Source organism: Mytilus californianus, unplaced genomic scaffold (genome assembly GCF_021869535.1).
Source record: "Mytilus californianus isolate M0D057914Y unplaced genomic scaffold, xbMytCali1.0.p SCAF_12, whole genome shotgun sequence".
Lineage (NCBI taxonomy): Eukaryota > Metazoa > Mollusca > Bivalvia > Mytilida > Mytilidae > Mytilus > Mytilus californianus.
In genome coordinates, this window is record NW_026262604.1 from 33595393 (window position 1) to 33739571 (window position 144179).

General features: G+C 32.1%; 5 protein-coding genes and 1 long non-coding RNA gene across 14 annotated transcripts; 3 read left to right on the top strand and 3 right to left on the bottom strand.

The window, feature by feature from the left end:
* The first annotated feature begins 982 nt into the window (after positions 1–982).
* On the top strand, positions 983–3948 carry LOC127721745 (uncharacterized). Its single transcript, XR_007991423.1, has 3 exons — positions 983–1192; positions 2848–2957; positions 3829–3948. It is a non-coding gene; the product is annotated as an uncharacterized LOC127721745 (long non-coding RNA).
* A 24294-nt stretch (positions 3949–28242) lies between these two features.
* Positions 28243–43931, bottom strand: LOC127721734 (microfibril-associated glycoprotein 4-like). 2 transcript variants are annotated; one of them, XM_052228536.1, is made up of 7 exons: positions 43404–43931; positions 41534–41624; positions 39773–39889; positions 38352–38473; positions 36859–36955; positions 32188–32358; positions 28243–29949 (listed from the first exon to the last, which is right to left on the bottom strand). In XM_052228536.1, the coding sequence occupies exons 1-7, from the start codon at positions 43752–43754 to the stop codon at positions 29699–29701; spliced, it is 1200 nt and encodes a 399-aa protein (XP_052084496.1). In that variant the 5' UTR covers positions 43755–43931; the 3' UTR covers positions 28243–29698. The 2 variants fall into 2 exon arrangements, with proteins under 2 accessions (XP_052084496.1, XP_052084495.1); XM_052228535.1 differs by having other exon boundaries at positions 39692–39889.
* Positions 43932–54595: 10664 nt separating this feature from the next.
* Positions 54596–74274, bottom strand: LOC127722406 (probable methyltransferase-like protein 25). The gene is made up of 11 exons (XM_052229279.1): positions 74199–74274; positions 69525–69644; positions 68500–68565; positions 67939–68160; positions 66281–66386; positions 64964–65851; positions 63140–63257; positions 60344–60435; positions 57304–57417; positions 56491–56579; positions 54596–54766 (listed from the first exon to the last, which is right to left on the bottom strand). The coding sequence occupies exons 2-11, from the start codon at positions 69636–69638 to the stop codon at positions 54596–54598; spliced, it is 1980 nt and encodes a 659-aa protein (XP_052085239.1). The 5' UTR covers positions 69639–69644; positions 74199–74274.
* A 1424-nt stretch (positions 74275–75698) lies between these two features.
* On the top strand, positions 75699–120100 carry LOC127722407 (uncharacterized). The gene is made up of 33 exons (XM_052229281.1): positions 75699–75704; positions 77529–77612; positions 78172–78274; positions 80260–80420; positions 82292–82365; positions 82615–82718; positions 83414–83529; positions 84694–84797; positions 85412–85531; positions 86336–86477; positions 88429–88557; positions 88973–89098; positions 89916–90004; positions 90813–90827; positions 92565–92643; positions 94614–94768; positions 95953–96093; positions 96916–97038; positions 97928–98114; positions 100783–100995; positions 101861–102485; positions 102876–103016; positions 104581–104689; positions 107393–107521; positions 109006–109129; positions 109838–109997; positions 110986–111065; positions 111897–112000; positions 112951–113097; positions 113539–113617; positions 114022–114141; positions 116392–116496; positions 117114–120100. Exons 1-33 carry the CDS (start codon positions 75699–75701, stop codon positions 117174–117176), a joined length of 4257 nt encoding a protein of 1418 aa, XP_052085241.1. The 3' UTR covers positions 117177–120100.
* A 3368-nt stretch (positions 120101–123468) lies between these two features.
* On the top strand, positions 123469–129762 carry LOC127721741 (perlucin-like). The gene is made up of 4 exons (XM_052228552.1): positions 123469–123504; positions 124142–124310; positions 128299–128519; positions 129609–129762. The coding sequence occupies exons 1-4, from the start codon at positions 123502–123504 to the stop codon at positions 129612–129614; spliced, it is 399 nt and encodes a 132-aa protein (XP_052084512.1). The 5' UTR covers positions 123469–123501; the 3' UTR covers positions 129615–129762.
* A 5174-nt stretch (positions 129763–134936) lies between these two features.
* LOC127721735 (zinc finger protein 45-like) lies at positions 134937–142730 on the bottom strand. Of its 8 annotated transcripts, none has more exons than XM_052228546.1 (3): positions 142632–142730; positions 136121–136319; positions 134937–135910 (listed from the first exon to the last, which is right to left on the bottom strand). In XM_052228546.1, exons 2-3 carry the CDS (start codon positions 136260–136262, stop codon positions 135132–135134), a joined length of 921 nt encoding a protein of 306 aa, XP_052084506.1. In that variant the 5' UTR covers positions 136263–136319; positions 142632–142730; the 3' UTR covers positions 134937–135131. The 8 variants fall into 8 exon arrangements, with proteins under 8 accessions (XP_052084506.1, XP_052084505.1, XP_052084504.1 ...); XM_052228545.1 differs by having other exon boundaries at positions 134937–135952; XM_052228544.1 differs by having other exon boundaries at positions 136079–136319.
* Positions 142731–144179: the final 1449 nt, after the last annotated feature.

Consider the following 144179-nt stretch of genomic DNA (forward strand, 5'->3'; position numbering starts at 1 on the left):
TCTAACTGTGACGTTACTTTCATTCTCTGTTTCATCGTGTTTTGCCATTGTCTCTTTTATAAAGTGTGAATATTTTTCAACGTGTTCATTTGGATCTGTGTTGTATAATTTCATTGCTGCTGCAGGTGTCACGGTAAACAATATTAAGGGTAAGTACTGATCAACGAAACTATCCCCACCAACACCATTTGTCATAACATGCGCTATTACAGTTATTATAACGGAAAGACACAACAACTTGGCAATTAAAAAAGCAAGTTGCATACGAATTGGATAAACTGTCCCAGCAAACACACAACATTTTAAAAACATTTTTTAAATGTCATATGGACGTCTCTCACAAAATATTTCAATAAGATATCATTTAAACATAAAAAAAATGTTTATTTTATTGTTTTTGAAATGTTTTATTTCTAACATTTAAGTGAAATGTTTTTACAACATTAACAAAATATTATTTGCTAATATCTTTTTATTCATGTTCTCAAACATTGTTCTAAAATATCCCGTAGATATTTTATAATATAAAAAAATAATATTTTCGTCAATTGGTATTTTATATTTTAACAACATTTAAAGTAAATATTTTCCAAATATCCAAAAAACATGTGAAAAATGTCAGCTAAATGTTTTCTATAAAATATTCTGACATACACATTTACTTAATAGTCTTACTGATATTTTATTCAACATTTTACGGATATAAAAATAACATTTCATTCAAACTTTATTCAAAACCCCACAAACAACGTTTTGTGGAAATAGCTCGTTTTTTTCAGGATAAGATATAGTACTACATTTCATCAATATCATGACAAGCAAGATACTATGGTTGAAATCCTTAATTGATATCTTGAAGATCCTTAATTGAAGTCAGATTTATTCCTTCTTATATTAAAACTCAAAAGAGTCAACATTAAATTAAGCAATAATGTATTTAATAAACAATCACCTTTCTTTAATGTTTATTCATTTCGTTCGTGTATATTTTATAAATTAAGAAATGAAAACTGTAACTGTACTAAGTTCAATTTTCGTATCGTTTATATGCCTTACGGAAAACCGACCTTTTCCGGAATCGACTTTTGTTTTATCACCGGAAATGATTTTGAAATTTGAATTTCGAAACGAAGACAGGATATCAACAAAGAGAGCCAAGAAAATTGTTTGTTACGCGATATATACTCACTTGGTAAGAATGGTTAATATGTTAAGATGAAACTTGTGCATTCATTGTGTGTGTTCAATCATAATCGGAACCAAATTACATATGTTTCTGGAGGTGCGGATCAAGGTTTTGAAAAAAGGGGGCCCCTGCCCAAGGCAAGCAAACGTTTGGAGTGATACTTGTAAATAGTCTATACATTTATCTTACAAGTAGCTCCATAAGGGGGTCGGGCCCCTAAATCCGCCACTGTTCAAGCATCTACGTACACCAATTATGAATTTGTTCATTGATATAAAAAAATTATAAGGATATGTGGCTTGTGTGTTTGATTGCCAATGGCAATACACCTTATCACTATTTGTCCGCCATTACTGGCCATGGACATCACAAAAGTTCCCGTAAAATGTTGTCATCATATTAGAATATATTTGACACAATTGAAAGTAATACACCTTATTCAGTGTTATTGCTATTTGTCCGCCATTACTGGACATCACACAACTGTCACAAGTTCCCTTAAAATTTTGATGTCATCATAAAAAAAATCTGATGCCACAATGGAAAAGTGATTGTTGTTTGACGTCAAAAGTTCAAGCAGGATAGATTCTCGGGTCAAGCGGGAATAGCGATAAGGTGTATTATTGTATGACGTTCGGTCTGAGGACACAGTTATCGTCCTTATATTTTCGTTGTCTACAAATATAGTCCCTAGTGTGGACAGTGTATAACTTGCAATTTTTTTTCATACACTTTCCAAATTTATTTCTTTATATTTTATGCATGAAATATTAAGTAAAGGGATGAAATTACATGTTAAAAAAAGTTTGGGTGCTGAATCTTTATGTTAAGTAGTGATTTGGTCCAGTTCAAAAAGGTCAAAAACTAGTATGTCTGAAGCTGTCAAAACTGAATTTTAGACCCCCTTAACATAGAATTGTCAATATTTTGAGTTAGAGCTGGTAGAAGTTTCTATAATTTTGATATTATTTGTACCAATAGTAGTACACTACACTGTAAAAATCTTTTTGAGATAGAGCAGGTGCGATTTTTTTTAATTTGAATTTATTGTCTAAAAGAAATGCACTACGAAATAACTGTGTTCTCGGGCCGTATGCTGACGTAAAAAGTTCAAGCGGGACAGATTTCCAAATACTGATATAGCGATAAGGTGTATGAGACAGCTATCCACCAGAATTTAAATGACTTGGATAAAAGAAATTATAGGTCACTGTACTGCTTTCAAAACTGAGAAAACCAATGCCATATAGTCCACTTTGAAGCCTTGACAAACAAATGTTAATTTTTTCTCAACACAATTGAAACAAAACAACTAACTGCCTACATTAAATACACATTATGAAAAAGAAATTTGACAGACTTAAACTAACAACAACTATTGCAATAAGCATGACTCAATACCTTGTTTCCGAGGCACACAAACAAGTTACAATAACACTAATATAAGCACCATTTGAATATGGAGATTTTTTTTCTAGTAAAATTAATGTATGTATGTATTTGCAAAACAGTAAACTAAATTTCCCTTAACAGCTTAATGAACATTACAAAGACTATGTAAGACTTCAGTACAAGCAAGATAATATAAACTGTTGCTTAAAATTATATTTATTGCTTCATACACATAATGTACATACAATGTATCTTTTATTTTTTAACAGGAGCTAAAAGAAAAGCCACAAAGGACAAGTTCAATATGCAGGTTTACAATTTGGAAGTGGCACAGGTTCTTTGGAATGTCTACAGCCTTTCAGGAGAATTTTTTTTTGAAGTAAGATTTTTATACAGAATTACTGTTATTCCATATTTAATTCAAATATTTAGCATAAACAATGCATTACATTCAAGATTAAGGGCATACAATACAGAAAAGATATCTGGATATTTGAATAAATTATTATTTTTGTGACAAAATAGAAACAAGTTGTTTATTTAAATCAATCTTTTAGTCCAACAGTGTGCTTTCATAAACAACATATTTGCTTTCCTTTGAAGTATTTCAAATACTTATAAACAACTCATTTAATGACATCTGTGTGTTTCTCGGAAGTTAAGTTATATTATTATCATCATTGCGAAACCAATGCTTAACACTTCGATAAGTTATTATGTGCCTATAGTATACTTCTAGGACTGTATCATATGCCCTTAGATACAAATGACAAGTTATAAACTATGTCACTCTACAGAGTTTAACACTTAAAAAGGACAATAAGATGTTTAATGACATTATGTAGCAGGGCTTTTAAAGGCCCCTACATGATACAATGCATTTAATGAAAACTAAAAAAAAAAACAAGAAAAACAACAGCCTGATTTATACAAAACAATAAAAGAAAAAAAATATGATAGACAACAATCAATGAGTATAATGAAATAAGACTCTTGACTGGACACATATCTAGTCTAAATTTTTTTTTTTTTTTTTTTTAATAACTAAAGTTCAGCGTGGCATATTCATGATATTGTTCTCTCTTAACACGGTCAGCCATTTATCGTCCCCTTCCGACAGACTATCATCGTTATTTGTTTCAAAACTTTAAAGGGGAGGGGATGTATATCCTTCAGGCAACGTGAATCGTTCTATAATAAAGGAATGTGCAAGAAGTTTATATATGAATGTAAGATTAATTTTTTTTCAGAAGCATGGCACAGCAAGAAAAAGATATAAGACACTACAAGACATTCCAAGTGATTATGAATAAGACAATTGATTGACTTTTTCAATGTATTCTTAAATAAATCAAATAGTTGATGTAAAATGGTGTTTTGTTCTCATCTCTTCAGCCAATTATCAATGATTATTGACTTAAGATGTAACCCTATTAGAAGTGTAGCGTTTTAGTTTAGAAAGAGAAGTTGTATTGAAAAATCTGAATTTGGGACACAAGTTTTTAGTCAATGTAACTTGAACTTAAAATGTGTATAATGTTTGCATAATGTCCAATGGCATATATGTCATGCATGTTCAGGTTGACATATACATGATGTGTATAAGATAGGTAATAAAAGTTGAGAGTGAAAAACTAAACATTATACCATTGTGGTTGGAATGTGGGCTTTCTTGCAATGTCTGTCGTCTGTCCACCTATATTTGTCGGATTTTGTCCAACAAATATTTTCATCACTGTTTTTCCCAAAACTGCTGATAAAGATGAGTTCATATCAAATGAGCTGCTTGATAGTGATGAACTGTGATGTGTGAACATTTTTATATCTGGCACCTGTTTCCTGTTTGCTTATACATTGTATTTCATAATGTTGAATGTTCTCAAATTTTTCATTACTTAAATTAGTAATGCTGATGAACAGAATGACTTCATATTTGGTACATTTGTAAGTGGCTTGACCATGATGAGTTGTGTCTGCCATTTTGGATGTGTCAAAATTTGTAGATACTTCTTGTTTTTAGAGACTTTGAATTGTGAATTTCATATGCTTAGCAAAACAACTGATTTATTCTTGTTTGTATATAGAATTAATCACTGTGTATAAATTAATTTAACTAATGATTTGTTATTTAAAAAAGCTGGAAACTCAATCAAAAGTACAGAAATTTTTATATTGATATGATCTAGATATCCACCGAAAACATCTTCTTAAAACATTTTGAAAACATTTTTAAGCCACAGTCTCACTTGCAAGAAAACATCCAAAAAACATTTTTATAACATTATTTGATGTTCATGATGTTTTTCAAACGTTCAGAAAATATTTCTAGAAAATATTTTTTAAAAGATTATCAAAATGTTTTATACGCCATTGTTTTTCACATTATCATGATATTTCTTTACAACATTTTAATTATATTATGCAAATATTTTAGAAAATATATTAGAAAACGTTTTAGGGATATATATTCTACCATACATTTAATGTTTTTCTCACGTTTTTTTGTGATATTTTCATGACATTGGACACAACATTTTAAAAACATTTTAAAGATGTTTTTGTGTTTGCTGGGGTGTTAGCAATTATTTGAAATTTTAGAATAGATACTTTCAAATCTTTTGAGCTCGTTTTATTTGAAGATGCATCGTCCAAGCTATCTTTGTTTAAAGACGTATTGTCCGCCACTTTTTTGTTTGTATCATCCGGAGTTTCTTTGTTTAGAGATTTATCTTCCGAAAATGAAATACATTTTTTTAATAATTCATTGTACGGATCATAAAAATCTTTGTAGAATATTCTGATGTATGAAAACACAGTTATAACTAGTGTCCAAAATTTGAAAGATATCTTATAAGTTGGAATTATAATAAAGACATTGAAGATTACAAATCGAAGCAAAATTGATAATGCTGACATAAACATGTATCTGCATACCATTATAGCGGAAAGAGTGTTAAAGACACACAAATAAAGCACTGCAAACTTTCTGGCAACATGCTTTGAAGCGCAAGTTATAAATAATATCGGAGCGAAAAGAAAATATATAACCGGAAATGCACACATGCAAATATTTAATACCAGACTAATTAAAGTCATTATCAAAAGACCAATAAATTTCCAGAAACGCTTACATGGGTTTCCTTTTATATGTTTTCGTAGAGGTTTCAGCAGTGAGACGTAAAATGCGCAGGTAAAAAGCAACCCTACTCTGATAAGTATAGAAAGTACAAACAATGTATACCCATACGATTCATACCTGATAGGGTCTTGTTTTTTGTTACCATTTTGTAACAGCTTGTCTATATCAACGTATTTCATTTTTGACTTTGACCATAAAGAAAAAATGAAATATAAATTCTTGATTTTTCTCAAAATTCGTATTTGGATACTAATACAGACTGAAAAAAAACCAAGAATAATAAAATATATAAACAAATACGCTCCTATTGAATTGTTCATATACGAAATTGTAAAATCAGACGGCAAATATATGTGCTCATATTTTTTCCAATCCTTATTAAAGGTTGTGCTTAGCTGTCTGTATAAAATGTTGATAATTGAGGATATAAGTACAAAAATCGTTATCACTTTATTTTCCTGCGAAAAAGCAATACTACCAAAAAGTGCTAACCTTGAATGTATAAAGCTTTTTTTATTTTCGTTCGAAATAAGTGTAATACCTAGTTGTTTATTTAAGTTCAAAAGAAGTCTAGAAACACTATAAGGTGTGTCAAATGAGTTGTAATTTTCAAGTCGACTTTCAATGTTTTTAATTGAAATTTTTTCAGGAAAAAAGTATAACAAGACTGGAGAATAAATGAAAATGCTTATCAAAAAGATAATAATTAGGTAATTTATGAATGACTTTTCGATGTATGAATCACAGCCGTTCAATTGTGCTCTACACGAAGGTTTAAAACATTCCATTCCATAACCGACGCAGTATGATGTTAAATTAAAAAGCGTAACTTTCCATTCTTGATTTTCGAAATATCGATGACACAGCTGCCAGTCTGATTCATTTTGAACAAATGTATCATGAATGAGGTAAAAAAGCGATTGTGTATCATTTTGATAATCAAAGGTACATCCTGCAGGGAAGATGTCAATATATATTGTAAGATCCTCGGTGTAAACTCCTTTAAGAAGGTCGAAGGAAATCGCATGAATATCTTCAGTATATGATAATAAAAATGACATTTCGTTTTTTGTCCAAACCCATCTAAATAGACCACTCTCCTGTTTTATATTATAGTTACTGTTATTAGCATATAGTTTGTCATCTGAAATAAGTACGTCGATATATATCATTTTTATTCCAGAAGTTAATAAAGTGTTAAACTCAATTTTCTTCTCAGAACTGTTAGTTACCGTGAAAACACATTTGTCGGTAGACATGCTTTTACCAAACAGTACTAGGAGATTTAAGCAGATGAATTCAAAGAAATCGTTGTTCATTTTCTGAAACAATAAGAAAGTATAGCGAAGTTTATAATTTGATATAAATAATTTTTCTTACTTTGGGAGAATAATGATTAACCGGACGTCATGGCCTATATAAAGACTTATGTGAATATTTTAGTTAAAATATTGAAAAAAGAATTAATGGTACTAATTTCACTACCGTCAGAGACACATGTCTCGAATTACCTTCAGCTCATCGGGTAATATTAAGGACTCTTTTTGTATATTTTCAAGATCTATTTCAAGATCATTGTTGCTACATTTTGACTCTTATTCCCAAATCATGTGACATATTTTCTTTCCTTTTACAGGTTCGTAGTCAGCATGTTGACAGCTGCACTTTGTGGATGTTATTGTGTATTTGACTTGAACGTTATTTGGTCTAGATAAGCATAGTGCAGTTGGTGCGCACATAAAACTATATGAACCCAACAACATTTTATCGCTTCAGCAAATTAGGCTATATGGAATATTTGTTGTTGATTTTTGTTTGTTTATGTTGGATGCCTTCTTATCCACGGAGTCGGTTGTTAGTGGTTTATGTAGCTTGTTGATCTGTCTGGTCAATATCTTTGGTCATTCCTGGTATTTTTATGGGTTCGTTCTCGACCAAATTAAGTAGTGTAGTTAACATTAATAAAACATGATTATTCGATAACAATAGAAAAACACTTACCTTAAATGTGTAATAGTAATATATACTTTTAACGTACGGTTCCTTCTGTACTGCAGACAAACTTCAAACTTTATTTTGATTAGGTCACCTTGTACAAGATTGGTTGTATTATTCGCTGTACAAAGATGTTATTATGTTAGACGGATCTATTTTGTTGAATTTTATTCAATAACTTTAAACATAACGTATTATGAGTTCAAGTATATTATATAATATTGAAATAACATCACGTGGTTATTTCAGTGAAAGCGTATGTTTTAAAAAATTGTAATTGAAATGTAACCAGGCGTCTTTTTTACTTGAACCATGTCTTTGCTTTCTTGTATTAATTTCAATAAAAAGTTGATAATTTTAATAAAAATCTTTGCAAATATTCAACATAACATATTTGTCTATTCAGTATCAATGTAAAAATTAAGAACATCATGTTTAATACACCAATGCAAATTGTATACAAGTATGTTCAAACTGTTCAGCACATGTTGGTAAACAACGTCAAAACAATGGATATCCAACCAATGACGTAACGTTATCATTATTTTGGTTTGCAAATAATGAAATTACCCATAACACTCAAGAGTTTGAAACAGCGGATTGAGTAAACAGAATGACGAGAAGGTTCAATTGGTGCGCCTTCTTTAACACGTAAAAACTTTACTATAATAATAAGTATATTAATATGCAATAAATTAAGGTACAGCTGAAATAAAAATATCACCCGATCGTAGAGATTATGAATACTTTAAAAATAAATGTGACGGATAAAATAATACAAACGATAGTTATATTTGCTACAAAGTAAAGACTCACTTACAAATGGATAATTGACAGTGAGTATTTTTATGTATAAAGAGTAGAATGTTTATAATAAACCTAATTATTCGCTGGAAAAATTAAAAATAACAATATTTTAGTAAATAACATCTCTTTTCAAAAATCAAAACTTTGTGGAAATATAGGTATAAAAAAGCAGCATTTGAAAATTATGAATTTAAATCGGGAAAATCTTTTGGATTTTAATATGGTAGATATGAATATTAATATGCATAAAAAAAGTCATTAGAATGGTTTTTGATTGAGATTAAAGGAATTTATGGGGTAATCGTTTTAATGCAAATTAAAGAGGCTATTAGTATTATAGTTAACATTTCAGTGTAGTGAACATTTTTAATATTGCAGCAAATCGCTATCAAGATATTCGTGGGACGTTTTAGTTCTTATCATTTCCTTTTAATAATCATTTTGTAATTTTAAGAGCATCCATATCTTAAATTAATATACACTTTAGTATATATTACATCAGTCGTATTTGGCACAACTTTGGTTTTCAATGTTCTTCATTTGCGTATCAGATTTGACCCTCCAACTGTTTTGATTGAAGAGCCACTAATTAGTCTATTGTAGACGAAACAATCGTATGAACTACCAAAATATAAATGGATCGATGCCAGTGCTGGTTTATAATTACATCAAGTGTTTTCCCCTTCGCACTTGCGGAGTGCGAATGCAAGATTCCCACCATAAGGGTTAGGTTAAGCTCATTGCATTCGGAAAACTTGTCGGAGACAACAGTAAGGGAAGTTGTACCTTGAGAATTAAAGGTAGATGATCGGTCGTTTCATACGCTGTAAAATAGGAAAATAATTATTATCTGGCAATCATGGAAAAAAAGGGAAAAGGTTTAAGTAATAACACTATTTCAATCAATTATAATACACCAGCTGTGCTTTTCCACAATTTAAATATATGGAATCAAAAACAAAAGACTTTCAGAATAGTCAAACCTGTATAAGGAATCATAGGTATGCATGAGAAAGATACATTCCATAATTCACAATGATTTCCAAACTTTTATAAAATCAACTTTCAATACAAATATAGCCGTATTCGTATGCTTGTACCTTACACCATGTTCTGCATGCAAGTGTCTTCAAGTGAACTGAATATAGAATTATATGATAGCTCTTTATTTTTTATAAATCGTTTGTACTATGGACTCCCCCTTTTTGAATTTGCCTTGGGGTCGGTATTTTTGTTATATTTTTTTAAAGATTCAATTCGTTATCATTAATTTGAGATAGCGCTTTCCCAAATGTTGAAATTTGTTAAAACGGAATAATCAAGAAATCAATAATAACGGATGGTGACACAGAAATAATTAAAATGTCGTTAGAAATTGGAGCAGACTGTAACAAAACCGGTATGTATGGACATGCACTTGATATGATGGCCTGTGCAAACGGTCATATAGAAATAGTAAAGATGTTGTTAGACGTTGGAATATACTGTAATAATTCTGACAAATGGGGTCGGCCACCTTTAATGAATGCTTGTTATCATACAGAAATAGTTAAGATTTTGCTAGACAGAGGAGTAGACTGTAATACATGTGACAGTGATGATAGGCTATGATGAAGGGTTGTGAACATGGTTATACAGAAATAGTAAGGCTATTGTTAAACAAGGGAGCAAACTGTCACACATGTGACAGCAATAATAAGTTCCCTGTCATGAAGGCATGTGAACATGGTCATATAGAAATAGTAAAGTTGTTGTTAAATAGAGGAGTAGACTGTAATAAATATGACAATAATGATCTGTCACCTTTGATGAAAGCTTATGAACATGGTCATACAGAAATAGCAAAGATGTTGGTAGACAGGGGGTAGATTATAGTTAGTTTGATACGTGCGGTCGATTTCTGTAATGAAGCATTTTCATTATGGTCATACAGCAATATTTAAGATGTTCTAAGAAATAGGAACAGAATATAAAAAAGAGACGAAAGATACCAGAGGGACATTCAAACTAATAATTCGAAAATAAACTGACAACGTCATGGCTAAAAATGAACACGATCAACAGACAAACAATAGAACACAAAACACAATATAGAAAACTAAAGACTGAGCAACACGAAACCCACCAAAAACTTTGGCCGATCTCAACTGCTCCGGAAGGGTAAGCAACTCCTGCTCCACATGTGGCAACCGTCATGTGACAGTTATGACCAGTAACCTTTAAGGAAACAGTTAAGTTGTTATTAGATACGAGTGTAGATTTTGATATTGGTAACTAGGGGGTGAGTCAGCTTTTTATATAAAACACAACAATGAAAACTAAAGACTGGACACCATGAACCCCACTAAAAACTGGGAGAGTATCTAAGATGCTTCGGAAGGGTAAACAGATCCGGCTGCACGTTGTGGCACCCGTCTTGTTATTCATCATGTTCATGAAAGTACAAACCTGGTGCTAATACATTAGGATATGATAATATAGTTACTATGTTTAATCAGCATTCAGATATAGAAAAAAGGGTCTAATTAAATTCTCATTAATTTTTTAAAACCATATTATTTAAGTGATAACAATGTGTTGTAAATTTGAAATGATTATTATTGCATCACACAACAATGTATAACAACACACTGTTATAACTTGCATAACGAGAAAAACTACTACTTTGATCAGATTAAATACCATTTTGTTACCATTGTTTAGCCTAATTAATATATTTTTTTTTGTAATAATCTCTTGGCAAACATACATTTATGAATATTATGTACTTAGTTATGTAGTAAGGTTTTTGTTTTCTTTTTTTGATGAATCTGGTACATAGGTACATTTATTGCTTTGTATTATCTTGATTTTGTCGATAATCAATTTGTCCCACTGATTCTGATGTCAGAGGCACTAAAGTATCAAACTTTTAGTTTATGCATAAAATGGCAGTCTATATATTTTAATCCAGAAAGTCTCTTATTAATTCAAGACTACAAACAGGTTTGATCTGATATAGTATTTGTTGTATTTATAATTCAGAACATTGTATTTGTCGTTATATCCCTTTGTTTGTAAATAATATTTTTTCATTATATAATAAGTTTTTCATTACAATTTGTTTCATTTTTTTAAAGCATTTGGAATATATCATTTAAAATAGAGAATGGAAATGGGGAATGTGTCAAAGAGACAACAACCCGACCAAGAGAAGAAAACAGCCGAAGGCCACCAATGGGTCTTCAACACAGCGAGAAAATCCCGAATCCGAAGGCGGGCTTCAGCTGGTCCCTAAACAAAAAATGTGTACCAGTTCAGTGAAAATGGTCATCATAACAAACTCCAAAACGTATAATGAAATAAAATTAAAAATCATACAAGACTAACAAAGACTAGCATTTATATGTTTTATGGTTTCTGGTGAGTTCATACATAAGGTACAGTTATTGCTTTGTATTATTTTATTTTTGATGAGAAATCAATTTGTCAAATATATTCTGAGAAAGATCCTTTTTTTGTATTGTAGTAATAAGCGTTTAATCAATTGATACAATGGCTGTTATTTTATAGTGTGTCATTCTATGTTGTTATGTTACACTACTGTTTCAGGTTAAGGTGAAGGTTGGCGCCTGTTAAAACGTTTAAACCCGCTGCATTTGTTTTCACCTGTCCTAAGTCAAGAGCCTGCTGTTCAGTGATTGTTGTTTGTTGATGTGTATCATACGTATTTCTCGTTTCTCGTTTTTTTATATAGATTAGACCGTTGTTTTTCCTGTTTGAGTTGTTTTACACAAGTCATTTTGGGGTCCTTTATAGCTTGCTCTTTGGTGTGAGCCAAGGCTCCATGTTGAAGGCCGTACTTCGACCTATAATTGTTTACTTTTACACATTGTGATTTGGATGGAGAGTTGTCTCATTGGCACATATTCTTATTTCTGCGTATACATTTTAATCCAGATGATGTTATTTTCTATTCAAAATTAAAAACCATTTTCCCTCTGGTATTTGTTGTATTTATCATTTAGAACGATGTACGTATCTTTAGATCAAATTTATTTCTTGGTTTTCAAAAACACTTTAACAGTAATTGGTATACAACATCGTGTTAAATTATTTAATGCTTAGGAATGCAAATATGCTGGAACCCCACTCTTATTCCTAAACATTGTGTCTTAGTTATATTTCTTTTTCTCAATCTGTTCCATTTTTGTATATTTAAATTCGTTTTGAGACTAGACCATTTAGCATTATACTCTAAAATGCGAAGGTATGTATGTAAAGATTCTGGTAAACCATCTAAAAAGTGTGGTGTCATCAGTTTATTACAATACCAAAAACACTGAGTATGCAACATATTGGTAAACAATCTAAGAAGATTGATTTCATCAGTTTATATCAAAATAAAAAACGTCTGCAATGGTTATACCTTTAATACTGTCGTTTTTCAATAATATATCGACAATTTTGGCAGTAATCCAACAAACATACGGAGATAAGACAGTTCCTTGTCTGCAACGTATTGATGCTTGATATAAAGTATATTTTGGTCTTAAGTGTTACTGTCTTATATAAAGATGCATTCAGAAGTGCATTATATTATAACGCCAATCCACCTGTAACATATTTACGATTTTTTGTGGTACAAGTTTGTGATTAACAAACAATTAGGATTTTGCAAGGTTTTCTTGTTAACCGGACAGGTTTATCAAGGTGGTACATAACACTACAGGGAGACAACTCTGTAAAAATTAGCTGAACGTTTTAATCACGTTCTATTGTTAAGGAAATATTAAGCTTCTCAATGATCAAAATTAGTGATTGTCAAACTACTATATATCCAATGAAATTTTCCGAAAAGTGTTTGGTTCAAGTTTTTTGAATTTTTAATATTTTTGTCAAATGGTCAAAATAAATATTGTGTCAAAATTTTATGAAAATTAAACGAGCCAAATTAATTTTAGTCGAGGTGTTTGGTACCACCTTAACATGATTCAGCATAGGAGAAGAAGTGGGAAAGGATACAACAATGCGATACCGGATAAACAGTCGCACATCAGAGTTCACGTTTTTGATAAAGCATCTTTTTTTATTTATCGTCATTGCTCCATCGCGAAAAGTATATTTCTGAAATAGTAAGGGAAAAAAGGAGAATATAATTCATTTTTTTTTAATAATAATTCAAATCAAAACAACACTTTATCAATTTTATGCGTCTGAAGTGCTTTTCTGGATTTACCTTCATAGAACCGAAACATCTGAAGAGCTGTATGACCAAAAGGATATTCAAATAAAAGAAAAATATATCTAATATCATTTTGCCTTAAGGAGTTGAAACCTCAGTTTCTTAATAATTTCTAAATTTACAAAAAAACAATTTAAGAAAAGTTTGTTATAAATCATATATACATTTGAATACATTCCCAGAGTCTATGTCATATTTCTAGGTCTAAATTGCATCTATCAGTAGTACATTCCACGAATTAGCTGAATGAAAATAACACTTTTAAGATTTAGAGTGTTTTTCAAATCATAATCTTTGAAAGCATATAAAGAATATATCAGTACCTCAACACGTGAAAGGCTATTTGATCAAATGCAACATAGATATAGACAAATTTGTATAATGTAAACTTTGCCTGTGGAGTTTATGCAAAAAGACTCCATTCAGTTGGCTGACCGTTATTTGTGTCACAGACGACCACCGATATGTTTCAATTGTCGTATACACAGTTTCATGCCCGATTCCTCGACTAGGTCATAATCGAATGAAACTCGTCACAAAATGTTAATTTCCCACTAGCAACACGATGGGTCCCACTAGTGGAGTAACGTCTGCATACCCTTCTGGAGAAAGTGAGATAATCAAATGTTTTGATTGGGTTCGTGTTGCTTATTAAAATAAGGAGATATGGTATGATTGCCAATGAGACAACTATCTACCAAAGTTCAAATGAAGTGTACGTTAGCAAAAATAGGTAACCGTAAGGCCTTCAAAAATGATATACATTCATACCGTATAGTAGGGTATAAGAGGCCCGGACATGAAAAATATGAAACAATTCAATTGAGATAACAAACGGTCTCATTTCAAACAAAACAATTTACGAAAAACAAATATGACAGACATGAACAAACGACAATCACTGAAGTACGGCTCCTGACTTGGGGTAGGTACATACAGAATGTTGCGAAGTTAAATATGTTTGAAGGCGCCAACCCGACCCAGGAGCCGTACTTCAGTGATTGTCGTTGGTTCATGTCTGTCATATTTGTTTGGTCTGGGACAGTTATGTAACAGTACAACACATTAACAAGCTATAAAAATCAGTTGAAAAGGACTAAACTCATCAGATCGATACAACGCAGAAAATCATCTAACAAATTCACAGACCGGACGTGGCAAGGAATTTATGCATCCCTCACAACTAAAAAAAAAACAGAATATAGATCTGAGAGTACTCACAGTTACTGACAGCTAGTACAAAGCCAATAACAACTGATAAAAAAATCATGTATTTAAGACTTAAATATCAATCAGTACACATCCAACATCCAATGGATTTTGTATAAAAGACGTCATTAACAGTCAGAGAAAAACATGACATTGTGCACTGCCAAAATATAGGGATCGACAGATTGTAGAATCGTGAATGTGCATATGTTTATAACAATAATATTTAGTATAGTTTTAATTTACTGATAATTAAATTAATATTTATACCAGTAAAAACAAAATTCAAAGATATAATTACAGTGTTGTAGTGTTAACCTTTAGAATGTTTTTTTTTAAATTATCGTATCTAAATTTCCGTGCTAAAAACTTAAAGAACCTAGTAAGGTTTTAGTCTGTGTTTTCTGTGTAAGTCTTTCGCATTTTGCCATGACGTTGTCAGTTTATCTCTACTTACAAGTTTTTGAGTTTTTTTCTTACTCTCTTTTTAAGACTATATGTACCTCAGCATCTTTCCATTATCGGTCTTTGGTTCTTTTGTGTTATTTAACGTAAAATAAGAAACATAGACCCCCTTTTGGAATCTATTCTTATCTCATTCAATCTATATTGGCAGGTATGAGAAAGTTCAGATAAAAGACTAATTTTTAGTTCACTTGTTGAATTTGTCAGTTAGAAATTAATTACCATTCGATATTACTTTAATGATGGGATATGAAAATTAACCTGAATTAACCATGGTTTCAAGCATTACCAAAAAAAAAGATCAAACCAATCATAGTGTTTACTTGATCTTCTTTGAACCGCTAATGTCAATATAAAATGTTCAACAGGTGGTTGTTATTATAAGAACATTCTTCATCATGATCAGTGTATTTGCGATTTATTATTGTCATGAACTTTTTATAGATGAATGAATGACTTGCATACCAAATTTGATTTATGTATTAGAATTCCCCTATTAACAAATATTTAATGAAGAGATTGTTTAAACTTTAATAGGTTATTTATAACGAAGCATTTCAAAGATTTATTCATTTCATATTCAATATGTTTGATAAATGGTTTAACTTTAACAAAATGCATTACATGTTGCATCCAAATACAATATGTTTGATCAATGATAATCTTCCAATTATGCTTCACTATCCTACTTCAAATCCCATTCCGTAAGCAGACCAACCCTTACAGAAATCTGTAGACATATCCAGTCTGCTCTGCAGAAAGATCTGTTATAATTGGAACACCTGAGATCACCCCGGTTTCTTGTGGGGTTCGTGTTACTCAGTTTTTAATTTTCTATGTTGTTTGTCTTTTTGCCTTTTTTCTAATTTTGTCATGGCGCTGTCATTTTTTTTTACTTATGAGTTTGAATACCGCTTTGCTATCTCTCGCCTCTCTTTTTATGTCAATATAGTTTTTCACAAATTTCACTATGTATTCGATTTAGGAATATTTAAATTACATCAGAAAATTCTACGACAGACAAGAAAGATATCAACAAGCATTCTGCATCATCGTATATCAAAACTAGCGTTGTCTACTTTTGATATCCATTCCATATGAAAATGTTAGTTTTCCTACCGCAGGTCGGTGGTTCCTTCCGGGCACTCCGGCTTCCTCCAACAATAAAAACACATATCAATCAATCAATCGTATGAAAATATTAAGTTTCATAGAAAAAAAAACTTTTGCACGGAAACGCATGAAAGGTTAAATTTAAGAAAAATATAAACAAGTAACCGTGCATGTACAAAATTAGGGATTTGGCGATGTTTAACGGAAAAAACATTATTGGATGTGCTATAGTAATGATAGTAATATAGATCTATTATTTTTACAAGTAAGTCATGTAACAACTCTTTTTCCGTGTTCAAGAAGACGGATTAACAATTTATTGCAGGGAAAATCCGGAATGTACCTATTCTTCAGTAGCAAGATATGTTAATGAATAGTTATTACTGCGATAACTGTACACTAGGATATATAATATAGCTGTAGTTTTACCGCAAATATACCGGTTTCTTCCTCCTATTCCTACATTATGAAACTGTATATTCCTTATATTCCTACGAACGAATATATGTATTTGAAATGTCAAAAGTGGTGAGGTAATGAACGTCTATTTAAGAAATGATAAATCCGGACATTTTGAAACCGTTATATTTAATTATATTCAACAACTTTGTTATTTTTTATGGTGATAAATTTAGTGTTAAACTTAAATTCTATTTCGTCTTAAAGTTTTGTTTTTAACCGACCCTCGTTATCAATTTCCAGATTTGAGTCAAGATATGAAGCAGACTTAACTGTATCTACTGTATCTTTAATTTCAAGTTCGATGGGATAGATGCGTTCAACATTGTCACAAAAACTTATTAAGTGAGAGGACATCATCTATAGAGCGGAAAGTGAAGTTAAACGGATAATGCTAGCTTCTTTTCATTTTTCTTAAAGAAGTTCCTTCTTCAAACAAAACTTTACGACAAAAGAGATAATTTCAGCTTTCCAATCGTGATTTTTTTCTATTTTGATGTAGCAACATTCCCGCTGTACCTTCATTTAGAGTATATATCTCCCAGTTGATACGATAATTCATGGCTTGCGTTTCCTATCATGATTTCCTTGATTTCATATTTTTAGGGAGTTCTACATAAATCATGTATGTAACAAGATTATTTAGAACATCATTTTTTTATAATAAGAAGAAGACATGACAAAGTCCGATGTTTTTCTCGACCAAATGTGACCTGATTTTATTCTAGAGAAATCACTGCGACACAGAGATTGAATCAACCGTTTGTGTTTGTTACCTTGATTTGTAACTTTCAAATCGGTTTACGAGATTTGAATATCGGCAAACTACTGTCGCCTTAATTTATTACTTCAGACAGGCAGGAAAAGAATTTGCTATACATCTTTTGTATAGTTTACAGCACATGAAAAAGCCTCGAAAGGAACGAAAATATAATCACATAGCACAGTGATATGGAACTTATAATATTATAATTTCAAGAAATTCGTCTTTATAGCAAAAGTCTGCTTACAAAACATTTTTTGGAAAAAAAGAAGAAAAAATGGGTAACAATATGCAATTACTGAGTTTTGTCATGCTTAAAGCAGAAACTACTTATCAAATCTTTTTCATAAGGTTTTTATACATTGCAATTGATGTGAATGGTAAGAGAATGATTAACCGAATGTCCAATGTTATGTTAACTTATTTACTTGTGTTGAGTCAAGAAAAAAACTAGTAACATTATTTAAAACAACATTATGCTTCATTGGTAAGTATCAACATATTTAACGTGTGGGTGAATATACTCATTGAGAGACTACTATTATAGATGAGTAGACTATAATTAGTACAGAAAAATACATATACACGTCTATATATAAATTAAATTTTGATTAGTCTAAATTTTATACTCACCAAAATAAATCAAATAGCTTATATCCGTCATAAAAAATTTAAATGTTATATCACACATATCAAATTAAAATATCCGTACATGCACATTATTTCTGAGATGCACTGTGTCGGAAATTAATTAGAACATGCAACAAGTCAAATACGGAGTTGATTTCGGAAAATTAACAAATTTAAAACGAAATGTATGTGTATTCATATTAGTTTATTGAGTATAATTATGTACTTTAATTACATAGATTGTAAATAAAAATGTATTAGTATCTACACTAACGTAATGAAAAGGGTTATATAATACTAAATAGTTCTTCCCTGAATGATTTGGAAAATTAACCCATGGAATACTAAGTTAAAAGCTGAAAAATTGTAACAGCAAATGTTCAATAAAGAATCTGTTACGTTAAAAAAAGACAATGTAGCCTGAAAGAAAATGTTTTTTAATGTAACGGTTATCGCTTGATTGCAAAGGTGGTTAATTAAATTTATTATTACTGGTGACGGGAAAATTCCGGATAGCAATGCTTTTGCGTCAATCGTTACAGCATTTTTGACGGACATACAAATGTGACAAGGATAACTTATAAAAGTGAAAAGAGCAATATTTAAAGTCAAACGATAATTTATAAGTATATATTACTGAGTTTAGTTTCGCCGTTAAAAATGGTCCTCAAGTTTGCATGCACTCACCTGGTAACTTTTAAAAAAAAGCTGATTTCGAACATACACAGTTAACTTGATTAAACGTAGCTTAAATTATCATGCATAACATATTATAAAAAACATGAGGTTCTTCTTACGTGTTTTCTTTAGATATTATAAAATTTGATCGGTTCTTATAATTTGGTTTATTCTATTGCTGTAATTTTTATTATTCGAAGAAATTACTTTATTCATATTGTACTCAAATATTCAATACAAACCTTTAAGTCGTATCTGGTATCCAACTTATGATTCATGTAATCTTTCTTTGATTATAAACATGTAAATTTTATAGTTTGTATTTATTCAGTGCAAGACTATCCGTTTCATTTAAAAAGTGTGACAGTCCCTGTTTTGAACGCTTTATTGGGGATACATAATCACTCTTTTTTACGGTTTTATTGTTTTCTGAAATTTTTTCCCTTAAATTCTGTATTTTCGCAATAATAGAACCCCTCTGCTCAGCCATAAATTGCTCTCTTTCTTCTTTACTTTTAATGATTAGTTTTGTGTGAATGTCAGATGACTGTTGGTCTTTTTCAGGGGAACCAGACAATTTTAGCAAATTTGATAAGTTTTCTAATAGCTCACAAAGTTCTAATGGCCTTCCTTGAATCGAAAGTTTGAATACGCCTTTGTCAGAGTGATTTTTTTTTAAATGAGACGCTGAAATTTTATTTGAACTTTCACAGATTCGATCTTCTTGGATTTTGCATTATTATTTAAATTATTAGCTATCTCTTGCTGACATTTCCATTCTCCACCGAACTTTTCCACATAGAGCTCCTTGAGATGAACATTTTGAGCTATTACTTGTCTAAATCGGACCTATGGTTCAAAAGTTACGAGTCTTCAAAATTTTCAATTCATGCCCCCTTTTTTACCCAAGATGGCCGCCATTTTATAGACCTTGAATTCCATTTTGGAAGGCTAATATTGACTAAGATTGACATATCTGAAACACCTATTGCTTGTTTCCTGACAGAATGTACCGTATTCTATCATAAAACAGTATAGAGAAGTCCATGTTTTGCTAAAAAAAAAAATGCCATACAAATTTTCGTACAGTGCTAGTCTCTGCCTTGCATTATAGGCTTCGGTAGCCATAGTGCTCCATCAATTCACGAAAAACATACTATGCATAACACATTCTAGATTGATTTTATAGTGTAACTCATTACAGATGGTATCATTATGAAAAATTGGGCAAGTACGGAGTAGCACTTAATTATAAGAGTACTCTCAGTTTGCACTCCCAGTCTGTCTGACATTAAAACAATGAATGGCACCAAAGTCTATATTACAACAAATAGTCATATAGTGTTAAATAGTGACACTTAAATGAACATATCTCATAAACTGTTAATAATTCATTCATGAAATTTTTCATGAGATTAAAACAGTTATCAAAGCATGTTGTGTTGTTTACTTTTTTCCTACAGTGCGTGACTGGCGCTCATTTTGATTAAAAATGGCCGCCAATTTCATAAGTTTTGTATGAAATTAACACATTTTTTTGTCCTACTTTCTTATTTCTCAGCTGATTTCAGCAATGTTTGTATCAAATTGCTTATCTTATCACAAGGTTTCAACATTATCAAATGTCTTATAAGTATATTTGGTTTTTTTTTTATGTAAAATCACGGCCATTTTGAATCAAGATGGCCGATATAAAGATAATTTTTCATTGAAAAAAAAACAAGTTTTTCTTCATTACTCACTCATTCCTGATCCAATTCGAACAATATTGGTATCAAAATGTCTGTCTCATTACCACATATCAGATTTTTGATACCAAGACATAAAGATCTCATAAGAGAGTCTTTAAGAAACAAACAGGCCACCATTTTCATGAATTTTTGCCAAAAAAAACACACCTACCCTCATTTCTGGTTCATTTTTTATTATTATTTAAACCAATTTCAGAAATCTAGGTATAAAGAAGCCTGTCCTAATACCACACATTATGATTATATTTGGGGTACCATTATATGAAGATCTCATAGGACAGCCCTAAAGAAACAAAAATGGCCACCATTTTCATGAATTTTAGGCGAAAAACACGATTACATTCATTTCTGGCTTATTTTAAAAACAATTTCAACAAGCTTAGTATCGAAATGTTTGTCTTGTCTTAAAACATGGATTTCAATTTTGACCACAAAAGTACTTAGATAAAAAAAGACAGTCATTTGAAATCAAAATATAAATGTTCCACACAGCCTGTCCCAAATCAGGAACCTGTAATTCAGTGGTTGACTTTTGTTGCTGTATTACATATTTGTTTCGCCTTCATAATTTTGTGCATAAATTACTTAGTTTTCTCATTTGATAATGTTTTTCTTTGCTCATTGTTAAAGGCAATATGTGTCCCTATAGAAGTTAGTTTCTGTGACATTAGGTCTCTTGTGGAGAATTGTCTCATTGGCAGTAATACCACATCTTCTTTTTAATAAAGTTTTAGAATAAACCACAAACTGAAAATTTGTTTTAACAATTTAAAAATACTTTGCTTTATATATTTAATATTTTTTGTTAATGTTTTCTATTTCAGGAATGGCAAATGATCGACAATTACTGTGTTGTGGCACCATCTCAAATTCAGATTCAAAGATAAAGATATTTTCCACTAAAATTATGTCATCCTTATTTGGCCAATGAAAACCAATTTTTTTTTAATTTGTCGGATGCAGACATTTGACTTTCGCAAAACTATCATCTTTTATTTTCCCCACTTGACCAGGATACCAACTATCTGAATATGCAATTGCTACAACATCTCCTAATTTAAAGTTATACACTACTGACAAATCGGATACATCGTCGCTATCCGTTTCATTTTAAAAGTGTGACAGTCCCTGTTTTGAACGCTTTCTTGGGGGTACATAATCACTCTTTTTTACGGTTTTATTGTTTTCTGAAATTTTTCCCCTTAAATTCTGTATTTTCTCAATAATAGAACCCCTCTGCTCAGCCATAAATTGCTCTCTTTCTTCTTTACTTTTAATGATTAGTTTTGTATGAATGTCAGATGACTGTTGGTCTTTTTCAGGGGAACCAGACAATTTTAGCAAATTTGATAAGTTTTCTAATAGTTCACAAAGTTCTAATGGCCTTCCTTGAATCGAAAATTTGAATACGCCTTTGTCAGAGGGATTTTTTTTTTAAATGAGACGCTGAAATTTTATTTGAAATTTCACAGATTCGATCTTCTTGGATTTTGCAATATTATTTAAATTATCAGCTATATCTTGCTGACATTTTCATTCTCCACCAAACTTTTCCACATTCGCTCTAATTTTATTTAACTCGTCGATTTTATTTTGTTGTAGCCTAAGATTTTTCTCTTTACTTTTATTTAGTAACTCTATGTGTTTTTCTTTGATAACAATTTTCTGTTTTCTATAATTTTGTATCATTTTAGGAGCATTTTCCCGAGCTATTTTGAAAACTTCTTTCTTTTTATCAGGTTCTAAACTATCTAACCATTGTAAAGTTGTATTGTTCGAAAGTAAAATCATTCCTTCTATTGCTATTGTACTCGCGTTTGGTTTCTCCCTTTGTAAGCGATCTAAATTAGCGAAGTCACGCTCTGAAATTATGTTAGTTGTTGAAACATTGTTGTTCAAAATTTTGCGCGCTATCGACACTACATTTGCCACCGGGAAGGTTATCACCAAGCTGACGTTTTATTACAATTAGAAAGTTTGTACACAGAATTTGTAAAGCTTCAATTGTTAAGATATCAAGCTCGTTATCACAGTCTAAAAACAAGCTGTTGTAAACCTCGTCTTTAATCGTATAATCCGGATAAATGACTTTTCCACGAAGTAAATCAGATGAATCTTTAGAAAATTCATCTAGAAAATTGTAGAAATTAAGCCAAACATAATTCAAATCAAGAATATGCTTGGCCTCTTCGATCTGTCTCCATAAGGGACCGGTACATAATTTATCAATAATACCCAAACCACGACAACCTGCCAAGTACACATTATTGTTAACATAATGTGCTACGCATGATTCTTTATTTTTCATAAGTTCTTCTAATCTTTCTTTCATTTCTTCATTTTCATTTTCCAGAAAATAAACATGTTGCTTTAAATTAAGATTTTCTTCTAGCATTTTTTTCCCTTCATTATTTTGTTTAATATTTCTACTTATTACTGTATTTACCTGTTTGGTCTTGAGATTGTTAACTTTTTTGTTGTTATAATATTTTAACATAGCCGCTCTTTGTTTGCACTTTAGTCTTATTTTTCGCGTTAGTGCATGTAAATGCTGTTTCTGATCTTTGAGCTTTTTATTTTCTTCCATTAGTTTCCGTATTTTTTCATTTCTTCGTTTAATTCGCTTATTTACATTTCTCATTGACAAAGATCCCAATTTTTGTTGACACCTGTCTAGTTTTTGCGAAAGAGTTCTCTGTTCTTTATTTAGTTTATAGACCTGAAATTGGGCCTCATATTTCTCCTTTTTCAAATTAGTTATTTTATTCGCCTCATTTACAACTTTCCCTATGTTGTATTTTATTTTATTTACTTGTGCTTGTTTACAACATTCACGGCAGTGGAGTTCAATATTAGGGTCAACTTCTTTTGGTGCCAATGGTGGTTGATATTCACCATTTAAGAAATTGTCTCTTTCTTCCAATTTTATTTTGTTTTTTTTATTGAACATTCTGTAGTAGAGAATTAATAAGAAGTAGTGGATTCGTAAACGATAATCAACGAGCGACTTTAGTCGCAAGTTGATTATCGTTTCCGAATCCACTACTTCTTATCAATTCTCTAGCTTAACCCATTTCTATTAAAACGACTGCCTGTTTTACGTTTTGACAATGAATCAACGATATTTCATAAAAATAGTTTAGTATTTTGTCTTTTTTATTCTATAATAGCTGGAAATGATGATATCCACACGGTTCGCATCTATAATTAGACATTTGACAAGTTAACATAAGTTTAAGATAACTTAAATGGGGTGTTAGCTCCCCTTTTTAACACCAGATTTTAGTTTTGTATATACATATTTCATTTAATGTTTAATCATTACAAATTATTTATATTGAATAGATTTTGGTATATTTAATTTATTCAAAAAGACATATATTAATATACAGAATGTATTTATCTTGTTTTGAAAAGTTAAAAAAATTTAATTACCAAAATTTAGAACCTTCAAAATTTATATATATAATATTTAGCAACATGTTTTGGTTAATTGAATACTAAACACCGTTAAGCCGTTCTTAGTAAAAAAAATATTGATAAGGTAGATGCCATAAATCTGCAATTTCATAATGCTCAAATTCATGTTGCTTTCCTAAAGTATTAAAATTATGTGCTTACGATTTAAATTGAACAATTATATTCAAATCTGTTTAAGCTGTTTCCGTTTCATTAAGTTACGATTATTTTAACGTTATTACATTTGGCATATATCGTTCACCGGTAAATAAACTACTTTTATCTGAGGTACGCATTCTGAATCCCCATCAGAATTGCTCTTGCTACGGATGTACAATGAATAATTATCTTGATTTCATAAACTTACCATCAAGCTGTTCGTAGCTGTGATCGTCTAGTCGTTGGTAACGAATGTCATAACTGTGATATTAACAGTGCAAAGTTCGAACCTTGTATCCGGAATGAAATTTTTTCATTGTAATTTTTTTATCGATAAAAATAGTTTTAATCTTAGAGGTATTATATACTTCATTTTCATTTAAAGGCGATGATTTTGTTTCTGGTTTTACAGTCAAAGAAGTAGTTTAACGGTCGTAGCTTATATATCACACTTTACTCAAATTAGAGTCCGTTCAATGTTGACGTGATATAAATAAATTTGAAAAGAACATGAACAAATCCAGACATAGTATATATATTTTATTAGATAACAAAAGCGAATTATCTCTGAGATAGAAATACAGTTGATTGACATGTATTGACAGTTGTGCGCTTTAAGAGTGTTATTTAAATATTGATTTATGTGAGCACTCGTGGTATAGTGGTATCATGCATAGACTGAAGACTCTACTGATTATGAAGAAAATACGCGCGAGTTCGAGCCCTTCATATGCCACTCGTTTTTGAGAGGATAAAAAATCGTAAGTTAAAAGTTTAAAGTTATAAAATAAGTTATCTTAAGTTAACGAAGTGGTCAGTGGATTCTTGAAAAATAATCCACTGTAAGAACAATAAAATGACGTCAGAGAAATGGGTTAAATCAATATTAAGCCACAACCTTCCTAAGTGAGGTATTGATTCAAGCTTGCAAATATGCTTGATCCAAAGACCACATGTTTTATCTGTTATATTATTCAGCCTTATGTAATGTCTAAGTTCAAAAATTAATTTTCTTGACACAAAACCAACATTTATTTCTTCAGGATTAAGAAGCCATTTTTCTGTAATGCCCTGTTTTTTGCATTCAATACCTAATTCCTCAATTTTTGTAACTTCAAGAACACTATTATATAGAAGTTCTTTCTGTTTCTTTTTCTGTACTTTTTCTTTCAAATTTTTAATTTTCCTTACAAAGGCAGAGACATTTGAACAATGAAGATGGACATTTTCAATACAATTTTGAACATTGTATTTGTATGTAAGCTGTGGGTCAGAATCTACATAATCCATATCCAAAAATATGCCACTTGAAAAACTTTGTCTTGAATTCTTCCAAGTGGCCAATCATCTGCAAAAAAAATGTATGCATAAGAAATAAATTCCCATCACCAAATTTAAAAAAACATATAACTTAAAGAAGTCAGCCAGCTGACAATAAGTAAAACAATTTATTTGACAAAAGGCATACGTTGACATCTGATGTTTTCAGTCCAGCTGACATCAATGCAAGTGGTCTTCTTCTGCAAAAGAAAAAAAAAGGACCACAAAGCAACGCGAAATATGTAAATAAAGTCAAAGAAAGATTTAAAGATAAATGCAACTGTATTTACTTCCAAAAGAATTAGCGATGAAAGTAAGATTGACTGTTGCTTGCTACATCTCCGTGGCAAATATTCCATGCATTGCCAAGATAATGTTAACCCTTTTTGGCTGTTGTTTATTTGTTGAAAATGATTTGTTTAACTTCTTCTGTTTGACAATTGTAAAATGATATTAATCTTAACAGTATATATAAAATTGAAAATGGAAATGGGGAATGTGTCAAAGAGACTACAAACCCGATGTTTGCAATGTTAAATTTAACTATAGTATATGGTATACTAGTATATGCAAATATATGTATATTATAGTGATGTTAAGCAATCATCAATAAATGAAAACATCTAATTCATGGCATTTACAAAATATCCCAAATCTTTATTGTTGCATGTTACATCCATTTAAAAATGACATCTTTGATCTTTATCAGTTGATAATGGTTGTCATAAGATATTTTTTTTATTAAATAAAAGAATATAAAGTTAACTAGAACAGTTTTTTGTCTTTGCATTGGGTTGCTGTCTCATTGATTTATATCCCATATCTCTTTAATTTCAAATTCATGCAATAAATATAAACTAACCGGTATAATCCTTTTCACATAGCAGACCTTTCAATGTAGTTGTATTGATATTTGGAGCTAATAATTCCCATGAAGTTGATACTACAAAAAAGATAAGTATAGAATTGATAATATTTGCCAAGACTTCCTGTCTAGGTGTTTTTTTGTCATTAAATATCATTATTTAATAAAAATGTTCAAATAAGTATTTAATAATGAATATTTTTTCTAAAATAGGGAGTATATTATAATAGAACTTTATAAGACAAATTCACAAAATCTGTACTCTACTGAAACTGAATTTTTGCAGGAACTCATGTTAAAAAATTAAAGCAAGAGTTAAATTTAAAGCAAGAGTACTACCAGGATATCATAGGGGTTCCTTCATGTCCAAGCAACCCCCCCCCCCCCCCAACTGAAAATGGACATAATTCTCCCCTTCACACTAAAAAATTGGGCAGCACTTCCACTGCACACAGCACATTTTATTTTGCCCCCTTTCCCACATAACCCAGACAAAAAGGGTGGGATCATTACTGATATTAGAAAGATGAGAGAACGGATGATGGGCAGGCCCATTTATAAGACATGAGCTTCCGTCCATTCACCTTAAAAATAGATTTTATAAATAAAATATAATAACAATACATATTTACCTATATAACTCTCGTTTATATTGCTGTCCTTCCACATAGCGTTCACAGCTGGTTGTCTGTTAGCGACGTTAACGTTGGTCTCGATAGTAATTTTCTCTTCCATAGTTCGTCGTTGTTTATAAATTTCGCTGAAAAATAAAAGTATGTTCCTGACGTTTTTTCTACGGACAATTAACCAATTTTGAAAGAAAAACAATAGTATTTGAAGATAAAAGAAGAGGAATTTCCATACGTTTTGTCTGTTTCAAGAACAATTGATTTGAAGATTTTAATCTAAATTTTGACCTTGATTTCGACCGGATATAAAAATTCCTCCTTGAGAACAAGGTGAAAGGGAATCTCCTCTTTCATTGGTTACTAAATTTATCGAGAAGTGACGTCAGGAACATACGATTATTTTAAGTTGAAAACAAACAATTTTCGGGTTTCCCGGTGCCGTACGAACATAAAACGTCAAAAATACCGTTAGAAAGAAGTTTTGAAAACAAATCATGTAAGTCAATTGATTCAGAAGTTTGACATTTTTCCACGAAAGTTAAGGATACTAGTAATCTATTTATGTAAGCAGAGTCGATTTTTTTTACGATAATAGTGGTGTATGTCATCCACACGGTACAAAAACGAACTTTGAAAGAATCCCATTGTGTGATTGCTATGTAGGCAACAAAAAGGTGAGATTACTACGCATTACTGAATCAAGTGTGAACTGGTATCTGATTACCTATGATTTAAAGAAATGCGTACATGTAAAGCCTTTTATTTTAATTAAATCACCAGCGAACGCCTATGTAAGGACAGAGGTCGATATCTCTTTGTTTGGTCAACAAGAAGCTATGCGTATGAATGAGGCAATTTGTACCTTGCTTGAGGAAACAATGATCAAATAAGTCAAACTCAAATTGTGGAAAATTGCAAAAAATGGCGTAAATATCAGTTAGAAGACTCATGTGTCTCTTCTGTTATAAGAACTGACAAAATTGACTAGGAAATGGTAAGAAAAAAAAAACTTTTAATGTCATCAAACATTTTTTTAAGTTACATGTTTGTTCACGTAATATATGTCTGGTTGTATTTGAATGTTCATTCTAATGATTTATACATCAATGTAAAACAAAAGTAGGATACATCTTTAAATAATAACAATAAGGGTTGTGGAAAATCACAGTTCGAACAAAAAAATAGAAAATGATAAAATATATATGACCTGCAAAAAATATCATGTAAATAGAGAAATAACAATGAATAAAAAGTTTCAAAAGACTGTAGAACAGTATTTTAAGGTAGATAAACTGCATACCGCCATCTTGGATTTAAAAAAAGTAGAACACAATTATCGGTCTAGTCCTTTGCTTACATCAGCAAATGTTGGTCTGATGTGTAAGACTGTATATTTGATAGAAAAAAAATAAGGGATTTATTGCATTATTAAGACTGTTCTAACAAATTTAAATATTTATGTTTTTCGAATCAATTTTTTAACCTAGGCCTTAAGGGGGAGATAACCCAAATTTATTAAAATTTAATAAAAGAATGTTAAAGAAATTTTCATGCTCTACTTGTAGCAAGAAAACAAGTTCGGTCTCACCATGTTTTCTCTATATTTTCTTAAAGCATACAAAAAATCTATTTTCTCATATTTTATTTCAAATTTCTATCTCATTGTGTTTTTTCATGAATAATCTTTGCAAGTTTGGACAATTCTGAACGACTTGTAGCTTTAAAAAAACCACGGTGACCAATACTTTATGTTATTTAAAAAAAAGCATGACTATTGGTGGCCTTCGGCTGTTTTATGCTTTTTGGTTGGGTTGTTGTCTTTTTGACACATTCCCCGTGTCCATTCTCAATTTTATGATTAAATCTATATTTTGGCAAAATATAAGAATATTCTGTCTGAGGAACACTATACCGATCATCCACCTTAAGGATTTGTTTTCGGAATTCAAAATGGCAAAGTATTTGTAAATGATAAATAAGTACAATGTATGTGTGCTTGCTTTCAAAAGATACAAGCTTTGAAAATCGGAATTGTTTGTTGAAATAGTTGACTCGTATTTTATCGAATTGAATATTGGATGAATTAAATAATAAACTGTATGAAAAATATATAAGCATATAAAAAAATTGAAAGCGTTTCGGACGCAAGAAATTTATAAAGTGCTATTATAATTTCATACTTTATCTAATATGTACTGTAGGTATTTTATTTTTCTGATTATATAGAAATTTAAGGGTCGCTGAGCATTTGTTTTAATCTAAAAGGAGTAGCAAAAAAGTATCAAAAATTTGTAAATTAGACCATCAACCAACCTTAAGATTACAGCACAAGACTTAATATTAAAGCAAATGTTAAGACGTTTCGTCTCCAAGTTTTTCAACTCATTTCCATCAACAAATATTTAATGATATTTCATACACAAAATATTTTCATTGCGGAAAAATGTGCTTTTATTTAGTTCCTTTTTATCATCATTTTTGTAGATTTAAGAGAATATTTCTTTCCGTGCCATGAATTCCAAACAATTCCATCACCAAATATATCTGTCTTTCCTCCTAGATATAACCCGTTCAGATTTGACTGTATACATATTTTATACCACCAAGCACCCTTTCGCAATTTAGCACAGTTAGTACCTTTCCATTCATCATTATCCTTGTCAAAGGTACTGAACTCCATGACGTTATGATATGAAAAACTGTCGTCTACAAAAGATATAACGTATTTTATTTGTTGTTTCTGTCAAAACAATTTGGGAACTTACACTGCTATGTCTATGTGGTCAAAAAAAGTTGTTTTACCTGCAAATTTGCAATATGTTTCCTATTCCATATCGTGATATTTTCACGGAGTCTGATTTCTCATGGTACCAGATATAAGTATCGTCTTTTGATCTAGAATTCTACCGACAGTATCCGTAACATTTTGACTAAATCTGATTTCACATGGTGGTTGATCAATGCATAGCAGAAGACGACTACCCTGTCAACGCACGAATATGTATTCTCATGGCGGTTCAGGCATGCATAGCAGAAGAAGTTACATTGTTGACCAACTGGTCTTGCTCCGTTTAGGGTTCATTGCAATTGCTTCAGTATATTTTTTATTGGTTTGCATATTCAATACGTTTCTTACGCTTTTAACGTCAGTAACGCCAGCGTTAGAATATTTTGTCCGGTTAACATTCAAATGGATAAAAACTGTTTAAATACGTTTACGTCAGTCCATTTTCACCGAGTCTAGATTTTAATGACGGCTTATGCATGCATTGCAGAATTTCTATTGTTGACCAACTGGTCTCGCTCCGTTTAGGGGTCATTGCAATTGTTTCAGAATCTTTTTTATTGGTTTGCATATTCAATATATTTACGCTTTTAACGTCAGTAACGCACGCGAACATTTTGTCCGGTTAACATTCAAATGTATAAAAACCGTTTGAAACCGTGTACGTCGATCCATAGCAACAAGCATTTTTAGTGTCTCAAAAACAAACTCAAGCAAGGAGGACAATGAGGTTGTACGAATCTAATCAACATAAATTTATATAATCTTATATTAATAAGAACTAAAACACAAGTATTTTATGTGTTCATTTTGTAAAATATACCACGACATTAGTCTAATAATAATTGAACGTCATTGAGTATTTTATGAAATAGCAAATATTAATTAAATTTCTTAAGATTTCAAGGAAATTGTTTTTCACAGTGTAGAATTAAACGACAACTATATGACATTAGTGTATGGTATGCTCAAAATTATCAATTCAATAATTATCATTAAGAACTCCATCAGGAAAAGATGACTTTAGATAGATTTAGCTATTCTTTTAAGATTTCGTCTGGTAGCATACATTGTAGCTCCTCATGTATACCAGTGCTTTACATCATTGGCTTTACAGTTTTAGGTTTCGAAGGGTTCCAGATGATGGTTAAGCCAGACAAGTGCTTCGGCCGCACCAAATGAATACAAGGTTATGTTCTTATTCAATAAAGTATGAAACTAACACTTTATAAATTTGGTGGAATCGGAATTTTCTGGATTGACCTTTATCCCTAATCCTCAAAAACCAAAATAAGAAATACAGGGGTGAATAAATATCTTTGGACTATACGATCAAAAAAGTTTATTATAGAATTAGGCAATCCATTCAAGGTCAACTTTGTCGTTTTATTGTTGAAGGCCGTACTATGAGCTGTTGGCAGGCACCCTTCTCCTGCCATATCGCCTTTTTTTCAGATACACCGATAATATTTTTTGGACCCAACGATTTTCATGGATAAAGAAATATGAACACATGGTCTACCTCCGTCTGGCCGTAAAATCAATGCTAAAGATTACAATACGCTTTGCTGTATAGAATGTATGAATACGCAGCCAAATCCGGTTGGAAAAAGGCTGTAAAATTCTAAACATGTAGTAATGATAGTAACACGTTTTCTGCGCATAAAAGAACCAAACAAATATCTGAGGGTTCCGAAGGTGGCCTGTTGGAAGGAACAGTTGTGACCCTCTAAAAAAATCTTCTTTGTTAAGCAGTTTAAATTCCCGTCCCTTCATCCTGGCCAACTAAATTGGCAGAGTCTACCAAATATATTGACTGTTCTGTGTTTCTCGTCCTGAATATAGACTGTAATATTTACCAATAGAACTAAAGCAAACCTATCAATGCAATGTACTAGTTCAACGTAAGGAATAAGCATGAAGACATTCTGACCTTTCCTGGCTCTTAATTATAAGTGAAAGCCGACCGCATTTTGCTCTTTTAGATGTAATGTTTCTCTGACACCACCAATCGCGATTTCGAATTGGAATAATCTTAACAATAAAGGCAAAATATATAAAATTACGCAATTAAAACTTATTTGAAAGTTTTAACATCCCTCAACAGAGCCAATCGTGTTCAAAGGAAATGTATTAATTTGATATAACAAATAATATACCTGCAGTACTAGATCCACTGTATCCACTAACACGTAAGATGTAGTTTGAAGCCGCATCGCCAACACTAAACAACTTATACTCTGCGTACTTTTTATTCCCATCAAAGTCCTCAAGTTCAATGTAAAGTTTGTATTTACCGCTAGATGATATCTCGTTCATGTATTTGTTTCCTAAAGGAAAAAAAGCATACCATTTTTATAAGAATTACAATACAGTTACATGTACCTGCATACATTATATAATAATCATACCACTTTTCTATTTTTCAATATTATATTCCATGTGAAGTAATAGTCAACTGTATACATATATTAATACATAACATTCAGAATTGTGTTATTCCCATCGAAAGTGTTCAATCCCTGAAACATATTTATATGAAGTCACTGTACGCCCAAACATGAATAGGTGTTGTAGGACGCCTAAAAGTGTTATTTTCATAAATGCCAAAACAGGTCTTAATTTTTAAAACAAAATGCAAAGGTGTCCGCCTTCATGTTAGAGTGATTCATTATCAAACATTTTGTTTGAAAACATATCCAGTTGAGAATATTATAAGGACCTAACACTTGGTCTATAAGTGGTTAAATCGAACATCTTCGATTAGGTTATTAAATGTTATTCAGTGACAGTACTTTATCAGTTAGATAATGTTTTATTGTAGTAAAACGGGTTATAGCAGCTGCTCAATTTAAAACAATATTGCACACGCTGAAATGTATCGCCTGCTTTAATGACCATTGATTTTATGTTGAAAGTCTTAAAGATAAAGGTTTTACTAAAAGCATTACATAAACTTAGCATTTTTCAAAATCTATGACAATGAGGTCAAGGTCAGATAAATTGTATCAGACAGTCAGACATATACACCTTACAATTTTTTATACACCAAATATAGTTGACCTACTGCGTATGCTAATTGAAAAACAGACCAAAACACAAACACTTAACATTAACCAATGAACCATTAATATGAGCTCAAGGTCGGATGATACCTGCGAGACAGACATTTGCACCTTACAATTATTCCGTACATCAAATATAGTTGACCTATTATGTATGCTAATTGAGTTACAGACCAAAACACAAACACTAAACATTGACCATTGAACCATTAAAAATAGGTCAAGGTCAGATGATACATTCCAGACAGATATGTACACCTTACAATCATTCCATACACCAAATATAGTTGACCTATTGCTTAAAGTACTTTGAAAAACAGACAAAAACACAAAACACTAAACATGGACTAATGAACCATAAAAATTAGGTCAAGGTCAGATGATATCTGACAGACAGACATGTGCACATAACAATCTTTCCATACACCAAGCATAGTAGACCTATTGCTTATAGTACTTGAAAAACAGACAAAAACACAACTTAGCATTGACCAATGAACCATGAAAATGAGGTCAAGGTCAGATGATACAAACAAGACTTGTATACCTTACAATCATTCCATACACCAAATATAGCTGAACTATGGCTTATGGTTCTGAAAACAGACTTAAACACAAAAATTTAACATTGACCAATGAACCATGAAATTTGAGGTCAACGTCGGATGAAACCTGTCAGACAGACATGTACCCATTACAATCATTCCATACACCAAATATAATTGACCTACTGCTAATAGTATTTGAGAAACTGACCTAATCACGTACCTTTAACTTTGATCACTGATCCATTAAATGAGGCCAATGTTAGGTGAACTCTGTCTGATGGACATGTAGACGTTGCAAGGAGCACATATACCAAAAACAGTTATCCGTTTACTCATAATAAGTCAGAAATTCACATGACAAAAAATCTCTTTTTTTTCAAGAAGTCGCTAAACCATAAAAATGAGGACAAGGACAATGGACATATGATTGACGGAAACCTCGTTACATAATGTATCTGCATACGAGATATAAAGCATACAGGTCGTCTACCTTCTAAAATATAAAGCTTCATACAAATTGTTTACGCTGCCGTCGCCGCCGCCGCCGGATAATAATACCTATGTCTCGCAAACTGCGACTTTCGTCGCTGCCGAAACAATAAAAAAAGGGACATGGTGTCAAATAAAACGTGATGGTCCTTTGCGAAATTTCTAGTTAGAACACTGTGCCAGGACAATTATACAATATTCGTTATCTACAGTTCGGCTCTCAACAACAAGAACTATTATTATTGTCTTTGATGCTGAATCATCAAAACATGAATAATAAAACTCAGATTTGCGAAATACGTTTTGGTTATTGTTCCTCGTTGACCTAATCTCTAAATTTCCCTTCGTTTATATATATATATATTTATATACGTCTAATGGCAGCAGATTATTTTCGATTTGACATTTAATTTAGATTAATGTGAAATTCAAAATAAAATTTCATATTTAAAAAAGTTCAATTCACAACTTTAACCTCTGACAATCTTTGCAATTTTACAAAGTCCCCATTTTAAATTTTTTGTTTCTAATCCTGTCTTCGTGAATGGTGCAAAAATTATCTTGCATTGCTGTCCTTGAGAAGCTATTTTGCTATTGTTTTATTAATACTCCAACAGGAACTCGACGTTTGAAATAGTTTCACATTGGTTGAATTTAGTTTAGACGATACTAACGTCATAGAGGACATAATAACGGTAAATGTTTTGGGACGTTCTTTCATTTCAAAGTTTCGGTAAACAGACATTTTTTACACTTTTGGGCGAGAACACGTTTGATGAAAATGAAGTTTGATAAGTTTTGGCGGAATGTGGTTTTGAGGCCCGTTTTGAGACAGACAGGCGAAATATAGCAAAGAGATATTCAAATTCATAAGTCAAAAACAAACTAACTATGCCTTTGCCAAAAAAGACGAAAAGACAATCAAAACACGCCACAGAACACTAAAGGCTGCGCAACACGAACCAAACCAAAAACCAGGGGGATTAAAGGACTCCAGAAGAGTTTTAACTTCCCATTCTGCTAACTAGATAATGTCCTCTCACTAATTATTTCAAAGTTTGGTGACTATGTTGAACGCATCTTTCCAATCGAATTTGAAGTAAAAGATACTACTGAAACAGTTAGGTCTACCTCATATCTTCACTTGGATCTAGAATGTGACAATGAGGGTCGGTTGAGAACAATATTTACGGCCGCCATTACACGGTGTAGAATGGTAACGTCCTTATCGGGTTTTTTTCGGCGTTTCCGCACTAATCGGGATCGGCAACGGGCATATCGCGTTTTGATTCAAGACAGCATGACACACAATGAGCCACATAGACGATAAGAAGTCGTAAGTTTTTGTGTTTATATGATTACGGAAATCACCAATGATTTAAGTTTGCAATATTCTTCATTTTGCTTCGGTACCACTCATGGCTTTTTCAAACAGCTCCACACTAAACAGGACAACCGGCCGAACACAGCATTGGTAACTGTGGTCGGCCGGTTGTCCTGTTTAGTGTGGAGCTTTTTGAAAAAGCCATGAGTGGTACCGAAGCAAAATGAAGAATATTGAAAACTTAGATTATTGGTGCCTTCCGTAATCATATAAACACAAACACTTACGACTTCTTATCGTCTATGTGGTTCATTGTGTGTCATGCCGTCTTGAATCAAAACGCGATAAGTCCGTTGCCGAACCCGATTAGTGCGGAAACGCCGGAAAAAACCCCGATAAGTCCGTTACCATTCTACACCGTGCATTACGAGTTGTTTTACCGTTAAAGAATATCTGTTTAACAGATTACGATGGATATGTTTCAATTGTTATTACAACCCCGTCTCCTTTCCTCGAATGTGATCAGCTGAAATATACTTTTCACCGGGTTTGTAATTACATGAGCAACATTAGGGGTGCCAAATGTGGAGCAGGGTATGCCTACTCACCTGCTTACCCTTTCGGATCACCCACGTTATTGTCGTGGCGTTTGCGTATTTTTGTATTTACCCGTAAGTACTTTCAAACTGACACTTAATTATAAAGAAGGACTTTAAGAGATATTAGTTGGATAGTTTTATCCAAAATTGCTGTTAAATTGAAGAAAAAATATTCAAAAACTAAAATAACATTACCAAAATAAGACCAAATAAACTGATATTATAAGCTATTGCTGGATTAAAATAGATGTATTTCATTTGTTGTTGATGTAATTTGAAAAATAATTTATTTTTATCGAAGACTTTTTCCTCCTCGATATACTTTGATCGGATCGTGAGAACCAGCCAAGTGTGTTCGTTTGAGTCTTGTATTTCAAAATAAAAAGTTTAAACAGTAATGCTTTTATCATAATATTCGTCATCATGAACACTGAATTATACAATAGGCCATCATTTCATGATTGTCAATCACTGTTAAGCGCTGAATGAATAACTAGAATAATGCATTTGCGTTGTTCCATATATCCCCATATTTATAAAAATTTAATGAAAATATTGTTTAAACATTATCAGATCATGTGTGACAAGTTTTTTATCATATAGGTTGCCATCTGCTACTTACTTTACAAACAACTCTCTGTATACTCTTGTTAAATGAAATGGATTTTATCAATAACAAATGCCTGTCTTCCAATATGCAGTTTTAGAAATTAAATGGTATTGGTGTACACTTTTGAATGTTTCACCAAACTTGTTTCAGATTCTAAAATTGCAAATTGTGTTTCCTCAGCGTACATGTACATACCTAACCAAAATTCCCGCTGCAGGTTTCCAAATCCCTTTTCATAGGTAGACCAACCCCTATAGAAATTCGTAGAGTTATCTAGTCTCTTCTGAAACACCTGTTATAAATGGGATATTTTACTAGTTTTTGTTATTTCAAAAACTTAAATATGTGAGGTGTCTTTATTAATATTGATTATTGAAGCAAATCAGAAAAACTAGGTACATCATCATTACCAGACAAGTTAGGTTTAATGATAAACAATAATCCTGCATCATCCTATATTCCTATGCAAATATTTGGCTTTAAACTTTCAAATGCTTTTGACAATACCCCTTTACATATTTCATCTTAATATTTGCATATTCGGGTTATAAATTTCGCATGTAATGATTGTGTATGAATGATGACAGGTGTGTTTGTTACAAACATTTACGAATGTGCTATGTTTTTGGTACTTTTAAACTGACCACAACCAGCCGGATTTTAACCAAAGCAACACAGCGGATCTCACTAATAAAATGGGACAGTTGAATACCTGAGTCCCTTCCGGTTTTAATTATGTTCTTAATGTTTGGTTTTAGTTTATGTGTTGTGGTTTCTGGACTGTTGTTTACATGTCTTTTTGTCTTTCTTTCTTTTGGTAATGGTCCAATCTGTTTTCTTTTACGTATTTGTATAATTGTTTTATTGCTCTTTTCGTTTCTGAATACTTTTTATTATTTTAAATAAATACTTATCTTTATTTAAAATACAAATGCAAGCAATTGCCTATGAAATCGTCCACGTGCTACCACATATATTTCTGCATGATGAGAAAGAAATTATCCTTTATTCTTTTTCATAAACTCAAATGTAATTTTCATTTCTTTATTTACACAGTTTGGAAATTTGTATACTTCAATCGTGCCAAATGCTTCACTGAGGTTGTTTGGAACCTAAAAAGGCTGAATACAGACTGCATTCCATAGTTTATCTTATCTATATCATGTGTATGGAAACATTGTAAATGTGTGGACCTAACTAAGTCAAACATGTTGCACGACTTCATTTAACATTACGTGTTACAGCAAAAGTCGTCGTACAAACAATGTATCTACAAAAAAACGTACAAAGAAACTTCGAAGATTTATATTCACCATAAATATCAGGCTGATAATTTAAAGTGACTGTAGCTTAACCAAACAACTGACGAAAACTCCTACGCAGTAGAAAAATATTATCACAGGAAACGGATCTTTTACAACAAACTCCATCACCAACGTTCAAAGATGGAAGTAATTTAGTTAAATAAATAGCAAGAACTAAATGTTTGATATGTAAGGTGAAAAAGTATATATCAAAGGGAAGGTTCTTATCATGACGATGTCCCTATAAAAAGATAAAAACAAATATGTTTCTCGTCTGCAGATCAACTGAAATTCCACGACCGAAGGAACGTATTATTGCTTAGATATTTTGGATCAAACGTTGACCTGTTTTCCAGCTATTGATATCGCTATGCTGATACTTACCGTCCATCCCCCACCTGCTGTCTCCATATCACAGAACACATCAATCTCACTTCTACCTGTAGGATTTATTTTATAGATCCCAGAAGTACAATCAGATGGTATGTCACTACAGTCATGTGGCACTACAAATATAAATTCCAGGTCAATTTTACATTTATTGTGTTACGGGCGTTATAAGGGAACATGTACTGCTCATTGTTTAACAGAGCCGAAAGATACCAAAGGGACATTCACACTCATAAGTCAAAAATAAACTGACAACTCCATGGCAAAAGAAAAACAAACAACAGTATACAAACCACAACAAAGAAAACTAAAGACTGAGCATCACGAACCCACCAAAAACCGGTGATGATCTCAGGTCTTCCGGAGGGAAGCCAGATCCTGATCCACAAGTGGCATCGTCGTGTTCCTGTGTAATGGCGTTTAATGGGTTTTTGTTTGGGTCTTGGTTTTTTAATTTTATGTTCGAGTGTATTGTTTTGTGGACTGTTGTAGATTCGTTTGACTTTAGCATTTACCATGGAAAAAAGTAAAATAACAAAAATACCGACCTCCGAGGAAAATTCAAAACGGAAAGTCCGTAATCAAATGGCAAAATCAAAAGCTCAAACACATCAAACGAATGGATAACAACTGTCATATTCCTGACTTGGTACAGTCATTTGCTTTTGCAGAAAAAATGGTGGATTAATTTTGGTTTTATAGCTAGCTAAACCTCTCACTTGTATGACAGTCGCATAAAATTCCATTATATTGACAACGATGTGTGAACAAAACAAACAGATATAATAGGTAAAAATGTCAAAAAATTTGAAATGTTTTTTTTTCTTTGGTATAAAGGTTGTTAATGGCCGTTTTGTAATCTAGTCCCCTCTTTCAAACGTAAGAATTACATAAGAACATCCGCGATGAGCTCTTCTCTACAATTTAGCGTTATTTGTATAATATTCAATATCTTAGGAAACTGTAGTAATTGTAATATTTGTTTTCTGTACAATCACACCATCAAATAAGGTTAATAGTAATACGGACAATAAATTGCGTGTTACTTTCAAAAGATCCAGAATTTTATTTAGCTGGAATATATAGTAAAGTGATTGATTAATTGCTGATCGTCTTCAAAAAATTACATGGTAAATAGATCAGAATATAACCTGTTTTGTATTTAACAAAATGCAGTTTCGAACTCTTAACTTGCTAGCTCAGATAGTAACAGTTCGAATGAAGATATATCAACGTTCTCATACCAATTATAATGTCTTAATGGCTTATCCTCCCGCAGCTTCTGTAAATAAGAAAACAGATAAAACATATATTTTTATGATTTTGTTTCATACCTTCTTTACTTTTGTAATTTGGGAGGCAGCAAAACAAACTCTTCCACTCTCCATTGTCTTTACATACCAAAAATGGATTACCTCTCATTGTAAAACCTGAATTGCACTTAAAAAGGTTGGCTGTTCCTAGATTTTTATACATTCCAAAGTTTTCTATGCAGGCTGCATTTTTTATATCTGGAGCAGATTCTCTACAATCTAAAAGAAATATTGTTTTCTGTTAATCTTTACATAGCAAAATCATTGATTACACCTTTGCTATTCTATTTTTGGAATGGTGCAGACTTCTGTACATCGGAAATCTAAATATGTTTTATTGTTTTTAATTTTGGTAGGTCACATTCGGGGAAAGGGCGACGGGATTGTAGTTACGATAATTGGAACGTATCGTTGTCGTCTGAAAAATAGATATTCCATAACGGTCAACCAACTGTTTAATTTATTATGTTAAAAATTAGAATTTGAACTTTGTTTAGGGCTAAAAACTTTGTCTTTGTAAAGATACTCAAAATGAGGTTTAAAATTACCTCCCAAATAAACTATGGTAAATGATAAAATTTATATTTGACTAATGCAATGTGTAAACATAACCTATTGTATCTTGTATTCTTCCAGGTAAAAGAAGTAACAATTAATACATTTTTTATTGTTTAACTTTAATATGTACTTGAAGAAAACAATATTTTTTACATGAAATATATTTTGAAGATATGAAAAAAGACTTCGATCAAAAGAACCCTGCCTTTACAATTAGGTAAATAATACCTAGTGACACTAATTAGAATGCTAAACTACTAGTCTAAGATTGTTTGTGGTTACTAGTTTTTCATGTCCAATCGGGATATAAAATTAACTAAAGATAGCAAAATTTTAATGGCACAAGATCATTTTTCCGGATTAAAATTTTCCCTCAACCGTTTTAGAACTTTTGAAGACGTTTCTCATCATTCATAGTATTGCAAGTCACTAAAACATGTGATTTGATGGAGAATTTGAAATAGGTCATCCCGATAAAGTTTTTCCCTTTTTTCAGTACTACTGACTGGTTTCGCTAATTAGAATATTAGTTTCAACGAACCAAATTAAGCCGATAAAAACATGTTTAAATTAGGCTGTTAATTTTCTCAATTGAATTGTTTCTCATATTTTCACGGGTCTTTTATAGCCGATTACATAATATGGCTTTTTCTCATTGTTGAAGGCCATGCAGCTGCCTATGATTGCTTGCATCCACTTCATTCGAACTTTGTGGATAGTTTTCTCATTGACAATTATACCACATCTCCTTATTTTTATTTAATAAAGGGATTTTGTATCATCTGTCATAGTTGAGTATTGCAATAAAGTATTGAATCTAAATAATTACAAAAGTATTATTATTATCATTATTATTATTATTATTACTATTATTATTAGAAAAAAAACATTATTCCGGAGTGACATGAATACTGAATACAATTTGGAAAATTAACGTAATTTTATTCATAAAGCCTGTAGATTTTGCTGCTTCTTACCCTGACACATTTACATTTTTGTCATCTATTTCAGAAGTAAAGTGTTTAGTTGGAATAGTATCTATAGAAAAATTAATACGTTAAAAGAACATTTGACATTTCAAAACGAATACAAGCCTTTAAATCAATATAACAAAATATTTCAATATATACCCTTTTTTATTTAAAAATTCTACCTTTCAGAGTAATGAAAAATTTTCCTTGTAGAATGCATACTTAAAGATTTTTATAAATATATATTCAACACATTGATAAGACAAACATATATCAATCAAGCAATACATTACTATGCAAGTCCATCTAAGTAACTAAAAGATAATCTTCTTACAAGCAGGTATACATGATAAATCACCATTTTGCTGTTTTCCACATTTGTTTCCAACATCACACGTGTGGTCTGCACATTTTCCAGCAAGGGACTAAAAAAAAATATTTGGTTTATTTAATGACCTATAATTTTCCTTTCCAATTTGTTTTAAGCTTTTTCTTTTTTAATATATTCAAAAAGCCTACGCCAAAACATTGTGATTGGCTACAAAAAAAACAACCAATGACGTAACGTATTTTTTTTATTTTTTAGTTACGCACAACTAAAATATCCTGTGGTCTTTTAGATTGTAAATCGGCAAATAATCAGTCGATCTACAAAATGAAGAAATTCATATCCGGTTCACAATGGAGTTTTCACTGTAAATAGTTCAAAGGCAGGTATTTGCAGATCTTCTATTCTATCTTTTTAAAAATAAAGTTATATTACTATATATACTACTAATGATTTTCCAGGGAGAACTAAGATGACATGGTATCAGTTTTCAACACATATTATTTAGCTCATGTTTATTTTTCTTTTAGCAACGATACAAAAATGTATACTAAAGGAAAACATGCACAAATTTGCGATATTGTATCAACATGTCTTCATCGGCTATGTACATGTAGGTAGAAATCCGTTGGACACGCATCGTTACATGACCTTACGTATGGAACGTAAGTCCCTGTTAAAAAAAGTAAAACGGAATGATAAGCAACAACAAAAAACCATTGCACAGGAAATTAGATTGACTGTAAATTCAGAAATTATTGCGAGGTTTCCACTAATGCGAAAATGCGACTGGTTGAGTATCGCATTTATAAGAACTCGGATTCTGATATCTGATACATATACATGATACATCTGTATGCAAAAACTCATCTCGCATTTTTGTCGATACTTCAAAAATCGAAATAATAGATGCACGCAATATTTTTAAGTGTACAGTATATAAAAAAAACGAACTCTAAGGTAGGGAAGTCCATAAAAACCCACAAAATCAAACGTTATCAACCAACGGAACGAGTGGAAAACAACTGTCATATTACTGACTTTGTACAGGGATTTAACCTGGATTATTATTTGCTAAACTTTCCACTTGTTTAATAGTTGTTTACAGTTCCGTTACATTGACAAAATTTGGTGAGCAACCATGACAGACCTAATAGATTAATATGAAATCGTTAGGATACACCGACCCAAAAGACAGGGATGAACACATGTGCACCGGAAGGGTCAGCACTTCCTGCTTTTCAAGTGGCATACCATCGTATTTCTACAACACATTAGTATTTCATAGAAATATGTTAGCTGCATCTATTGATAAAATTGCCAAAACCTTGAGTGGCTTTTATCAACCTTTTAATATCAGCAATTTGAAACTTGTCACTGTGACATCTACAGAAATAAATTCATTATTTTGTAAATTTTGTAGAGTCGGTTGTTCTGTTAAATGAACTATATCCACAGAGTATTTATTCATGTCATTGACTTATGTTATTGATCTAAAGGTTAATGCAATGTTGACGTTTTACCCTGTTGATGCAACCGGTTTCGTGTCTTTTGGAAAAAATAGGCTATTGATACCAAAGGGATATGCAAACTCATAAGTCAAAAACAAACTGACAATGCCATTGCAAAAAGACGAAAATCGACGAAAGGCAAACAACAGTACACAAAACACAATTTAGAAAACTAGAGATTGACCAACACGAACCCTACCAAAAACCGGGGGTGATCTCATGTGCTCCTTAAGGGTAAGCAAAACTACTCAATATGTAGCAACCGCTATTCAAGCGATTACTTGATTGTTCATTTCAAATGAATATCTAAATTTTACTTACAATATTCGAGTTACAATTGATATTTACTTACGTAGTATACATACCTTCGGCCATTTTGATATTTTACTAAAAATACTTCTAGACTCATCCTTGAGCTTTTTGCCTCTTGGTATTTCTCCAAGTAGATCACATAGCTTCCAGTTTTTTCGATAGTTAATAGCGGTGCACTGTGACGTCACCAAACATTCTTTCACACACTCATGCAAACCGACACGTTGAACACGGCGTAATATATTGTTTTCTTGACTTTTGCCATGTTGAAGCGTTCCTAATTTGGTTATATCATTTGGACGTTGACATTCAATATCGTCTTTATCGCAAAATTCTTCCAATACACACTCGTATTGTTTGAAAATAAAAATAGATAAAAATAAGTAAAGATTTAATTTGTCCATACTTATACAGTGAGCTTCAATCACTGATGTTACGGGTTTCTCTATGTTGTCTATATCTTGCAATTGTTGAAGATGGCAGAACCTTATTTGCGTATCCAATATTATTTTGAATTATTTAAAATGATCGTGTTGCCGAGTCAAATCATCGTTTGATTACTGGTATTTAGATAGCGTCTTTTTTACGTATGGGAACCTAAAAACATCGAAATAACGTTGAAACGAATTAATAATACAACACGTGCTATAGATTTTTTGAAGTGTGGGTTGTTTCCAATACGATTTTTTTAGATATCTAATGTATTGAAATAACTTCAGCACATATAAAAGTTTTATCGATATATACTACTAAACTATATAAATTATTCCGAAAGAAGCTATTTTTAAAATAATAACGTTTGTACCCAGAGTAAATATATTTTTGATGATCCAAGGCACTATAGGGGATCTTTTAGATTGTCTAAATTCAGAAAATTACAACTGATGATATAACAATATACTTAGATAACTATTTTCTACTATTCAGATCAAATGTGTTTATCAATATACCGGCTAAATGCAATTAATCATTTTAAATGATTACAAAAGTAGTTCTCAATTCCAATTGGGTGCTTTGTACAGGTTTAATTTTCAGCTCATAGACATAATATTGCCATGTGACCGTGACGTCATCAACGTTTTTCAATGATTAACTCCTTAGAATTTAGAATTAGATTATAAGGACTGACTGTAATATTGTTTCTGTCTACTCGAAATAACCTCGAAAATGTGGGGCACACTTTTAAATAAATCGCTACGCGGGTTATTCAGTGTGCACCACATTTTTGAAGTTATTTCTTCATAGACAGAAAAAAAATATTACAGCCATTCCTTAATTAAACAAATTACCTCTTCTGAGTCACTGTGACTCAAGAAGAGCACGACAATATTGATGCAGCGACAATAGACTATTTTCATATTACTGACTTTTGACTCCGGATTATATATTTTTTCGACAGATTACAAACTCCGTGTAGGACATCCTGGTACTCGTTTAACAGTTCAAATAAGAGCAACCAAAAGAAGTAAAATCACATATATAATCCGTGCAATTTGGGAGGAAAGTTTACTGTTTTCCGATGATTTTGTTGTGTATAGATAACATAAATTGGTCAAAAAACACCCCCCAAAAAAAAATACGTTATAACTTTCATGCGTCCGAAGCGCTTTTTTGGATTTACCTTCATACTTCCAGAATGTCGGACCACAGAGTAGGTAACCTGTCGAAAAAATATGAATTCCAGAGTCAAAAGTCGGTAATATGAAAATAGTCTATTGTGGCCGGGATATTGATGTTTGTCCCTTACAATTTACCTCTTGCAATTTCACATATCGGCATTACTGAAATAAAAAGGTTAATAGCTCGTAAGAGTAGTTTAATCCCGTCATGGAAAATTGTTTTAACCCCACCACATTTGTTTACCTGTACTATGTAATGCTATCTAGGTCATGTGTTGTTAGATACTGTTTGATTTTGTGTGTATGTCTGTTGGTTTTTTTTAGTAGTCGTGTGATGGTATTTGATATGGCCTATTGAACTGTGCGGTATATTTTTCGATTTCTGCTATTTCTTTCTATCTGTATGTGTCAATCAAAAGAGAGGCGAAAGATACCAAAGGGACATTCAAACTAATAAGATGAAAATAAACTGACAACGCCATGGCTAAAAAAAAAAAAGACCAACAAACAATAGTACACAAAACACAACATAGAAAACTAAAGATCGACTGAGCAATACGAACCCCACCAAAAACTGGGGGTTATCTCAGGTGCTGCAGAAAGGTAAGCAGATCCTGCTCCACATGTGGTGATCCTAAACGGCAACCTTCTCCGTATTTTTTTTGGTATTTGTGTGTGTGTTTTTTTTCATTTTGGAAATTGATGTCAGATTCCAAGGAGTTTCTATATAATCATTGAGTGTTATCTACACTTGTACATGCGCGACTATGTAGAGCTTGACAAAAAATAAGGTTCCAACTCCATCAGGCAAAGTTGGCATTTAATAAATTTGGCTATTCTTCCGCGAGGTCCCTTTTGGGCATATAGTTTCTCGAGTATTCAGGTATGTATACATCTTCTGCTTTCAAATGTTTGGGGTGATCGTTCCGGTTTAATGTTAATGTAGAAAAGTACTTCTGACGCATCCTCAAAATGGTTTGAAGTGTCAGGCTTGTGAAGGAAAACATTATAATATTCAGGAAACATAATTAACATGTTGTCAAAACATACTTATTTACAGGTCTATATGATACAATCCTTTTCAAGAAAATTACCATTTATAATCTTAAAGAAATTACCATTTATAATCTTATTCAATTATGATTTATTTGTTGGCAGAAGTTGCAGGCGAAAAGGGATTAAAAAGGTAAGCAATTCAAAAAACACGTGTTATGTTCAGAAACATTTGTATCATCCGTTTAAAGTATAATGAATAAACAAGTTTACCAGACCACCTGATCAAAGTCTACTCTAAAATTAGTATGTGATGAAAACGATTGTTTGCTACGATAAAGGCACTTCTTCCTAGAGTCGAAGCGTCGAATTCAACGACTACACATTTATTTGAAAGCAATTTTATAATATTGAATAATATAAACAGTACCAATTTTACTGCAACAGATGCGCATTTCGATAATTAATGTCTTGACAAAAAATAAGGTTCTCTTCAGTGATCCTACATTGTCATTAATTAGCAATACAAAACTAAGGCTGACGGATGGAAGATATTACTGTTTGGTGTTTGTTTCTTCTTAGTTAATAGTTAATTGATTTTCATACTAAATCTGAATAAAATTTCATATGAAATAAAGTTGACTTAGAGATTGCAATCCAATTATACATTATAATCAAAACAGACCGTTGGAGGTCATATGTCATAATCTTATTTCTGTAATAAAATATTGCCACTTAAAAATATCAAATTAATGTAATTTAAAATGTTTAATCATTTTCAATTTCAATTTTCATTAATCAATAATTTAATTTTAATGCGTCTTTTTTAGTATCCATTTTTAAGCAATGTTTTGAAATAAAAGTACAACTAAACTCATGTAATTGCATACGGTTTGAACAAAATTATACAATCACGTCTGGCAGATGAAAGATTTCAGAAAATAAGTATATGAATAATTAAACAAATTTGATTCTATAGCGATAGTTATCACAAGCAATTCTATACAAACAAAATAATTGAAAAAATCATCAATAAACAGAAAACAATGAAACATTTTAAAACATATGTTCATACAACTGTAAAATATCTTATCTATTTACGAATCGTTTCATTGAATGTCATTGGATATAATACCGTATTTAAATTTCTCTTTTAAGGGGGTAAAGAACACCTTAGGGAGTTAACTCTTTATAAATCGGCTGAACGTTTTAAACACATCCTATTAATAAGGAGAAATCGAGTTTCTCAATGATCAATATTAGTGTTTGTAACACTGCTATACATCCAGCCAAATTGTTCCTGTAAATTGTGTGGTCAACTTTTTTATATTTTTGTCAACAAGTCAAAGTAAATATTTTGTCAAAATTTTTGAAATTTAAACAATTCAAATCTATTTTAGTCAAAGTGTTGGGTACCCCTTTAAAGTGTATTCAATTACTCTAAACTGTCTGTAATAAATCCAAACATGCAAATGCTATCACATATATGATTGACAAACATGAGCAGGAAAAATATTACCATAAGGAATACGGACAATAAATATTCATCAGTCACAATATAAAAAAAAAATCCGCTTTTAGGGTAATCCCAATTAGGGTCTGTTATCATATAAACATAACATTTAAGAGCTCTGAAATCTTTTCACTACATTAACGTAGTTTGTCTTCCATACTATGAGAAAGACGTAGAGTTGTTCCCCTACTTGGATTGTACATATGGTTGTGTATTTTTAAGTATTGGGAATTTATAGTTGAGATAACTTATCTATTCTAATTAACCACTTTTTTGGGGTCTGTCTATTAATCTAATTGGTTATACAGTCCATCTGAATTATTTTCCTTATTCGTACATTATATCACACAAGATTACTATACATAAATATGTGCTTAAACGTCAACTTCAACAACAATATACTTATTTTCAAGCAATTGAATAACAATAGATAAATTGACCATACAAAACCCAGGTTGACGGTGTTAGAAGATATTGCTGTGTCTGTTTCAACTCTGTTAATTGACTTTTGCGTACAAAATATGAAAAAAGTACATATGAAATAAAGTTGTGTGATATGGCAATCCCAAAATACATTTTGATCAGAAAAGACAGGTAGAAGTGATATTTCATAAATCTTATTCTGTGATAACATATTGTCCTTTGAAAAATTCTATTTAATGTACTTTAAAAAAAAAAACAATTTCAATTCCATTTTAAAGTAATCAATTAATATGTAATTTTAATGTGTCGTTTTAGCATTTATTTTTTAAAACAATGTCTTCAAATACAATTACATAGAAACCAGTTACTTTCATGTAGTTTAAACAAGTTTCTTTCTTTAAAAAAAGAAAAGCAATACGTGAACCTAAGACCGCTGACTGGTCACCAAAAGATTGTTGCTGAATTTTTGTTTGCCTTTGAATTGAAATAATTGACTATGAATAGAAGGAGACAATGATGAAGTTAAACTACCTTTGTTAAAAATATGTAATAGTGTGTACATTCTTGCACAAGTCAGTTGAAAGCAATGTTGGAAAGGTGTGAATAGAAAAGTGTATATACAGCTACTATTTGAATAAACATTTTAAAGCTCGACTATTTCATTTATTACTTGGGATTGTACATCATTTTTTTATAATCCTATTGCAAATCCCATTTTCTACAAACCGCAAACCAATCGCAATATAAATTTAAGCACTCAGTTTTCTTTATAATATGGATGCATTTATTTTATCTATTTTATCTATCACATCTTTATATTTTGTTTCCTGCATGGATGCCTTCATATTCTCAACTCGTTATTGAAGTTGTCTGTACTCATGGTAGATGTTGTACAGATAAATTTAAAGTCCATTTTCCATGTGAAGTGAAACCCTGTGGCATGCAACTTATAAGATGGTTTCGTTTATTTTTCTTGAGAGTAACACACCAGCTTCATTTAGACCTCTTAAATAGAGAATTATTTTGGTCTCATAAAACATCTCAAATTTTAAGGATTTCCTGATTTTACTTAAATCAATCCGAATATTTTACAGGGAAACTTGTTTTTGAAGAATATCTTATTTTCAGAAGTTTTGTGAATACCTGAACATACTCTCAAAAGAACCAATTTATATAAAAAGACATGTAGATATAAAAAAAATACCAGGATTAACATGTTGAACGCCAGACGCCAGTTAAGTCTACAAAGAATCATCAGTGACGCTTGAATAAAAATAGTTAAAAAGGCCAAATAAAGTAAGAAGTTAAGTAATCTATTCCTTGGGTATAAAGTCCTTGGCATTTCGAAAATGTCAAAGTTAATAAAAGGAAGGTGACTCAAAAAAAGAAAACAAAAGAGAAACAGCTAGAGGTCAGAATACCGTAAGCAATGATGACCGTGCTTGAAGGTCACATGGCAAGCTCTTATTGCCGTGTCCTGAATTTAGATAAGAAAAGCGAAAATTCGCATTCACGAGTGAAATTAATATTTATGCATGAACGTGGTATTTTTGCGCAAGAAATAGTAAATAGAAAGCATACGCACTGATAATCTGGATAAGAATACGCATTTGTGTCATCACATATATTAATCTAATAGTTGAATTCGGATGTCAAACTACCTACCTCAAGTGTTTTGACTCCGGATTCATTGACATTTTATCCGGAAATTTTGTGAACGCAAACCGATAGTGTGCGTGTGAACAGGGTGATGTATAATGTAAATGAATCAAGACGTGTAGGATAGCTGACCAACACAATTAATACAATTTTCAAAACCGTACCATAGAACAAATATTTAGATGCTATAAGGTTGAACTTATAAAAGAAAAAAAATTAACATTATGATAGAAATTAAATTTTTTTATGATTATTGTAAAATATTAATTACGTTTTTTGTGAGATGCAAGGATTTAAAATCCTTGTGAATTGAAACCACGCAAGTATTTTTTCATTCACGACCGTTTAAAATTTAGATATTTAGCTAACTTTGGGTACGCATCCCTGCTCATTGGTGCTCATACGTTACATATAATTTTCATAAATGTAATGACTGATCAAACCTGTGAGACATAATGCACGTATACATTACAATTTTAATTATATTCTAAAATTATTAGGAATAAATTCAGTCTCAGTTTTACCTTTACAATGAATATTCTCTTAGTCTGGTAGTATCTATGAATGAAATTAGATATTTGTTTACAGAAAAATCCTTTTGTTTGATTATCTTTCTGCTTTCCGACCACTGTGTTTCCGACCTTAGATAAATATGTTTAACAGAAATATCGTTTTCTTAATTTTCTTCATTCTTTCCGACATTTTCTCATGCTATGATTGAAATACTAAATATCAAATGATAAACGTTCAGAAATAATCAGTTTATTCTGGGTCATTGTATATCAATAAACTATTCCCAGGTTTATTAAATACAACACACACAACGCGTAGAAAGACCGTCTCAAAGCATGAATTATATAATTGCGTTATCATTATACTTGATATTTAATAAACATTCACATTATCAAAAACATATATGTTTTGTCAAAAGGCAAATAGGTTCTAACATATAAATGATTTTTAGAATGTAACCTAGTCTTTATAGTTTTACTTTCAAATCTACAAATGAACCGTTTGTCGGATTGTTGAAATATACAATGTCACGTTGTTGCCTATCCATAGAGGGACCGTATCAAAGACATAAATAACTACCTATATAAATGATGGAAAATTTTCGAGACGTTTCGAGAATCGTGATTCCGAGGATATCGAGTGGCCCATAGACACTTCCAAAACTCGTCAATATATAAGCGTGAACCCCTCAGGGGGTTCACGCAAATAAAATTTTACAAACTGTATTCAGGCAGATGAAAGATGTCATAAAATAAGCATATGAATAATTAAACAAAAGCTATTCTATGGGGATTTTTATCACGTGGGATTGTCAGTGAACGATTCTATATCAAAATTCATTAATAAACAGAAAAAAATGAATCTTTTCAAAACATAATTTCATACAATTGTAAAACTCTCATCAATTATCTGAATCGATTCGTTTATTGTCATTGCATATATTACCGTACGTATATTTCTCTTAGAAAGTGTATTACCCGATTCAAAATAAAAGTAGTCCTCGACAAGAAGAATAAATACCATATATTCAAACAGGCCTGTTAAACCACAATATTATTAAGAGTTTGAAATTACAACACAAAATAATGTGAATTCTTTTAAAAGAGAAAATGCTGATACAAAGGCATCTAGGAGAAAAGTTTTAATTCTTGTAATTTTTCCAATACATTGACGTAGTTTGTCTTCCATGCTGTGAGAAAGCCTTAGAATAAAAAAAAAATACCGCAAGTCTGATCCCTGACCAGTAACAAGAACAAACCAGAAATAGTAACAGGCATGTCCAATACTGATTTCAGTGTGCATTACACATGTTGTTGACGAACCAAATCAGGTATACTCTAACAAGGTTTAAATTAGAGCATCAACCCATTACAGGGCTTAAACTGATTAACATTGTACAAGGTATATTTATCTTGAGAGAGTTTCAACCTTATCCTACAATTTCAAACCCAGATACTGTAAATTCAGAATTTTGTGCATGTATTTATTCCTATAATTGCTGAAGAATTGATAACAAGAGGCTCTCAAGAGCCTGAATCGCTCACCTGTAGTTTTTTATTTAAATTTTTCATCAAAGTTTTTCTTTTGCTTTTAACTTTTTAATGTATAATTAATAAGTGTGGACACAAACCAGTGTGAATAGTATCCAGCATTCTGAGAGTATTGCATGGCAATTAGGAAAGGTGAGCTAAAAACAATAAACGAAAAGCAAATATGAAACACAGCAACAAATGACAACCACTAAAATTATTGGATTTTGAGTTGTGCAAGGAGGGATAAAATTTATGTACTGTATCCAAACCCTGTCTTTAACATGGGACTGTGGTGTTACAGCACAACATAAGAACAAACATTTTTTTTTTTAAATAGACTTCCTGAATGTATATTTATTCCACATTAGCTAGAGGTACAAAATTTATTGGTGATAGGTTTATATCTCACAAAACATGTATAACTTGGTGAATTTTTGTGCATGTCCTAATTCAGGATCATCTTGGTAGCTTTTATTAGTCTTGTATGTTTTTTTTTTATCTTGGTTCATATCTGTTTTGAAGTGTAGTGACGTCCATTTTTTTGTACTAGTATACATTAATGAATAAGGCGCTGATCAAGCCTGCTTCGGCGTGTTGGATTATGGATTGTGTTGAAGGCCCATTGGTGGCCTTCAGCTATTTTCTGTTTTATTTCAGGTTGTTGTCTCTTTGACACATTCCCAGTTGTACAAATTGTGTAAAATTGCCTTTAAAGGGCAACAACTCCTTAATTGGTCAGTTGACAATTTTGGATGTTTTGACTTATTTGTAGATCTTACTTTGCTGAAAATTTTTACTGTTTACAGTTTATCTTTATCTATGATGATATTCAAGATAACCAAAAACTGCAAAATTTCATTAAAATGATCAATTTAAGGGCAATTACCCAAAAATCGGTTGTCTGATTCGTCTGAAAATTTCAGGGCAGGTAGTTCTTGACCTAATGAACACTTTTACCCCCATGCCAGATTTGTTCTAAATGCTTTAGTTTTTGAGATATAAGCCAAAAATTGCATTTTACCCCTAATAAAACACACTTTAAACTAGATACCCTAAGGATCATTTAGCTTAAGTTTGGTTGAAATTGGATCAGTAGTTTCATCAGAGAAGATCTTTGAAATAGTTTACACCGGACGGACGACGGACGACGACAGACGCCAAGTAATGGCAAAAGCTCACATTTCCTTTTAGGAATGGTGAGCTAAAAACAGCAAAATTTCCCAATGATTATCAATTCAGGGGCAATAACCCAAAAATAAGTTGTCCGACTTGTCTGATACTTTCGTGACAGGTAGATCTTGACCTAATGAACACTTTAACACCGTCAGATTTGCTCTTAATGCTTTAGTTTTTGAGATATAAGCCAAAAACTGCATTTAACCCCTATGTTCTATTTCCAGCCACGGCAGCCATGTTTTTTTACGAAACTCTTAATAAAACACAAACTTTATACTAGATACCATAAGGATCATTCTATTTAAGTTTGGTTGAAATTGGTTCAGCAGTTTCAGAGAAGATTTTTTAAAGTTAACAAACTTGATGAACAAATTGTGTAAAATTGTCTATAAAGGCCAATAACTCCTTCAGGGGCCAATAAACAATTTTAGTCAGTTTGACTTATTTGAAGATCTTACTTTGCTGAACATTTTTGCTGATTACAGTTTATCTTTATCTATAATTATATTCAAGATAATAACTAAAAACTGCAAAATTTCCGTAAAATTATCAATTCAGGGGCAATAACCCAAAAAACAGTTGTCTGACTTGTCTGAAAATTTTACTGCAGGTAGATCTTGACCTAATGAACGCTTTTAGCCCAGTCAGATTTGCTCTAAATGCTATAGTTTTTTAAAATATAAGCCAAAAACTGCATTTTACCCTATGTTCTATTTTTAGCTATGGCGGCCATGTTTACGAAACTGTTAATAAAACACAAACATTATACTAGATACCCTAAGGATCATTCAGCATAAGTTTGGCTGCAATTGGTTCAGTAGTTTCAGAGAAGATGTTTGAAATTGTTTACACCTCACGGATGACGACGAACAACGACGGACGCCAACTGATGGAAAAAGCTCATATTTCCTTTTAGGAAAGGTGAGCTAAATATGGGATATAAATTATTGCTATTTCAAGAAATGCTGCATACAAATAATTCTTTCAAGATTTAAAATGACAGTTTTAAATTTTGCTAAACCTTTTTCAATGGCAATTTTAGCAATAATAACATGGCAAACATTTTGAATTTACAGTAATTACCTGAAAGTATGCATCTTTTTAAAAAAAAGCAGTTCTGAAGCAGGGGAAACTGGGCATTATCATATTTGTTTTTAAGTTATTATTTTGTACATAAATCAGGAATTTGCATGGTTTTCTCATTTGAATTGTTATACATTTGTCATTTCTGTGCCTTTTATAGCTTACTATGTGGAATGAGTTTAACTCATTGTTGAAAACTGTACCTTGAACTATGGTTGCGTACTTTGTGATTTGGTCACTGGTGGAGAGTTGTCTCATTGACAATCATACCACATTTTATTATTTCTATATAAACAGAAATACCAAATTCACACAATATAAGTTGTGATAATTGCAACATTATAGTATCATTGCCTAATTTACTGAAAGAGAGGTGAAGGATACCAAAGGGACATTCAAACTCATAAGTTGAAAATAAACCGACAAAAAGTCATAGCCAAAAAAGAAAAAAGACAGACAAACAACAGTACACAAAACAAAACGTAGGAAAACTGGGTGTGACCTCAGGTGCTCTGGAAGGGTAAGCAGATCCTGCTCCACATGTGGCACCAGTCGTGTTGTTCATGTTAGTACAAACCTAGTGATAAGTCTAATTCAGTAGGTTTATTAACTGACTGAAAAATTACTGCCAAAGTGTGTTGAAAGAGCCATGCCAGTAAAAAAAGCACTGGTTACAAATCAAAATATTACCTTCAGGTACTGACAAATATCCATTGAAAGAAAATAAAGCAATATCATTTTATACATTTATTATTTTTCACAGCTACGAGTGCCTGATTTCTAGGTGATATATTGTCATCAAATACTGATACAACAGACGTTCTATATGTGTGTTCTTCTAGCCAGGTTTGTCTGTCTAGATAAATTAAAGTTTCTAACACTGGTTGCATAAGGACTTGTAGTGCCTGAAAAAGAGATAAATAATAAAAATCTAAAATAAACCAGATACTCAAGTTTCATTAAACTTGTTGTAATATTTTTTGCTTTACAAAAATCTCACTTTTTAAATATTTTGCTTTGCAAATTTATTTTAGTAGAATACTATGAATCTGCATGCATGTCTAGACTACATTACATAACTTTATTTCTTCAATTCATTGTAATAATCTATACAAGGTATATTTTTGCCTTTTTCAATACCTCTTAGTCAGGACAATACTCATAACATATCATATTTTGATTTTGTTGTGAGTCTCACACTAAGCATGCTTTTAAACATCTTCCAGACCACCAGACGCAACCATAAAGTTGATTGAACATAATGTGCAAAATGAAGATTCATTGCCGAGTGAAATTGGTGGTAAACATTGAAAATCTTTCATCCAATCTGCTTGAAATTTGCAGTTATATTTCTTCTTTTTTACACGGCCGCTTGGAACAGACAAAGACCTCTATCTTGTTGGAGATGACTTAGCAGAAATGATTTTTGATTACTTATAAATCAAACATAAAAACTACTGACATTATTTTTCAAATTATCGCTGTTTCTTTGTTTATTTCTATAGACAGTAAAGAAAAATCCTGAGAAATACGAAGGCGGGTCATTCCAGGTTAATGCAGAAGATTCTATACTCCCATGCGGGAGAGGATTTGTAAACGGGAGATTTCCAGAATTTCGTCGTTTGCGCGGTAGACTCACGCTCAAAACGGGAGGGTTTGGCAGGTATGGGTCAAGGTCATATGAACGGCCAGTGAACAGGTACACCTTTTAATTATTCCATACACCAAATATATATGACCTTTTCGTTATTGTATCTGAGAAATAGACCAAACTACAAAAAATAAACCATGAAATTGAGGTCAAGGTTGATGAAACCTTCCAGTCTGACATGTACACCTTACCATCATTCAAAACACCAAATATAATTGACCTATTGCCTATAGTATCTAAGATACCGACTTGACCATGCAACTTTATAAACTTGATCGCTGACCCATGGAATGAGGTCCAGGTCAGGTGAATCCTACCTGACGGACATGTAGACACTGCAAGGAACACATATACCAAATATAGTTTTTCTATTACTCATAATAAGTGAGTATTTCACTTAGCAAAAAAGTGTAACTTTTTTTTCAAGCAGTCACTGATGAACCATGAATGTAAAGTCAAGGACAATGGACATATGACAGACGGAATCTTCATAACATAAGGTATCTACACACAAGATATGAAGCATCCAGGTCTTCTACCTTCTGACAATGTCTGAAATATAAAGCTTTTAACGAATAGTTTACACTGCCATTGCAGCCAGATTGTAATACTTTCATCGCAGGCAGGACAATAAAAATCATTCTAAACCTGACTGCATAAGTTTGGGAATCAAATTAAAGTCAAGAGACAATGGTGGCGATTGACTGGCAAGTTCCAGACAATTGGAATGCATGAAATTAAACGACAGCTAGTTCCCTTAAACAAGTGAAAATTTTGAACATGTTCCAATTGCACAATAAAATAGGTGTAGACAGAATTCAAAATGGCGGAGAAGAAAACTGAAAGGTAGAGATACAATAACCTTTAGCTTTCAATAAAATGAAAATTGCGATATGAGTTTACAACTATGCTATAATTTTTTGGGATTATACTGCTACCACCACTGAACTAATATAAATTTTTTTTTGCAAAACTCACCGTAAAAGGTTCTATATACATGAAATACTTTGTATACTGAGAGTATATCTTGTTCAGTTTTCCTGTCATTATTTCTTCATCAATTTCACCTGAAAAGCAAACATTGGAGTTTTTTGTTATTATATTTTCTAATAGAGCCTATCCCTTGGGTGCACTGCATTTTGTAAGGGTCACATTGCTCAATCATAAGTTTTCTGTGTTCTATTTTGTCTTTTTGTTTTAATTTTCTTTGGCCATGGTGTTTCTATTTTTATTGAATTTTTGTATTTTTTTTGTTTTTTGTACATAATAATCTATTGAACAAAAAATGCATGATCTCTATCTTTTTTAAATAATATGTAATATATATATATATATAAAATATGAAGATGTGGTTTGATTGCTAATGAGACAACTATACAACAGAGTCCACATGCAGTCGATTTAAGCAATTATAGGTTGGATAGTGAAAAAGTTTACTCCGATATAGATGGTTGTTTCAATACTTTTCATTTTAGTACATCTGAACTATTCCATTAAGTGGATGTGGTAGGGTAGCACAGGCAGAAATCCAACCCTCACCAGCATATTGCAAAATTGTTTAGGTGTAATTTTGCATATATCAACTTGACATACAATAATAAATGACCCCTGAACTATGTCAAAAAATTAAACGTCCCTTTCTATCCTCCCACATCCATATTAATGGAACAGCCCTTACTCAACTCAACTGAAGACCTCAACCAAAAAATGATGATTCAATGTGAATAAAGAGATGAAGAGGAAAGTTCAATAGGACAGCCACCCAACCATTACAAAATGCATTATCTTTACCTTCTGCACCATTCAATTTAGTTCTTTTAACAATGGCCTCTACAAAGGTGGTAAACGTTGCCATATCTCCTCTTCTGGTCAGTTTACGAAATAGTTTACTATGGTCACATGATTCTGAAAAATATTAAACTATGGTCACATGATTCTGAAAAATATTACACTATGGTCACATGACACTGAAAAATACTAACTATGGTCATATGATTCTGAAATTTATATAATTATGATCACATGATTTGGAAAAATTTTAAACTATGGTCACATGATTCTGATAAATATGATTCTGAGAAAATATATATAAATTAATTTCTTCATGAATTTCAATCATTTAAATGAACATGATGAACAACAATTTTTTTTCTTCAAATTTCATGGGATTTTCTTTTTGTACTTACTTTGCTTACTGGGGAAAAAAAGTGACCAAATTTTAAAAAGTTGGAGACTTATTTGAACAAATTTAACAGCTCTCAGTAAATTTAACAACTGAGCAGCACCTTAACTAAAAAGTTTTTGTTCAATATCAGAGTCTTTGTATAAGACATCTTCATGACTTTGGGCAAAATATGTTGTTGTATAAATAACCAATTTTAGTGGCATAGATTAAATATATAAAAATATGGCCTGGCAATAAAAAATGAGATACCTGTTCAAATCATTAATTTATTTGATAAAATTATGACATTCAATAGACAAAGTGCCAAATTTACTACATTTGTAAAACTAGAGATATGCTGTGTCATGTGTGTTAGTTCCTGATCTTTACAAAGCCTGAAACAAGTGATCAGCACTTTTATTTCTGTTCTTCATTTTTGAAAGTTCCAGTACAGTCTTGTTTTTAAGGTATTTGTAATTGCTGCTCAAACTCTTATAAAATTATATAATATAAATAGACCTAGTAGAAAATATACTTTTCTTGATATAAATACCTTCAAAAATGGGAATTAACTGGTTTTTATTTTTATTTTGACATAAATCATGTTGTTAATAGAAAAGAACAAAGATAAGACGAGGACAATCAACAAGAGTGCACACGCTGAAATGTCTCGCCTTCTTTACTAATCATTGATATTATGTTGATAGTCCTAAATATAAAGCTTTATTACAACTGTCACATAAACTTAACATTAACCAAGTAAACTAAACATTGACCAATGAACCATGAAAATGAGGTCAAGGTCAGATGAACCATGCTAGGCAGGCATGTACAGCTAACAATTCTTCCATACAACAAATATAGTTGACCTATTGCTTATAGTTTAAGAAAAACAGACGAAAACACAAAAAATTAACACTGAGCAATGAACCTTGAAAATGAGGTCAAGGTCAAATAAAACCTGCGTAACTGACATATAGATCATAAAATATTTCCATACACCAAATATAGTTGAACTATTGCATATAGTATTAGAAAAAAAGACCAAAACTCAAAAACTTAACTTTGACCACTGAACCATGAAAATGAGGTCAAGGTAAGATGACACCTGCCAGCTAGACATGTACACCTTACAATCATTCCATACACCAAATATAGCTGACCTATTGCATGCAGTATTAGAAAGACAGACCAAAACTCAAAAACTTAACTTTGACCACTGAACCATGAAAATGAGGTCAAGGTCAGATGACACCTGCCAGCTAGACATGTACACCTTACAATCATTCCATACACCAAATATAGTAGACCTATTGCATACAGTATAAGAAAAACAGACCAAAACACAAAAACTTAACTATAACCACTGAACCATGAAAATGAGGTCAAGGTCAGATGACACCTGCCAGTTGGACATGTACACCTTACAGTCCTTCGTAATTCCATACACCGAATATACTAGACCTATTGCTTATAGTATCTGAGATATGGACTTGACCACCAAAACTTAACCTTGTTCACTGATCCATGAAATGAGGTCGAGGTCAAGTGAAAACTGTCTGACGGGCATGAGGACCTTACAAGGTACGCACATACCAAATATAGTTATCCTATTACTTATAATAAGAGAGAATTTAACATTACAAAAAATCTGAACTTTTTTTTCAAGTAGTCACTGAACCATGAAAATGAGGTCAAGGACATTGGACATGTGACTGACGGAAACTTCGTAACATGAGTCATCCATATACAAAGTATGAAGCATCCAGGTCTTCCATCTTCTAAAATATAAAGCTTTTAAGAAGTTAGCTAACGCCGCCGCCGCCGCCGCCGCCGTAGCCGCCGCCGCCGCCGCCGGATCGCTATCCCTATGTCGAGCTTTCTGCGACAAAAGTCGCAGGCTCGACAAAAACCAAACAACACCAGGACCAAAAAAAAAAACCAAAAAGACAAAACACATTCTACGAACCACTACACAGCAACATTAACCCAGTTGTGATCTTGTGTGGTCTGGATGGATACGGAGATCCTGCTGCACCAGTGGCACTGGTCGTATTGCTCATAGCAACTAACAAATGATAAGGAATAACACCACTAATGCATAGCCCATTGCTTTCTATGTTAAATTCCCCAACTTCAACCATTCATAGCTATTATGTCTTAAGTTCGAATAAAGTGAAAGTCATTTCATGTTAAAACTATACCTTATCCTGACTTGTGCTGAAAAAATCAACATACCTTTAATTGTATACTAGAGTTCACTGGTTCCCAGAAGGTTGGTAGTACAAAAACAGGTACTTCTGATCTGAGCAACAAGGCAAATATGCCCTCCTATCTTAATTTCATATTTTTTTTTATTCAAGAGAAACTTTTAGAATGGTTCAACAGTAATCCCAAGTCCTCAAGCTTTCATTTGATACCAAAATTACCCAAATATTTTACTTATTGACAAAGTTACAGCTATGTGTAGGAACTATTTAGTTAGAATATGAATTACTTTCTTGTATGTTCTTTCTTATCGGGCCAAATTATTGGTTCTATACCATAAGTCGCATTTAGTGATGTCGTAATCGAGGAAAAGAGGAAAGGAGTTACAATTGAAACATATCCATATTCATATGTGGCACAGATTTTCCATAATAATCAACTAAAGGAGTATATACTAACCTTGTTTGATAAAGACTTCCAGTATTCCTCTGTAGGCTACATTCTTTATGTGGTATTCATGGTCTTCAGAAGTCTGGTTCCTCCATCTAGACCTAAATGATACAAGAGTGCACACGCTGAAATGTCTCGCCTTCTTTACTAACCATTGTTATTATGTTGATAGTTCTTAATGAAAGCTTTACTACAACTATTACATAAACTAAACATGATCCAAGAAAATGAGGTCAAGGTCATATAAACCAAACGAGAAATACATGTACACCTTACAATCATCCAATACACTAAATATAGTTGACCTATTGCTTATAGTTTCTAAGAAACAGACTTAACCAAGAAAACTAAACATTGACCAATGAATTGTGAAAATGAGGTCAAGGTCAGATGAACCATGCCAGGCAGACATGAACAGCTTACAATCCTTCCATACAACAAATATAGCTGACCTATTGCTTATAGTTTAAGAAAAACAGACTGAAACACATAAACTTAACACTGAGAAATGAACCGTGAAAATGAGGTCAAGGTCAAATAAAACCTGCCAGACTGACATGTACATCATAGAATATTTCCATACACCAAATATAGTTGACTTATTGCATATAGTATAAGAAAAAAGACCAAAACTCAAAAACATAACTTTTACCATTGAACCATGAAAATGAGGTCAAAGTCAGATGACACCTGCCAGTTGGACATGTATACCTTACAATCATTCCATACACCAAATATAGTAGACCTATTGCATAAAGTATAAGAAAAATGGACCAAAACACAAAAACTTAACTATAACCACTGAACCATGAAAATGAGTTCAAAGTCAGATGACACCTGCCAGTTGGACATGTACACCTTACAATCCTTCCATACACCAAATATACTAGACCTATTGCGTATAGTATCTGAGATATGGACTTGACCACCAAAACTTGACCTTGTTCACTGATCCATGAAATGAGGTTGAGGTCAAGTGAAAACTGTCTGACGGGCATGAGGACCTTAATAGGTATGCACATACCAAATATAGTTCTCCTATTACTCATAATAAGAGAGAAATTAACATTACAAAAAATCACAACTTTTTTTTCAAGTAGTCACTGAACCATGAAAATGAGGTCAAGGACAATGGACATGTAACAGACGGAAACTTCGTAACATAAGGCATCTATAAACAAAGTATGAAGCATCCCGGTCTTCCACCTTCTAAAATATAAAGCTTTTAAGAAGTTAGCTAACGCCGCCGCCGTAGCCGCCGCCACCGCCGGATCATTTTCCCTATGTCAAGCTTTCTGCGACAAAAGTCGCAGGCTCGACAAAAAACAGGGAAATAGTAGCCATTTTGAAAATTACAAATTGGATGATAAAAAATAGCAAGAGCTTGGAACTAAAAAATAACAAATATCTTCATCATTCAGCATATCCAAAACTTGAGTTATGCCAGGCCAGTTATGTTCAAATTTAGATATGAAGAAAAGGATATGCATGGTATATGTCAATGAGACATCATTGCAATGAAAAAATAATATCATCAATGACTGGATTTGAAAATATAATTGTTTCCGAACCTGTTGACCCATTTTATATTTTGGCACTTACCAACAATGTTGTCAGGTTGTATAAAGAACATTCAGATATGTTAGAAAATGTTTCACACATCTATTAATGAGCAACATGATGTGTGCCATTAGTATTAAAGCAGAGTCTGCCTATCCTTAGGAAGCACCTTAGATTACCCCCCGTTTTAGTAGGGTTTATGTTTAGTACTTAATGTTTAGTTTTCTTTGTTTCTATGTTTTCTGTGTTGTATTTTCTTTGTCTTTCATTTTTTTGCCATGTTGTTGTCAGTTTTATTTTCAATTTCTAAGTTTTAAATGATTCCTTGGTATCCTCAGACTCTTTTCTAATAAGTTTTACTCAGATTATTATAGAAGCAATTTAATAAATAAATATGATTGTTGTTGAAACTAAACAAATGACAATGAGAATCTCTAAAAGTAAAGTTATTTTCAGCTGGATAATTTTCATTTCAACAGCTTTCACATTTTCAATAGCTTCTTTAATAATCAGACTGAACTGCCTAACTAAAGATAAATTGCTTTAAAAGCAAACGTTGTAAGCCTGATTCTACTTTTACCATCATAATTCCAATGCATACATAGACAACAAACAGGTGTAACCTCAGATAGTAAAACTGTCCTTGTTTCCTAATTTTTTGTTTATTGTTACATCACATATTTCCATTCACATTGTTTATTTGTTTGTTAGTGTTGAAGGCAACTTTTAGTGACCTTTTCTATATAAGTTTTTTGTTGGTGGAGGACCTTGTTTAGACTTTGTATGACCTTGACTTTTATACATATTTCATGTGTACTTTATGGCTCTATGTTGACCTCTATGTGTATTTTTTGTCTTGATTCTGTTGATTGGTAGCTGTTAATAAACTTATCATACATGTATATATTAGGATTAACATTTTGTACACCAGAAGTGCATTTTGATAAAAAAAAGTTTCAGCAGTGATGCTCAAATCAAAAAGGTTAAAAAGGCCAAATAAAGTATGAAGTTGAAGAGCATTCAGGACCCAAAACTCCAAAAGGTTTGGCCAATTACAGCTATGGTAATCTATAAAACAATTCCAAGTTTTATAAACAGTTAATTAATAATTATGACCATATCAATGATAATCCATGTCAACACAAGTGCTGACTACTTGGCTGGTTAAAGCCCTGAGAAAGAAACCTCCACAAGGAGTGGCATCCCCCAGTGGTTGTAAATAAACTCATAATAGATGTATCATACCTTGTTTCTTGAGCTGCCAGTCTCATAGCATAAGAATTAAGACTCCAGGTCTGCTTATTTTCCAAGACTGTCTTCAGTGTAGTGCTCAAAGGGAAATTATCAAATCTTCTCTGTGTTTCTATAATAACATTTACAAAGAGAAAACAATCAAACTCATAGCCATATATACACCTTGCTGAAAGAAGTAAATACTTTGAAGACAACCTAGACAAATTCAGGATGAAGAGCAGCAATAAAAGTGGTGTTCCTTCCAAATATGATTAATTGGTTGTCAATCCCAATATAAATTGAAGGATCACTTTCTAAATTGACCAGATTAACAATATATGACATACTTGGTCAGAAAAAAAGATGACCTAACATTAAAAGTGTTATCACTGTTGCTCATACCAAATAAATATCAATATAAACTGAAAAATCTAACCAGAAAGATTCTAAAAAAGGCAAACTGCATGATGCTACTGTTCATTATTACCAATGGGGGAATAATGTAAACTGTAAATATAAAAATAAGAAGATGTGGTATGATTGCCAATGAGACAACTTTCATTCAGAGACCAAACAGCATAGAAATAAGTCTATTTCAGGTAAAATTGGTCTATTTTCATGATTACTAGGGCTAACCCTTTTCCACTATTTTTTCTTATCCCTGATTCTTATCAAATATGTGACATGTATGTGAAGGAAATTTAGGGGATTTTATCTAGAATGCAAAATTATCATATTAAACACCTCGCAAAAATTTCTCACTTCACAGCAAAGAATGAAAAACTGAAAATAAAAAAAAATTCTATTTCTCTTCATTCATGTCATTCGTCTCAATTGGAATTGAAAATCTGGTAACCATGATGACAGAAACTTAAATATTATTGCGAACCCAATGAAAGTTTTCCACAGTGCCATCTCTATCTTGACCAGGTATTTAAACTTTTGCAAGTTCACCTGTCCTATTGAATAGATACAATAGCTATTGTTCTCTGTGTAGTTTATTCTCTGGGACCTTTAAATTTCTTCTAAGAGAAATCTATCATTCATTGATTAATTTACCTGAGTAAAAAGAAAATCTTATATATAGACAAAAATACTGTTTTATACTCATTAATTGCATGTGATGATGTAGTTATTCAATATTAATAATATATTTTCATTCAGTTTAATATAAACATTGATTCAATCATAAAAATTTGATTTCTGACAAAACTTTCAACATTGTTCCTTTTAAAAAAAAATTTGCTTGACATGAATAAGAACTTGAAAATAATGATGTTTCAAATTAAGATCTTCTTAAATGTATTCTATAACTAAACAAAAAAAAATCAAATTTCAATAGGAACATTGATAAAACTTTTGTTAGAAATCAACTTTTTATGATTGAATCAATGTTTATATTAAACTGAATGAAAATATATTATTAGTATTGAATAAATACACCAGCACAGGCAATTAATGAGTATAAAAAAAGTATTTTTGTCTATATATAAGAATTTTTTTTTACACAGGTAATTTAATCAATGAATGATAGATTTCTCTTAGAAGAAATTTAAAGGTCCCAGTGAATAAACTACACAGAGAAAAATAGCTATTGTATTCATTCAATAGGACAGGTGAACTTGCAAAAGTTTAAATACCTGGTCAAGATAGAGATGGCACTGTGGAAAACTTTCATTGGGTTTGCAATAAAACTTAAGCTTCTCAAGGGAGAATTTGAAAAAAATAAATACTATAACAATATCAATACACTGCTAAACATTTACCTACGAAATATTTACCACTTACGTTCATGTTAAAATATCAAAATTGTAGAATACTGTTAAAGGTACATACCATTAAACTTCATTCTATGGTAACAACAGCTGACACAACACAGTCCTTTTATATCATCTAATGAACTGAAGAACTTCATCATGGTCGGAGTCAGATCTCCACAACAATGGAGACCTATCATCAAAATTCTTGGAAAATCTTGGTAGGGTGGAGAGTTATCACATGTCAGTTTGTCATCACACAGTGCACAATTTTCGTAAGATGTATTTTTGACATTCGTGTGGTCATGTTTTTCATCACTCAGTGCACATTTTTCACCAGTATCACACGTCTTTTTGACATTCGTGCGATCATGGTTTTCATCACTGAGAGCGCATTTATCACAAATATTAGATGTCTTTTCATCATTTGTTAGATTATCCTTACTTCCTTTATTTAATCTATGGTTATAACAACTGCTTATTTCTTCCATACAGCTATTATCATGACAACAACTATCACAGATTGATGGTTTCTGATCATTATTTGAACTTATGCTATGGCTAGATATTGAAATGGCATCTGAGTTGTTGCTTTGGCATGAATGGCAGCCATCTACAGAATCACATACAATTTCAGAATGATTATTGCCATGGCAACCACAATCATTGTCTGCACTAGATGGTTTAACACTGTCAGGTAAATCGTCTTTAAAATAACTTGACGAAGATTTGCCGAGATATTCACTCTTTAGTTGTCCTATATCATTACTTAGATTGTCATGTGATTTAAGAGAGCTGTCCATTGACTTAAAATGTCCACTGTTATCAGCAGAGGTTATATCCCTTGCTTGTGATTTCCTGTTGCAGTGGATAATTCCTTGGTCAGAAAGTTTTTTTATGATGTATTTGAAATTGTCCATGCTCTCTGTTGAGGTATCCAACTCACAAGTGACATTTATAACTCCATCTAAAATATAACTAAATTTTATAAATTTTAAATCAAATAAATTTTGAATTGATGGCTTAAAACTTTCTTAGAAATTGCAGAAAAATTTAACAACAAATCAAAATAATCCTTAGAAATCATAGGTACTTCTGTGGTGAATAGTAAAAATAGTTGGCATATATTACAAAGCTCTGATGCCTTGCAGGGCTTTGGCTATACTCTCTTATCCATTTAGGTTTATAAGTGCTTCCTTTTTTCAGTAAGTTCTGAATTTTCAAATATTTTTGCCTACAGTTTCACCGAAGAGACATGTATTGTCAATAGTGCATCTGGTGCAGAAAAATTGGTACTGTTAATGTTATTGTATACTACTAAGTACACACACTTTTTCACTAGAAAGTATTGGATAGTTGCCTATTGCAAGTAATGCAAGCACAAAATCATACATACCTACTGAAGAGACCCTTTTATCAGCACCAGTCGTGTGAGATTGTTTACCTTCAATACCAACAACTGTGTGACCATAGGTTTTATTTAATGTCTGTCCCAGGTAGCCCTAAAACAATAAACTGCTTCGCTGAGCGCAGCTAGATACGCCCGCAGAGGTCCCAAACCCTGAACAGTTGGGGCAGAAATGGACACAATATTCAAGCTTGATTCAGGTCTGAATTTGGATTGTAATTAAATATTTGACATATTATAGGTTTCTGAATAAATGTATTCAAAGAACTTAAATTGGTTATATGAATTGAATTTATATTCAATTAAAGATTTCTTGCTGTTGTGCAACACTTAGTAAATCTGTTGTCAAGACTATAAACAAATAAAGTTCAATTAATTCTCTATGCCATATTAGAAATTTATGAAAATAAAAAGGGAGCTTACATCAATAGATATTAACAATTCACCAAAGTTTCATAAGAATTGGTGACAGCATTTTTGAGTTATTGTCCGAAAACTGGAAAATCACCCCTTTTCTTAATGAATAAAACCCCATAACTCAGAAATGTAAAATGTAAAATATATAAAATTCTAAAGGGAGTTTACATCAATACATACAAACAATTCACCAAAGTTTCATAAGAATTGCTGAAAGCATTTTTGAGTTTTTGTCCGAAAACTGAAAAATGCCCCCTTTTTTTATGGATAAAACCCTGTAACTCGGAAACGTAAAATCTAAAATTTATAAAAAACAAAAGGGAGCTCACGTCAATAGATATAAACAATTCACCAAAGTTTTATGCAAATTGGTTAAAGCATTCTTGAGTTAATATCCGACATGTTGACGACGGACAGACGGACGGACAGACGGACGGACGGACGGACAGACGGACAACGGTATACCATAATACGTCCCGTAAACGGGCGTATAAAAACAAAAATGTAATCATTTACTAATCAATAATGATTTTTTTATAAAATCTGGGAGAGAAGATACATATATTGTTTGTTTTTAATTATATATACATTAAAAACATCAGTTTTATTGCTGTTGATCATGATGGCAGTTGACAGAAGCTATTCAACGATTATCACAAGTGATCCCAGATAGAAGCGACAAGCATGACCAAAGTTGTTCTTTTTGTTAATATGTACAATGTAATGTACCATGTTTTTAAATTTTACATTAAATAATATATAAATTAATTCAAATATATTTTTTGTGTAAACCATTCTTTATTGACCCCTGTTTAAGTTACTTAATTGCATAAAGTATGGTAAAATATCAAACAAGAGTGTACACACGGATATGTCAATAGCAATGATTCTATACCAAATACAGTTGTTTTTCACTCGAAATATCTTTAAAAAATCATGATACTACAAGTTAAAATGTATCTTGGTCTTTTACTTATGCATTGTATCACAATAAGTGCAAGTGAGACAAAAATACAAAATTAAATAGTTCTGGAATAAATCTCTCTGTAGAAAATTTTCTTCAGAAAGGAGATCTCAAACTTTTTTGAATAGATGACACATACAGCACAATAATGTAAAAAAAAAAATACTATGACAAGCTTCGGGAGTAATAAACAAGCTGACAGTCTTCATGTAAGTATGATAACTCCAAACAAATTAATATTTTATATGATATGTATATATCCTACCAATCCTGAGCCTACATCAACAATGATATCACTTCCTGTGTCCTTGACAAGGTCATGTACAAGTGCTGCCATCTTAGAAACTTCATGTTGTTTCTTTGGATTCATTCCCCTCCTAATATTAGGTTCTATTTCCACTGCTGTCCCCAAACTTTTACAAATTCTGATTGATGAAAAAGAAATTGATTTCTGTAGGAACTCTCTGAAACTCTCAGGCCATGTATCCTGTATCAAAATGGAAAGTACAACTGTCAATCAATTTATGGTGAAGGGATATTTTTGTGGTTTTCACCAAAATAAAATTGGTTTTTGGAGTATCAAGTTTTGTGTCAATCTTGATTTCAATTTTTGCCTAAAGGAATAACAATTGATCAAAATATGCAACAACACTTCAATTCAATCATGTCTAATCAATATACCCAGTACACAAAAGTTTCATTTTTTTTTCTGCTTGTTAGAAGTTTATTATGTTGCTTCATACATCCCAAAATAAAGTTTAGATTACTAAAAAGTTTGATACATTAGTCACAGATCTTAATGAACTTATAATTCATTGTTACTTGCCATCATAAATCCAAAAGGCAGTTGGTTCAGATGTTCATTAGATAACAACAGCAAGCATTCAGTCCACTGAAAAAAGAGTTAATAATGTACATAAATTCTTACATCAATCCTAAAACCTTATCAAGAAACCATGGTAAACTGTTGACAAAACATGCTACATATTTGTTTAGGGACCAGCTGAAGGACGCCTCCGAGTGCGGTAGTTTCTCGCTGCATTGAAGACCCATTGGTGGCCTTCAGCTGTTGTCTGCTCTATGGTCGGGTTGTTGTCTCTTTGACACATTCCCCATTTCCATTCTCAATTTTATGTCTCAGACGTGTATAACTAAGATACTGTGGATTCATTTATTTTTGAGGGTATATATTCATGGATTGAGAAAAATTGTATTTTCGTGGATATTTCATTTTGTGGTTCTGCCTACAATCCTATAGAAAAAAAATTCTTGGTGGAACATTTAAATTCACGGTTTATCTATACCCCAGAAATCCATGAAAATTGGTAAACCTTGGATAATAATGAATCCACAGTATACCAATACAGCTCATGTGGATCATACCATTTCCACATGTTGATAGTGAGAGTGTGCAAAACTTTTATATGTCCTTTGTGCCCACATTTTAGAGTCAACATGCTGTTTCTTTTTTTACTTTACTTATAAGAATTTATCATACAATACCTTACAAAATAAGAAAAGCTATTCTTCTTTCTCTATCATCCTGAACATGCATGAAATATTTGCCACTGGATGATAGGCAAACAAATATCAATCAATCTTTTTGATATATAATTTTGTTCTCTTATTTAGCATGTTTTAAAATTAGTGATTTTTTTTTCAAATAGTTTGTCTTTTTGGCCAAATGTTGTGTGAACATTGTCTTCACTTCAATACTAATTATTTTAATAACCCCTTTGGCCATGTGGCTATCTTCCAAATTATTCAAGTGTTCTGTCATAAATTAACTATTTACCCCTCCCAAATAATATCTGTTTTGACAATTTATTTATTTCTAAAAAAATGACTTACCTCCCCTGGAATATTTTCCCAAACCTCGTCAATAAAAAAGTCTGTCAGTTTGAAATTATATATCCAATCAAATTCATGCAAAAAATCTACCATCTGTTTCAACTGTTGTTCCATCTTGTACTGTTTGAAGACAGAAAATAAATATTACTATTATAACAACTATTCATAAATCAAAGTAAAATAAATCTCAGGGACTTTTAAAGCTGTCTATACAGTCAACCTATTATTAACACAATGATTAATAAAAACAACTTCTTATACCAATACTTAATATGTAAAAAAGCTCTTCTGCAAAGTTTTCCACTACATGCCACAATAGACGTATTTACACTTGTATGCAAATTTGTCCGCCATTACGTAAAATCACACAGGTTCCCGTAAACTTTGACATCATAATTCAAAACATTTGACGTCACAATTAAAAAGTGATTGTTGCCTGACGTCAAAAGGTGATTCCGAGTAGATCTAAGGTCATTCGGAGGCAAAATCTAGCTAAATACCAAAAGTGTAAATACGTTTATACAATATTTACTGTCCTACAAGGGGCTGCCCCAATATTTCCAATACCCCATTAGTCCGAAATCTCAATACCCCATACTCAATTTGTCTGACACTCCAAATAGTCAAACACCCCATTTATATAAGTCACACATTGGAATATTTAAAAAAAAATATTTTCATATGCATAGAAAAATCCAAATAAAAGGTTTGTTTAATATTAAGTGGAAGACCTTGTCTTTAGTGAGAAGAGGCGATGCAAGTTATCAAGATAGGTCAGTGTATTAATAAATGCTGGCCTAAAATCGAAAGAATGATGTGTAACACATAAGAGAAGTTATCTCAAGAATAAATACACCATACCTTAAAAAATACAGAAGAGCACACACCTCTTTAGAGTTTGAATGGTAAAAAAATGGTTTTTGAATGGTTAAATGGTTTTTGAATGGTTATTTCTTCATGTTCTTAGCCTATAATTTTACCTGTAAATTGAAAAATATAAACAGCCAATGGTATAACTCTATAGGGTTATTAGAGAAAAATAAAATACATTTATTATTGTGGACTAAAAAATCCTAAAACTGTGATAACATACATGACATATGTAAGTTACATGTTTCAAAGGGGCAATATACATCCTTTGTTTTGTTAAAATGTATACAAGTTCTATTGATATTATTATTGTCTTTACGTATACTTAACTATAGACAGATATAACAGTTCATAGTTTGCCAATCATGCATAGTACACCTATGTTATTACAGAAAAAAATATGCCTGTAATAACTAAAGGGTGTTATTACAGCTTCTCTACATCACTTCAAAGCCTTTGCATGCTCAGACATATATCATGCTTAATCTTAATGCATTTTAATTTATTGTAAGAAATAATGATCAGAGCATGTAATGAGTAATTCTCAAGTGTCTCATATAATACTTGTTATTATAGCTCAGTTTATCCCTTAAAAGCCTTGTCTCATTGATTTACCATTGTTGATAAAAATGTATTAATTTAACTGGAAAATTAGTTATCAAGGCTATGTATTAAGTTACTGAGCAAAGTTTCAAGAATTCCCAAGTGCCCACTAAAAATTAAAATATTTATGATTTATTTAACAAATAACAAACATATGGTACTACAGATTAAGAAAATTTAAGGAATAAAGAGTAGACAACTCATGAAAGTATCTGTAATAACACATGTATGATATTTTCTCTAATAATCCTATAGAGTTATACCCTTGACTGATAAATGTAATGGAATTTCAATGGTTTGAAAACGCTTATCACGCATATGTAGCAATAGATGTAATAAATGAATAGTCAATCCTCAAAAACATTGTCCTGCCATATGTATTTAAAAACAACGATAAACAAGAAAATATATCATTGAACATATATACAATATTTGTTCATTGTAGGATTAGGAAAATATTAAATTCATTTGTAGGAGCTTCATCATCAGAGAAAAGCATGGCTCGCCGAGGATTTTTTCTGTTTCATAGCGAGTACAAATACATTTTATATTTTCCTACATGTACGAGTATAAATTGTTTTTAGCCTGCTAATGTTTAAGGATACTTATGAAGTGAGAAACAGAATAGAAATGAAACAAAACGAAATATAACGAAATATAACGAAACGAAACGAAATATACCGAAACATAAAGAAATGGAAAATGAAGGAAATCAAAGCAAAATAATATATTTTTAGCCCAATAGCACTTAAGAATCCGACCCTTCAGGTTTATGCTCTTGATAGTTATCATTGTTACAACCACATTAAAACAGTATATTTTTAGACACTCAAGTCTGTTTGATCGGTATTATCTAAATTCTTGTCGATGTTTTTAAACGACATAAATCAATGGTGATTCAAAACAAATTAAGAAACAAATATGTATCCCATATTTGCATTCGTTAAATATGATATGATAAATCGTTTTCAACAACAAAAATTCTTGCACAAAACAGGGTAAAACATTCATATCTCATTATAATGTTCTCATCCTGAACATTCATTTAACTTGCCACTGGACATTAAAGACCATTCATATACATTTACCCCCAAACCCCTAAAATGCTCTAAAAGAAATCAAATTTTTTATTTGCATATATATATTGACCTGGGCTACTGAAATATTGTATATTTTTTCCATTAAGATATCAGATATCAGCTAGTTTGCTACTGAAATGGAAATGACTCAACATCAAAATGTTTTTAAGTTCCGTTTCTTAAACTACAAGCACAGTCGAAATAAAAATGTACATGTATAATGGTACTTACATTTCCTTTTCCTTCTCATTGGGCTAAATTTGAAATAATGTTTGAATAAAAAATGTCCCTTTTACATATACCCTGCCGAAGCCCGTGCAACATCTGGTGCTGAATACATTTTGGAAAACTTCAAAGACGTTTAAACTTTTTCTCACGCTCACAACTTACCCATATAAAGAGATCCGACAGGATCAAAGACAAAGCCCTTTAAAAGTATTCTTGAAACATCAAATTTTTATATTGTACGTTAAAAGTACTGCATGTCCACACGGGGTTGTAGAAAAGTATGCAGTCTTTTAATAAACAATAAATTAATTTACAATCATTATTTAAGAGATCATAGGGGTATTTCCTTTCATCTTAAATATACTGTTTTAACATGGTTGTAACAATGATAACTATCAAGAGCACCACACAAATCATGTACCAAGGATTTGTATAGTAAGAAGGATTGGAATCTCATGGACTTTTGCATAGACTGTATTATAATGTTTTATATACACATCCTTGCATAAAAATAAAGGGTTGGATCCTTAAGTGCTATTGGGCTAAAAATATATTATTTCGCTTTGATTTCGTTGTATTTCGTTTCGTTATTTTTCTTTTCATTTCATTTCTATTCCGTTTCTCACTTTATAAGTAGCCAATGTTTAAACATATTTTTTTTTACTTCCCACTCATTGAATTTGCTTTTGAATGGAATTAAAATGATTTAAACACAGACTGCAATGAGAACCACAAATTGAACTGTGACATAAACTGTAATTCTAATATAACCTGTCGCTAACAACATAATCAGCATGATCAGGATACACTAGTCCAAATAATTATGACGTCTTGAAAGAATTTTCTAATTTTTTTCTGAGACGCCTTCCTATATCACAGAATAAAATTAAAATAGCCTTTCAAGACCAGTCAGAGACTATAAACGTATACACTGCACGTTTCTATAGCTTCATATAATCTAATCTATGCCCCTTTATTTGTATAGTAGAAAGGCTGATTGCAGTATAAAATATCATAAACTGTTTATATGTGTATTTTTGTACAATGTTTATTTACTAAATTTCGATTTGTTAGTGTTTGATTTGTACGTTTAAGTAAATTTCATTCAAAGTCGGCATATATCATGTATATATAATACATACATAATCAGATTGAGATAATATGTATGTATGTTTGTACTCCGTTATCCTAAGAACCCCTCAAGAGCTGCGAGGGTACAGTGGAATGCGTGTACACTCCTTACAAGTACAATCCCCACCTCAATACAAAGGGAGTGATAGGACACCGGGAAGTCTGTTATTATGGTGGAGGAAGCCGAAGTACTCAGAGAGAACCACCAGGACACTCGGCAGGAACAAACAAACCTGAGAGATATCAGAAGATTGATCTCCAGGTCAAAGTAGGGGGCAACTTTGACCAACCGAGGCCACCAAAGTACCAATTCTAGTTTAAACTCCGATCTGGGTACCAGATTGATTTTGATTTTTGGTGTTTTAACGCCACTTTTAAGCACTGCTTTTGGGCTACTTCGTGGCGGCCAGTTTTTGTTGGTGGAGGAAGCCAGAGTGCCCGGAGAAAACCACGACCTTCGATAGGAAAATCTGGGTACCAGAGAAGTGTATGGGAGGGTGAAATCACCTTTGTGATGTACTGAAATTTCCAGCGCCCCGAGTCAGAATCAAACTCTGGACCTTCAGCACTGTACATAGCCATCGATCTTAATCACTAGACCACGAACCCACATAATTAGTAAATTACAGAGAAAACATGAGATCTGGTGATGATCTCTTTCACCGACGAAAGAAAGAGATTATAAAAATGAAATGTGTGACAATATATCGTTTTCAGAATCTTGTGCCTTGACCTTTAAATTTGTTAATTTGTGCTTTCTTACACTGAATTATTGGAAGGTGCTGAATAAGTTTGTTTAAGTTGACATTCCAAAACCATAACGTTGCAAACGATGTCCGGAACCGGTTTCGTATATTACAATTTGACAGAGTTGTCTCCTCATTTGTTTTCCTTGGAATTTCCAAAAGTTCAAATTTAAGAATGAAAATTATACACAGATATAAGAGAAATCGGTATAATACGTTTATAGTCTGTAAGTTTTATTACTAAAGTTCACGTGGAAGGGGTCATTTATACAAAAACTTGGCTCCTTTGACGCTGAAAGTTAAAACTTTGAAAAAGGGGGAGGGTTGATTAACTATTTGTGAATACATAAACCAAATTATGGATGAAGCGATTTTTATACGTAGCTTTTTTTATAGGAGATGACAGGGTTATTGTGACATCACAGATTAAATTCATAAGAAAAATTTTTGTAATCTGTACAGACCAATCAAAATTGTGTTTTATGAAAGAGTTACACGTACTGTCCTGTATTCAATCAGCATAAATACTGTCATTGAGGTTGAATAATCAGTTCTATGTGTGAGGTATTAACATTGGCATTGTTTTTTCGCATAGGAAATGTATAAGAATATGCATGAATTTGAAATTAAGAGTTTTTGTCTTGCCCATATGCAGTATGCCAGACATTAATTTAGCATGAAAAGGATACTTTTTTATGAAACAATTTATAATATGTTAAAGTACTTGAAACATCTAGAAAAAAATTGTGATACATTGTTATCTGCATCAATGCAGGAATCCTTAGAGTTACATGAGCAGGACAAATTATCATGGCTAGGAAACATCCACTCAAATTTTGATTTTTTTACATCTGGCATTTGATAAAGATATTTACAAATTATCAGAATTCAAATAAAAAAAAAAAAATGTTTTCACATTGAGATTAAAATATTACCATATTTGGAAAAATAAAATATTTTCTGATTTAAGAAATCTATGGTAATAACTTAAGAAAAATGAATTGTGTACATAAAGACTGTTTAAGTCTCAATTTAAATTTGAACCCTATTTAGATTTGAATAATGAACAAAGACATATGATTACTAAATTTCGACTAAGTAAATTAGAAATAGAAGCAGGAAGATATAAAAATGTAGATGTGATAATGATAGAAAATGCTGAATTTGTAAAAATCATCATGATAATATTGAAGATGAAATACACTTTTTACTTCTGACATGTCCAAAATATATAGAAGAGAGCAGGAAATTTTTAGCATACATGTATATAAAACAAAGGGTGCCGAATATAAAAACATTAGCTGGTGAGTTTAAATTAGGCTGGCTTATGAGCTCTGAGGATCCCAAGATTATTAAACTTTTAAATGAATATCTTGTCTTATTATTTAAAAAAAGACAGGAACTCCTACAAGTACTATAGTCAATCGATAGATTATTTTTTCAAATAAAATTATAGTTATCTATTATCATGATTATTACAATGATATCATGATTATTACAATGATATAGAGTTAGAAATGGCAGTGAGTTTGGTCCAGCTTGTCAGTATTATAGAACTGGGTCACTGTACCTAATATATTATTAAATATACCAGCTGGTTTTTATTGCTGGTCTTAATTGAATAGTTTGATAATTATTTTTTTGGATTTATTTGCATTGTTTTCCTTGTGATTTTTTTTTCATCTGCAATTGTTTTAAACAATCATTGTAATCATTGTAATCATTGTATATAAATTTAGTGTAATTATTCAGCTCAGCTTTGGGTGCTATGATTAGCAATAAAACATTATTCTATTCTATTCTATCCAGCTGCTGCTGTATAAACTATTTGTATAAAGCTTTAGATTCCTGATGGTCATGAAGGAAGAAGTCTTGGATGCTTCATACCTGGTATGCAGATACAATGTTCATAAAATGATTATGTGACGAGGTTTCCATCTGAATATGTCCATTGACCTTGACCTCATTTTCATGGCTCAGAGACTGCTTGAAAAAAAAATTTTTTTGTCATGAGAATTTCTTGCTTTTTATGAGTACACATGTAATACATTGTAGGATAACTAAATTTGGTATTTGGGTTCATTGCAACGTCTATCATGTCTATATATGTCCCTCAGACAGATTCAACTGACATCGACCTCATTTCATGGATCAGTGATCAAGGTTAAATTTACATGATTAGGTCATTTCTCAGATACTATAAGCAGTAGGTCAAATTTATCTGGCAGGTATAATCTAACTTTGACCTCAATTACATGGTTCATTGAACAATGTTAAGTTTTTGTGTTTTGGTCTGTTTTTCAATTACCATAAGCATGATAAGCAATAGGTCAGCTATATTTGGTGCATGGAATAATTGTAAGATGTATACATGTCATGTCTGACAGGATTTATCTGACCTTGACTTCATTGTCATGGATATTTTAAAATGTTAAGTTTGTGTGATACTTGTAGTAAAACCTTTTTCTTGAAGACTTTCAACATAAAATAAATGGTCAGTAAAGCAGGCAAGACATTTCAGCGTGTGTTCTCTTGTTGTAACAAAAAATACATATGGTTTATAAAAGTTGAACATGTTGAAATAACAATTGCTTCTTACAGCAGTCTTTTTTTGTTTATTTGTAAAACTGGTAATAATAGAAGAAAAAGTTATTTTTTTAACCAGAAATAATTTTGAAATTTTATCCCAACTACATGTATTTGTAGTTCAATAATGTGTAACATTTGAATGTTTTTACTTTTATTTTCACAGATCTAAATGATGTGGAGATTATGTCATTGAACTTCTAATTCCCTCCAACCTGGAGAAGTTTTGAGGATTATTTCATTTTTTATTTATTCTAATTATTTTGAACAAAGAGTTCTACAATCATTTAAATGATGAGGAAAGTTTAAACAGTCTGATCATGAAGATGTTTTACTATCAATACTAAAGCATGTAAAAGGGGAAGTAATTGTGTTTCCTGTTGATTTTTCATGTTTATAGTAAAGAGAAGACTTTAAATAATTAGAGATTATCAAATTATATCTATTTTATTTATTCAAAGGACTTGTGGGATGATTATGATGATACAAGCATGACAAGTGAATTGTCCTTTATAAAACTAAAACATTTATGAAACTTTATGTTTTAAACTAATCGTTAACCACATAATTCTGGAACTGAAAGAGAAAATGGAGGAACAGAGAAACTATAGTTATGATATGCCTTAGTAATCATGGACATCAGACCTAATGAGTCTTGCAATACAAGTAAGGATGACTTCCAGTTAGTCAGCGGCACCTCACCAACCAGGACAGCTAGTTCTTTACATGATAATGGTTGTAAATCTTTACATAATATCAAGGCAGCTGTGAAGGCTTGTGAAGATGCAACCTCTCGAGTACAGTTACCTCCCCTTAACTACAATGGATCTAAAATTCTTCCTCAGGTAAAATTACAAGATTTTAAGGAGTATTGATAATATTGTTTGAATTTTAACTTTGTCTTAGAATAGTTATGAATAGTTTCTCATAATAAAAGGTATGTTTACTGAAAGTTATCTTCTTAACAAATAGCACAAAAGAAATATAAACTGATGTACAACTAGCGAAAAAATAAAAATGATTTTTATCAAAATAAGGAGAATGTTTTATGTTTTATGATTAAATATGCAATGAGACAACTATTCACCAGTGATCAATGATGAGGGAGGATGTAAACAACTATACCTCACATTTGGGCCTTCAACAATAAGCAAAACCAATACTGTGTAGCAATTTAAGCTGTAAAAGGCCCTGGCATGACAAAATGTGAAACAATTAAAAAGAGAAAACAAACAGCCTGACAGCAGCCAAGGACTTGACAAATCTGATAAACACGACAAAATTTGAATATTTTTTATAAGCCATGAAAATAAAATTATTGAAACAAATGAAGTTTGTACAATGTATATATTTAAACAAAATGATCTGTACTTTTGGTTTATACATTTTTCTAACTTTTTACAGGAACTATCTGCAGCCCCACTGCCAGTAATCCCTGCCCAGGAACCAACTGTTAGATACCAGGAGGAACCTATTTTAATAGAGACTGATGGGGGTGCACATGTGGGTAGTGGAGTCACAGCTGGGACTCCTGTTCGACTGCTCATCGTCTCCAGTAAAATTCGGAACAGCAATGCATTCAGAACAGCCATCCTGCCTAATGTTGTTTTTGTACAGTATAAGTATGAGTCTGCTTCATTGGACTCCCTGCAAAGTATGTTGTTTCTCAAGATTTTTCAAGTTTCAAGAGAACTTTTACCATGCAAAACTATTCACACCCAGCTCTTCATCCTAGGGCCAAAATCAAAATTGCAATTGTTTGATGTTGCCAACTACTCACCTAAAAAGCAGCCTATCTAAAAATAATTATGACACAAATCACTTTCAAATTTGTTTTTAAAGTTTTTTTTGTGCTCTAATGTCGTTTTCTTGTCTAAAACATGTTATGTCTTTATGGCGTTGACCAAAACAAAATAAAATCCCTACCTACCTACCTACCTACCCAACCCTACAAGGCATGGATGACAACATCAAACAATTTGTTAAAGGTTGCCTAGTCAACAATTTCAGAAATAACAAAATTTAGATTTTATTTTATTGTAGTAATTAATCTATTTTTTAAGACATTTTGCCTACTGGCCTTCAGTTTCGTTATTATCCTTCTAAACTGCTTGGTAAAAATGTCACTTTCACAATCATTAAGATGTATAGAATGGTTTAATTACTACTAGTGGCTGAAACGTCTCAAAATATGGCTTAAAAGCAACAATCAGTTGATTAACTATAAACAAATTTTACTTGATTATACCAACTAAATTTTATTTAGTTAAGTAATAGAGGTGCTTGCACATAACTGGTTGACAATATACAAGATCAAAACTTTAAAGAAACATTATTAATATAAACTAATTCGATGATTTGTTTAAAAGCTGTAAGATCTTTTATCTTGGGTGAGATATTAAATTAATTGTTAATTTGTTCCTTGTTCTGATAATGCATGAGCTATTTGCCACTGGACCTTTAGCAAACAACAACCAATCCATCAACTTTATTGAGCCTAGAGTTTTTTCTTTATACAGATTTAATAAACAACACATTGAAAGTGAGGAAAGTAGAAAGTATTGCTATGGTGATGAGTTGTGTGGGGTCATCAATACAGATTACAGGAAAGGATGAAACAGTAAGTAACTGTTGTTGTTATGGCACCACTGACAAGGCTTCTATGATTAAGTAACATCTGAAGTCATTTGCCTGGTAATGGACCTCTGGTAATAAACCTCTGGTAATAAACCTCTGGTAATATGGAAAGGAACTTGACAAAGTATCATTCTAGCAAGAGCCTGAAGCTTCTTGTGAATTCCACTTACTAGACATATTGAAACATCATTGTTGTTCATGTACTTCATTTGCTTTCTTTTTTTAAGATTATGCCAATATACAACAGATATGTTCCTTGAACAAATGGAATATTGGAAGCGAAGTTGAAAGTCTCACTAGTGGGACGTAGACATACAGTATAGCATGACACTCAATTGTGACGTCACTTTTATTGATGTACTTCCTTTGGCTTTCTTAATACATTTATCAAACTAAAAAAGACATCTTTCCTTAAGCTCATGACGTTACACAAGATAAGGTTGTATTGGATAAATTTGCTGTTTTTACTGAAATCCAAAATAAACAATTGATAGAGTCATTATTTCCATTCTCTTAATATACATGTATTGTTAAGAAGCTGCATCTTAAGTAGCCATTATTACTGTATTATTAGTAATTATAAATCTTGTACAATATTTATAAAACACCAACTTCAAGTTTGTCCCCATTGAAGAAAAAAAAACATTTTCTGGTATTTTTGTCAATAAGCATCAAAATGGAAAACATTTAAGGTCAGATATGCCATTTGGTCAACCAGCACTAAATTTAGTTTATTCAAACTAAGTTACTTGAAGTTGTTCAACTCATAGATTAATTACAAAATGTATCTTAAATATATTCAGTTGTTCAAATTTAAAATGCTTAATTATCATGATTATTCAGATATTGAATAAGATACATTTGCTGAGACACAAATTCAAGATTTTTTCACCAAGCTAAAGGAGAGTTATACAGAGGGAGATAACTCCAAATTGGATTTCTTAGCCTGTCATGCCATGAGTTACATCTACACAGACAGCATGATATTAGTCAAAGAACTTGAGAAATTGCTTCAGGTTAGTTCAATTAATTAAGTGATAATGTCTGATGATACCATATGCTGTGAGAAAGAAAAAAAATACAAACAAAAACATCTCTAGGAAGACCTTTGCTAGACTTCATGTTTAACCCCACCACATTCTGTATGTATGTGCCTGTCCCAAGTCAGGAGCCTTTAATTCAGTGGTTGTCGTATGTTTATGTGTTACATGCTTGTTTTTCGTTCATTTTTTGTACATAAATTAGGCAGTTAGTTTTCTTGTTTGAATTGTTTTACATTGTCATTTCGGGGCCTTTTATAGCTGACTGTGCGGTATGGGCTTTGCTCATTGTTGAAGGCCGTACGGTGACCTATAGTTGTTAATTTCTGTGTCATTTGGTCTCTTGTGGAGAGTTGTCTCATTGGCAATCGTACCACATCTTCTTTTTTAGCTCACCAGGCCCAAAGGGCCAAGTGAGCTTTTCTCATCACTTGGTGTCTGTCGTCTGTCGGCGTCGTCAGCGTCCGTCGTCATTAGCTTTTTACAAAAATCTTTTCCTCTGAAACCACTGGGCCAAATTTAATCAAACTTGGCCACAATCATCATTAGGGTATCTAGTTTAAAAAATGTGTCTGATGACCCCGCCAACCAAGCAAGATGGCCACCATGGCTAAAAATAGAACATAGGGGTAAAATGTAGATTTTGGCTTATATCTCTGAAACCAAAGCATTTAGAGTAAATCTGACATAGGGTAAAACTGATTATCAGGTCAAGATCTATCTGCCCTGAAATTTTCAGACAAATCTGACAACCTGTTGTTGGGTTGCTGCCCCTGAATTGGTAATTTTAAGGAAATTTTGCAGTTTTTGGTTATTATCTTGAATATTATTATAGATAGAGATAAACTGTAAACAGCAATAATGTTCAGCAAAGTAAGATCTACAAATAAGTTGTGGATGACCAAAATTGTCAGTCGACCCCTTTAAGAGTTATTGCCCTTAATAGTCAATTTTTAACAATTTTTCGTAAATTTTTGTAATCATTTACAAAAATCTTCTTCTCTTAAACTACTGAGACAAATTTAATCATACTTGGCCATAATCATTTTTTGGGTATCTGGTTTAAAAAATTTGTCCGATGACCCCGCCTTCCAACCATCATGGCCAACTTGGTTAAAAATAGAACATAGGGGTAAAATGCAGTTTTTGGTTTATATCTCTGAAACTAAAGCATTTAGAGCAAATTTGACAGGTAGCAAAAATGTTCATCAGATTCAGATTTATCTGCCCTGAAATTTTCAGACGCATCCAACAACCCGTTGTTGGGTTGCTACCCCTGAGTTAAAAATTTTACAAAAATTTTGCAGTTTTTTGTTATTATCTTAGATATCATTATAATATCTAATACTATTAATTATGATTTTAACCTTATTTTACATGATTTCCAAAGCATCAATAAATACAGGTGAGCGACACCGGCTCTTGAGAGCCTCTAGTTATATTCAAATTAGGGGCTTTCCGTTTCGAATTTTCCTCGGAGTTTGGAATTTTTGTTAATTTACTTTTTGCAAGGCAAATAATAGTTTTGAATCTACTATACTTTTTATTGACAGGGAAAATGTTTGACAATTGACAATTGACATAATGCCAACACTACCATCATGACCAACTGATTTACTGTTCAATAACCAATAGTTAACAATAAGCCCAGAAAAAAGACATGACATCCAACATCAGTTAAAATCATATTGTGGTCCAGTCAATGAAACTTTGACAAGCATTGTGTACAGATAGAACATTTTGAATGCTTGTTAAATTTTTTGCATCACCATAACTAGTCCATATATTACAGAATTTTCAATTAAGGTTAGAGTAAATTGTACTGAAATTTATTTGTTTTTACTCAGATTTCTGTTGGAATGTACAGAGATATTTTGGGGACAGACACAGGACAGAAGGATGGAAGTACAAAAAACTTAAGGTAACAATTAAGTCATTCATAGTTCTAATTGTTATAATCATTACTCTTGTTGTTATTATTATAATTACAGTTTATATAATATTAAACTGTTTACAAATAATTCTATAAAAATTCAAAATGCAAGACTGTATTCGGGCAAAAGCTGTCCCAATCTTTCAAATAATATAAATGTCACAAAAATTTCAGAATTTATAGTTCATGTACATTTTTGTATTTGTATGAGATACAAAATTAAGTTGTATATTTTAGTGCCAGTGTGGGTGAATTGTACTTCAAGCTTGATAGACTAAAGGGCTGGACCAGACAACAACAGTCTATGGCTGGTTTTGAGAAAATCCAAACAGTTGGCAAAGGTTTGTGATTTGTCTGTCAAATTTTATGTGGATTTAGCCAGTGTGGATAGAACTTAAAAACCTTATAATATTCCATTGTATAATATAAAACTTGAGATATCTTGTAATGCAAGAAAAAAGATCAAGAAATAAATTGTGCTCATATGCACAGCAGACAGCAAGTCTGAAATTCAAGTCAAATTTGGAGTGAAACAAATGTGTACAACATCAGGAGCTAATCAGATGAACATTTCATGAAAGTAAGGTCAAAATTATAATTTCAATGCCAAATTTATGAGTTTGGAATGAAAATATAATATTTACTCCACAAAAGAAGATTGCACCAATAAGCATATATTATATATAAGCGCATATAACAATCAAACAAAAAAGAAAACTAGAGAAAAAAAAAATCATGTGTGATATACATACAATAAAAAAAACTTGCCCATATTACTGTGGATTTATTATTATTCATGGGATACCAATTTTCATTGGTTTCATGAGTACAGGTGAACCACAAATTTGAATGTTGAACCAGTTATAATTTTTTTTGGCTTTAATGTGGACTTTTTAAAACCACAAAATCAAATATTCTAGAAAATACAACTTAATCCCTGAAAAATTGGTACCCAGGAAAATAAATGAATCAATAGTAACCCTCGTAAAACAGGGTTGAGCTTGAGAGAAGGATAAACAAGATTTATATATTGCAGGGGCTTATGGTGCCGCGGTATTGTACAGAAAGAAAGATGATGACTCTCTGGTTATACTGAAGGAAATAAATATGCATGATTTAAATGCTGCTGAGAGACAACTTGCACTGAATGAGGTAATACTGTGACTTTCAAAATTGAAAAACAGAGATTTATGGTATGCATTTATGAGGTAGCAACCCAAGGACACAAATAAGCAACAAACACACATACGATATGTAAAACTCTACATCAACTTGAGTTGAAAAAAGTTATATTCCCAGATACTGCAACCAATTTCAGAAAAAAATCGTACTAGAAAAAATAATTGTTAGTCATTAATATTTTATTAAAACTTACTATTAGTTTAATTTGGGATTTTTTTTTTAAATAGCTGCTGATCTTTTATTGGTTGGTTTACTTACTATGTTACCAATTATGTATAAGCAACATAAGAGTAGAATTATTAGCCCCCCCCCCCTCCCTTTCTTATAAGTCAACATTATATTTCCACATTGTTCATATACATGCAGCAAACGGTCAATGGTAAAAAAAAATACTAATGTTGATTGACATCCTAATTTGTAATATTATAATTAAGTTTGGTTATTGTAATGGCTTCATTAATCTACGTAGCATAGAATTTGACACCTACATTATAAATATAGAAATATGAAGATGTGGTATGATTGCCAATGAGACAACTTTCCACCAGAGACCAAATGACAAAGAAGTTAGCAACTATAGGTAACAGTACAACCTTCAACAATAAGACAAACCATACCCTATAGCAAGCTATAAAAAGCTCAGACATGACAAATGTAAAACATTTCAATTGAGAAAACTAATTGCATGTTTTATGTACAAAACAATAAAAGAAAAACAAATATCATATACAGCAACAAATCACGGCCACTAAATGACAGGCTTTGGAAAGACACATACAGAATGTGGCTGGGTTAAACATGTTTGTGGGAGCCCAATCCTCACCTGACAATAATACTGTTACATATCTATATTTTTGCACTATTTTTGTTATATATCTTCTACTCTGGATTTATTGTTATTTTTGGAGAACCAGGTTTTGTTGATTTCTAAGGGATAGGCAAACAACGAATATATGTGTTCAATGAAGTACCCGGTACTGTTTCCCTGTAGACATGTATGCATACTTTCATAAAACTATGAAATCAAGTATCCAGGAAAATACAATCTGTCCTTGAGCCACGAAATTTGGTACCCACGAATATTAATGAATCTACAGTAATTGAAAGACTAATGTAATACCTGTTTTTGTATAGGTCAGCATTTTAGCCATGTTGATGCACCCCAACATAGTCAGTTATTATGACAGTTTTGAAGAAGATGGTGTATTAATGATTGAAATAGAATATGCAGATGGAGGGTGAGTACATTATACTAGTGGGGGGATAATGTCATTAAGGGCTATTCCATTTAAATATATGAGGGAAGGTAGGAAGGAAAGTTTTATTTTTGGACATGGGACATGGGACATTTATGGTATTTTGTTCATTTGATGTTAGCAAAATTAAAGAAAAGAAAGTATGTTGGTTGTGGAAGGATTTTGGAAGACCGTTCCTGTCCTTCCATCTAATTTTAAATGAAATAGCCCTAATGTAAAGCAAATGAGACAATCAACAAAATTATAAATTTATGAAAAATCCACATTTTCAAATATGTAAAAGATATCATAGACTAATATTTCTTTTGAAAAAATTATGAAATAGTGTAAACATTTTAAAGTTAACTTGACTGATTTGAAATTATCTCTTTTGTAAATAAGAGTGTAGAAAAATGCAAACAATGGAAAGGATTGTCATACATAGCTTTATGAAGTAACACTATTAGTTTTTCCATGATTAAAGATGGAAAGCCTTTTCAATATCATAAATCTTTATCATGTATCAGTCTACAAACACATCACCATATACTGTAGTTTACCTTAAAAAAATGATTGCTAATCTGCAAATTATTGATTAAACTATTATGCATTTTCAGAACTTTATCCCAGTATTTGTCACAGAGAGATAAACCTCTAGAAGAGAGAGAGATCCTGGTCATGTTCCAACAAATCGTCTCAGCCATTAAACATATACATGAGCAAAATATACTACATAGGTAAGTTAAAATTAGAAAACTTTTTAAGCATATCTCATGAAATTTTAATGAAAGGAAATGTGAAATATATGACAATGAGACAGCAACCCAAAGAAACTTATCCTAAAGACAATTAAAGGTTAGCACAGTGTCTTCAGCTGTTCAGGCCTTGCGATCATACAAGTTTTGAGCATGATTTTCATACTCACACTCAGAATTCAGCCAATCATATATACTGGATTTAGTGTTTTGAGTTCAAATTTTGTACTCTGAGTTCTAAGTAAAGTTTTTATGAACTTGAACCCGGGTCTCTTCACAATATTTCAATCTCTAAATCACCTCATGTTAAATATTTGAGAAAAAATTATACAGAGACTGACAAAGAAGTGCAATCAACACCAAATTCTCCAAGAAAAAATTATTGAGATAATTAATATATATATAACACACAAAAGCATCATCTTAATAACCAATTTTATTTAGAAGATTAGTATTGCTTCTATTTATAGTTCACTAGGAGCTTTGATACGCTCAGTCAATGTTGTATCAAAAAGTATATTTTGATGAACAGTAAACATCAATTATGCTCCTGTATTTAAGTTTGAACATTGTATGAATAATTCAATAGAAAAAGAAAACAGCCTTTATATACAACTTTTGAATAACTAAGATAAATTCCATGGATTTTGAAAAGTAGAGGTAAATAGGTGTTTTTTAATATCAAAAGTGTTTCAGAAAGTTTTTATACAAAGATGGAGCTCAAATACATCTGTAATGTAAGCTTGAGTTCTACACACAACCAACATTTTTATATTATGATTTCAGAGACTTAAAAACAGCCAACATATTTCTCACCAAAGAAGGTATAGTAAAGATTGGGGATTTTGGTATTTCTAAAATGATGAGTTCTGCCAACAAGGGAGCTAACACTGTGCTTGGCACACCTTACTATATCAGTCCTGAAATGGTAAGTTCTTGTTTAACACTAGTGCACACATAATATAAAATAAAGATATGTGATATGATTGCCATACCTGCCAACTTTTCAAAATCTGCTTTGGGTATTTTAAGCCCAAGAGGACCTAATGCTCCTCTTAGATTGTTATTAGTGTTTTTGTCGAGCCTTCGACTTTTGTCGAAAAAGCGAGACATAGCGATCCTAAATTCTGTCGGCGGCGGCGGCGGCGTCCACAAATATTCACTCTGTGGTTAAAGTTTTTGAAATTTTAATAACTTTCTTAAACTACCCTGGATTTCTACCAAACTTGGACAGAAGCTTGTTTATGATCATAAAATAATATTCAAAAGTAAATTTTGTAAAAAAAAAATTCCATTTTTACCGTATTTTACTTATAAATGGACTTAGTTTTTCTGCCAGGAAACATTACATTCACTCTGTGGTTAAAGTTTTTGAAATTTTAATAACTTTCTTAAACTATCCTGGATTTGTACCAAACTTGGAAAGAAGCTTGTTTGTGATCATAAGATAGTATCCAGAAGTAAATTTTGTAAAAAAAGAATTCCATTTTTTTCGTATTTTACTTATAAATGGACTTAGTTTTTCTGCCAGTTAACATTACATTCACTCTGTGGTTAAAGTTTTTAAAATTTTAACAACTTTCTTAAACTATCCTGGATTTGTACCAAACTTAGACAGAAGCTTGTTTATGATTAAAAGCTAGTATCTTAAAGGAAATTTTGTTAAAATTTTGTTCCATTTTTTCCGTATTTTACTTATAAATGGACTTAGTTTTTCTTCCAGTTAACATTACATAACAGTCTGCAGTTTAAGTTTTTATTTTAAAACATTTATTAGATTCATAAACTATCCTGGATTTTTACCAAACTTGGACAGAAGCTACTTACAATCAAAAGATAGTATAGAGAGGAATATTTTTATTAATTTTTTTCCTCATTTTTGTTGAGCCGGTGATTAACAGCAGAAGTATGCGAGACACTGGGTTCCGCGGAACCCTTACGAATTTTTTTATGTACTACTATATTGTTTGAATGAATATGTGTGTGCTTAAATGCCCTTTTAACTCATTTGAATGCCTGTTTTGTAGTGTTCAGTTTATATAATAAAGAATTTTAAAATTCTTGTCAACACCTCTCATTGGGGGGATATCCCCCCATAAATGGAGATAGTTGGCAGGTCTGGATTGCCAATGAGACAACTATCTACATTCTACCAGAGTCCAAAGGTCACTGTTCAGCCTTCAACAAATAAACACAAATCTGAATATGTTCTGGAGAATATTGTTTTGCTGAAAGAATTTGTGGGCTCAATTGGAATTCAATGAGGGGTATTTTCTACACGTATTCTTGCAAAAAGCTGCATAATTTAATTGCATAGAAGGGCTTTTTGAAGCACTTATTTTTAACCCAAACTATGCACAATATATAGTTTTCATTAGTCTGTGTAAAAGGTTTCGTCAGAGAGAATACTAGCACCTACCAATATATTTAATTTGATTCAGGATATCAGGAAAGGATGTTTTCATTCTTTATGATAATGGGATAAGTTAATTTTTACACATGTAGATATATACTGGTAAATACGTTAATTACTAACCTGAATAATTCAGTCGTTACATTTCGCTGCTCTACGATTGCTACATTAACGTCTGAATGCCTTGACATGATAAATCACCAATAAATCATTTGGAATAAGCATTGGATTTATCTATCTCAATAAAATAGAGCTGACTGCTGATTGGTCACCTCTCCCACATTCCACAAATCAAAATCAAGTATTCGTGAAGAGTTGTTTTTGTGTGTTAGAACTTGAGGCCTTTGCCAGTAGGAGAGATCAATAATGGGGAGGGCTGTATTATTCCATTTAACTTATTACATGAAATTAATTATATTGACTGAATATTTATTTCAAACATAAGTGTTCATATCTTTATTTACAGTGTGAAGGAAAGCAGTATTATGACAAATCAGATATCTGGGCCCTTGGTTGTATATTGTATGAGATGGCTTGTTTGCAGAAAACATTTGAAGGATCCAATCTGCCTGCCTTAGTCAACAAAATAATGAAGGTAAGAAATATTTTGCTACTTAAAAAAAGTAAAAAAGAGACAAATGTAAACATGCCTACTGTATAAGCACCTGTCTACAGTATCAGTTTCAGATCCAGGATTCTGAAAAAGGGAGGTGGTGGAGAGCGGCACCAAGTCCTTAATTAATATTCATATGCACTTTGACCCTTTAGTTGTCATTTTAGATAATTGACAAATAAGAAAAAAAAATATATAATTCAATAAGCAAGTTAGTATTAACATTGCAGTTCAAATAGATATTGGCAGGAAGTTGACATTATTTTTCCAGTTAATTTTTGAAGTGATAGTAGTCAATTAAAACTTTCAAATTTACTTTATGCCTCATTTGTTATTTAGAATAAAACATAACTTTTATCTAAAATGAAATAGATATGAATGTTTAAAATATTTGCAGGGCCAGTTTGCACCCGTGAAGGGGAACTATAGCCAGGAATTAAAGGATCTGATCATGGATATGTTAAAACAAGACCCTGATCTTAGACCTTCAGCTTGTGAGATATTAAATATCAGGATTCCTGAGGTAAGCAATGAATATCAAACTTATTGAATATTATGTATAGATTTATTAATTATATGAATTTTTATAGCATTTAAGTTGTAGGAATGAAGGAGATAAAAAAAAACTTGGTCATTTCATTTCAAGTACAGAAAGTTACAGATGATAGATAAAGTTTTTTCAAAAGGCTTGTTCAATAAATGAATCATTAAAGTATGAAATAAATTTTTTCACAGACGGGTGACTCTTTCATTTTAATTGGAATACTTATGACTTTTTGATAAAGATGAGTTGTCCTAAATATGTGTGACATATTTGCCACTGTACCTTAAGCAAACAGCAATCAATCAAAAGATGAGTGAGTGTTATGTTAAAATCACGAACAATAACTGCACTTTTCAAATTTAATTATGGAGTTAAAATTGGTAGTATTGACTGACCCTTGTCCTATTTATTACAAACTTAATGCATATTATTTTACATTAATTCTATATCAGTCTAAAATCACACATTCAGAAAGATATGAAATATTAATTGTCACCAGGCCTTGAAAATCAGAAATCATGGAATAAAACTATGTTAACATGGTTAAATTATAGGTTTCTGATTTTTTGCTGAGAAAAATCTTTGATATTTTAGTATTTGGGAAGTATCTTTGGTTTAAAATATTTGGCTTTTAGTGTTCCTAACAAAGCTAAATTCAGTAAAGCGCTTCAAACACATAAAATTATTTAATTGTTACTTGCATTTCAATTTACGAGTAACATAGGAAGCAAGGCAAGATAACTTTTACCTACAGAAATATATTTTCACTATGTATTCATGATGAGTTTATTAACAGTTGATGCATAAATATGAAGAATCCCAAACAGATGAAGATTCATCTCAACAAAACAGTTTGAGTGAAAGTCGGTCCAAAAAGAAAACAAGGTGGGCATATTAGACATAAAACACATATCATCCCTCAACTTTGTATCAGGTCCTCTGTTAATGCCTTGGGATGATGCCTTGACTCATATAGAGTAAGATGTGTAATACAGTAAAATCAGAAATTTTGGATTTATTTCATTAACTCAAAAACTGCTATGCAATATGGATAAAAAAAAACTGGCATTTTGAATTTTGGTTCCATTATTTGTATGCGGAATTTACTGAAATTGTACACTGAACAGTTTAGAATTAATTTGGTCAACATGACCTACATTACAAATAAACATATTTCTTTTATATTTACAAGTGTTCTAAGGCATTTATTTTTCTGGTTTTGTTTTTTTTAATTTTTTAATTTTTGTGATTTCCAAACATCCACACTTACATTTGAAATAAAGCAATGTGTTTACATAAATGAAACAGATGACTTTACATGATTTCCACCTGATTAATTTTTGTTTACAATACTCAACATTTTTAAAGCAGCTTTGATAAAATTAGATCAGTGGTCTCTTGGTCGTAACTAGAATCTTATTTTTTAGTACCACCAAAGAAATTTAAATAGTTTACTGTAATTCCTAGAATCAGTGAAGATGGTTGATATCACCACTTATATTAAAAAAATAAAGAGGAGCTCCCAGCCTACTGAGTATTTATTCTAAAAAAGTCCTTAGAATTTCAGACTTTCAAGAAATTGTTCAACACATATATATATATATATATGGTCTTAGTAGTTAAACCAAACATGCAGACACTGTACTTTTTACAAGTGTATATAGTAGTAAATATTTATTTTTATAACATGCAGTTCCTTGGATACAAGGTATCTGATTGTTGTGTAATCTGGCATGTTGGCATGTTGTGCTCATCTAATTATGTATCAATGATGTTCAAACAGGCAAATTAAATCAGTAAAAAGTAAAAGTGACTTAGAATAATTTTTAAACAGGATTAACATAATATATCTGGAAAGAATACTCTTGGCCTCAAGAAAATCAAAATTGTCCCCTTATTTTACTATTTAAATTTTTTATGAACATTTCAATATTTGGAGGTTTCTACCAATATCTGAACAGCTAAATGTCAACTTAAACTTTTCTTTATTTACAGAGTAACTGATTCGCTTAATAAACAGCTTTAAAAAAATGAAAACATAAATTAAAACTGATTTTGTTGTTTGGACATTCATTGTTTATTTTGCTATTTTGCTTTTGTTTCACTTTTATTTTTATATTGTGTTGTGTTTACTTGCATGACAAATTGTACATTTTCTAACAAAGTTTCAGTGTCATATCACAAGATTGAAGTTGCAGTGATTGGGTACTAAGAGTAAAGTAATGTTTTAACATTGATGACATATTGCATGCATCAATCCTGTAAGGGACACGAAAGAAAAATGAAAAAGAAAGTACACTATTTTGTTCAGTATACTGTATAAAACAGAGTGAAAAATTAGAGACCGTGAAATTACAAAGCACATGAAAGATTTTGAAAACTAACATTTTCTCATTGGTACAGTGTAATCAATATTCCTTTTATGGAGATAATTTGACATTTTGTGGATCTTTAATTTGATTTAAAAACCATAAGTCAAATGTATACGGACAAAACCATGGTGAAAACAAAAAGTCAAAAAGATGAGCAACGGCCTAGAAAACACTACACAGAAAATTGCATATTGAGCTATACTAACCAAACCAAAAACTGTGTGATTACTCATTGCAAGAAAAAATTTGGCAAGTATCTTCTTGGTAAGAACAATAGTTTATGAATGAGAGTAGTTAAAAAAAAAAATGATAGAATCACTTAAGGTAGATTATAAGTATATATTTTTTGAGATAGAATTTTCTTATACTTTGCCAAAAGGAAGATTTTACTATGCTTTTTTCAAAAATATAATAAAAAGTATGGGTCACTGTGCTATTTTCCAAGCAATGAGTCATTGAAAATTGCCTAAATTTGGTTTGATTGTTCATGAAAAAACACATTTGTGTGCATAACAAAAATTCTATGAGATAGAATTTTGAAATAAATTGTAAGAAGATAGGTTTTATAATATGTTTTAAGAAAATAAAAAGAAAAAATGGTGTCACCGAACTTGTTTTCTTGCTACAGGTAAAAATTAAAAATTTCCCTATCAGTCCAGTATAATTTTTTTACTAAGAGTTATCTCCCCTTAAATGGCTTACTTGAAAAAAATGATTCTAAAAACACAAAATTTGATATTTGTTTAAATATTTTGAATAATACAATAAATCACCAAGTTTTCTTTATATAAATAAACAGTCTAACCCTTAAAATTGCAAATATGTCTCCAAATTTGCAGATTTTAGCAAATAACTAGACCGATTTTGTACTGAGATTGTACAATCCAAGATGGCGGTATACCTTGAATCTACCTTAAATAGTTTGAGTGTAAGCCTTTCAAACTTTTTAAGTTCAAAATTGTGAGTACTTAAAAATCACAAATATTTTGTCATTTGCCTATACATTCACCTGTTTTGTTTTTAAATTTAAAAAATAAACTATAATTGAATTAATCATCTTATTTTATTTATAGGTCAGTTTTGTATTATTTTGAATGCTGTACAGCTTCCATTACTCCTGTTGACTTACCTTCAAAAATCAAAATTATACATGTAAGTTTTTTAATATATCTGTATGTGAGTAGAAATGTGTAAAAAATTGTGGTATTTAATTTACTATTAAATCTCTTTATTATATACTTAGTAGTAAAGACAAGTAAGTTGTATGTGTAATACACTCAATGGCAATCGTGCTGTATCAGTCTTCTGTGATGATATCGATATCAGTCACGGTTGGAAAGGCTTTGTCAAACCCCTTATCTGTATGATGTCACGTTATCGATATCAGTCACAGGTTACAAAGGCTTTTTCAAACCCCTTATATGTATTACCTTATGTCTCAAGAAAAACATCTAAATTAGTTATACTTAGGGTACATGTATATATGTATATGATACGGCTTTTTCAATATCACACATCGTATCAACCCTCAAGCAATATAATCCCTCGAGCATAGCTGATAGTGAAAAAGCCATATGATATTCTCTATATATCAGATACTATGAATTCATTTTTTATGGTGGGTACCATTTTTCATGGATTGAGAAAAAATTGTATTTTTATTGATATTTGATTTAATGCTTTTGCGCAAGTCAACATACAAGCCTATATATATATTTCATATTTTGTTGAATGTTTAAATTCCTGGTTTTATATGACCATACCCATTAAATCCATGCAAATTGATATCGGACAAATTATAATGAATCCACAGAAGTCACATATTAAAAAAGAATTGCAATTAATATTTACATATTCAAAAGCACAAAAACTGTTCTCTATTAGAAATATTTTTATGATTACATTAATTGAATCTTTATTCAATTTTATTAATATATATGATGTCATTTTTATTAATTTTATTGATATAGAGATATATTAAGTACAGCTATATTAATTACCATCGATCGTCATTCTTTGAAAGATTATAGAAATTTTCATCAATTCACTGATACAAACAATGGACATGTCATGTGATTGTGATTATTGTGTAAAGTAAAGAGGTAGTGCCAATTTCCCCTAAAAATTCATATCATAACTTCTTTCAATCTTTACTAATTTATCACAGCTTTATGTGTGCGCTTAAAGTTCTAATATTGTATAAAGTAATTCATTTTGGTACTGGTTGGTGTCCTTTGATAAAACATTTTACAAATAACATCTAAAGATTGCAAATTTGTATCAACATAGTCTTCAACAGCAATTTATTAAGCAGATTTAAATTTTGTTATAAGGAGATACTGTCAAAAATTTAGAAAATTCCCAATGTATATCATTTATGGTATAATTTCACAAGCTTTTTTCTATTTCCAAAGTATGGCCCATTGAGTGAAATTCACCAACGAGCTTAAATGTCGTTTTTCACATGAACTTTACAAAAAAAAAGTTGGTATTTTTCATGATTTTAATTAAATTTGGAAATTGTTATGTTATTTGAATAACTTTATTTTGAAAATTCACATGAATTTCAATCACGTGAAAAAAAATTCACATGAAATTCATGTGAAATCAGTTCACATGAGTTTCAGGTACTGTAAATTCAGAAATTATTGCGAAAAATGCGACAGGGTTATAATCGCAATAATTTAAACACGCATTTTGAAATTGTTTTATATGAATTAAACAGGATTTTTCTCAATATCGCAAAAATTAAAATCGCATTTTAGTCTAAAATGACTAAATCGCAATAATAAATGCATGCAATAATTTCTGAATTTACAGTATAAGCTGAAATTTCCCTGTGTAACTAAAAAGAAGGGGGAGATAACAAAGGAATACTCAAACTCTCAAGTCAGGAACAAACTGATAATGCCATGGCAAAAAACAATAAACTACCAAAAGACGAACAAAAACCTTCAAAACATAACATAGAAAACTACAAAGACTGAGCATCACAAACTCCTCTAAACACTAGGGGTGATCCCAGATGCTCCAGAAAGGTAAGCAGATTCTACTCCACATTTGCTCAGATGAATACATGCAAATAAAATTATGTTAAGGTAAAAATGAATTTTCTTTTTCAGGCAGCAACTGGAGAAGATCATGTAATTGTAATATCCACAGAAAAAAGAGTATTCTCATGGGGTAAAGGTCGTAGAGGTCAGCTAGGTCATGATGATACAGAAGATAGAGAGAAGCCTGCTCTAATTGAAGGTCTTACTGGGAAATCAATATCGAGGTAAAAATACCATTGATAGCTACTTTTAATTCTGGATGTGATATAAAAATAAGAAGATGTGGTAGGATTGCCAATGAGACAACTCTCCACCAGAGACCAAATGACATAGAAGTTAACAACTACAGGTCACTGTACCGTCTTCAACAATGAGCAAAACCCATGCCGCATAGAAAGCTTGTTAGTTAGGTATTAATAAACTAAAGTGGATTCATTTATATTCGTGGATTGAGTAAAACAGTATTATCGTGGATTTGCCAAAGTCAACTGTATACAAGCCTTTAGAAACTGTGTACTTCATTGAACATTTAAATTAGTGGTTTACACAGAAAATCCATGAACATTTGGTAACCAACAAATAATAATGAATCCACAGTGTGCTTTTTTATATACTATAACAACATCCTGATTTTTGTCTTGCCTAGATGAAATTGCCTAGGTAGGACTTCAGTGTGCTGTTTCAGAAGGTGGCATCAGTATTGTAATAGTTTGTGATTAGGTCAGTTTAAGGCCTATAGGGAACCAATACTGGTAGATATTCGACATGCAGATATATTAGCATTGGTACCTCTCATTTCAATGGAGTTTATTTATTTCCGCCCCCTCAGTTAAGGTCTATTACTCTGAAACTTTTGTTTACTGTACATGCTAGTTTGTGCTTAGGTCAGTTTATGGCGATCCACTTATGATAAGTCAGTGGTAATTATTATGCAGTTGTATTAGCATTTGCAGATCTCATTGCCGCAGAAAATATTTGGCCCTGCACCTTCAGTCATGGTTTCATGACTGTGAATGTTTTGAATAGTTTACATAATTAGTTTCAGCATTTGCATTTTACTATCAGAAAAGTAAAATTACAAAAATACTCTAAGGAAAATTCAAAACCGAAAGTCCCTTATTAAATGGCAAAATCAAAAGCTCAAACACATCAAATGAATGGAAGACAACTGTCATATTCCTGACTTGGTACATGCATTTCCTTATGTAGAAAATGGTTGATTAAACCTGGTTGCATAACTAGCTAAACCTTTCACTTGTATGACAGTCGCATATAATGCCATTATATAGAAAACAATGTGTGAGCAAAACAAACAGACACAATAGGTAAAATTGTCAAAAATTGGGGGACAAAATTGCATACAGTGGAGACAACTCTCTGTTACAACATAATTATTATTATTTAACAGAGCTTACTGTGGAGATGGGTTCAGTGTATTTGCCAGTGACAATGGTATAGTGCTGACTTGTGGTGATGGTAGCTCTGGATGTCTAGGACACGGGGACTGGAAAAATACAAACAGACCGAGACTTATAGAGACATTGCTTAGGTAATTGTGTGTTATTGAAATCTTTTGACAGTTGGTGTTTCAGAGCAGGTAGGATTTATATGTATTATGAAGAGTTATTCAAGGATTTGCTGCACTGAAGATATAACAGTTTTGATTTCAACATTTACTTCTCTTTAGAAATCTCTGTTGATTTCATGTGAGTAGATGAATTTCAACTTAAATAATGTGTACAATAAAATACAACTGTCCAGTAGACACAAAATCAAGCATTCATGAGAGCACAATATTTTCTCAATCCATGATTAGTTAATACCATGCATGGAAAATTAAATAAACCAATATAACATAGTTCACCTAAACACTCTGATTAGAACAAAACATGGATAGCATTAGTATGTCGTTTTTACCATTTTACAGTATGATACTGACAAGTAAAAAAAGAAAGAACTTAGGGATTAGGGATAATAATGTTTTTGGCCTCATTGATTGATTGATTGATTGGTGTTTAGTTCCACTTTCAGTTCTATTGTGCTATTTCGTGGTGGTCAGTTTTTATTGGTGGAGGAAGCCAGAGGTAACCACCCACCTTCGGTAGGAGAACTGACAATCATAGTCAATTAAGATTTGAGTCATGCGCACCTACCACGTGCGGGATTCAAACTCACAACCTCAGTGTTGACAGGCTAGTGATGCAGGAATTCAACTACTTAGACCATTTGGCCAACACTGCGGCCACCTCATTCTTTAAAGTTCTTAAACAACATTTTTTGTTTTATTTTATTTTATTTTATAATATTTATCTGTATAAAATCACTTATATATAATTTATAAAAATATAAAACTTTTTTTCATACATTATAGTATTGATGTAATTGCTGTAGCCTGTGGGAAAAAGCATGTTGTGGTAGTTGGCAGTGAGGGAGAAGTTTTCTCCTGGGGCTGTGGTGCTGATGGACGTCTGGGGCTAGGAAATGATGATGATCAGTAAGTTTAAAAGGTGGCAGAGATGATTTTAGTCCGCTCTTTCAGCAGATTTACCTTTATTGTTAATTTAATTATGATTCCTTCATTATACATAGGAATGGGCTTCTGGTACATTAATTCACCCTTTTATTTTCCATGATAAAATCATTTCTGAAAGGGAGCCAGGTTGGTATATAGGGCTTAACGGAAAGGTCTTCTCGTTGGCCTGTGGTGCCGATTGACACTATAGTGTTTGGGAAAAATAAAGCAGCAGGAGACATCAAAGGGACAATCAAAATCATATGTTGAAGAAAAACCAACAATAGCATGTCAAAACATAATAAAAATGACAAAAGAAGAAAAGGGTGGTAAAGGGTTATTTTTTCGTGCAACTTGTTTTGCCATTTTTATTTCACTTGCAGTCATGAAAAAGGTTTGTTATTCACCGTGTTTCGTGAAATCGGTAAAAAGATCAATGTGCAAGAAATGTTTAATTGTTTGTTCATCGTGAAATGGCAATTTTATTTCTCGTTCTCCCTTTACGCCCCTCAAAGAACAACAGGCCACATACCAATGCATAGAAAATTAAATTTAGCAGTGGTATTGTATTATGGGAACTCACTGTTTTAGATGTCCTGATTAGCCTTCATGCCATCAGACACTAAGACTTGGAAAATTATTTTACAAGGACAAAATTTTAGTTTATGTAATGGTTCATTGTTTTTGCCTTGATTTTCAAGCCTTGACTAATAATAATTTGGCAAGTCAATAAAGTTTGAAACATGTGTAGTGTTTTTTTTTTCAGTCAACACATAGAAAAAACTGTTGTATTTTCTTGAAAATCATGTGTGCCAAACTAGTTCTCATTGCATATGATTTTTTTCTAATTAGTTGTACTTTTAATTACAAGGTGTATACCCACACAGATCCTGGTAGATGATAAGGTTTTGATACGAGATGTACGATGTGGTGTGGATGGGACCATGTTTATCACTGATGTAGGCAGTGTCTTTGCTTGTGGTAACAACTTAGACAACAAACTGGGGCTTAACAACAGATTTGGTTTCATCATGGCCATGAAAAATATCTTCACTAAGGTATGTGTGTATGCTCTGTATCTTCCTCCTTTAATAGGAGCACCACCATGGTAATTTTATGTCATATACCATGTTTGTTTATTTCTCAAGAAAAAGGTTGCAATTTTGATAGATTACATAAACAAGTAATTTCTTAAACCTAGTCTTTGAATCAATTTAAGAAAATCTTTTAAGTAAAGTATTTCTTGCAAATTAACATATATTACTTTGATTATTTGATAATATCTTGAAAATGCCTCCTGGTAATTTCTGTTTTCTTAATATTGAATATTACAGTATGCAAATACAAATTATGTAGCCATATCTGGCAATTATCATAGTATAGATATGAACTATAAGTACTTAATTTTTTTTCACTTCATTTAAATTGGGATTAATTTTGAAATGTAAATGATTTTTATACGACCGCAAAAAAATTTTTGTGGTCGTATATTGGTATGACGTTGGCATCGTCGTCGTCGTCGTCCGAAGACACATTAGTTTTCGCACTCTAACTTTAGTTTAAGTGAATGGATCTCTATGAAATTTTACCATAAGGTTCAATATCACAAAAGAAAGGTGGGGATTGATTTTGGGGGTTATGGTTCCAACAGTTAAGGAATTAGGGGCCAAAAAGGGGCCAAAAATAAGCATTTTTATAACTTCCAGACATAACTTGTGTGTAAGTGTATGGATCTCTCTGACATTGTACCACAAGGTTCCATATCACAAAGGGAATGCTGGGATTGATTTTGGGGGTAATTCCCTCAAAATTTTAGGAATTAGGGGCAAAAAAGGGGCAAAAAACAAGCATTTTTCTAGTTTCATGACAATAACTTGTGTGTAAGTGTATGGATCTCTCTGACATTGTATCACAAGGTTCCATATCACAAAGGGAATGCTGGGATTGATTTTGGGGGTAATTGCCTCCAAATTTTAGGAATTAGGGGGCAAAAAACAAGCATTTTTATAGCTTCCAGACATAACTTGTGTGTAAGTGTATGGATCTCTCTGACATTGTACCACAAGGTTCCATATCACAAAGGGAATGCTGGGATTGATTTTTGGGGTAATTCCCTCAAAATTTTAGGAATTAGGGGCAAAAAAGGGGCAAAAAACAAGCATTTTTCTAGTTTCCTGACAATAACTTGTGTGTAAGTGTATGGATCTCTCTGACATTGTATCACAAGGTTCCATATCACAAAGGGAATGCTGGGATTGATTTTGGGGGTAATTCCCTCAAAATTTTAGGAATTAGGGGCAAAAAAGGGGCAAAAAACAAGCATTTTCTAGTTTCATGACAATAACTTGTGTGTAAGTGTATGGATCTCTCTGACATTGTATCACAAGGTTCCATATCACAAAGGGAATGCTGGGATTGATTTTGGGGGTAATTGCCTCCAAATTTTAGGAATTAGGGGGCAAAAAACAAGCATTTTTATAACTTCCAGACATAACTTGTGTGTAAGTGTATGGATCTCTCTGACATTGTACCACAAGGTTCCATATCACAAAGGGAATGCTGGGATTGATTTTGGGGGTAATTCCCTCAAAATTTTAGGAATTAGGGGCAAAAAAGGGGCAAAAAACAAGCATTTTTCTAGTTTCATGACAATAACTTATGTGTAAGTGTATGGATCTCTCTGACATTGTATCACAAGGTTCCATATCACAAAGGGAATGCTGGGATTGATTTTGGGGGTAATTGCCTTCAAATTTTAGGAATTAGGGGCCAAAAGGGGGCAAAAAACAAGCATTTTTCTAGTTTCATGACAATAACTTGTGTGTAAGTGTATGGATCTTTATGAAATTGTACTACAAGGTTCTATATCACAAAGGAAAAGCTGGAATTGAGTTTGGGGGTAATTGCCCAAAAAGATTAGGAATAAGGGGCCAAAAAGGGGCCAAAAATAAGCATTTTTCTAGTTTCCAGACAATAACTTGTGTTCAGGTGTATGGATCTCTCTGAAATTGTACTGCAAGGTACCATATCACAAAGGGAAGGCTGGGATTGATTTTGGGGGTAATTCCCTCCAAATTTTAGGAATAAGGGGCCATAAAAGGGCAAAAAAACAAGCATTTTTCTAGTTTCAGGACAATAACTTGTGTGTAAGTGTATGGATCTTTATGAAATTGTACTACAAGGTTCCATATCACAAAGGGAAAGCTGGGTTTGAGTTTGGGGGTAATTGCCCCAAACGTTTAGGATAAAGGGGCCAAAAAACAAGCATTTTTCTAGTTTCCAGACAATAACTTGTGTTCAAGTGTATAGATCTCTCTGAAATTGTACTGCAAGGTACCATACCACAAAGGGAAGGCTGGGATTGAGTTTGGGGGTGATGAATCATAAGGGGGTTCAAAAAATTTGGGGGGGGGATTTTTTTTTCCTTTTTTTTCTTTCAAATTTTCCATTTTAAATTGGTTATTTCTGATTTATATATAAAAGCAAATAATAATGATATGGTTTGAATAGGTAAATTAAAAATTTTTAAGTTCTAAGACCACTTTCATTCTGTGTCAGAAACCTATGCTGTGTCAAATATTTAATTACAATCCAAATTCAGTGCTGTATCAAGCTTGAATGTTGTGTCCATACTTGCCCCAACTGTTCAGGGTTCGACCTCTGTGGTCGTATTAAGCTGCGCCCCAGCGGAGCATTTTATTTTACATATAATACAAACTTTTACAGACAGAAGTAGAAGGCCAGAAGGTCCCCACACCAGTCAAGGCCATCAAAGGTGTACTGGATATCTCCATGGGACCAACACATACAGCTGTAATGGTGAAGCCAGGTCAGATATATACCTTTGGTAGGAACACAGAAGGTCAGCTTGGAGCTAGTAACGTCAAACAAATTGGTGGTTATGTAGAGGTCAAGGCCATGAAGGATAAAACTGTTAATGTAAGTTTGTATAGGACAAGCACAGATCCAGGATTTGATGTTAGGGGTGCATTCCTAAGAATAAGAATTAGAAGACCTTATTTTGACACAAAATCGGTAGTAATTTAACCTTTAAAACATTTTTTACTTTATTTTATGGTGGTGCCCCTGTCTGAATTTGAGCCTACATGTAGGAAAGGGTTAATTGATACTAAAAGTAACTGCTATGTTATGTAAAACAATTGATTTTCTTTTAGCATTTTATTGAAGTAAATATGGCATTATCTTAGTAGGTCCCATATCTCGCTAGTATTTAAATTTCTCATCCAAAATGTGAACAGATATTGATTTCATACTCGACATAATTGGGACTAATATCAATTCAAGCCCAGCTGTTGATGTCATATTTTGTTATTGACCAAACATGATAACATGATTTAGTACATGTACTGTAAATTCAGAAACTATTGCGATGTTTTGATTATTGCGAAAATTTAAACTCGCATTTTGAATTTTTTATATGAATTAAACAGGATTTTTCTCAATATCGCAAAAATTAAAATCACATTTTAGACTAAAATGACAAAATCGCAATAATAAATGCAAGCATTAATTTATGAATTTACAGTATATGATTTGGAACTTACAGATGTTAAATGAAGGTACAATGATGAAGTCAATCTGATATAAACACTTAAAGACTTAATGAGTATTATGTAGATACTATGTCATAACAGCTCATATCAGAAAAGGGTAGTTTCAAATCAATCCTTAATTCAATGCATTTGTAATAATGATTATAAATTTATAAGATATTTCATGAATGCGATGTTCATCAATAATTTCAATTAAAAAAAACATGAGTGCACACAATTTCTTTTTTCAGAGAGTGCAGTGTGGACATCATTATACAGTTGCCAGTACAGAAGATAATGAACTTTATTACTGGGGACTAAGATTTAAAAATCCTACATCATTTTATTTAGAGGATAATGACAGCCATTCAAGTACAAATGGCAGTGTAATAAATACCGGGGATTGTAGACTAGAGAGTATTACTCCCCGTAAGGCTGCCGGAGGTCACTCCCGTCAAAATAGTTCATCGAGTGTTAATGAATTAATAACTAGTGACAAGGGAGGTAAATCTTTACACACTCGTCAACTTAGCCACGGAAGTGGTATGGATAGTTTCCTTCAAAAGGACAAAGAAACCATGTTGAGGCGTGATTCTGGTAATCATTCTCGGCATGCCAGTTCTACCGATTTACGGAGAGAGTCTGGTTCACTGACTAAATTACAATCTAGTCATAATGTAGGTGAAAACAGTGCAACAAAAAGAGATTCAGGAAATAGTTCTCGTCATGCTAGCTCTGTGGACTTAAGAAAGGACTATGGTTCTCAGTCTAAACTGGCAACCAGTAATAACAAGACACATTCCAGACAAACAAGTTTAACAAGTGTTTCTAGTATAGTTAGTAACAAAGATCCACTCAGTAGCAGTAAAGATGAAGGTAAGTCTACCATATATCACATTAACTTGAAGCGTAGTGCACATGTTCATATGATGTGAACTATTTAAATTGTATGCAAAAGTAGGGTATTGACCTCAGTTAATGGTTCACTCGACATAGAAATATAGTGCCAGCAGGGCATTGTAACCTATAATGGACACAATTGCTTGTTTAAATATTCCATTCATTGAATTTAGATTACATCTTACCAGTTGCAAAAATGCATAAAGCTGGAATATTTCCACTCATACAATATAAAATATGATATTAAATCTTTACAAATTCCTACTATTTTCAGGCGTAGAAAGTGCGGGAGGAGCCAAACAAAGCCCCTTCCATCAAAGACAGACAAGTGTAGATGTAATCTGAATCAATTTATTCCTATTGCAGGTGTTGAAAGTGGGGGAGGAGTCAAACAAAGCCCCTCCCATCAGAGACAGACAAGTGTAGATAGTGCATTATCAGCCAGTCTGACAGACAGTGGATTTCCTTCTCATAGCAATGACACCAAACCTGGATTCAGACCTTTAAGTTAGTATTTATGTATTTTTTAAAACAAGGTAAGCCATGGAAAACAGTTAATGATGTACCCCGCAGAAATTCAAAACAAGAAACATTTGACTTATGACATATCATTGATGTTGTTTCAATTGATAATGTATAAAACATTAAAAATCTTGAACTAACACTTGGAATGACAAGAATGGCCCTGCTCACTAAAAATCTTGAAGCCATTTTTAGGAGTGGAAATTTTCAAAGTCCAAAGCCTGTAATTTCGGCAAATATCAGCGGCCAGAACCAAACATAAAGTTGATCTGTAACTCATCAGAGTTGACTCACATACTAAAAATCAGCTGAATATATGAAGGCATTTAGAAAAAAGTCTGTATAACTGTTCGTTGCAGAATAATGGAATGAAAGATAAGGGTAAAACTATATTGCCCCAATCTAAGACGGCCAGGCCATGAAAATTAAAAATTAGAAGATGGATTCATCTTTTTGTTTTTGAAGTACAAAGTTCTGAAAATCTAATTCATTTTACCTAGAGTATTTTAATTTCTAAGAATTCTAAAAAGATTATATACAGTCGAACCTTGTTGTGTCAAAGTCAAAGGGACCGGACCAAAGTATTCGACTTATCCGAGGTTCAACTCATCCGAGGTCAAGTGTGTCGTCATAAATTTGGAATGCATGACATACGATATAAGATTTGTGTAAACTAGATACTTGGAACAGTGTGCCTTTTTTCGATATGACATTTTATGATTGTGTATTCTATCTCCATATTTTTTGGTCCTTCATAATAATTAAACACACAACATCACAAGTACAGATACAAATCATGCACAAATGAAATCAATGGTATACACAAATATTTACAAAGGTCAGTCACTTTAAATTATGAAATCACTCACGGAACGAAAAAAGTTCTGAATGGTCTCTGGTGAGATCATCTGCTTTACATTAAATTATTATGAATTTATCATAATTGTCTAAATCCTTTTATTTATTGTAATTAATGAATTTTAATTCTAACAATTCATTTAATCTCGGCTTGGGTCATTTAAATTCGTTTCGTTTTTATGTCAGGTGAAATATGTTCCACACACTAACGTTCCGCTTGAACGATCAATTAAGGTGTTAATTACTGGTCACCATAAACATGACATTTTAACTGTTATACAAACAAGTATGTTTACTCAGCTTTAATCTCTTTTGAAATGATTAGGTTACATAAGAAATACATCCGATTTGAATTTTCATCATTAGGTCTGCATCATTCGAAAATTCTTACTTTCAAACTTCGAGACATCGAGGTCAATTTACATTAATTTTACATCGACAGGACTATGAAATTTACTTGACTTAACCGAGTATTCGAAGCAACCGAGTTCGACTCATCAGAGGTAATTATGCATTGATCAAACGGGAATTTTACTGGGACCAAGAAATTACTTCGTCTCATCAGAGTTTTCAACGCAACCCAGTTCGACACAACGAGGTTTGACTGTATGCTAAATGTTTAAATGATTATTTACATTTATAGGTAGTTCTAGAAGTTACTAAATGTTTAATTGATTATTTACCTTTATAGGTAGTTCTAGGAGAAGAACAGCAAGTGCCAGTAGTAAAGATAATAAAGACAAGGAAGAGACACTGACAGATGATGCTGAAATTATCTACCCGCCAAAACATTTGCTCAAGTAAACTGTTTTTTATGTCTTATACATTTTTTATGATTAAAAGGAATTGTTGGGTAAATGTCAATGGAAAAGCAATCCAATGATGATATTATAACCCATTCCTGATATTTCTTCCTGAAAGCAGGAATTTGGCTCTAAAAATTGGAATAGAGTTATTCCCCCTTTTCTTGAAGTAATACTGCTGTGATGCATTTTTCTTTCCTTTTTTGTCTGTTTAATTTCAAGTAGTCTAAGGTCTTTGAAAAAAACCCTTGTATTCGTTTAATTTCATTTTTCATTTTTTACAATGAAAGATAATTTCACTTCAGTTTGGTATGAAAGATATAAAATACACTGATATATTTGCAAATGCAACCCTCAAAACCTGGTAGAAAAAAAAGAAGATCATAGAATTTATTTCCATGTCAAAAGGATTTTAATGATGAAAATTGCTTTTTGTGAACTGTAATTAATATATACTGCAATACAAAAAAAGAGATTTCTGTTTTTCTATTAAAACATGTTTGTTTCATTTAAGAATAATCACATAAATGAGGATCAACTACAGTTAACTTTCATTGTCTCAAACTTAGTTGTCTCTAAATTTTGGATAAGTAAAAATGTTCATGTTGTCCTGAACTTTGCTCCATATAAAACTATGTGTATATACACCTGATGAATCTAAATTGGATTAGTTGAAATTTCGGTTGTCTCAAATCTCAAAAGTAATTTCACATATTATTAGCAAGCTTGAGTAGGGGCATTCGTGTCCTCAGACATATTCTTCTTTTATTAAGTCTCTCAAACGAAGTTTGGGAAGACTTATTGTTTTTGCTCAGTTATTATTATTCTTCTTCTTCTTCTTCTTCTTCTTCTTTCTTCTTCTTCTTCCGCCGCTTTTAAATTTGAACTTGTCCGCACCCGTTCTCCAAAACCACTTGTCACATTAACTTAGGGTTTCACAATATGTTAGACTAACATGTCTAGTGGTGCAATCAGGGTTTTGTTTGTGCAATGGGGTTAATAAGGGGTACTTTGAGGGGCAAAAAGAAAAGAGGGTTTTACTATAGAACCCTATGGGATTTTATATTTTAAAATTTTCAAATGATTAGAAATTCAAAACCGTTTGTGATAGACACAATCTTTTTAATTGAAAATGTTCTAAATGATAAAGCCCATTAAATGAAATACAGGGTTAGTCCCCAGGGGTCACCCCCACCCCCTGCCATTTAAGAAAGTTCTAATACCTTGTAAGTGGGACAAGATCCCCACCCCTAAACCATATATATTTTGGTTTGTCATGCTAAGATGGTTTGAATGATATACAGGGTTTGTCCCCAGGGGTCATCCCAACCCCCTGCTATTTGAGAAAGTTCTAATATCTTGTAAATGGTCGAGATCCCCACCCCTAAACCATATATATTCTGGTTTGTCATGATAAAGCACATCAATTGTAATACAGGGTTAGTCCCCAGGGGTCACCCCCACCCCATGCCATTTAAGAAAGTTCTAATATCTTGTAAGTGGTCAAGATCCCCACCCCTAAACCATATATATTCTGGTTTGTCATGCTAAGATGGTTTGAATGATATACAGGGTTAGTCCCCAGGGGTCATCCCTACCCCCTGCTATTTGAGAAAGTTCTAATATCTTGTAAATGGTCGAGATCCCCACCCCTAAACCATATATATTCTGGTTTGTCATGATAAAGCACATCAATTGTAATACAGGGTTAGTCCCCAGGGGTCACCCCCACCCCATGACATTTAAGAAAATTCTAATATCTTGTAAGTGGTCAAGAACCCCACCCCTAAACCATATATATTCTGGTTTGTCATGCTAAGATGGTTTGAATGATATACAGGGTTAGTCCCCAGGGGTCATCCTGACCCCCTGCCATTTGAGAAAGTTCTAATATCTTGTAAATGGTCGAGATCCCCACCCCTAAACCATATATATTCCTATTCATTATGTCTCGAACATTTGAATGACATATACGGTCTGTCCCCAGGGGTCCCCCCCCCCCCCCCCCCCACCCCCAATGTTCTAACATCTTGTAAATGGTCGAGATCCCCACCCCTAAACCATATATATTCCTGTTCTTCATGTCTCGAACATTTGAATGACGTATAGGGTCAGTCCCCAGGGGTTCCCCCCACCCCAATGTTCTAGTATCTTGTAAATGGTCGAGATCCCCACCCCTAAACCATATATATTCTGGTTTGTCATGCCAAGATGATTTGAATGATATACAGGGTTAGTCCCCAGGCATCACTAATGCCTATAACTTTACTGGACCAAACCAATTTTCACTGGACTTTGCCCAATGTCAGGCGACCCTGGGAATTACGAATTATGGGAGCTTCGTTTGGGAGACTTCGTAACAGCATCCTGTTACAATCATTTCTTGTTTTCTATGAAACAATGTCAAAAAAATATTCTCTTGGCTGGAAACCACAAAAAAAAGTGTTTCTGTTAATAGAAATAACAGACAAAACACAATTGTATTATAATCATAGAAGACAATTACATACAGATACATCGATCTAGGACCAGAATACCAATCCCCTACCCTTATTTACCAAGCTAAGCAAGAGTTGTGTCCCTTGGTCTCAAACTTCTGGTTTTCATATGAGTCAAACTACAAGTATCATGAAATATTTCTCTGATCTGACTTACTTCGAGACGAGAGTTGAATTTATATATATTTATGTTTCTTTTCAGAATTATGAAGAATAGTGCTGAACAGCTGACAATCAGTAGTTTTTACTGTCATGGGGAGAATCTGTTTATACAGATGGAGACAACAGCGCCACCTCCAAAACGTAAAAGTAGAAAGAAAAGGGGAATAAGGTATTATTAAGTGCTAGGGAAAACAGGGATATGGTTTTATTAATGCATGAAACACTTGACAAAACACTCTAAATGTTCCACAGGAAGCTAAGGCCCTGTACTCTGTATACTAGTGATAGACTTGGAGTGAACAAGTACAATACACGTTACAGTGGATACTACTCTAAATGTCCCATAGGACACTAAGGCTCTGTACTAAAGCTCTGTACTATGTAATTTTCATCTGAAGGTCACATTTAGTGTTTCAACATCAAGAGAAAAAAGCTTACGACTTGTTGCAAACTGAAGATGGTCTCCAGTACCAGCTTAAACGAAATTCATTTTTTGGATGTAAAAATACTTCATTTGTGATTGGAAATTCCGTCAGATCTACCTTTCTACAAGATCAAACTAGTATGCTTAGTTCCACAAGCCTTTTTTTCCCAGTCCACAAATATATTGCAGACTTGGAGTGAACGAGTACAATGGATATAGAAATAAGGCCATGTAATCTGTATATTAATGATAATCTGCCTTAATCTGTTGTACAAAATGTAACAGTGGAAACACATTAAATGTGCAGCAGGAAACTAAGGCCCTGTACTCTGTATACTAATGGTAATCTGTCTTTATCTTTTACATATTAATTTTGTAGAAGACATTACAGAGGAAAACACTCTAAATGAGCCACAGGAAACAGGCCCTGTACTCTGTATACTAATGGTAATCTGTCTTTATCTTTTACATATTAATTTTGTAGAAGACATTACAGAGGAAAACACTCTAAATGAGCCACAGGAAACAGGCCCTGTACTCTGTATACTAATGGTAATCTGTCTTTATCTTTTACATATTAATTTTGTAGAAGACATTACAGAGGAAAACACTCTAAATGAGCCACAGTACTGTACTCTGTATACTAATGATAATTTTCGTTTATCTATTGTAGAAAGCGTTACAGTGGAAACACTGTAAACGTGCCACAGGAAACTAAGGCCCTGTACTCTGTATACTTATGATAATTTTTGTTTATCTATTGTAGAAAGCGTTACAGTGGAAACACTCTAAATGAGCCACAGGAAACAGGCCCTGTACTCTGTATACTAATGATAATTTTCGTTTATCTATTGTAGAAAGCGCTACAGTGGAAACACTCTAAACGTGACGCAGGAAACTAAGGCCCTGTACTCTGTATACTAATGATAATTTTCGTTTATCTATTGTAGAAAGCGCTACAGTGGAAACACTCTAAACGTGCCGCAGGAAACTAAGGCCCTGTACTCTGTATACTAATGATAATTTTCGTTTATCTATTGTAGAAAGCGCTACAGTGGAAACACTCTAAACGTGCCGCAGGAAACTAAGGCCCTGTACTCTGTATACTAATGATAATTTTCGTTTATCTATTGTAGAAAGCGCTACAGTGGAAACACTCTAAACGTGCCGCAGGAAACTAAGGCCCTGTACTCTGTATACTAATGATAATTTTCGTTTATCTATTGTAGAAAACGTTACAGTGGAAACACTCTAAATGTGCCACAGGAAACTAAGGCCCTGTACTCTTTATCTAGTCATGAAGGTGGTGATGAATATTCATCAGAAGCATCAGAAATGGATACCCATGGACCTGTTAGTATTTTAGTCCATTTAAATACCATATATTCCGCACTATAAGTTGGTCTAGGGGATAGGTCAAAAGGCTGATTTTTGGACAAAATCATGAAAAAATCTCAAGAAAGTTTACCGAAAAAAAAGCACATTATTATTCTTTATCATAAAATTTCACAATTTATAAAAGTCTTACAATGAAAAATACTTTATAGTCAAAAACAATTTCAATCACTAAAAAAACAATGAATTAGTTCCATTTTTTATTATTTCCTTTTAATTAAAAATTTATGTGTGGGTGAAAATAGCCACTAAACTTGATTATATATATATTTGTAACCAGCTGATGGACTATTTTATTCATCATATACTGTAAATTCAGAAATTATTGCGTTCATTTATTATTTCGATTTTGTCATTTTAGACTAAAATGCGATTTTAATTTTTGTGATATTGAGAAAAATCCTGTTTAATTCATATAAAAAATTTCGAAATGCGAGTTTAAATTATTGTGATTATAACCCTGTCGCATTTTTCGCAATTATAAAAACATCACAATAATTTCTGAATTTACAGTAATTGAAAACATGAAATTAAATTGCTAGGAAAATACTAATACTTTTGAGAATTTAATATAGTTATATTTTTTGTTGCTATTACCATAAAAGGTTCCAGATTGGATCAAGCAGGAGTTAGCTTTGACTATTTGTTCACCATTTTATGTTTAAGGTACCAAATTGGATCAAGCAGGAGTTAGCTCTGTCTGAAGATGAATTAAATGATGGTAATGAACCAGATGATACCAGTGACCACTCTGATGATGAAAGAAGAAGTGGACTTGTGGATGCCTCTATGTCAAGTATACAGATAAATAAAGAATTAACAAACAGTAGGTATTATCTCTAATTTGGTGAGAGGAAAATTATAGGAGTTATCTCGCTTACTGATGACACACATGATATGAGTTATCTACCTTACTAATGGTACAAATGTGAAATATCTCTCCCATCAATGAAACAAGTAATAGGAGTTATCTATTTACAATTAAGAAATATCTCTCCTATCTTTCTGATTAAACAAATGAGACAATTGATAGGAGTTATCTGCTCATTGATGACACAAATGATTTTATTTATCTCCTTTATTGATGGTACAATAGCCTAGAATCTTGAAAAAACCTCCTCTTTGGGCCAGTAAGGTCAGGAAAAATAGAATCCATGTCAAAATAGAACTTTTTAGCAGTGAACGGGACTGAATAAGATTGCATATTTGTGTTATATATAAATAATAAATATATCAGCCTGAATGCAAATAAACTTGATTCACAATGTAATTTAGTAAGGTTTGATTTTATTGCTATATTTTTACTCAAAATTTCATTTTGCTGGAATATTGAAACAATTTCATGTGGCAACAAAAAATTTTCTCCCATATATCAAGAAATGATGCTTTCCCATACTTCATCTTTCTAACATCCAATACACAAATACATTTTGTTGTATTCAGCCTGGCTCATTTATCAGTCAGTGAGCCAGCATCCTAGGCTAATGACACTATTGAGAGAAGTTACTTCTCTACTGATAATACAACTTATTAGGAATTATTTCCCATACTAATGATACGAATGTTAGTATTAATAGTCACAAACCTGAGGGCTTATCAAACCGATGATAATATCACTGGAATATATTATCTCCCTTGCTTATCCATGCACTTTTTCTCAATGACATATTCACTGTTATATTTTTTTATCATCCAATAGATACACAGCTTTTAAGATGCAGATGTTAAATAAGGAGATTCAGTATGATTATGATATAGTTTTACTCTTTGACACATTCCCCTTTTCCATTCTCAATTTTATTAATATTTTATAGGAAAGAATTGTGATGATTCGTCTAATCCGGAAGGGAAACTGTCCAAAGATTTCAGCAACTCAGCAAAGTTTACAGTTCAGGTATGACAATGGTACAAATATCTAATTTATTCGTCTTAAATGATTGGAAAACTGTAGAAACATTAACTTTAATGGCCTCTTGATTTTCTATCATTATTGTATAAATGAAAAACAAATACAGTAGACAGCAACTAACACAAAATACTGAACTACAGGCCCCTAGCTTTGGACAGGCACATAAAGTATGTGGCAGGGTTAAACATGTTTATAAGCTATGAAACCCCTGACTAACATGGGACAATAGTATAACAGTGCAACTGAAGAACAAACTGTAAAAATCAGAAGAAAATGGATTGCCATATTACGTCTGTATTAAGTGCTAGTCTTTGTAAGAATCAGGCAAATTAGAAAAATTTCAAAACATGGCCGAAAAAAACCCACCAACCTTACCACTCTATTTTGAAGGTACCCTCATCCTGAGTTAGAAATGGTAGGTCTTTTGTTTCTTCGTGTCTGGTAATTCAAGAAATATCTAGATAAATTTTGGTTAGAATGATAGCAAATTATGGAGTTATCTCCCCTTAATTGTTAATTTCTTGTGCATTTCAACCATTATATATTTTGAACATACATTAATGTCAACTTGAGTGGGTTTTTGTTTGTCATGTTTTCCCCACTGCCTGATTCTTAGGCAGATTGGTACTTAGGTACCAAAACACAATACAAATGTAATTAACAAAAGACATCCCATTTGGTCTAAGATAAATCTCACTTACAAAAAGTTTGAAAATGAAAAAAAAAATCCAATTTGTTTAGATATTTATTTTTTGTTTGAGTAAATATGGTATTATAATATCAATGTTAGATTCTTTGATTATCTCTTTATTCTAGGCCTTTGGAAAGGTTGAAGTTCACCAGGTTAAAAGTCTGTCTTACAACAGTACAGAGAGTGAGTTAGATCTTCAATCTGATGGAAGTTCTAAGGATAATAACGAGTAAGTTTGGCCCATTTTAAATACAATATCCCAGACCATATAGAATCAGTGTTTCTTGACCCCTATCTCTACATAAATCCCATTATCTATCAGTGTAACCTTAGACTAACTCTTTAGTTTAAAATCAAGCCTAAACCTGAACAAACCAAATTATAGTCCCATACTGTAAATTCAAAAATTATTGCGTGCATTTATTATTGCGATTTTGAAAGAATGGACAAAAATGCGAGTTTAATTATAGCAATTTTGAAAAAATCTGCATAAAGGTCCATGTTTCAGTTATCAGAATGTGAGTTCTTATTATTGCAATACTCACACAGTCACATTATTCGCATTAATAAAAACCTCGCAATAATTTCTGAATTTACAGTACGTCTTACAGAATTAGAAGATCACAAGTTCTCTTTAATTAAGTTGGTTACTGTTTCATCATATAACTGTGTAAAGCAATAATCTTTTTCTGTACTTCCTTTAAAAATGCACATAAATTCAAAAGTCATATCCTGACATTTCTGGCTTAGCCGTTTTATTTGAATAACAAAATTTAAAATAATTGAAATTTTCTTTTAATGTGCAATATGTGATACAAAAAACCTTGATATGAAAAAAATCATTTTAATATCATTTTATTACATCAAGAGTACCGGTATGAATAGCATTGACTATCGTAACCTTACTGTTAATGTTGAAGGTTCGAATTAGGAGATAACTGTATTGTTATCTCCATTCAAAAGAAACTGACAGAAAACAAGGTCAAATCATACATTTAATATCTGGCATACGTCTTCTGCACTTGCACATACCTTTTCATAGCATCAATTGTGGATTGATGCCATGAAAATGGTGACGTTATCCAATCAAAATGAACCTTACATACGAGATTTCATTAGAAAAATGAATGTTTGCTTTCATTAAAATTGTATAGTATTAAATTTTCATTTGTAAAACAGATCTAAACAAACTAAAGACAACAACAGACTGAAGATTGATGTGGCTAGGGTAAGGAAGGTATCCCCACAGTCCATCAGGAACAGACTACCTCCTGGACCATCAGGGGCCAACAGAAATAAGGCCCAATCCAGAGATAGAGGCCAAGGGTAAGTTTTTTTTACTGGGACTTTATTAATTTTTATTTATGAATTAATGAAGGAATAGTCTACTCATAGAACAAGGGCACTTATTTTAAGACAAGACTTGTATCAGCTTTAATCTGGCAGCTTCACATTCATCTTCATGTGAAAACAATTACTGAAAGTTTTGAATGAATTGTATACATGGTTTGATAAGTTTCAATTTCAGAAATAAAGACATAAAGTAAGCAGATATTTTGGGAGTAATTGAAGTAAAAAATGATAGAAAAATTACTATTGAACATGATTTGAAAACAGTTGCATTTCTCATCACCCACTTCTATAAAATTCTGATAGGAAATTAATGTGTTTTATTATATAGTGAGGAAAAAAACTGAACTCTTGTTTCTGTAATATAGAAAACTTACTATTGTACATCATTTGCAAACATTAGCAATTTTGTTATAGGCAAGATTGGAAGGAACAGTTAGCAGCGAGGGGCTTTGTATCTGATGTCACGGTGAAAAGGAAACAAGAGGCTCTTAAGGTAAAACATAAAAAAAGTACTGTAAACACAATGTTATTTTTATTAAAGAGACCTCTAGTTGTATTAAGGTTATTTGTGTTGTTTGGTTGCTGTCCTTTGGGCATACCTAGTATACCCCCACATCTCTTTTTATCAATATTTGCTTTAATTTTCGCAAGGATATTTTGATTTGAAATATTTGGACTTTTAGTGTCATTAGTTTCATACGAGATATCTTATAATTGTCAGTACCCGGTAGTTAGTACACATCTTTTTTTTTGACATTTTTATGAAGATAAAATAAAAAATTATACTTATAAAATGTAAATTTTGCATTTTTCTACCCAACTCCCAATGATGGGTGTCTGTCCGTTTTATTATTATTGCTATGTTTCTATTTTTAACCAACCTAAATGTCCTTTCAGAATGAATTAGAACTAACAAGAGGAGAAAAAAGAAGAGCTCAAGAAAAGATAAAGATTTTAGAGGAGGAACATAAGTTTCAGACAGAATTGTTGAAGAGAGAAGTGGAAAAGAAAGCAAAGGTCTGATTTTTTTTTTTTATTAAATAAAACGCCAAAATAAAATGTGTGTTAAACAATTGTTTGAATAAAATCCTGTAAGCAATCGTTTTTAGCTCACCTGGCCCAAAGGGCCAAGTGAGCTTATCTCGTCACTTGGTGTCCGTCGTCCGTCGTCCGTTAACTTTTACAAAAATCTTCTCCTCTGAAACTACTGGGCCAAAGTTAACCAAACTTGGCCACAATCATCATTGGGGTATCTAGTTTGAAAAAGATGGCTGCCATGGCTAAAAATAGAACATAGGGGTAAAATGTAGATTTTGGCTTATATCTCTGAAACTAAAGCATTTAGAGCAAATCTGACATTGGGTAAAATTGTTCATCAGGTCAAGATCTATCTGCCCTGAAATTTTCAGACAAATCAGACAACCAGTTGTTGGGTTGCTGCCCCTGAGTTGGTAATTTTAAGAAAATTTGCAGTTTTTGGTGATTATCTTCAATATTATAATAGATATAGATAAACTGTAAACAGCAATAATGTACAGTAAAGTAAGATCTACAAATAAGTCAACATGACCAAAATGGTCAATTGACTCCTTAAGGAGTAATTGCCCTTATAGTCAATTTTTAACAATTTTTCATAATTTTTGTAATCTTTTCGAAAATCTTCTCCTCTGAAACTACTGGGCCAAATAGAATCAAACTTGGCCACAATCATCATTAGGATATTTAGTTTAAAAAATGTGTCCGATGATCCAACCCGCCGTCCAAAATGGCCGACATGGCTAAAAGTAGAACATAGGGGTAAAATGCAGTTTATGGCTTATATCTCTGAAACTAAAGCATTTAGAGCAAATCTGACATTAAAATATGTGTCCGATGACCCTGGCTGCCAACAAAGATGGCCGACATGGCAAAAAATAGAACATATGGGGTAAAATGCAAGTTTTGTCTATTATTCTGATAACCGTTATAAAAAGAGGAAATCTGAAGAGGGTAAAATTGTTCAGAATGTTGAGCTCTACCAATTATCCATATACATCAAAACTGTAAGACAATTTCCTGTAGGAGTTATTGCCCTTAAATGACAAATTTTACCACTTTTTTTTCGATTTTTGCCTATTATCATATCTTGAAAACTATAAAAGATAGAGAGAAACTTTAAATTGCAAAAATGATCAGAAGGACAAGTTCTTCAAATAAGTCTTATGGTTGAAATCATCAGTTGACTCCTTATTAGAGTTATTTCCCTTTGATGCCGATTTGTACAATTTTTTTTGCATTTTTTGTCTTATATCTTAAAACTTATAATAGATAGAAAGAAACTTAAATATACAAAAATGTTCAGCAAGACAAAATCTACAATAAAGACAAATGGCAGAAATTGTCCAACGACCCCTTATTGGAGTTATTGCCCTTTAATTATGATTTTTACCATTTTTTTGGCGTTTTTCCTTGTATGATATTATTATAATAGATAGATAGAAACTTAAATAATCAAAAATGATAAGCAAGACGAGACCTACAAACAAGTCAAATTTTGCTGATATAATAAGTAGACTGTTACTCTTTGTAGGAGTTTTTTTACCCTCTTTTGTGTTTAGAGCAAAAGCTAAATAAAATCATGAAGATAGAGAGAAACTAAACAGACTTCAATAATCAGCAATATAAGATACAAAAAAAAACAGAGATTTTTGTCATTAATTCTATTCTCGTCTACAATGTTGGAGAGTGACCCCTGTTGAACATGCATATAGACCAAGGTGAGCGACACAGGCTCTTGAGAGCCTCTAGCTATAAATATTCATAGGATAGTTGCACAGAAAATGTTTTCAATTTTTAATTTTCTGTCATTTTTCTTGTATTAAACAAAAAGTGTCAGATTACATAAATTTGTGAATGTTCAAATATATTCTGTTGAAAGAAATTTAAACATATGATTGGAAAGGAAATAAAACCTTTCCCCATAATCAGTTGGTGTTTATCAGGGTATTTAATTTTTTGCAAGGTAAACTGTCCCATTTATTAAATACATGTACAATAACTATTGTTCACTGTGGGGTTCATTTACTGGGAACTTCAAATCTCTCCTATAAAAACCAATCCCTCATTGATTAATTTGGCTGTTTGAAAAATAAACTCATAGTTCTACCTATGATCCCTGAAATATATGACTTTTTTTTTTAATGTTATAGTTTGATTTTGAATTTAGGGTAAAGTTTTCATCTTATGTAGAAACTTAAACTTTAATTTATATGACATATATATTAATAGGAGAGAGAAGCAGCATTAGAGGGAGAAATATCTGACCTAAGAAAACAGATAACTGACCAGAAATCACAGATGTTAGATCATCAGAAAGCCGTCATGGCACTTCAGGTAATACAATGTAGTCAGACCTGGGGGGGGGGGGGGGGGGGGGGGGGGGGGGGGCTGGGGGGGGGAGGGTGGTGGAGTTGAAAATTCCTGATTTCTTATTATTGTACTCAGACTCAGAAATCAATCAATCAAAATACTGAATTAGGTATTTCAAGTACACATTTTATACTCGGAGTATTGTTTTATGTTTCATGACTGAACAGCTAAAGGCCTGTTCACCAGTTTTAACTTTCACATATATTTTGTTATCATCCCCATTTCTGATCTTACTTGAAGGGCTATCACCATTTTTTCTTCATCTAGAAATTATAGAAAAATAAACCCCTCACAAAAATTTCACACCTTAATGTAAGCAAAATAAACCTATTTGGTCAGCATTACCCTATAAAAGTAAAAAAAAAGAAAAATAATGAAAATTTTTATAGTGATATCAAAATTCATATGCCCAAATTGACGGGCAAGAACAATAATTGATTGGGGAAAAAACAAATGCCTATATTGAATGCACAATATAGCAAGCTCAATTGTTATTTTTATCCTAGCTAGTAATATATTTGCTTGTGTCTGTGTCCAAATAATTTTTCTTAATTAATTATTTTTCAAATTTTATTTTATAGAATGATTTGAAGAAAGTGAAAGAGAGGTCTGGAAGAGATAGTAAAGTCTGTAATCTGCAGTGAACCAAGTTCAATTCCTGGAGGCTATTATGATCGTGTTTTTAATTGGATCTTTAAAAAATACTGAACATTTCAGACACTTATGATGAAGTGAACAACCTTTTCATATACATTAATCAACATTTCTCAACTTTATCATATATAATGAAGCTTGAAATGGCTACCTATTCCAGTGTCTCCTCCTTACCATTCAGAACATAGAAAGAGGACCCAGAAAAACACCCTTAGACTGAAGGATAAAGTAAATCTGGTTACATTCATGATTGGTACCAGTTTTCTTGGATTCGGGAGTTTTATGTTTGTTGAAATATAATTTATTGGTTTAAAATATTAATTCTGCATTCAAATCTATATGAAATTGTTTTGTTTGCATTAAGATTTGTGGTCAAACATTACCCTAAAAAATCATGACAGTAAGTACCCTCACCATTAATAGTGAATCCACATTGGTTAATTTGAAGTTTTTACTCTTAAACTTATTCATACTTTGGCTCATGGAGATTGTTGTTCTGTTACATTTTGTGAGTTTGTACGCCTTCCAAATTTTGGCATTTCATTTGCGTACAATGAGAGGATCCTACTTTGAAGTTTTGCAGACATTGTAGTCAAAGATTTTGATAATTTATTCTAAGTATAAAGTTTATTGTTACAGTGTCAAAGAAGGCAAGGTGGGTTTTAACCATTTTAATAAGCCAATATCCTACAATATATCTTTTAAGTACTTGAGGTAGGCTTTTTTGTAATACTGTAAACTCTGATTTTTTGGCATGCATTTATCATTGCAATTGTTGAAAAATAACCCAAGATGCTAAATCAATTATCACAATTCCTTCAAATTCGGCATACAAATAATGCTACCAAAATTTAAAACAAAAGTTTTATTTTCGCGAAAACAAACCCTGTCGCAATTTTCTCATGATAAAAATATTGCAAAAAATTCTGTCCTGATAGGATCCAATTACAACTATTTCTAATAAAATATCGAATGGGTGGCAATACATTCTTATTCTAGGTACCTCCTGTAAAAATTTATTTAATTTTCTGTATTCTGTCCTATCCAAGATATCCCTATATTCAAGTGGCAGTCCAAATTTCTCTCCCTTCATCCTAGTCCAGCTATCTTGTTGATCTTACCTATTGTATTAATTGTAAATTTGTTCATGTCCTTAATATACATAAAATAGTTGCCACTAAACTTAAAGCGAGCAACAATAAAATAAGTGAAACTGATGAAAAAACTCCCAACATAGTTTAAAAATAAAAAAAGTGGAGCTTGACCCTCCCAGGTATTTATTTATAAAAGCAAATAATATTGTCTGTGGTCAAATTAAAAAGAAAACACTTTATAATATCAATAGTGAAAAAGAACAATTGCCCCCTCCCCCCTCCACCAACTTTAGGGCAAAAAAAATTTATTAAAATAAAAAAATGACAACGGAATAACGCTAGACAATTTGACTATAGACGTGTGTGGAATTTTTATTTTCATTGTCATTTTAGAAGTTTACGACCATGTTTCAGTCTACTCCAATGCCACTGAATAAATTGTCTTATTGGCAATCATACCACATATCCTCATTTAAATAAAGAATATTAAGACAGTTTAGCATATGAGGGAAATTAGCATAATCTATTCAATTACACTATGTTTAAAAAAAAATATTCAAAAGGAGTAGGTCCGGTAAGGGCGGATTTTGGCCTCAAATTTCAGGTTCATCTGATGAAAGATTTTTTACACTTTTTAAACTCTTAAGTGTCTACTTCAGTCGATTCAATTATTTTATGTGAAAGATTTTAACTGAATAAGTCATTTCAGACTCTCTAATTCAAGCTTAAATATGAAAAATCTATCAAATATGCCATAATGTGTCACTTTTCAGATGTTTTTTGTCAAAAATGAAAGTGGCCGCATCCGTGTTCACTCTCAACCTTTATATATGTTATGTATTATCATCAAATACAACTTACATTTAAATATTAAGAATGAACACAAATGCGGCCACTTTCATTTAAGACGGAAACCATCTAAAGTTTAACTCAAATTCTAAAATTGTGAAGATTTCAGTAATTTAGCATGACTTAATGATGCTAGTACCCGATATATGTCCATTGTATTGTCAAAAACAGCCCATTTTTATGTAGCAGTAGTATTATACTTTCCAATTAATAGCTAAAAGTTTACATTGTAACAATTTTGTAAAACTGCTATATTTTGGGGCCAAAAAGGGGTCTTACTGGACCTACTCCTTTATCAAACCAGAAAAAAAATATATTCTTGTTTCCTGCCTGTAGTTAGGTATAATGATTTTATTTACCTCTATAGGTGGTTACAACATTTTGAAAGTGCCTTCCCTTGGTAGTATGTATTTTTAAATGGAACAGCCTATAGTTTGTAGACTTGATATTCACTGAATAAACACTGTAAACTTATGATTTTAATTGTGTATTTTAATGTTTAATTGCAATTTCTGTACATGTAGTAAATTATTTTTAGCAATTCTGAAATACAAGTTACAATTCTAGTGATGTACATCCAGTTGTATTTGTAACATAAGCAAAAACATAGTAGAGGGGGTGACAGGTCATTTTCCTTTTTTGTCCAAGATTCCACTTTTTTTACCCCTTCAAATTTTCATTGTCCACTTTTTTACCCCCTTTAACCCACTTCCCCACTTTTTTACTCCCTATATCCCACATCCCAAAAGGGTTTCATCCCCCTCATAGTAGTTACTTCACGATTGGTAGTTGTCAAACAATAGGTCTTAATTTACTTAGATAAGTTTTGCATTTCCAAAAAAGTCCCTAATTTTCATAAGTTGTCATAATTCATGAATGTACAAAATCTGTTGTTTTATACCTGGTATTTCTTATTCATGGAATTAAAATGTGTATTTTATTCTATTCATGGAATTACAATGTGTATTTTATTCTATAGCTATTCATGGAATTACAGTGTGTATTTTATTCTATTCATAGAATTACAATGTGTATTTTTTTTGTTTTGTGGGTGTACTCTTTCTGTGTTGTTTTGATATTTCTATATTTTATACATGTATTTAAATTTCACTTTTTGTGAACTTTACACTTGTTTTGTTTTCTTATGCATTTGTTATTGAACATTTTGATGAAGGGATGTTTACATATAATGTACATGCCATCTTTCCAAATAAAAAAAAATCAAACAAATATGTTTTAGTTATCAGTCCTAAGACAGTGACACATGTGCTTATGATCATAAAACTTTTGAGTATGATTATCACAGACTCAGAGTTAAACCAATCAAAATACTGGATTTTATGTTTTGGGCACAAATTTTGAACTTCGAGTATTGAGTAAAGTTTTATGACCGAGAGACATGGCCTTGCAGCCATAAAAATTTTGAGCACGATTATTGTGCTCAAAATAAAAAAATCTGTCCATCAAATTATTGTATTTGGTGTTTCGAGCACAATTGTTTTATTTGAGCACTTAGCAAAATTTTATGGCCGAGGACCCTGGTATGAGTTATAGTTGTACATAGGAGAGGAGCGAGATAAAAGGGACAATGCTTTTCAGCAAGGTTCTTGTTAAGAATTTTTGAAAGTGAGTCCAGGGACTCATTATTTTGGCCATGGCGAGTCCAACAGTGAGAAGATTAAATTTTATTGCTATATAATTTATTATTTCAGTCTCCAAGAAAAAATAGCACATGGAAATGACATCAAATTTAGATTATTTTTTTTAACATTCGTTATAAAATGAAGATATATGTGATCAGTTGATACAACATTATACAATCTTGATGCATCTTTGGACTCACCAGTTCTCAAAATCGAGACAGATTTTCAAGAGTCCATGACTCATGGTTTTGCTTTAGTGAAAACAATGCTTTTGCCCATCAATGTTTATGGTCTCAGCTGGGTCAAATCAAAGACTTTAAAAATTGATTACATATTTGCTACTTCTCTGCTAAGTATACAGCATTTAGAATTAAGAGTAAAGAATGGTTGGTTCAAAATCAGAATAATGTGTCTGGTAAGGGTGACATGTCTTCTTATGAACTGTTTCCTTACAAACTAGCACTTAAAAATTCCAGCTCAACCCATCTAGTAAAAAGCAGGGTTAATAGTTATAATACACTGATGTATATATAAATTCCTTATATTCATGTAATTTTTGCCTCTGGATGTTAACCACCCATCTATCCACCAATCTTATTCTATACACAACATTCATCTTCCAATGACTGGGTTGAATAACCGGTTGCGTTCAATATCGTAGCGGCATATGCAACTATTCCAGTCATAATTACGTTCGATAACTCTGCATGTTACTGGTTTAATTAGGATTATATAAAATTTACTAGTTACCCGATGAATGGTTTAAAGAAAATTGAAAAATATAGTTATTTCACCTCGGTTAATATCCATTCGAGGTCTTCTTTTATAAATATAAAATAATATCGTAATGAATTTCATTGAGAATCTGACAACACTAATCAACATAGGTATTGTCAAAACATACATCTACATAGGTATTGTCAAAACTTACATCGTGATTAGGTGCCATGTTTGTTTTCTTTGATTACGTTGATGTTATGACTTAATATCTCCTTAGTCTAGCTATGTCCTTGGCTATCATTATAGTGACAATAAATTGTCATATCTAATTGCAATATAAACAGTGAAATTAAATTGAATTATTTGCATGGACAAAATAAGTGTCGAACATCGTCTACGTTTGAAAATTATTTGGTCGCCATTTTTTAAAATTTTTATAAAAAAACAACAGCATGTATCAGCTTTATCAAAAGAAACCAATGTTTGATTCTATGCTGCTTTAAGGTAAGACAATGACTGAAAACGCGAGCATCCAACAGTTATTTGATTTTCATTGTAACAATCTTACAAAATATATTTTTACCAAGTCGGCCCACGCTGTCAATGTGGTCGCCATCTTGAAAAATAATACCAGATTTTCTGAAAATAGCTAATTTTCAAATCAATTTGGAAGGGACGTAATAAAAAATTAAACTATTGGATGTACGATATTTCAAATATTTATGAATATAGTAATAAGCACATATTTCCACAATTTTTCCATCTGTTTTGTTTAAATCGCAATTTTAGGTTTAACACGACAGAAAATCCAATATTTATCGGAGTTGGATGATTTAACAGTGTGAATTATCGAGGCAACAAGACAAATTTTTAAAAGCATTTGGAAGGGAGAAGACCAAAATTTAAACTTTTCCAAAAGGCATCAATATATTTCTAAATATATGAGGAATTACTATATATTTCCACACTTTTTTTATCATGAACTTAAAGTAATTTATTTTATCGATTCCTGAAAGCCCCTGTGCATTTCTATACATTTTACTTGGGCATGATACGGGTGATGTGTGACGTCGCCAATGTCACGTGATGACTGCTATAGTTGGATATGCTACATAGGGCTACGTAGATTTATGGTTATTGAACGCGGTCCTACTAAAAAGCGCCCGGGAGCGCCCGAGAAAAGAAAAAGCGCCCGGGAGAATAAAATAACTTATTTCATCGACACAAAGTTGTCTCATGCCAATACAATATCTATATATTTTCCCCGGGCGCCTTTTCTTTTCCCCGGGCGCTTTTTTTTTCTTCCCCGGGCGCTTTTTCTTTTCCCAGAGCGCTTTTTCTTTACCCGGGCGCTCCCGGGCGCTTTTTAGTAGGACCCATTGAACGTGTAGCTAGCCTAGCTGCTACATAGATATTGATAGCAGCTATACTAGCTACTCCGCATTCAATAGACAAAAATCTACGTAGCACTACGTAGCAGCTACGCTATTGAACGCAACCCCGGTCAGAGTAATAATCATAGTCTTTATAGCCTTATGTCGCACTGGGGACAAAGAGGATATGCAGGTACTCTATGCATCAAGCAATACACAAAACAAGAAAGTAGCTTATGCGGGGTTATAGATTGTTATGTGGGCGTAAAAAAAGTCAGAAACACACTTTATGTTGTTTTACATTAAGAGATTGGCTTGAAAAATCGGCAGGCTCTGTAGTCTTTTGTCCCGCAAGCATACAACTATTAACAAAGCGAAAACAACATAGCTTGGGAAAATATGACTTCAACACGTAAATTGTTACCTTACATTTTTTTTACAAAATGCACAAAACATGGCTTCATATTTTAATGAATTGGATACATATCGCTAAACATGTATAGATATAGGAATCTGACATTGACTGATGAAATAGTAGACCATTGATTATACTACTGTGTGTACAACGGCACGCAATTCGGTCATTTGAATTTTTTACTTTCTTCTCAAATTTTATTTTACACAGTAAAAACTTTTATGGTAAGTATACATTTCTACGTTTATCTTTTTAATTTGTAGCTTTTGTCATTTCATTTTTATAAATCGTAATGGAATATATCGACTATATATTAAAATTTGGACAATTTCTGCAAACAACAAATACAATATATACAAAGCTAAACTAAAAAAAGCCTGTAATTCGGTGGTCATATATCCATATGGTTCCAACATGGTCAAATGTGACCTAGCTGTGACCTTTGGGTTTTGGTGGGCGACCTTGCGACTCATTTAAAAATACCTGTGACTTCAAAAACTGCTCAAAACTGTTTTATTTGCTTAATTTACAAACCATATATACAATTATCAAAATGAAGCCATTCAATTCTAAAAAAAAATACTTTAAATTTGTATTCTATTATTGTGAATCTGATATTACGAGTTAAATCAAGAACTTCGTTTGTTTTCTATCCATTATTGAAACAGTATAAAGGAGAGCAATCTATGTAGAGTCCGCAGAGTTCTTTATATGCGGAAACCATGGAAACGGCGAACTCGAGCGATTCCGATTGTTTTCATTTACATATTTGTATGTTTCAACTTGAATTTGAGATATTTTACCAAACATCTGTATAATTATATGTACCCTCAAATATAGTATTGTTTATTCTATTTGAAGATGCATCAGATGCAATTTGTTTGTTTACTTTTTACATTCGTTCGTGCTATATATGGACAACACAAAGAACATTGTCTAAACAAGAATGATGAATCTCTAATAACTAGCATGAAACAGATGATGCAAGCATTGACTGAGAAGATGCAAATTCTGGAGAATAAATTAAAAAGTATGCTTTTTCTGAACAGTTATTTTATTAGTTTGATCTATAAGATTACTATGTAAAAATAAGGAGATGTGGTATGATTGCCAATGAGATAACTATCCACCAAAGTTCAAATGATTTGGATGTACCTAAATTTAAATTTAAAGAAATAGAAAAAATGTAATAATAAAAACTATTGGAAGACAGTTCTCTAACAATAAAAAAACCCATAACTGTAAATTATATATGGTTCATTTACAATACATGGTCTTGCGATTGTTTCGACAACTCACCAGATACCGCTAGCTTGATTCAATGTCATTTTTACGGAAACTTTTTACAGGATAACATTGTACATATCCAATTTTCAGCACAACTGGTCCTATGTAGAATTTCTGTCAGTTCACATTGCGTAAATGTGTAACAGTTCGTGTAGATGCTTGTTAGTGAATATATACTGCTAGGTCTGCTGATCATAAGTTCAAGTTAACGAAAATGAGCTATAATTTCAAATCAGAATATTTTGATTTTTGTAAGCGTAACATAAAGTCAAGCTTTTTTATTTGAAGAGTTGTTTTAATACTGGTAAAACAACATATCGATTACTTATTTTATTTATAGAAAAGCCTGCACAAGGAATTTGCCAGGTGGATTGTCCAAGTGGTTGGAAGCGCTATAGAGGACACTGTTATTACTTCGGGGGAAATAGAATACCATGGACAAGCGCAAAAGTAAGCATAGAACGCATCAACACAACAATATCGTATTCTAAGTCATTCGTTCTATAAGTAAGACTGACAATACAATCGTACTGATAGATCATCTCTCAACAAAAGAATGACCAAGCAAAGCCACTTTTATAATTTTTCAATTTCAAGGTATCTATTAACGTTGATGACATCTATACTATTAAACGAGAAGACCTCATTTTGTGTGTCGCTTCTCTTCCTTCCACAATAAATAAATCATCATGCCTTTGTGTCTTATAGGAACCATGCATAGTCGCATTTGTCATCCTCGCTTATGATTATTCCGTTTGGGTTATTTTGGGAGAAAAACGATAATAAAGGCGTCCGGATATTGTTTCCGTCATCAGTTGGACTTTTAATTACATATATTTTTCATGCGGGTCGTAATGGGGGTACCTTCTTGACGAATAACGGTAAAAATTCTTGCCAAATGACGTTAACAGTAATTTTTGGTGTATGACAATAAAATGTACACTTTCATTAGATCGACTGATTTTGACGAATCACGTTAATTTTTTTCCAGAAATGACGGTAACGATAATTATTTGAGACCTCTGACCAATCATGATAAGGATATTTTGACGAATCACGGTAACATTTTAACCAATTTGACGCTAACGGTAGCCAAAATGACTGTTTGACGCCTGACGTTAAAGGGCATTACTACCCTCTTTCATAGGTGCTTGGGGGGCAGGAGATATTTTTTTTTGCTTTATCTGTATACCACGAACATACATATACTATAAATAAAGTGTACATTGTATTTGCTACTTACTATCAATCCCAAGTTTACCATCAACGGCGATTATATATTACATGCTTAACTTTTACTTTATTTTTGTCTACTTATTATATGTTTATTTGATCCTACCTATTGTGTACTATACACTATATGGATATCTATTATTTTTTCTCTCTTTTTGGGCTGTTTGTTTGTTATCTATATCAATCACACTTGCATTAAAATGCATTGGATATTTATAAAAAAAAATACTTCTCATTAATCCCTTTTTATCTCATTGTTTGTATTGTAATGAAAATTATTGTTGTAATGTTTATGCCCTTTGGGGCCCAAATTGGAAAATAAAATATCTTCTTCTTCTTCTATTATATAGAGATTATAATATATGCGTGTTCACAGTATATTGAAAATTAATAGAAAATAAAAAAAATAACGGATTTGGAAAAAAAGGGGGAGGGCTAAAATAAATTGCTCCGCCACCAAGTACCTTTGACTTTTGATACCTTTCCGGAAATTCTCCAGTCATAAAATCTTTTACAAAATTTCACCCTACAACAGTTTTCATACTTTCAACCGAGCTCTAAATGCCCGCGATTTCGAGGGTGTGTTCTAGTATCTTATTAATATAATAAGATATCTTCTATTCTTAGTGAGACATATTGTACTATTTATGATATATCTTCATATAATTTGAAGTTAATAAGATATCTTTTTAACTTTATAAGATATCTTGCAAAGAAAATGAAGACGAATAACACAAATGACAAGACTTAATCTTACTTTGGACACATACAACCACATACTTTGTGATTTGTAAGCAAGGAATTTTCAATGCTACTTTTAAACATGGTGTACATCTTATTTAATGTGTTGCATTGTTGCTTTGTAAAGAAGTTGCAATTTAGTGTATTGCCTTCTTCTTTTTAATGTGATTATTTCAATAACAAAAAATCTATCTACATCGGACCATTCCATTTGATATATATATTCTTACACGAGACAAATTTAATTTACTTCAGATGCTTAGAACTCTATTTTTGGATTTTTGTATAATTCTGTCTAATTGTGTTTATGTGATTTCTAAAGTTGTTTAGAAATAGATATAAGAAGATGTGGTATGAGTGCCAATGAGACCTCGGACAACTCTCCATCCAAGTCACATGTACATTTATGTTATTACTACTTTTTGTTAGATTTATCCATGTCTTTTGTTTCGATTTCGTCAGGTATTTTGGGTATTCGTGAGTGAGGTATAAAAAATGTAGAAATCTGGTCCTACACTCGATAATTATTTACAAACCATTGTAAAATTAACCTCATGTAATGTCTCTATGTCGTACATGTTGTTGTTTCAAAGATATGGTTACTTAAAACCAATTTTAAAAAATAACTTAAAATATACTTAAAAGTAACTATGTTATTTCAGACGGTGTGCAATAGAAAGGATGGTTACTTGGTTAAAATTGACGATTCGGCAGAAAAACCGATGGCTACAAACAGTCATGAAAGGTTTTTGTTTGTGTACTATCCTATCAATGCCTATATCGTTATCAAGTTATCTAATGTCTCTTTAATAATATGTTTCAGGGGGTGGTCATTGAGGAAAATTCGTTTGTTTCAATTATGAATAAGCAAACAGATTTTTTTTTCCTGTTGAAAGTTGAAAAAAAAAATGTGTGTCTCGAGGTAAATATCAATGCCCACTTACGAATACTAGGTAGATGTCTAATGGACGAATGAAACTCATTGTATAAATAATACATAGCTGAGCGGGTGATAGAGCAGATTGTTGCACGAGAAAACATTGTCAACCGAGGCGATCCAATGTTTTACAAAAGTCTGCCCTATCAATCTCCCGGGCATTTTTTTATTTGATTTATTATACTGCATGTTCTCTCATTATTGTCTTTTCAAATTGTAAATTGAAAATAATTAACTATGACGTCATATATATATATATGACAACCTTACCGTCTTTAGAAAAACAACAAATGTGAAGCAAGATGTATATGTTTTGCCTAATGGCTGTAGAACTTGACCATTTTCATTAAAATTATTAAAGTAAATTTTGATTGGTCTTCACGAGAGGGTGAAATTATAAAAATGGTCTCCCGCTGAGCCATGGTATAGAATAAATTGTCTCCCTCGTATTAACCAATCAAAATCTGGCATTTTAACGTGAAAAATGATAAATATTACCTTAACACGGGTAGCATTGCATACAGTATAGAAGTAAGGAAATATGGTACGCGTTACAGGCGCTTTGGGAATGGACCCCTTTCCAATTAGTCAGTAGCTATTCTTCCGGCTAGCTCCGTTTCTATTAATATTTATTTTGTTTTTATGTTTTATAATTTTCAGTAAATACCATTTAATATTTTAACTTATTTAGCGTAAAGAATAAGACATACTCGAAGACATATGTTATTGATAAACGTCAATCGATAACCATATAATTCGTTGATTGAAGCCCACTATACATCAAATACAATACTCTAATCTCCTAAATCTTAACATTCAGGATTAAGATTAAAGAGCATGTGGATTGGCGCAAACGATAGATCAAGAGAAGGCAGATGGCTGTGGGAATCAGATCGATCGTCCTTGGCCTTCAGTGACTGGTACCCACGTCAACCCGACGATGGTTCTAGATCAGAAGACTGTGCACATCTGTACAGTGGATTTTCCTACCGATGGAATGACGATCAGTGCTGGAATCGAGCAGGATATATCTGTGAAAGGGTAATACACATTTGTATCATTCTTATTCTGCTTCAGATTGGTATATGAGGGTCTGGATAGTAGGTCCTTCATTTATGTAATCTTTAATTTTAAGGGTCATTTTTCTCTATTCCTCATATTTTTTTACCCATTATTCTCTATTCTTTGTAATTTATCACATTATTATTCTCTATTCTTTATTTTTGTTTGCCTATTATTCTCTTTGTAAACCCCATCAAAACCGTTGTTATTGGAATCCAATCGTCTGAAGTATACTTTAAAATAGTTATTTTAAATAAAAATGTATTTGAACTTCATTATGAGGGTCTGAATGGAGTGATCCTTAATTTCTGTATTCTTTAAATTTTAAGGCCATTTTTCTTTTTTTTTTAAATGCTTATTCTGTAAAATTCTAATGAATATGATTATACTATCACATTTTTCTGTAATTATATGATTCATGAATTTTCCAAAGTTATTCTTTATTCTTTTGCACCCCATTGTTCTTTATTCTTTATACATGTTATATTTTTAGTAATTTTTTTCTATTCATTATTTTTTCTCCCCATTATTTTCTATTCTGTAAACCCTATCCAGACCCTTATGTTATTATTTGAACTTTCTTGTTTTGCGGCCTAATATATTCAGATCCATTTTCACAATACATGTACATGAATAATTTCGACACCAGATATCTTACAGCTCATAAACTTTTTAAAACACTTTGAATCGACAATAACTGCTTTAACCTTTTAGAGCATATGAGCTCACCAATATTTACAGTGGCATTTCGTATTTCTCAATTTCAACATTTTGTGGCCGTTTCGTTTAAAAAAGGACTTTTCTATATGCGTTTGATTGCACTTTAATTATTATCATCTTTTCGTTTGCACATGCTAAGACAATTTTAATTTGTGAAACATATGTATTCTAAGAGTTAGTGTATTCTCACTATGCTGTGCAATATTGTAATTGAAAAAAAACAAAGAAAAAAACGCAGAAATTGAACCTCGCGATAGGTCTGAGATTACTTGTGTTATAGTCATCTCATGTTAGGTTTGTGTTATTTCTGTGTTACAATACTATTTGTTTTTTTTAATTTATTTTCAGGATTAAGTTTATAATCCGATTCGACTCTAAAGACGCCATTTTAAATGATACCGATATGTACTAGTTTATCATTCTGTACCATGTGTAGCCAATAGACGTACAAGTTGTACATGATCTATAATTTTGCTTCTGAATAAAGTGTCTCTTTTCTGCACTTGTCTTATGTAAAAAAAAATGGAGTTGTGCATGGTATGATAGCCAGTTGAACAAATATCCATCAAAGTTCATTTGATGTGGATGTAAGCAATTATATGCTACCATACGGCCTTCAACAATGAGTCTAGTTTATAACTGAACAAACGACAACCTCTAAAGCACATGCTTCTGACTTAGCACAGACACACATACAGAATGTGGCGGGGTATAAATATGTTTGTGAGCGCTCAACCCTCCCTTAACTTGGGACAGTGGTGTTACAGCACAATTTGATGAAAAAATATATTGTGGTCAAGCAGATGACAAAAAAAATATTCTGAATCCAGATTTCCCCATACCTTATAGTGTTAAATTTTGAAAAAAATAATTTTATTGATAGCGTCGAAAAACTAAAAAGAATTTTCGCGCTATGCATAAAAAAAAATCTGACTCAGACAAAAAAAACCATAACACCCTTGAAGTTAAATGGTTGCTCCCTTACTTTTCGTGATTGGCGTTATATTGAGTCTTTAAAACAAGAATCATATAAACTTAACATTAACAATGATCCGTGCCTGTAAATGAGGTCAAGGCCAGATGAAACCTGCCAGACGGACATGCATATCTTATATTCATGCGTCAAGCCAGGTATAGCGGACATATTACTTATAGCATTTGAGAAACTGACTTAACCATGATAAGAAAACATTGACCAATGAACCATGAAAATGAGGTGAACGTCAAATGAACCCCATCAGACAGACATGTATACATGATCACAATCAATATATGTATAACATATAGATGACATATTGCTTATAGCTTAGACCATGAAAACTTACAGTTGACCAATATACCTTCAAAATCAGGTCAAGGTCAGATTAAGTCTACCAGACTATCATGCACACCTAACAATCATCCATACATCAAATATAATTGGCATATTGCTCTTGGTGTCTTATAAAGAGACCAATCCATCAAAACTAAACATTTACCAATGAACCATGAAAATGATGTCAGCTCCATTTGGAGTTCATGTGACTTTCTTGTTTTTGTTTGCTACCTTGATTTGTCTATTTTATCGATATATGAGATTTAACACGAAAGTCGTGACGTTATCAGCAACGGAAATTGGAGAAAAGATGTCAATAGATATATTGCAGACTATGAGGTATTGGTTTTGCTCATGGTTGAAGGCTATACGGTGGCCTATTGTCTTTAACTGCTATGTCATTTAGTCTCTGGTGGAGAGTTGTCTCATTGGGAATCATACCAGGTCTCTTATTTTTATATATAGAGTTCAGGACAATTTTTGAGGGAGAAAAAATGTCTTGGTTAGGCACATGGACTGCATGTTGCCCTCTAGATGTCTTTTGATTGTTTGTATCATTGGTTTTATGAATTATAGTTTCTAATAATTGATCATTCGTTTTATGAAACGTTTGTAAAAGACAATAGTGCATATGCCACTTATACAATAATGATAACTTTTAATATAGTCATATAAATACAAAGATAAATTTAAATCTGAAAAAAGAGGGAGGGGTATTTTTACTTCTTAAAAAAATCTGATTTCCAACTTCGAAGAACAAAATGTTTTGATAAGGGGGAAGGGGGTTTTCTGATTGCGAGTTTTTTCCATTCAATCTAATGTTAACTACTTTTAAAAAAAAAGGTGCCCAGGAAAAAAATAAATGTGATGCTGCATGATAATAAACAGATTGGAAAAAAACCATATCCCTCAATCAAGGTTAAATGGTTGTTCCTTCAAATCTTATTTAATCATGTTAATATCACATATCACATAAATGAGGGTCTGGATGCATATCATGGGAGTCCTTCGTTTCTGTTTTTTGGGGGGTCCATTTTTCTCTATTCTTCAATTTTTTTGTCCATTATTCTCCATTCTGTAAACCCCCTTCCACACCCTCGTAATACTTTATTGTCATAATAATGACGTTTATGTATGTCTAGATTTAAATATTTCAGTTTTACACGGGACACACTACACTAAAATTTTAGACAAAAGGGACTTTTTTTCGTTCCCTATCATTTTTTTGCCTATTGTAAATTTTCCTTTTTTGGACGGTGATGCTCCTTTGGCACCATCTGACGGTGTTTATATATCACAACTTGTTCGTTATGCGCGTGTTTGTTGTGACGTTTTAGATTTCAATGAACTTAATTTTTGTATTACTGGTAAATTATTAAGTCAGGGATTTCGTTACCACAAATTACATTTAAAACCTTATCTAGATACTTCCATATGTATAACGATTTGGTTTTGTAGTTTGGCTGTACCTGTAGAAAAATTATTTCAAACGGGATACCACATCCTCATTTGACGGAGATGTTTAACTTATCGATCCTTGAACTAAACTTATTCTAAAAGGTTACCAATTCAACACTTTAATTAGATCTTTGAATATTGTTTTATTGGTATTTATATTGATTTTGTCAGTAAATTAAAATCAAACTAAATATTATTTTTATATACATATATATATAGATATAAGAAGATGTGATATGAGTGCCAATGAGACAACTCTCCATCCAAGTCAAAATTTATAAAAGTAAACCAGTATGCACATCCATGGCTCTAAAATCTGTCGATACCTAAATCTTGGCATTGCAAAAGGTCATGTTTTTCTCTGACTGTTTGTGACGTCTTTATTCTAAATCCATTGGATGTTGGATGTGTACTAATTGATATTTTAATCTTTGATACATGATTTTTTTTATTAGTTATTATTGGCTTTGAACTAGCTGTCAGTAACTGCGAGTACTCTCAGATCTGTACTTGGGTTATAGGGATGTATAAGTACCCGTCCATGTCTACTTTGCATGTGTTTTGTTAGATGTATTTCTATTTGTGTCCATCTGATAAGTTAAGCCTTTTTCAACTGGTTTTTATAGTTTGTTCTTATGTTGTACTGTTACACCACTGTCCCAGATTTAGGGGAGGGGGGAAATGTTTCAATTTTCCAAAATTCACACTCGTTTAAAGTTCAGGATTTAGAATATTTACATCATCGATGGTTTACGAATTTGGTGATGTCTAAGAGTAAGAGTCTAATTTACCAATCAGCTATTGCGGGATGCCTAATCACTTGATATTGTTTATCAACGTATTTTCTATAGGCGTAAAACGATGGGTGTCGCATACGGATCAGGTCTGCTTATCTTTCCGGAACATCGTTTCTGGTGGGATTCGTCTTGTTCAGTTTATTTTGTATTATGTCTTTTGGGTACTGTTGTCTTTTTTGTCTTTTTTCGTTGTTTTTTTTTTGTGCCATGGAATTATTGGTTTGTTTGAATGCTACTTTGGTATCTCTTGTCTCCCTTTCTTCTGTATATAATGATGTCCATGGGAATGTCGGTAAAGAAGGATGCCCCAAGAGGTATGACAATTTACATAATGTCTGTATAAAATGATACGAAATTGGAATCAATTACCATCTTGTCTGTATATACATCTGCCAAAGAGTATTCGTTTCTCAGTATACTACATATCTGTGTTATTGATGTACAAGGGATGTCTTTACATAATGATGCCCACATGGCCCAGGAGAAATATCTATTTTTATGCACTTTATGTTATCGGTGCCCTAAAAATTGAAAAGCACTAAGAACAACACTTAAAACTAAAGCAAAAGTAACACGAACCCTTTTAAACAAAACTAAGGGTGATTTAATGTGCTCTGGAACCTAGGGTATCTTGATCCTATGTGGCACCCGTTGTGTTGCTCAAGTAAGTACAAACCTTTTGATAAGTCTAGTTCGGTAGGTCACATGCGAGGAAAAGAGGACGGGACTTGTTGCTATCTCTTTTCGTTCTGTTTTCTCTTTTCTTATCTACTGCTCTTCTCTATTCACCACTTCTCGCTTCCTCTCAGTTTATTTTGCGACTTAAGAATTTGAACGTCCCCATGGTTACTTTAGCCTTTGTTCACAAAATACATTTTGTAGCATTTATTTTGGCAAAGCTGTTGCTCATATTAAGAAAAATTTCAAAACATTAAAACTGATGTCCGACAGAGTTATTTCTTATGCACATCCAATGAATGTTATTCTGTAAATTTATACAATTTATACAATACGTTTTTATCTAAAATTTAAAGAGGACAAAAAAGTATAGTATAACTCCACCTTCTTTATCAGAATTATCACTCAAAAGCAGGATATAGGGCTGGGACAGGTGACCCGGTCCCCTTATGGAGCTATATGATAAATGCATAGACTTTTTACTCACTCCGAACTTTGGCTTGTCCGGCCCCCTTTCTTAAAATTCCTGGATCCCCATTACTAGGACGAAATTCAATGTTTTTGAAGTGACGCAACTCTTTTCTACATATATCACATTCTGGAACATCTAACATTACCCTGTGGTTTTGTTTGGGTTCGTGTTGCTCAGTCGTAATTTTTTTATATTTTATTTTATAGACGGTTGTTTCACTTTTGTTCGGGTTTTTTTTTTTTGCCATGCCATGTTCGTTTTAGACGTTTGAGTTTCACTATACCTTTGTTAATATGGTGTTATATTATACAAGACACGTGTATGTAGTCAACTATCATAAGGGAACGACCATTTAACATCAAAGGGGGGGGGGGGGGGTTTGGTTTTTCCCTAAATAAATATTCTGATCCCCAATTTGATGAAAACAAATATTGTGGTCCAGCAGATGACAAAAAAAATATTCTGAATCCAGATTTTCCCCATACTTTATAGTGTTAAATTTTGAACAAAATATAAAAAAAAACAAAAAAAAAGCGTGAAAAAAATATTCTAACTCGGACAAAAAATCATAACCTCTCCTTGAAGTTGGATGGTTGCTCCCTAAGTTATCACCAGGATGCAGTATTCTTCTACATGTTCTATGTTCAAATAAAGCATCAAGGAGACTAAAACCCTTTACCTCATTCATTACATATATATTTATATGGTTTATGTACAGTATATGTGTGTTCTAGTGTGTAAGTAATAGGCACTGTGATCACTTTAACCATTACAATATACACAATTTTATGGTTTCTGTACAGTATATTATTATGATTATATGTTCTCATGTGTTTGTAATAGGCACTGTACATGTGATCACTTTAAACATTACAACATACTAATGACAAAAGTATATGAGGCATCATAGAGGGCACCTGCTTTATGTTAATAAGTAAATAAACTCATCTTTGATACCAGACTTTTTTTATGTTATATGCCAGCAAGACTCATCAGAGACGCATGAATAAAATAAAGTAAACATTGAACACAAATATCAAAAGTATGCAACATTCACAAACATCACATTTATAAGCTTTATCCCTTTTCTGTGTTTTCATGTGCTTCTTTAATGTCCGTTTCAAATTAAATCCTCTACAACATATATCACATTACTTATGTTTATCTCCTGCATGTGTTCTCATATGGTCCTTTAAGTTCCAATTCAAACTAAACTCTTTACCACATATTTTACATTTATAAGGTTTTTCTCCAGTATGTGTTCTCATATGGTGCTTTAAAACTATTTTTTCTTTAAAATCTTTACCGCACACATCACATTTATAAGGTTTATCACCAAAATGTATTCTTATGTGTCTATGTAAGGTGCCACCATGGCTAAAAGCTTTCCCACATATCTCACATTCATTAGGTTTATCACCAGTATGTGTTCTCATGTGTTCCCGCATATGATGTTTCCGACTAAACCCTTTACCACATTCACTACATTTAAAAGGTTTATCACCTGTATGTGTTCTCATGTGTGTCTGGAATTGGTTATTCATACCAAACTCTCTTCCACACATATCACATTTATATGGTTTACATGGATTTCCAGTATGTTTTCTGATGTGTGCCTGTAATCTTTGCTCCCCACTAAATTCTCTATGACATGTATCACATTTCAAAAGCTTTTCTCCAGTATGTGTTCTCTTGTGTCTATAATAAGGACCGTTGTCACTAAACTCTAAACCACATACCTCACATTTATAAGGTTTTTCACCAGTGTGTATTCTTATGTGGGTCTGTAACACTTCTTTCTTACTAAACCCTTTACCACATATACCACATTTAAAAGGCTTTTCTTCCATTTGTGCTGTCATATGTGCCTCTAACTTTATAAACATATGTTCTCCATCATGAGATATGATATGTTCCTGCATTAACTGACCTTTAGTCTCATCAAGGGAGATGTGTTCCTCCATTAAATAACCTTTGGTCTCATCAAAGGAGATGTGTTCCTCCATTAAATGACCTTTAGTCTCATCAAAGGAGATGTGTTCCTCCATTAAATAACTTTTAGTGTCATCAAGAGATGTGTGTTCCTGCATTAAATGACCTTTAGTCTCATCAAAGGAGATGTGTTCCTCCATTAAATGACCTTTAGTCTCATCAAGGGAGATGTGTTCCTCCATTAAATGATCTTTAGTCTCATCAAAGGAGACGTGTTCCCGCATTAACTGACCTTTAGTCTCATTAAGGTGGTCATTTATGGAGCTTGCTGTATTTTCATTGTTCGACATTTAATTTCTTAGTGTACTTTCTTGTGTGCCCTTTGCTTTTGGCAACTGGACTGTAGTCTGATAAAAAGAAGATTATTATGTAAACAGTTGATAAACTTGATTGCAATTTCTATATCATGTTTATGTCAATTTCCTTTATATTGATGAAAAATAAAGTTTTTTTGTATTTTAAGGTTATTCTCTCAACATGCTTAATGCATTGGAGTACTTTCACTGGTTTTACCCCTATTTTTGACATTTTTACCTACTCGTATTATGTCTGTTTGTTTTGTTCATACATTGTTGTCGATTTTATGGAATTTCATGCGACTGTCATACAAGTGAGAGGTTTAGCTAGCTATAAAACCAGGTTTAATCCACCATTATCTAAATAAGATACTGTGTGTACCAAGTCAGGGATATGACAGTTGTTATCCATTTGTTTGATGTGTTTGAGCTTTTGATTTTGCCATTTGATTATATACTTTTCATTTTCTTCAGATTTTGTTATTTTTGTTATTTCACTTTTTAACATGCTTAATGTCCCATCAGTGTTGTCTTTTTTATTTGTGTACTTTATTGTTCTTAAAATCCATGACATTCAGTTGGTTTTAAATGTGAATACTAGCAGAAGTCCATTACTAGAGGACTTCTGATACTAGTTATAGCATCGTAATCATTTGTGTAACATTTTGTATTGTATAATTAACCGCAACTGTTCATATTTTGGGATTACTAATAATATATGATTTTATCAGCAATTTGTACATGTTTCCTTACTGGCTTAATTATATTGTTAAGACCATAGGCAGGACTTGTTACTCTAAAATATTAGGCAATGACATTATGGACATCATGTATCAGTACTAGTGCAGCAACCTCATATGCTCAAGTTCAGCCATGTGAATTTATCAATGAAATGCATGCGTCTTCATTCATACAACCAAACAACTTTCCTAAACATTTGTACGTGTAAAATTAGTTTTACTGACTTTTTCACTTTACTTCCTGTTCTCAACCAAAAACAAAAAACACATTCATGACATTTGGATGCTAGTAGAACAAATAAATTTATAGAAATAGTCAATGAAAAACAATTGATTAATTAAAGTTAACCATTAAAGAATAAAGATAAAATAACTTGACAAATTCATGCATTCTTTTATATGGCATTGTCCACCATAAAAACATAGTATAATTTGCTCTACAATAAACATCTTCTTATTTCTATGATAAATAAAATAAAACAAAACACAACAAAACAAAACAAAAAGAAACCGAAGCTTTATTAGTACTAAATAAGCATACTGTATTAGGCGAAACAAAAAAGTATGTGTGTTTACTGTACCTCTATCTGATAGTCGTAATGGGGGTACCTTCATGACGAATAACGGTAAAAATTCTTGTCAAATGACGTTAACGGTAATTTTTGGTGCATGACGATAAAATGTACACTTTCTTTTAGACGATAAAAAAACCGACTGATTTTAACGAATCACATTAATTTTTTTTCAAAATTAACAGTAACAATAATTATTTAAGACCTCTGACAAATCCTGATAAGGTTATTTTGATGAATCACGGTAAAATGTTAACCAATTTGACGCTTTAGTAGCCGAAAAATGACTGTTTGACGCCTGACGGTAAAGGGCATTCCTACCCTCCTATCTACCCTAATTCATATCCCCTAACCTAAAGTTTTTTTGACCATTTTTGATTAAGCACTGTTAAAGTCACAATGTTGCTCCCATAGACTCAATGTAAAAAAATATTACAAATAAAAAAAATTCCCTACCAGTACCTACCTACCCTATTGTTTTTCAGCATGTAACAGTCACAAACACATATACTTAAAATTATGTTTGGCCTAAATACAGAAATTATTGCAAGGTTTTTATTAATGCAAATAAGAGGGTAGGAATGCCCTTTACCGTCAGGCGCCAAACGGTCATTTTCGGCAACCGTTAGCATCAAATTGGTTAAAATTTTACCGTGATTCATCAAAATATCCTTATCGTGATTAGTTAGAGGTCTCAAATAATTATCGTTACCGTTATTTTTGGAAAAAATTTAACATGATTCGTCAAAATCAGTCAATTTTTTATCGTCTAAAGAAAGTGTACATTTTATTGTCATGCACCAAAAATTACCATTAATGTCATTTGGCAAGAATTTTTTGACATATATTCGTCATGAAGGTACCCATTTTACAACCCTCAAATAATGTGACTGTGCGAGTATCACAAAAACAGGAACTTGCATTTGGTATCTGATACATCATCAGTATGCAAATTTTCCTAGAATAGCAATAATTAATATCCCATTTTTGTACTGTTTAACAATGTATTAAAATCAAACACAAATAAATGTGGATAGTGTCCACATGTGGACACAGATGATGCCCCCACTTGCATATCATATAGTTATAAAGGGACATAACTGAAGAACGGTCAAGTGACGCTACCCAAATTTGAACTTGATCTGAGTTTTGTGGTAATAAGCATTGTGTGTAAGTCTCATAACATTTGGTTGTGACAAACTAAAGTTAGAGAACGGAAACGAAAAATTCAGCAATTTTTTTTGTTTATAGTGGGAAATAACTCAAGAATGGTAAAAGTGTCGCCAACAAATTTCGTACTTAATCTGTATTATGTAGTAGTAAGCATTGTGTATAAGTTTCATAACATTTGGTTGAGGCAAACTAAAGTTTGAAAACGGAAACAAAAAATGTGTACTTGATCTTAGTTTTGTGGTAATGAATATTGTGTATAGGTTTCATAATGTTTGGTTGGAGCAAACTTAAGTTGTAGAATGGAAACTAAAAATTTGCAATCATTCGATTTATAAAGGGGCACAACTCAATAATGGTTAAAGTGACACTACCAAAATTCAACTTGATCTGTGTTTTATCAGTGGAAGTCAAAATTAAACATTGCATTGTATAAAGCATTGATTGTAGTTGATTCAACTATAATCATGGACAAAGGAAGATAACTCCAATTTCAAAAATTAATTTTTGAAGAAGAAGAAAAATGAGTGTTCAGGAACTGGAGACCAAGTTATCTGTATGAATTTATCTTTTTTGAAACCTTGTAACAATTTCAAAACAATCCAAACAGGTATAACAAGATCCAACTCACTCAACACCTTGAGATCAAAGAAGCCAAGCGGCAAAAACCATTTCCCTTTAATGTCTTATAATCCTTACATCATTGTTTTAACTCATTCCAAGCTGACAAGTAGACAAACCAACAAGAGGTGAAAGAATACTTGATCTAATCTTAACAAATGCACCAAACATAAAAAATAAACTGGAATTAATGCCACCTATTGGGAATGCAGATCATGACATCGTATTCACTGAATGTAAAATATCACTGAAAAGGAACAAAAAACCAGCAAGACAAATTTGTCAATTCAAAAAAGCAAACTGGGAAAACATTAAATCAGACATACAAGTACTAGAAGAAAAGATAAAAACTATATATAATAAAAGTAACACAAATGAACTTTGGCTAACATTCAAAGAAGATCTTATAAAGACCATCAGTACTAACATACCACAAAAACAAATAACACACAAAATGAAATTGCCTTGGATCACAGACCAACTAAGAATTAAGATTAACAAAACAAAACGTCTGCATAAAAAATCTAAGAAAAATCATCATCTGCAAATTAAATACAAACATATGAAAAAAACATTGCAGGCAGACATGCGCTCAGCTTATTGGCATTATACTGAAAACATGATCCTAGACCTTCCAATTGAAGAACCTGGAAGCACCAACAAAAAGCACACACCTAAAAACCTGTTCTCATATATCAAGAGCATGAGAAATGATAATTCAGGTGTAGCTGCCCTAAAAAAGGATGGATTGCTCATAACAAACACCAAAGATAAGGCGAACATCCTCAACGAGCAATTTCAAAAAGCATTCACTACTGAATCATCTGCAGATCCAATACCAGTAAAAAACTTATCATCACATCCACAAATGAATGAAATTAAAATATCAGAAAAGGGCGTCAACAAACTACTTCATAACATCAATCCAAATAAAGCCACAGGCCCTGATGAACTATGTGGAAAGGTATTAAAGGAAATGAAAGATCATCTCAGTCCTATCATCACACTCATCTTCCAAAAGTCAATTAACACTCATAAAATACCTACAGACTGGAAACATGCAAATGTCTGTCCTGCATTCAAAAAAGGCGACAAAAACAATGCCATAAATTACAGGCCAATTTCACTAACATGTATACTTTGCAAAATTATGGAGCATATCATAGCTAGTCAAATAATGGAACATCTCGAAAAAAACAATATTTTATATGATTTACAACATGGTTTCCGATCAAAACGCTCTTGTGAGACACAATTACTATCTTTCATACAGGACCTTGCAAGAGACAACAATAACAACATACAAACTGATGTCGTTGTGATGGACTTTGCCAAAGCTTTTGACAAAGTCCCTCACAAAAGGTTACTGTACAAATTAAAATACTACGGCATAGAAAATAATACCTTGGAATGGATTGGTGATTTTTTACACCATCGTACACAGACAGTCATGCTACAATGTAGATGGAGAACAATCAGAAAAATTTGGGGTAACATCTGGAGTGCCACAGGGCACTGTCCTTGGCCCAATCTTATTCCTCATTTACATAAATGATTTCCCAGAATATTGACAACACAGCACCTTAAGGTTATTTGCCGATGACAGCATCATCTATAGAAACATCAAAAACATAGATGATGCATCCAAACTACAACAGGATTTAAATTCAGCGGCACAATGGGAAAAAGACTGGTTAATGTCATTTCACCCAGACAAATGCTCCATACTTAGAATTACACAAAAAAAGAAACCAGTCAACCATGACTACATCCTTCATGGTCACATTCTCCAAACTGAAACAGCTACAAAATATTTAGGCATAACCATCCAATCTGATCTCAAATGGAATAAACACATAAATAATATAACAGCTAATGCAAATCGACAACTTAATTTCCTAAAACGTAACCTTAAAGTTTCATCCAAACAAATTAAAGAAAGGGCATACATGTCATTAGTAAGACCTAAGCTTGAGTACAGCTCTTGCGTCTGGGACCCTCACAACAAAAACCAAATCAATCAAATTGAGATGGTCCAACGAAGAGCTGCTCGCTATACATGTAATAGATATCACAATACCAGCTCAGTCTCAAGCTTGATCACTTACAGTGGCCTACATTAGAATTGAGACGTATACAAACAAGACTAGTGGTATTCTATAAGATCATACATCAACACATAGCAATCTACCCTAAAGATCTTCTCGTTAAATCAGACAGTAGAACAAGATATAAACATACCAACCACTTTAAACAAATTCAAACAAATAAAGATTCTTACAAGTTCTCATTTTATCCACATACAATAGTACAATGGAACCTACTTCCTACACCAGCAATCCTTTGTACAACAGTCGAAGGCTTCAAAGAGCAGATTTCTATATCTGCTCTTTCACAAATATTCTAAAAACTGCATAACATGTACATAGTTTTACCATGAAATATACATAGGATAACAATCCACAAAAAAATTTATTAAATCACTGTTATATTTTTACTTCATTTTCTATGCACCAATGCAATGTAACGTAAAATTACTGAAAATTTATTTCTTTTAAATTGTAAATAAGCCATGCAACGGCACGTAATAGTCAAAGTTGTGACTGAGTGCGGAAATATGAAGATAGATAGATAGATAGACTTGTTTATTTAAAAAAACAATTTCATTATTAATCCATCAAAAACAATGAAGCCAATTAGCCTAATTAATGCTCCAAAACAAAAACCTTTTTTTTTAATTTCAATGTTTATTCATGAATTTGGAGATATACATTTATAATATTTACCATTTAAATATCTGAATAAGATTACAAAACTTTAAATTAAACCATTAATATTATTTCTTTTATATAAAAATTAGGGCGAACGGACTCTGTGGGCGAACGGACTCAGGGCGAACGGACCCAGGGCGAACATGTAATTAGGGCGAACGGACCCGATACCGTTGAGAATCTGGGACCCCTTGCTCACCCCCTCTGATAGTGACTTGAAGGACAATTTGAAAATCAATTTAACATGTGTACATTACAAAATACCACTGTCAATACATGATTATATCTGTATTTATTTTTTTTTAAATTAATAAATAGATTACATGACACTTAATGTGTTTTCTTGTCGCTAGTTAGTTTAGTGGGTTTGATCATTTTGTTTACTGTCCAATACTGATTTTGTTGTTGTTTATTTTACGTAATGCACATTAAATATTATAGTATTTCTATTTCAGTTCGTAAACAAAAGACACCAAATGTAATACATACCTTATCATTGTCTTCCAACTTGCAACTGTTTACTTCCTTGCTTTGTCTCCGTCAAAAAAGGCAATCTTGACTGGAAATAACATTGTAAAAGGGAGATAAACCAATAAAATATACCTATGGCACGCCTGCAATACAATAACACAATACAAATCAAGTTGAATTGCATACGGTTGATTAATTGCATGTTCAATCAGGGACTTTCTATCGTCCCTGGTTCAATTGATTGCATTAATAAGTTAAGGCGAATCCTAAATCTTATCAGATATTGATACACGCGTGAAGACGGAGAAACTAGCGGAATCTTTTCTAATATACAGTCCTATATATTATTTTATATAAAATTTTTTAAATACTTTTTTTCAAGTATTGCCAAACAGAAATTTGAGGTCCGATATTGGTGATTTTTTTAATGTTAAACTCATAAATGTGTACAGTTTTTATGGTTATCAAGAATTCATTTTTTTAAAATGTCATTACTGAGATCTCAGAAATCATTATTGATACATGTAGAAGTCCATTACTGGACTAGAAATGGACTTCTGATACATGTGATAAGTGTAATTTTGATATAGCTTTATGGATTTTTTTTCGTGCAGAAATTCATATTTGTCTTCAAACAGTGATTTTCTTAAAAGTATAAATTATACATATATTTCCTTATTATTGCAAGAATTGTTTGGCCCCAGTTGTGAACGTCATGATGAATATCCACAAGATTAAATATCTCGAACTTTTGATTGAAGAACTAGTCCTATAATATAAAAAAAATAAGAAGATGCGGAATGCCGGATTGCCAATGAGACAACTATCAACCAGAGTTCTAATGAAGTGGATGTAAGCAATTATAGGGAACCGTACGGCCGCCAACAACGAGAAAACCCTTAACGTTAAGTCAGCTATAAAAGGCCCCGACATGAAAAATGTAAAACAATTAATAGTAAAAACAGCAATAACAAAGTGCGAAATGGATAACAATTGCCAAATGATAGAAACAGATCATATCAATTACACTAGATATATACATGCGAGTTCAATGGCTTGTCATGTCAACTTTTAACGATATCAAACATGTTTGGTAAATAGATACTATACCGCATGCAAACGACATTTCTTTTTCTCTCTGGCAGTTTTAAAGCATGCACGATGATTCTATATGTATCATAAAAAAGCGAGGGATTACAGGGTGTGAAAAAAAGGCTTTCATACAATGTATGGCATACGGAGGACAGGGTATGTGATTTCGGTTTCAATATAGCATTTATATCTGATTACAAAAATGCAGTATGCAGATACAGCAGGTAACATAAAACTCTTTACTTCTGGACATTTAAGAATTATAAACGTTGATCTTGAAAAAAATATTTTTTGTGTTCCAAATATTGATGAGCTCTATTTCGACGTATTGAACGTGCATGCTTACATCCACTTTATTTGATCTTTGGTGTATAGTTGTCTCATTACTACCATACCACATCTCCTTATTTTCAGTATATATGTACAATACTTATAGAAATATCAATAATTTGCACTAATGTTCTGATTCATTTA

What these genes read in the sequence shown, in the direction of transcription:
- LOC127722407 (XM_052229281.1), top strand. An exon ending in TGAAAAATATCTTCACTAAG is followed by an intron (nt 98,115 to 100,782) that starts GTATGTGTGTAT and finishes AAACTTTTACAG; the next exon opens with ACAGAAGTAGAAGGCCAGAA. An exon ending in AGTTCTAAGGATAATAACGA is followed by an intron (nt 112,001 to 112,950) that starts GTAAGTTTGGCC and finishes TTTGTAAAACAG; the next exon opens with ATCTAAACAAACTAAAGACA.
- LOC127721735 (XM_052228539.1), bottom strand. Translation starts at nt 136,262, where the DNA reads ATGTCGAACAATGAAAATACAGCAAGCTCCATAAATGACCACCTTAAT.
- LOC127721734 (XM_052228535.1), bottom strand. Translation starts at nt 43,754, where the DNA reads ATGGACAAATTAAATCTTTACTTATTTTTATCTATTTTTATTTTCAAA. An exon ending in AAATATCAAAATGGCCGAAG is followed by an intron (nt 41,625 to 43,403) that starts GTATGTATACTA and finishes ATTTTTTTTTAG; the next exon opens with TCCCTTGCTGGAAAATGTGC. An exon ending in TTTATCATGTATACCTGCTT is followed by an intron (nt 39,890 to 41,533) that starts GTAAGAAGATTA and finishes TATTTCTTTTAG; the next exon opens with ATTGTAGAGAATCTGCTCCA.
- LOC127721741 (XM_052228552.1), top strand. An exon ending in TCTGGAGAATAAATTAAAAA is followed by an intron (nt 124,311 to 128,298) that starts GTATGCTTTTTC and finishes CTTAACATTCAG; the next exon opens with GATTAAGATTAAAGAGCATG.
- LOC127722406 (XM_052229279.1), bottom strand. Translation starts at nt 69,638, where the DNA reads ATGGAACAACAGTTGAAACAGATGGTAGATTTTTTGCATGAATTTGAT. An exon ending in GGGAAAATATTCCAGGGGAG is followed by an intron (nt 68,566 to 69,524) that starts GTAAGTCATTTT and finishes CTCTTTTTTCAG; the next exon opens with TGGACTGAATGCTTGCTGTT. An exon ending in TAAATTGAATGGTGCAGAAG is followed by an intron (nt 56,580 to 57,303) that starts GTAAAGATAATG and finishes TTTGCTTTTCAG; the next exon opens with GTGAAATTGATGAAGAAATA.